This window comes from Furipterus horrens, unplaced genomic scaffold, assembly GCF_987537825.1.
Source record: "Furipterus horrens unplaced genomic scaffold, mFurHor1.1.pri manual_scaffold_9, whole genome shotgun sequence".
NCBI lineage: Eukaryota > Metazoa > Chordata > Mammalia > Chiroptera > Furipteridae > Furipterus > Furipterus horrens.
In genome coordinates this window covers 93,708,692-93,848,158 of record NW_028327179.1, presented here as the reverse complement: position 1 = coordinate 93,848,158, position 139,467 = coordinate 93,708,692, and the positions used below count along the sequence as shown (strand labels likewise).

The window sequence follows — 139,467 nt, the reverse complement described above, 5'->3', positions numbered from 1 at the left end:
GGACACTTGAGCTGGGACTCGCTTACTCGGACTCTCTCACTCGGACTTGCTCTCAGTCTCACGCTCTCCCTCTCCTTCCGCTTGTTCTTGTTCTCACTCTCTCGGCCCCTCCATGCGGCTTGGTGAATGGGCCTTCTCCATGCAGATTAAAGAAGCTGAGTTCTCCATGCAGTTTTGAGAGGGCTCTCCAGGCCGCTTTAAGAAGCTCTCGCCATGCGGTTTTGAGAAGGAGAGGAGATCCATGCGGTTTGCAGGAAGAAGGCAGTTTACAAGGAGGCTGAGAATCCAGGCGGTCCTGCATTGAGAGCTGGAGGGCACCACAGCACAGAAAGGATTGGCAGCTGCTGGTAAAGCTGAACTGTGCCTAGGAAGTAGGGAAACGGTGTTTCTGACTTTTCTAAGGCTGGCCTGGTTTGGTAGGGGGAGGCAGGACTATGTGTTTGTGGGTATTTTAAAGAACATAAGACTCAACAACAGAAATCTACAAATAATTTAAATCTTTTTAACTGTTAAATAAACAGTTCTTTTTATTTTCACTAAACTCTAGTACTGAGAGTTGTAATTCTGGCGGCAGGCAATCGGGCCCCTAACTAAATGGCCTGTGGGTTCTGTTTCAATCGGAGCAGCCCAGAGGTTCTGTTACAATATGGTTGTGAAGGGAGGCAACACGTGTCTAACGATATCTCCATCTTGGCCGGCCCAAGATTTTTACTTTCTTTTTCTTCCTGCCCATGGAAGGATTGCATTCCTGGTCTCTTTGAGGTTAGGTATTCAGTGACTTGCTGTAACCAAGGAGAAGTGACCTGAGTCATTTCCCAGTAAAAGCTTCTGAGAAGCAACGCACACTTCTCCGTATTCTCCCCCCACCCCCCAGTCATGACTGATTGATCGGGAGGAAAGCATCCTGCAATGCTAAGGAAATAGGTGGCAGACAGGTTTCCTGGAACGTTGTCTGAATCTTCAGCACACTCTGTACATGAGAAATAAAGTCTCTGAGAATTGGGTTTTTTTAAGCCCTTATAATGGACCAGGCACCGTGCAAAGTGAGCACTTCATGGGTGAACCGCATAGCACTGTGCCTGCCCCTAACAAGCTCTTAATTAGTGGTAATTCTTATGGTTGTTCCACTTTTGTCTTAGAATTGTACGTATTTGCTCAAATTGGGCCCTGTGCTCTAGACTGCAGACCTGAATGGATATCACAAGGAGCCTGAGCATCTTGCTTATTTTTTTCTTGAAAGCATCTGAAAGTTTTCAGTTTGTGGGCAGCTGAACTGTGCAGATTTCCAGCACCAGAGACAGCATGGTGCAGAGGAAAGAGCACTTGAACTAGGAGTCGAGATCAGTTTAGTTCAACACACATTTATTGAGCACCTTCTGTATGTACCAGGCGCTAGAGAAATGAAAAAGTATGCAAGAGGTTCCCTGCCCTCTAGGAGCTTAATTTCCACGTGGATGGCAAACAAGTAAACAAATAAACACAGCATGATATGTGCAATCATAAGAGAATAAACAGGAAATAGAAGAACCACAAGACCTGAGTTCTAGTTCTGCCACTAGCTGTGTGACCTTGGATATGCCTCTCTGGACCTCGTGGATAGTGAGAATGGGGTTGATCATTTCGAACACCTGAAATTCTAACATCTACAATTCTCAAAACCCTGTTAGGTAGGCAGAGCCTGCATGAGTTCTACTTTTTAGAAGTGAAGCCAGGTGTCAGCGCTTTAGCACAGCAGCCTGAACTATACACGTGCTTATTGGAAGTGCTAGCCCTGACTAAACCAGGGCAGATCTCCGGAGCCAGACGTAGCGTGCGTCCACCCCGGGCTGCATGAGGAGTGGTGGAATCTCAGATGGCTGTGGCCGGACACTTCCTGGGTGCCCCCATTTCAATCTCGTATTTATCCCAGTTTGGAGCTGGCTACAGACGAGGAGGAGGAAAGAGGCAGCGCCCTTCACCTCCACCCCTCCTGCTGTCTTGGCCATCCCGAAACAATACAGTGGTGTTGGCTTGATTCCCCAGGGATCCCAGGAGCCTTCAGCAAGCAGCCCCATTTACTGACAAAAACCTTCCCTGACCCGGGGCCCCACTCACAGCCGCCTCCTCACCGCTGGGCTGAGGGTAGGATGCAGAGGGCATTTTGGAGACTGAGGCAGCACTCCCTGGTCACCCCTGTACTCCGGGCCGCCCCCCCTCAGCCCACCCCGTGTGTGCACAAGCTCATGTCATTGAAGCAGAACAAATCCAAGAGTTCATCTTTGCTGTGCCTCCAAAAATGATGCCATGCCCATCAAGGCCAACAGGACAAGTCTTCTGAGGATGGCGACCACTGCCCTCTCCCACCCTGGCAAACAGTTAATGTGTACAATTGTATTGCCACATACAAGGATCTTTGAGTTCAGGCTATGTGCACCCAAGAGGCCAGCGACACACAATCCCTGCTCCCCAGGGGCTTATAATCAGATGACAGGAGCGGTCAGGTGACGTGAAGAGACGAGACACAAACGACAAGATGACAGACGGGCCGAGGGAGAGGCTCAGTGTTAAGTGCTGGAGGTGCTGAGGAAGGGGTGGCCTCAGAGGGCCGCTGCTTTCCGGGGGCGCATCCCAGGGGGGTCACCAGGGGGGCCCTGAAGGGAGAGGAAGACAGAAGTCATTAATAGCAACACCTACTCTGCTTACCACCCCAATGTGTCCTCCTTAAAACGTCCTCCCTGTCGCCTCCATCGTCACACAGGACGCCTGAGGGCGGCCTGAAGTGAGTGCGTGCTCCATCCTTCCCCAGGTGTCCTGCGGGCTCCAAGGGTTACACCTGGGGCAGGACGGAGCTTTGGGTTCAAACGCGCCGCGGGAGAGAGGCAGCCCGGGCTCCGCGCTCAGCCTGCTCAGTGTTGCCCCCGTGTGGCCGCGGCGAGCACAGCGCCGGGCTCCGTCCTCGTGGGAGGGTCGGGGCGCCTGGCTGGTTGATTGATAACCTTTGGAAGAATTTTCTACGTTTCTGTCTTGTGTTTCTTTCCCCCTGTAGGAACCAGGTCAGAAAACTCTTATAAACGCTGGTGACCCTGAGTCAGGCTTCCTTTACTAAACTGATTAGAATTGTCGTGTGGTCCCAAGGACAAACCCAAAGCCAGGAGAGCTGAAGTCACAGGTGGGCCTCAAAAGCTTCCGGTAGTGGCCTTGGAGAGTCGAATGAGAGGTAAGATCCAAATGGCATGGGTTCACGGTTCGTCTCACTGCTTCCTTCCCAGCCCACCTGTTGCTGGTTCCTCCTGTCTGCACCCGAAGGGCAGGACCAGAGCACAGTTCATCTGTCCCTCCTGGCTTTGGGACCCTGCCAAGGTCGAGTTTTGTACCCCATGGAGCATTACCTGCCTCGGGACATTTCTTTGAGAACTGTATCAGGTGTCACTCATAAAGCAAGGCACTAAGGCAGGAAGGCTTTGAGCCTCGCTGTCTCTGAGGGCATTGTGAGAGCCACCATCTGTGAGCAACTGAGAACAGGTGTGACTGAGAGGACCCCACCCCCCAAACAGCAAGAGCAGCCGACCACTTCCTAAGCCTGCAGCCCCTCAACACACTCTGCCCCCCCTCCATCCACCCAGGTGCTGGGATGGTGGTGGGCCTCCTGCCACCCCCACAGGCCCACCACCACCACACTAAATTTCCTTAACTCCTTTTTTTTTTAAATTAAATTAAATTTTATTTTATTTATCTTTTTTTAGAGAGGGGAAAGGAGAAAGAGAGGGAGAGAAACACCACTGTGCGGTTGCCTCTCACGCACCCCCAACTGGGGACCTGACGTGCAACCTGGTCATGTGCCCTGACTGGGAATCGAACCAGCAACATTTGGTTCACAGGCCAACTCTCAATCCACCCCTTAACTTCTTTATTGTACCCCCAGGTCCCGCTCTGGCTCCCCAATAAAGACAAAATATGAAATCACAAAATATGGATATTTTACTAAAAATCTAAAAAGTGTGCAAAAAGGCCAACAAAACCGAGTTAACAGTTTTGTCTGAAACCCAGCAATGAAGGACTGAACAGGGCGGAGCGGGACCTGGTTTCCCTCTGAGTTATTTTCTGAAAATGGGCCGGGACCCAAATTCACACAGGCAGCTCCCAGGCAGGCCGCCCACGTGACGCCCAGCCAGGGGCACTGAGAGGAGGCTGGGGAGGCCTGGTCCCCGCTGCCACCTGCTCCAGGTGTGTGTGTGTGTGTGTGTGTTGACAGGGGTGGTGCACAGGAGCCTCCGCAGGAATGGAACTCCCAGCCCCCTCCCATGCCCCCTTCTTCCCCAGGCAGACTGAGGGCCCAGAGAAGGGGCTGTAGGACCTGAACAAAGTCTTCTCAGACCCAGCATAAGCATCATCTCTTCCCTGTGGCTGATCCTCCCTTGAGGCAGAATGAACAATCCCTGGACTATGGTCCAGAACATTCCGGTACTTTCCAAGCTATTTCCTCTGCCCCCTGGGTGCTCCTTGGGGGATAAAGCTGTGATCCCCATGCCTGGTGTGGTGTCTGGCACGTGGTGGGTGTGAATAAACATTTGTCAGGTTGGGTTGAATAGTAATGAAGGAGCCAGATGGAGCACCCCTCAGGCACCTAAGAATAACTCAGAGGCCTAGAGAACTTAAATGATACTGTGAGGTCACAGAATGTGTTTTTGTCCTCGGTTCCCACAGACAGTCACCTGTCCAGATAGACCAAGTGTGCCCTGTCAGTGCCCCCACAGACGGGCACCTAGAGTGGTGCCCCCTGCCCCTCCCCCAAGCCATGGCCTTGGAACAAATGGCAGCCGACTTCTCTGGGGGCCAGTAATCTCTTTATTTCATCAGTGACCATCACAACAGCACCTGGGACACAGCAGGGACCTCCCTGAGAACCCAAGGAGGGTGGACATGGGGAACCCAGGGGAGGGGAAACCTTGCTTCCCGGCCTCCCCAGCAACCAGCAGAGAAATGACTTGGGGTGGGGGGTGAGACTGTGTGGCCAACAGTGACACAATGTGTGTCAGTCCCTGGGCTGCATGAAGAAGGAATGTTCCAGAATGGGGCCCGGGGTGGGAGGGCGGGGGAGGACAGGGCTTGTTAGGTGGCTAATCGTGGACCCTGTGTGCCTGCATGGGTGTCGGTGTGTCTTGGGGGGACAGGCACCTACCCTCCTGAGCATGTGGAATTCAACTGCTGAGCCACAGGCCCCACCTGGGCCAAGCAGCCCGGGAGCCAGAGCTCCTGGGCCTGGGAGAGGGCCCGGGGCGGACGGAGGCCGCCCTCCTCGCGCTTCGCCTCGGAGAGCAGCGGACAGGCAGGTGTGGCCCGACCCACCTCACGTGTAGGCCATCTTGCTGCACACCCAGGGCCGGGTCATCAGACACTCCGTCGACACCAGCCTGGTGGGCTCCACGAACACGCACTCCCCCAGGCCCGCGATGTGGAATCTGTGGCCAGGAGGGAAGAGACCACGTGCTCACAACCCGGCACCCAGCCCTGCCCACCCCTGGGCGGCCAGAGGCCCTGTGGTGGCTGCTGCCCCCTCTGGATCACCTGCCAGGACACTCGGCCCCAAGACCCTGCTGGCAGGGCTCCCCATTGCTCCCCACTCCATGCACTACAGCTCCCGCCACCCCGCGGATGCTGCATCTGTCTGTCCCCCGGCCCCCAGGATGTCAGCTCCTGAACACTGGCCTCCCTGTGGCATGGCATCCGGCACAGGAAAAGCTCAGAGGAGGTGAGCTGAACTAAATGCCCTCATAGTTCAGGGTGGACCCGAGTAACCCCAGCATTTAACACCCGGGGCTGTGTGGCCCAGGAAATCACGGACGTCACTCACGGACCCATGGGGGAGGCTTTTCCCTGCCTAAAATCAGCCCTTTTGAGTCTCAAGATTCCCTCTGTTCGCACTGATCTGAGCCCCCTGCCTTGACCAGAGCTGGCATCTCACAGAATTGGCATCAGAATGACCCCGGGAGGGAGTTGGGGGGGGGGGGCAGGACCACCTCAGTGCCAGGGAAACGCAGCCCCAAGGCCCTTGGTTGCCAGGTGCTCAGCATGGTGGGGACGGATCTCCAGGGCTCTCCCTGGCTCTGGGAGAAGAAGCTTCCAGAAGGGAGGAGAAGGGGGCGGAAAGTGCAAGGCTTCCTCAGAAGCACTGAGAACGGATCTGAGCTGGGGACAGGAATGGAAAGAGAAAAACGGAAGAGGTGCAGAAATGGAGAGGACACAGGGAAAGGAGAAGGAGGTGAACTGTCAACCAGGCTGCTTGCCCCGGCGGCTGCGGAGGCAGAGGGGACGCTAAGTCAGCCTCCGTGAGAAGGTGGCTGATCACCCGCCACCGTGGAGGGCTGGGGGGCTTGGGTGCCTTGGGGACAGGGGTGTCCTCATCAGGTGGGCAGCAGTGCCCCGCCCCCTTCCTCATGGCCTAGTCCTCCAGGAGTAGAGTCTGGACTGAAAGCCCAGGTTCCTGTCCCCTTATTCCCTGCATTTCTCTAACCTGACTGCCCCCCGCCCCCCCACTGCCACAGCCACACACCCACCTCCATGACCACTGCCGCAACCAGCACGCACCGCAGACCAGTCCCTGGCACCATACCCCGGCCACCCAATCACATGCCCGCACAAGTAACACCACCAACATCCCCATGAGGCGTGTTCTCTAAGGCTCATGGCGCCCAGGGCTCAGATCCCCTCCTGCATCGGCTCTGTGTTTAGGTGGCACATGGCTGCCCAGAATAGAGGCACCCCCTGCAGCCAAGGGTTGTCATATAGGCGTATTCTGGCCAACGCAGAGGGGCGGCCACGCCATGGACCCTTTCCTCTTTCTTGCCGTGGCTGAACCACACTGAGCCACGCAGACAGGCCACTGCACGGACAGGGGCATCCCAGGATGGAAAGAGCCCGGGACCTGGAAGCTTTGATGCCATGGAGCACAGCCACCAAACCAGGCTGGACTTCATGGACAAGAGGATGGGCCTGTCACACCCGCGGAGCCAAGGGCCGTAGCCCTAGCAGCACAAAACCAGGGGGCTCCCTCAGGACAGGCCCAGGCAGCTAGGCCTTGCCCGGTCTAGGCTCAGTGGCCAGAAGATGAAGTCCCAGCTCACGTGTCTGGGTCAAACGGTTCCCCGTTGACCCAGTGGAATTCATCCCCAACTCTGCGCAGGCCAATCCAGGGCTCCCTCCGCGTGAACTTGAACATGAATTCCTGCACCAAGGAAAGAGGGAAGACTCAGGGTCAGATGTGGTCTCTCGGGTCAGAAATGCTCGCACTTCCCAAGACTAACCTCAGCCTGGAAGACTGGCTCCCAAGATACACAGACGCCGAGAGGGGCATCCCTTACTGTACCCCATAAGTGAGACACTGGGGTCAATGAGTGGCCTGCACTCACACAGAATGCCCATCCATCACCTGCAGTGGTCCCTAAGGGGCCTGGCTCTGGGAGCATGCCATTGGGCCAGGAAACCTGGCACATTTGTGCCCCCCACTCAGGAGCCCAGGTGCCAGCCCCCGTCCTCCCCCCAGATTCACAGGAAGCCTGGACTTGCCCACTTGATAGGCTTCGTGGGACAAACCTCTATGTGCAGGTTGACTGTCCCTCTGTCTACCTATTTCTGTGCCTTTCTCTGAAGAAGGGGGCCGTTATACTGTGTACCAGAAACAAACAGAAGTGATTTTGAGGGCATGTGCTATTTTGCATTGCCACGCCAATGTATCCCTCAAGCTCCAAAACAGCCAATAGACTATGTTTCTTTTGCATTTCTGTGGAGAAAACTGTTCTTGATGGTACAGGGATGCCCGTGCCCTGTTCTGGGCTAGGAGAAGATGCCAGTGTGATTTTGTTTCACAGGTGCACGGGCCATTGGTAATTCTTACATGTTGCGGTACCGAGTGGAGCTCAGCACACCAGCCTGGACCAATCTAGTTGGCCTTGACAAAGGTCAGACCCTGAGGGGCCCACCTGCACACACCGGGCTGTGGAGGGGCTGGGTGTCCCACGGACACCGAGTCCAGGGGTGCGGATCTCCCGGAGGTGCCCTCCCAGCTCTCACCAGCTCCTTCTGGCTCTGAATCACAGCCAGCGCGGCCTCGTGGGTGTGGCAGTACTGCCTGCCCGTGTTCCAGTCTCTCGGCTCCTCGGAGAAGAAGTAGCATTTCCTCCCATAGAGCAGCCAGTCCTCTGGGCAGGGCGCTTCACACTTGACGCAGCCCTTGGAAGCTGCAGGGAAGGGAGAGGCGCTCAGCATCTGAGGGCGCCCCGGCCCCGAATAACCTCACACTGCCCCCCTCGGTGCCCTCCGCCTGCCCCAGCTTTGGTGCCCTTCACTGACATGGTTCACGCGATGTCTTCTCAGGTGAACGCCCCTCATGGTGCCTGGCAGGTAGAAAGAAGGTGGGTGACTAAATGCACCAGGAAAAGGCACTTGGGAGGCTTGTCGGGGGCCATGAGGGGACGTGACAGGTCACAGCTCCTGGGTTAAGTTCTCCTCTCTCTCTCTCCGAACTCTTCGAGGCATGGAACCCCACAAAGGCAGATTTGGAAGGGACGTGGAGGCCACGTGATGTGTCCTCTCTCTCCAGCCAAGGTGGGAACCATCCGCAGGCCCAAAGGCTCCCCCTCATCGGCCATGCCCCGTGAGCTACCAAGGCAGCCCATGCCACGCTGAACTGCCGGAAGTTCCTTTTCAGTTCTGAGTTCCAAGCTGCTTGCCTGTGACCTACCCAGTCCTGCTGGTCTGGCATCTGCCTCTGGAGTGGCCCAGGGCAAGCCCAGTCTGCCTTCTAGCCTCCCCTTATCCAGGCTCAGACACGGCCTCGCCCACAATTCCAAACAGGGGTCGCTCTCCAGACCCCTCTCCGTCCTGTGTGGCTCCCCAAAGTGCACCCACATTATTACTAAAACGCTGCCACCGCATCAGAATGGATGTCAGACGGGGCCCTGCCACCACGCTGCCTCCCGGTTGCTAGGGGCTTTCCGGCCTGCAGACCGCTCCGGAGAGAAGATTCTGTGAGTGTGTGCACGCGTGCCCTTTCTGGGAAGGAAGCCCAGCGCGTCCATCAGCTTCTCAAAGGGCCTCCTTGCCAGAAGGAGCTAAGCCATACCCGTCACTCGTTTTCACAGGATCTCTCCCCACGCCAGGTCTCCCCAGTGGCCAGAACACGTATAAGCCATTTTTCAAATCCCAATGAAGGACCCTATATTAATTTCTTCCACATTTATCTCATTTGCGTTGGCTCATCTTTAAGATACATATTAATCTTGATTTTTTTTTCATCTGTCATATTCAACATCTCTCCGTGGATTGTATCACCTATAAATTCTATAAGCATATTTTCAGCTTGTTTTCATACAAGTGATTGATTGAATGCAGACCAGGACAGAGCCAGGAAGAGGCCCCTGGCAGGCTAGACACTAGGGATCTCCAACCTCGCTGACGCCAATTAATTAGAGATGACCCTCGGCATAGCTTTTCAGTGAGCTACAGGTCCACTTGGGAGTATCGACCATGGTGTCGCTACGTTTCAACTGCTTTTCCACAAGGGTCTCTGAGGAGACAGTTGTCCTTTACTGAAATCACAACATGCTACCTTTGCACATTGCTCTGACCCAAACCCAGCAACAAGCCCAAAGGAAACCGATTTAATTTGTAGTAATTACTCCAGGTGAACCCAAGTTGGTGCCAGTGGTCACCAGGTTCTTTCTAAAGACTCCCAACCTCCCTGCTTGTCACTCACGCCCTGTGGGTGACGGTTTGTTGGGGACTGCTATCATCAGTGGACTTTTTGCCCATTTGGAGGTGCCCACCTCTAGTCTTAGGGGGCTTCTCGAAGATTAAAGACAGAGGCACTGGAATCACTTTGCAAACCCTTCAGATCCCACAACATACTTGGCCTTGAATCCATTAAAAGTGGCCAAGTTCCATGGGGACTGTCCTCAGTGTGCCCCCCCCCCCGTCTGCATTTCCCCTCTTCAGTCCCCCACAGCAATCCTTGTTGCTCGGACCCCACCCTCAGACAGTTCTCTGCCTTGACCTCTGACCTCCAGGTCTCCAGGAGGCCCCTATTTGTTCTCCAGGGTCTAGCACCTCTGTTTCCCAGCTCTGAGAAGCCCCCCAGGGCAGTAACACCTCTATACAGTATCTGCACAAGGGAGATGACTTACTCATCTTTTTCTTTTTCTTTTTTTAACCTTAGCACTTAGCCCAGGGCCTAACACGCAGCGGGGCTCGATAAATGTCCTTCAATGGGTGAACGTGACCTTTAAAGGCCCGTGTCCCAGACTCATCTCCTCCCGGGAGCAGGGGGAGTTCCGTGGCACCCGCAGCACAGCACCGCCGCCCCGTCCCCACGTTCGCTGCCTGGCCTAGTCCAGGGGGGCTTGTCCGGTCAGTGTGTGAAAAGATTATTTTCAGCTAAAATCTCCTCTAGAATTCATACTCGGTTTTCTATTTCCTTTGTCCCCCCCAGAGTCCGTGGTGCAGCTGGAACTTTGCCTGACTTAGTTAGAGACGCTCCTGACAAGGCGGCGGACACCGAATCGCGCCAATGCGCGGAGGTCCGTGCTCACCCAAGATGCTCATCACCACCAGGATGGCGAACAGAAGGACGGCGATGGCCCCCAGCAGGAGACGCGTGGTGGTGTCTGAGGAGAAGAGAAAGGGGTCAATGCCCAGCCACCACCCACCACCAATCGCCGCAGCCAGCCCCACGTCCCAGCAGGGAGACGCCCTGGGGGCGGACCCCGGTGAATCTTGCTGCCGCTCACTGAGGTCTGAGCGCGGTTCTGATTCCCAGACTCCCCCGCTGGGTAACCCTCCCTCGGGGGTTACGCACTTGAACTCCTTCTGTGGCCGGCCGAGCTTTCCAGTCTCGAATCTCCTGCTGCTCCTTCGCCTGGTCCCGGCCCACGCGGACTCCTTGGAACAGCCCTCCCAGCCCCGTGCCTGGGCCTTTGCTCCCAAAGCTCTGCTCCTGCGCTGCTACCTCTTGAAATCTGCCCACCAGCCGCCCTCCTGACGAAACCTTTCCTGATCCTCTGGCTCTCCCTTTTAAAAATTTTTATTTCTTTTTTTTTTGTTGTTGTTACCACTTAAACTTTTCATTTGATATTTAATGAAAGAGCTGTTTTAGACTTTACACATAGGGTCTTTTAAAGTTTTTTTTAACATAAAAATGGCCGTTTTAACCATTTCTAAGTGTACAATTCGTGGCATTAATTACATACACAATGTTGTACAACCCTCCCCACTGTCGTTTGCAAAACTTCATCACCCCAGACACTCTGTGTCGATTAAGCAGTAACTCCTCATTGTCACCTCCCCCCAGCGGCTGGTAACCTCTAGCCTACTTGCAACCTCCATGAATTTCCTTATTCTAGAGATTTCATGTAGGTGGAAACACAAGGTTTATCCTTCTGTGTCTCACTTACTTCACTTAATATAATGTTTGCAAGGTTCATCCATGTCGTAGCTCGCATCAGAATTTCATTTCTTTTTATGGCTGAAAAAATATGCTCTTGTATGAATAGATTACACTTTGGTTATCCATCCATCTATTGGTTCACGCTTGGGCGGTTTCCACTTTTCAATATTACGAATAATGCTGTAATGAACATTGGCGTATAAGTACCTGCTTGAGTCCCTGTTTTCAGTTCCCTTTTTTTTTTTTTTAAGATTTTATTTATTTATTTTTAGAGAGAGGAGAAAGGCGGGAGAAAGAGAGGAAGAGAAACATCGAGAGGCAAATTGCACGCCCCCAGCTGGGAACCTGGCCTGTGACCCAGGCTTGTGCCCTGACCGGGAATTGAACTGGCGACCTTTGGGTTTGCAGGACGATGCTCAACCCACTGAGCCACACCAGTCAGGGTTGTTTCCAGTTCTCTTGGGTAAATACCTCGGAGTGGAATTGCTGGATCAGGTGCACATTCTGTGTTTATGTCTGAGGAACCTCCACACCGTTTCCACAGCAGCGCACAATTTGCATTCCACCAGCAACACTTTGCAGGGTGTTCTAATCCCTCCACCACCTTGCAACACTTCCAGGTTCCTTTGTTTTAAATTATATCATCCTAGCCTTTTTTATTTTTAAGTCGTTGGGTTTTTTTTTTAAACAGTTATACATGAAAATAGATGGAAGCAGACCCTCCACACACTGGTGCCGGTCTGTACACTGGTTCTCCTCCAAGATGAATGAGGACCCAAACTGAGAGGAAGTACCTAGAAACTTCTACATGCATGACATCCACCTGCATGGTCATGTTTCTAGTGACTTATCTGTATTGTACTCTACACAGGATGGGGCAAGGCAGGGCCTCTGAGGTTGGTCCTCCTGGTTTATTCTCTCCCCACCCCCTTCTTCTCCCTTACCCAATAGCTCTTTGCCTTTTTGCTCTATTACCTGGAAGATTTTTTTCAATTCTACCTCCCTACCCTTCTGGTGAGTTTTTCATTTCTACCATTACTTTTAATCTCCAAGATTGTTTTTTTGTTTGGTTGGTTTTGGTTTTGGCTTTGTGGCTGCTCTTCTCTGAATATTCCCCCTTAAAGCAGCATCTGAGGGTATTACTGATAGGGGCTTACTGGGTGAATGGGGGCGGTGAACAGAAAGTTTCTTTCTCCCTGTATAGTCTCTGTAACCTCCAAATTGCTTTTTTTCTGTTCATTTGTTTTCACCTCTAGTATCCATATTAGAGACTTTCCTGGGAATTGTGGGGAGAGCCTTGGTTATTTGTTTCTGATTAAGGCAAGAGAACCAGTGTTGTTCCCTGGTGTCTCTGAGACCATGGGGCGGGGGGTGGGGGTGGGGTGGGGGACTTACTAACTGTGTGGGGAGAGCACAGCAGACTGATCCAGCTGGGCTGACCCTCAAGGCTCTCTGGGTGTTAACCTCCTTGGGCCTTTTTCTCTTGGGGGCGGGGGGTGGAGTGGTCAGAGTGTCTGGAGAATCCTCTTCCGTTTTCTCGCCTGGAGGCGCTTGGCCAGGAGAAGCAAGTCTGCTCGGCATTTGGTGTGTAAATGCCTCCTTAATGGCTTGTTCTCTAAGGTGTCGGAGTCTAGAGACCCTGTCTCCAGGGATTTAGTCTCCAGGGACTTAGCCTCAGGCTCCTGCGGGCCTGGGAAGAAGCGGTGCAGAAAGGGGCGAGAGTCTGGGGGTCTAAATCTTCCTAAAGAAAGGTTCAACCAGGCCTCCTGTTTTCAACTGCCCTGAAGGCCTGGCGCCCCCTCCTGCGTCACTCAGGTGGGCCCTCTGCTGGTGGAGGCAGGTACCTCTCATTTGCTCCCTAGCTCCCAATTCCATTGCTGCTGTCGCCTCTCCTGTTCTTGTGGCTTTTTAAAAATTCCTTTACTGATGTATTATTCGTGGGCTTCAGAGGGAAAGATAATAAATGTATGCGGCCAGCCTGCCACCTTTATCTGGAATCCTTCCTGGGAGCAAGGCTGGTGCTGGCAGGTGACCTGGAGTCCAGAGGCAGGTGGCTCCAGGCTCGGGTAGAGTGGAGACTCACCTGTCTTCGAGGGCTGGGCTCTTTCTCTGTCTGCTCTGCTGTCCCCACTGGCAGTTTGCTGTGGGGCGGATCCCCCTTCAGCTGCAGGACGACTGCCTGTAGCCAGCGGGCTGTACCTGTATCCTGTCTTTCCTTCCTTTCCATGCCTCTCCGTTCTCTGTAACCCTTTGCACGGGGAGGATGTGGGCATGGTGTCTTAACCCACCTCCCCAGGGTTCGAATCCCAACTCTGCCACTTTCTAGATGATTTAGTAAGTTGGCAAAGTTACTTAGCTTCTATTTTATTCATTTTCTTCATCTTTAAAATGAAGTAAGCCCTGGCTGGTGTGGCTCAGTGGATTGAGCGCCAGCCTGAGAACCAAGGGGTCACTGGTTTGATTCCCAGTCACAGCACATGCCTGGGATGCAGACCATGTTTCTCTCCCTCTCTTTCTCACCCCTTCCCTTCTCATAAACAAACAAACAAATAAATAAATAAAATGAAGTAAAAGTAGTACCTGCCACTTAGGATTCTATAAGAATTCAATGTATGGTACTTAGAACAGTGATATGGAAACTCTACCTCAATGTTAAGAGATATGATGATGATGATGGTGGCGGTGGTGGTGGTAATAAGCCCTCAGGCTCCTTTAGGGTAAGAGCTGTGCTCCACTCCCCTGTGGAGTCCCTAAGACCAGGGCTAAGCCACTGCCTTGCATGTCACAGAGCACCCACTGGCACTAAAGCCACGTGGGAACTCAGCTATACTGACAATGTCCTTGGTTGGCCTTAAACTTCACTGAGTTCGTAGGAAAGGGCATGAGGGCACACCTGCTCTCTGAGGACAGGGGCGTCTGGGTGTGTGTCTCCACCATCACCAGAACCTAGGAGCCTCCTCCTTCTCTCATGGGGATGACTGCGCTGGATGCTGCACTGGGGACACAGAGAGGACGTGCTCGGGAGCCCAACTCACTGTTCATTGCCTGCCCTCACACAGGACAGCCTGGGGTGGACAATCCATATCAGTGCTGTGGTTCCTTCCTACAGCTGATGTGACTTCCAACACCAGAAATGTGTCCATCTCACAGTTCTGGAGGCCGGAAGCCCACAGCCAGGGTGTCGGCAGGATCATGCTTGCCCGGAAACCCACAGGGAATCCTTCCTTGCTTCGTCCTAGCTTCTGGTGGGTTGCAGGCAATCCTTGGTGCTCCTGGCTTGTAGATGAGTCCCTCCAATCATGCCTTCATGGTCACATGGCCTGTTCATCTTCATGTGGCTGCCTTCTTATAAGGACACCAGTCACATTGGATGAGGAGACCACCCTACTCCAGTACTCCCCCATCTTAACTAATTACATCTGCAAATAAAGTCATACTCTGAGGTTTCTGGGGATTAGGACTTCAGCATATATATCTCTTTGGGGAGACACACTTCTGCCATAAATCAATGTCTAACTCAGCAATCCTTCTATGCAATGGCCTTTATCAGGGTACAGTTATTCATGTTTAGGAATGTATATGACTTAGCCTAATGTTAGAAGGATCAGCTGAATGAGAAGGAGGCCCCCAGGCCCAGGCAGATCTCCCATCACTGTCAGACCCACAGCTCCGAAGAGACACACGGCTGACATCTCTGAGGTGTCAGGGGCACAGCCTGGCGAGAGTAATCTTGACTGTTCAGGATGACCCAATGCAGGGTTTGGTAATTTTTAAGTTTTTAAGAGGTTTTGCTAAATGCATATGTGTGGTTTTGATCAGGAACTTGTGGGTTTATGCCTAATCAAGGAACTTTCAGCATTAAAAATTCAGAATCAGTGCGCACCGAAAATCTATAGCCTAAGAAATGCGGAATCACTCTGTCCCCTTCCCATGCCCCCAGGCCACCTCCCCACTCCCCCCTCCTCTGCCAATGCCAGAAACACCCCCAAGTCAATCACCACCAGTCTTTCCAGAACCCAGGTGGGAACTCTGTGTCACCTTTTCCAGCCTCTCCCCGGAGGCTTGGGTGGAAGGAAAGGCTAACAGCCACAGGGGAGAGGACTTAATCAACGAGAAGCTCTGACTGGCTCTCTATTTATAAAGCTAAGTGTTGATCTAAGGAAAAGTCTTCAACACCTGGGCTCCATTCCCAACCGTATGATTTAAGAAGCTCTTGCCCTGGCTGGTGTGGCTCAGTGGATTGAACACCGGCCTGAGAACCAAGGGGTCAGCAGTTCAATCCTCAGTCAGGACACAAGCCTGGGTTGCAGGCCAGGTCCTCGAATTAGGGGCATGCAAGAGGCAACCACACATTGATGCTTCTCTCTCTCTCTCTAAAAATAAATAAAATCGTTAAAAAAAGAAGAAGCAGCTCTCCGTTTCACTTAACCTGTCTTGCTGGACATGGCGGTCTCATCTGAGGAGCGTGAGGAGGAGAGTGACCGGCCCCCGGAGCAAATTGATTCTGTCCAATTAGCCTCCGACAGAGGGTTTCATGGGTGTCCTTGGGCAAGACACTTAGCCTGTCTGAGTCTCCGTTTCCTCCTCTGTAAACTAGATGCAACACTCACCAACTCCCTGCAAGGGGAGATGTAAGGTTAAAGGAGACAGCTGGCATGAAAGCCCCCAGCATGGGGTCTGGCGCTTAGTAGGTGCTCAGTAAACATTCGGCTTGCGGTAATAAAGGAGCATGTGCCCCCTGCATGTTCAGCTCGGTCAAGTCAGGAAGTCTCCTGCTACTCTCCAGATGCACGTAGCTGAGTGGAGGCTGCAAAACCCTTGGCCCCCACAAGTGGCAGACCCCTCATCCGTCATGAGTGTTCTCAGCATCCATGGGCTGGCCCGATAAATGGATTCCAGTTTGGGGGGTGGGGCGTGGACTCAAGGTAGGCAGAACAGCAGTCAAAGGATTTCAACTGAGCTCCCCTGACGGGGCTGTGGGAGGCCATGCATAGGGAGCTGGGGAGAGTCACCTGCACACAGCCTACCCCCCAGCACCTTTCTGTGTAGCCCTAAGAGGCAAGACGTATTACCTAGCCTGGTCAATGAGGAAACTGAGGCTCTAACAAGTTCAAAAACCTGATAACCCAAGACTTGGGTCTACCTGACTCTAGACTCTGTGTACTTCACCAGTTGCCTTGGCCCCTGTCCTGTGATTGTTCAAGGACAAGGATGTTCCCAATGCCCAGAGCTGTGCTGGGACAGTGTGGGCCTCCCACCGATGTCTGTGCAAGGAGAGGAGGACTGAGCGGATGTGGGAGTGCAGCACCAGGCTGGCCCTGGGTCCACAGGGCAGCACCCATCCTGATCCATGAGCTCCCTTCTTCTGATAGGGGATGGAGGCACCCAGGGAACACCCAGAAGACCCTCAAGCCCTGGCTGGTGTGGCTCAGTTGGTTGGTCATCGTCCCATAAACCAAAAGGTCACCAGTTCGATTCCCGGTCAGGGCACATGCCTGGGTTGCAGGCCAGGTCCCTGGTCGGGGGTGTGTGAGAGGCAACTGATGGAAGTTTCTCCATCCCTTCCTTTCTCTCTAAAAATAAATACAAAAAAAACATAAATTTAAAAAAAAGACCCTCTGGGGACTAGCAGAGTAGAGTCCCCTCCCAGGGACTCAGACCGAAGATTCTGAAACACCTGTGGAGAAAGCCCATAGGCCCCAGACACCGAGTCCCCAAGGACCTCAGGCATCAAGGGTGGGGCTGATGCCAGGTGGACCCATTGGAGGAGGCAGTGCCAGAGGGAGCAGGAGACTCAGAGGCAGGCCAGGCAGGGAGCTAGACCAGGACATCAAGAGGAGGCTGAATCACACAGGTAAGGCACTGGGCAGGGAGTGGGCTTCCCGGGGGCTGGAAGACCAGTGTCCCAAGAGAGACCCTGTGCCATTTCCTGCTTCGTTCACAGGTGGTTGGCCCACACGGTTGGGAGTAGGAAGCAGAAGTAAGCCAGAGACACTGAAAGAGACCACACCAACCTAAAGTGGCCCTAACCATCAGGGGATAGAGTTAGCTTAGGGCAGACCCCGCAGAAACCTCACCCATGAATGAAGAAACACGGGTAACAGGAGTGAGCAAGTCCAGGAAATAACACGGGCAAGAGTGCAGCGAGGTAGTCCCGGGGGAATCCAGCCATGCGCCTGGCAGCCACACCAAAGAAGGGGCTTGTCTACCTCGTTCCACTCAACTCTTCTCAGCCTGAAGCTGCTCTGAAGTGGCTCTCTGCTCCCAGGTCCCACATCTGCCTCTTTGGTCCCAAATCACCACTCAGGCATCTGACTTCCCCTCCTCCAGAGTCTGCACAGTCCCCCGCAGGCAGCCCACCAGCCTTCGGGCCCAAGACTGACCTGATGGCCCCCACCCGTCCCTTCTTGGTAAGGCACCCACCCTGCCAGGTGCTGGTTACATCCCTCCCCTGACCAATCCCCCACCTTCATCACTGACCTGGCCTTGGTCTGACCCCTCTGTGACATCATCACTTTCTTGGACAAACCCGCTGTCTCAATTCAATGCTTTAAATCTCTCAGCGGGTCCTTCAGACAAAGTCCAAACTCTCTGGCAAGGCCTGGGCGGCCGTGCGCCACCTGGGCACCCCCAGACTCATCTCCTTTCACCCCTCCCCCCATCCTGGCATTCTGGAGTTCAGTTCCCCACCAGGGACAGGCTGGCTCTGGCCACTTGGCCCCTGAACATATCATTTCTTGAGCCTGATGCACCCCTTCCTTCTCCTCTCCAAGTCTCCTAAGAGGTCACCTACTCCAGGAAGCCCTCTTTTGCTGACACTCCCTCCGTAAGGGTTTGGTGATCCAGACTCTGGGCTTCCTTGGGTAACACTGCCCACATCCTCAGCCTTTGGACTGGGGGTATCAGGAGCACCCAGAAGCCTCCAGAGGCCAGGCCCTCTGTCCTGCCAGCCCCAGCATCTCCCACACTACACATCACCAGTGGCCACGACAAGTTTCCGGAAAAAACTCACGGACTTGATATCTGTTGTCCACTTTGTTTAACGTCCCCTTGGCCAGCCAGGGGTCACTGCTCTGACTGGAAGGGACAGGGGAACCTACGACCTTGCAAAGAAGAGCCTCCTACTATTCTCCAACTCTCCCGCACCCCTAAGTGGCCCTAGCAGCACCCGGTGCCCCCACCTCCTTCTCATGAGGACACTGGCAACATCTCTGGGGTTTACAGGTTTTGTCACTTTGCCCAAAGCATTTCCGCTATCACAGGATCAAGGCACCCCCTCAGCATGCCCATCAGGTGAGTGTCTGACAGTAACTGTTCGCCTTCACTCATGAGGAAACTGAGGCTCAGAGCATAGAACCTGCTTCCAAGGTCAAAGAGTGAATTAGCTGCATTGATAGGGTCAGGGCTGTAACTATAGATGGTCCCCAGTTACATCCCTCTCCTCTCCCAAGGTGTCATCTAATTGCCCTGAAATCAATCCTCCGGATTCCAGAGTCGCACTCCCCGCCCTCCCCTCCGGGAGACCGGCCAAGGTGACTCCAACCCGTCTTCCCCGTCCCAGGTCCCAGGCCCCGAGAATGAAGGGCCGCTCCACCTCTTACCCTCCAGGGCCGCCTTCCAGCTGGTGCTGCCCTCGTAGCCGGAGCCTGATCGCCGCAGCAGCCCTTCAGGGCCGCGGGCCTCTAACTCTGCCGGGGAGCGCGGCCTGGGAGCGGCTGGGGCGGGCGCGGGGCGGGCGGCGGGGGGCGGAGGCGGCCGGACCCGCGCGGGGGGCTCCCGGGCCAGCTCCATGCCCGGTGCTCCGCCACGCCGCGCCCGTGCTCCGGCGCCTGGGTGCGGGGCCCAGCCCCACGCACACTCGGCGCTCCGCGTGCCCTGCAGGACCCCCAGGCCGGCCCCGGGTGGGCGAGGTCCCCGGCTCGCGCTGGCCTGGGCTGAGCCCGGTCCCCAGTGCCTGACACACTGCGCCCGGTGGCCGCTTCCTGTGCGCTGTGCCTGCGCTGTGCCTGCCCTGCGCGCCGCAGCCCAGGCGCACGACTGGAGCCGGGAGGAACGGGGAGGAGCTGGGGAGATGCGCTGGAGTGGGGGAGGGTGGGGCAGGGAGGGAGGAGGTGCGGAGGAGCTGGGGTACCCCCACAGTCTCCGGCCTCCACTAGATGCTGCAGAGCGAAGAGCCGAAGAGCCGGATCCTAAACCCAGGACATCTGCCTTCAAAGCAGCTCCACCTCCCAGCCTCCTGTTTGGCTCAGTAAAAATGAGCAAAAGTTTACGGGGTGGGGGGTGGGGTGAAGGGGCGCAGTGAAGCTCAGGAAAATTAGGGGCTTTCCTTGGGCTGTCCTGGGAGCTGTGGTCAGACCTCTGACAGGTGAGAGAAATAACAGAATCGGTGAGCACGGAGAGCGCGGGGGTCTCAGGGGACATGATGTGCAACCTTTCAGATTCAATTAACATTGATGCACATTTGCTAACGCCAGGAAGGCTTGTTTGTCTGTTTGTTTGTTTTTGCTTTTTGTTTTGTTTTGTTTTGCTTTGTTTTAAGAGTGAGAAGGGAAGGGAGGGAGAAAGAGGAAACACGGACCGGCTGCCTCTCGCAGGCTTCCCGATGGACCAAACCGGCAACTCAGGCACGTGCCCTGGTAGGGAGTCGAACTGGAGACCTCTCACTTTGCAGAGGCCGCCCAACCAACTGAGCCACACGGGTCAGGGTGGAACTTGTACACATTAGCTGACAACAGCCCCTGTTTAGGTGGGGAATCTGAATTAAGAGGTCAAGGGCATTTCTGAAGGGGGCACCCGCAAGGCTAGGGCTGGCTGCTTTCTGACTCCCAGGCCAGAACTCCCCTGATGACCTTCGCTGGCCTGCACTCTCTCCCCAGCTGAAACATAGTCGTGGGGCCGCCTCCAGCCCTGAACCTCTCTTCTCCCTCTCCTGGCTCAGCTATGGCTCATCCTCAATTCCTCCTGCTCTCCCCCCACCCCCACCTCCGCATTCAATCACCCATCAGCTCTCAGGAACTCTCCCTTTTGAAGCCTGGGCCTGCCCACTTCTCTCTGTTCCTACAGCCACTGGGCAGTACAGACCAATTTCATCTCTTGTCTGACCATAGCGTCAGCCTCATAACGTCCGGTCACCTCTTCTGCCCCCAAATCCAGCCCCTCTCTCTGGGCACCAGAGGGATCTTCCTGAAGGGAAGCCTCACCATTCGGAGCTCCTCTGCCTGTGGGTTAAGTCTAACATTTTTACCAGGCTACCAAGTCCTCCATGGCCTTAGTCCTGCTCTTACATCAGACACCATCTCCTCTGCCCCTCCTCTGCCTGAAACGCGCGTCCTCCTGGGCCTTTCTCACCCCTCCCTGCGGCCCCTGGAATGCCGGTTTGCCTGTCTACCTTCTGCTTGTGCTTCAGGCACTGCATTCACTCAGACCAGGTTCAGCCAACAATAAGAGAAAACCCCAGTACCAGTGGCTTAAAGCAGAAAGACGTTTACTTTTTCTCTCATAAAAGAAGTCTGGAGGAGGTCAGCCTAGGACTGGATGCAGAGCTCTGAGGCCTTCGGAAACCCAGCCTCCTCTCATGATGAGTCACATCATGGCCACTATTGCTCCAGCCATTGCATCTGGTACCAGAGTGCAGGAAGTAGGAAGGACAAAAGGGGAAAGGGCACATCTATTGTTGAATCAGTTTCCTTTAGAGGACTTTTCTAGGAACCCAGTGACTTCCACTTGTCTCTCACTGGCCACATCTATCTGCCGGGAAGTCTTGGGAACGTGGTCGTGTTTAGCTGGGCCATTGCCACTCCCCAAAAGGCAGGAGATCTGTTGGCAAGAAAGAGAGAATGGATTCCATGCTCAACCAACAGTTTCTGCATCAAAAGCTTCCAGTGACTTAAAACTGTCTCTGGCACCTCTCCTTTGGGCTCCTAGGACACCCTGTCCCTTTCAGGCTGTAGCCCTGACCACACCCTATTGTCACTGCTTGTCTCCCCAGCCAGATGGTCAGCTGCATGGGGCCGGGTGCTGCTATCTGCCCTGCTCCTAGCACAGTGCCTGGTTGGAACACAGGGCCCACAGCTTCAGATGGGCCACATTGGTGTGAGGAAGCATCAGAGACATTTGCACAGGGATGTATCATGATCGCAATGTGCTTTGGGAACAGCAACTTTGGTATCAAGTGCCCAGGTGTTTGGGAGCAGTAGGACCAGTGAGGAAGCTCTTGTAATAAATAGTGAAGCTAAGCAGCCAATGGCCAATCAACAGCCCTTAGGGCCTGATCAAACATAAGGACTAAGCCTCCCAGAGTCCTCACATGCCCTTATTGGCTTCCTTGCTCCCCACCAAAGCTTCGGGGATCCCGTCCCAAATAAACTACTGCACTCAAATCCCCACATCAGGGTCTGCTCTGGTAAAACCCAAGTGAAGACAATGAGGGTTAAGAGTCCATTTTAGGGGCTGCTGCATTTGCCAAGAGAGGTCCATGAAGATGGACTCTGGGACTGGGATAAAACCCACCCAGACCCCTGCCCTGGCTCTGAGAGGGCACAGGCTTCCTGAGCTGTCCCTCTCGGGGATGTGGGTGGCCCAAGTTGGGCCCACTGTACCACCAGGGGCAAGCAGGGTGTGTGCTGGCCATCTGGTGGGGTGCTCAGCTTTGTTTGACAGGAACCAAAACCTGTGCTATCAAATCCTTTTGGTCCTTACACTGGACATGCACAATTCCCCAGGGAACCCCCACACCACATACTGTGGAGGAGGCTTCACAGGTACCTGATCAGAAGTGGGGTGAGCTCTCCCAGCTTCAGAAGTGGAGATCTGGGAATATCTCAAACCCTCCCTGTGTCCCCCCAGGCAGTGTTTTTACTGCTTTCTGACACACCGCATGTGCCTGTCTCTAGATGGCTCCATCCCAGGTAAACCTGTGTGACCCCGGCTCTCAGGATATTGATTCAGTCTCCTTTTCTCAGTTAGGTGATAGAAATCCATTCATTCAAAGGGGGAAAAATTTTCCTTTTCTTCTTTTAAATCAGCTGAATTTTAACTTGAGCTCATCATTCCACTGTGGTGATAGAAAATTCCATATCAGATTTTTAAAAATGTTTTCATTGCAACAAAATTTATATCACATACCATTCACCATTTCAACTTTTCTAAAGTCTACAACTCAGTCTTTAGTATGGGTCACAGCATTATGCGATCGTCACCACTATCTAATTCCAGAATATATTCACCACCCTAAAAAGAAACCCGGGACCCATTTAGTAGTCCCGCCCCTGTCTCCTCTCCTCTGGCCCCTGGCAACCTTCTGGCTCTGTGGAGTTGTCTACTCTGGACAGTTAATATAAATAGAATCACAATATGTGATATTTTGTGACTGGCTTCTTTCACTTAGCATGTTTTCAAGGGTCATCCATGTTGTGGCATGTGTTACTTCTTCTTTCCTTTTCATCTCAGTCCATTAAAAAAAAGGAGTTTATTTATTTTTAGAGAGAGGGGAAGGGAAGGAGAAAGAGAAGGAGAGAAACATTGATATGAGAGAGAAACATCGATTGGCTGCCTCTCACACGCTCCCAACCAGGGACCAGCCTGCAACCCAGACGTGTGCCCTGACCAGGAATCAAACCGGTGACCCTTTGTTTTCCAGGGACGATGTCCAACCCACTGAGCCACACCAGTCAAGGCACAATCCCCCATTCTTGCTGCCAGTTTCTGTATCAGGACTCTTCCTAGGGCACCCACAGAAAGCCCTGCCCACACTGGCTTAGGCAACAAAGAAATCCATTGGCTCATGCAACTGAAAATTCAGGGTGGAGAGGGAGGACTCCAGGAACAGCCTGAACCAGACCCTTAAGCCATATCATCAAGACAGGCACTGCTCTCTTGTAGTGTCTCCCTGAGCCGCCACAAAAGGAAAGTGCCCTGGACTACACCTTCCCCGGTGCAAGGCCAACAGGAGAAAGAGAGCTCCTCTTCCCTTAATAGTTCAGTTAAGTCTTGGCCCTGACTGGCATTGTCCCCACCCTGTTCACGTGTCCATCCCTGAACTAATGACTGTGGCCAAGGTCTGGGTCATACATAAGTCCATGCCCACAGCTGGGTCAAGGTCACCGCCTCCCAAATGAAGGGACTGAGAGTGGGGAAGAGACAAAGGACACGTAGGTTACTGTTACAGGAAGAAAGGCGATAGGCTGCTGGTCAAGGAAATACAGCAAATGCTTGCCGTATACACAGCGGAATAGTAAGCAGCCGTTTAAAAAGAATAGGGTTAAGCTGTATCTGCTGATTTGGAACCATCTCCAAGATAAACCGAGTAAGAAGAAAGCAAGGTGCAGAAGAGCATGCAGAGCGGGTGCCTACCTGTGTCTACCAGAAGGTGTGGATGGAAGCCGAGCCTCTGTGGGGTCTCTTTCTCTTCAGACGTGTCTGAGTGAGAGACTTCCAGGCCCTACTCTCCTGGGTATCAGCTCTGATGGTGACAGGGCAACCATGTTTAGCATTTCCTGATGGAACCAAAATCTGCAGCCAAGAAAAGCCAGTCCTGGCCAAAAGACAGACTTTCGGATGAGCACTATGCCTCAGTAATAACCCTGCCAAAACCACGGTCTCCTGCATCAGCCCTCCCCCTGAAGGGTAACAGGAATCTGCAAGTGACGGAAAACTCAGCTCACCACCAACTAAGGAAAAAGCCCAAGTGTAATCTTTATTTTTATTTTTTGCTAAATTGATAAAAATATACAGTTTCTTATTACAAAACTAATACATAGATTGTTTTCATGGAAACAATATATAAGTTTTTTAAACAACTTTTCTTTTTAAAAATATTCTTTAAAGATTTTATTTTTTAGAGCGAGGGGATGAGAGGGAGAAAGACAAATAGAAACTTCCATGTGAGAAAGAAACATCAGCCTGTTTTCCTACTCACCACAGCTGTGGATGGAACCTACAGCCCAGGCATGTGCCCGGATTGGGACTCGAACCAGCAACCTTTGGCTTTTCAGGACAACACCCAACCAACGGAGCCATACCGGTCAAGGCAAAACAACCTTTCTTTAGAATTCTGCATACTCTATGTGCTTAGAAGCACATTTTAAGTATATTGAAATACTCATTTTTTAAAACAAAAGTGGAGTTAATACATTGAATGAAATAGGTGTCCAGTGCCGTAAGAATAAGCACTGTTTCCTGTTGGACTAAGACTGTTTTCATTTTGAATGAAATATAGCCTTTTAAAGGTCCTTCTGTCCCTTAGCTTCTCTGAAGCCCCGCCCCATCCCTCATTCTTTCCCTGTTGATAACCTGCAGCGCCTGCACCTGACGTCAGGGCAGATGCTAGGGCACCTGAGCCCGGTATATGCGCAGGACAGAGTCAATTACCATCAGCGTGAGGTCTAACCCGGACGCAGAAAATTCGCTCGCAGATGCCGTGCTTCTGCCTTAACAGATTCATCCATATTCAAAACCTTGGATTTTGGAGCCTCGACGTGTAGGATTGTATGGTTATTCCACGAGTGTCGAAACACATTGCAGAGCCGCTGCCGCTGTTGAATTGTACACGCTGTGACCACACAGAGACGCTCCGGCTTTTCTGAGCCACTCAACCACGGCTCGCGCACTACTCTGGGCGCACCGGCGCCACCTTGGCCGTGGCCTTGAGCCCGGGTCTGTGCCTCTGCGGTTCCTGACCCTGCGGTGCGTGTTCTCTCCTCCTTCCTTAAGGCTCCTGTCCTCGCCTTGGAATAGCGCTGCAGCATTCTGGGGACAAAACAGGTTCCCAGTCCCGTGGCAAAGTACCAGGTGCCGTCTGCATGCAGCCTGGGACCCTGGGCAGGAACTGCCCTCCAGAGCCGCGCCCCCCAGCCCTGCGCCTCCTTCCTCCAGCCTAGCTAGTTTTCATGCCCTCCGGGGACCTCCACTGGGCAAAGGTCTGCGTTGCCTTTCGGCCTCAGGCGGCCTGGCCCTGAACCGCTGGCAGCAGATGTTGCTTTACCTTTACACAGGGTCGCCCTCTAGTGACAACAAGAATAGACAACTACTCTCAGACGTGAGGACATCTAACATTGTAACTTTGGACGGTTCTGGTTAGGTGTGTTGGGTGGGGGAGCTCTACAGTGGGGAGTGGACCCAATTCCAGACCCTGCTGGGGAAGGGGGATTCGTGGCCCTCCGCTTCCTTGGGTCCGTCACCACCGAAGAAGGGCGTTCTGCTGAAAACATTGAGTCAGGCCTCCTGTTGACAATAGCCTGTTCTTTTAAAGGGGGAGGCCTGTGGCCCCACCAAGGATGGTTCTGGGAGCCCCCATGAGAGGTAAGACCTGTCTGGAAGGAGTTCTGGCTTAGGAAGCCCACTATTTGTTGGGAGTCGAAAAGTGTTCTGGGAGACAAGGATGCCAGACAGAGCTCCGTGTGAGAGCCGTCCCTGAGTACACCTGTTATATAGGCTCTGAAGTCAGGGGAGGGGAGGTCAGAACTCCCACATTCCTGGAACGGTCTCCCCAAGAGCTACACCCCACACACACGCACACATATTCCCACTTGCTCCAAGCACAGACCCCAGGAGCAGGTATATTCTGTAGCTTGTAACATTCAGGTGGGGTGAAACTCCACACTCCTTTTTTTTTGACACCCCTAATCTTGACTAGGGGTTTTCTTGCAACTCCCAGATTGGCTTCATAGAGAGAAAGCACCCACCCCCCTCCTTCTAAGGGGATAATGTCTTTCCATAAGCGCTATGCTCCCAAAGGCTGCTGGCCTCTTTACTTTCTTGTGGTCTGACACTGAGGGGGCGGGGAGCGGGAACAAAAGTTCCCAAGGGGCACCACTCCATCAGTCCTGCAGACAGGCTTGGCCTGCATGCTCAGGGTCCTTGCACTGAGAATGTGGGGCACTTAGCACCTCTCATCCACAGCCTAGGACTCTCGCTGCCATTGTGGGCACAGGACAAACCCCCCACCCATGTGGGATAAGAACATTAATAGAAGCAGAAGCAGATGCAGTCTGAGAACCAAGAGAGCGATCAGAGCTGCTGGGTACATCTGTGCAAGTTGCTCATTGCACAAGGGCGCCTGGCCTGGGGAGCCATTGGGATCTAGAATTCACTGGAATTCAACCCTTACCTGATCCCAGAGCCACACCACCTGGCAAGGAGTTGTGTCTGCCTGAAGGAAGCAGCACACATTTCAAAGTCACAAAGGCAGAGGTGGGGGCCAGGGGCTGCCTGCAGGGAGTTAAAAGACTCTCCTTGGAGAAAAGGCTCGTGCGCGGAGCCCCAGCCCTGCACCTGTTGGCTTCTGTGGGTCCTGACTTATTCATTTGCCAGGAATGCTGTAACAAAGTGCCACAGACTAGGTGACTTAAACAACAGAAGTGTATTGCCTCAGAGTTCTGGAGTCTGAGGTCCCAGATCAAGGTCTTGGTAGAACTGGTGGTTTGGGGACCATCTTTGGTTTCCTTGGCTTATAGACACATCACCCCAATCTTCCCTCATTCACATGGTGTTCTGCCAGTGCGTGTGTCCAAATTTCCCCTTTTTATAAGGACCGAGTCATATTGCATTAGAGCCCACCCTAAGCACCTCACCTTAGCTAATTACATCTGCAATGATCCTAGCTCCAAATAAGGTCGCATTCTGGGGTGTTGGGAGTTAGGACTTCAACACATGAGTGAGGGGTGTACACAATTCAGCCTATACAAGATCCCCAAATAAGATGGCATGCAAAACGCTCATCTTCTACCCATTGCCATGGTGACAGAAGGAGACATTGGAGGGACAGGGAAGGTCAGCCCATAAACATACACTATTAGAGAGCTTTTCTTTCTGTGGCAAGTGTCTCGGGATTGTGTCTGGTCCCCAGGTAACCAACAGAATCTCTAAGAGACAAACAAGCCAGATAATTTCTAATTTATATGTCCCCAGACCAACTAGGAGAGGGAGGTTTCAATAGTCCAAACAGACCCTGCAGGTTGGTAGAAGGCCTGGCCCACCCGGTCAGTGTGAGCTGCCCATAGACCTTGCAGGAGGTTGCCCCTTCAGTTTGAAATTATAAACTTTAAAAAAAATTTTTTTAAATTGATTCTAGAGGGGAAGGGTGGGAGAAAAAGAGGGAGAAAAACATGAATGTGAGAGAGAAACATCTATTGGTTGCCTCTTGTATGCACCCTGACCAGGGACCAAACCCACTACCTAGGCATGTGCCCTGACTGGGAATCAAACTCGTAATGTTTTGATTTGCAGGACGACTCCCAACCAACTGAGCCACACTGGCCAGGGCTAAGCTTTCTTAATTATCACGGTGAAGTTCTCCTTAAAATTAACAAGTGTGCGTGCCCCGCACAGTCCTGGAATCTGTCTACTGGTTCGACAGGGTATGGGCGGAACAGACCTAGGGACGTGCCTTTTTTTCCAACTACCAACGTTTTTTCTAGTCACCTTCGGAACCGCCTCAGCCACCCTCAGCCTCCGAGACCAGCCAACACCGTTTGTGTGACCTTAAATCTTCATCGCTGAATGACCATGAGCTCCCAAACCCATCAGAACTATTCCACCGGGGTGCAGGCTGCCATCAACCACCTGGCCAGGCGCCTGCCTCTGCGGGCCTCCCACACCTACCTCTCTCTGGGCTTCTGCTCCCACCAGGACGATGTGGCTCTGCAGGGTGTGGGCCACCTCTTCTGCGCGCTAGCCAAGGAGAAGCTCAAGGAAGCCGAGTGTCTCTTCGAGCTGCAAAACCAGCGCGGTGGCCACACTCTCTTCCAGGACGTGCTGAAGCCGTCCCAAGAGTGGGGTGACACTCAGGACGCCACGGGAGCTGCCTTGGCCTTGGAGAAGCACCTGAACCAGGCCCTTCTGGAGCTGCAGGCCCTGGGCTCTGCCCGCACAGACCCACAGCTCTGACTTCCTGGGGAACCACTTCCTGGATGAGCAGGTGAAACCCATAGAGAAGATGGGCGACACCTGACTCACCCCCGCAGGCTGGCCGGCCCGAGGCTGGGATGGCTGAGTTTTTCTTCCAAAGGCCCCCCTCAAGCATGACCAGAAGCCTTTGAGGGGCCCTCTGCATCTCCTTGCTACCTGGCTTTTGCCTGAGTCTCCTCCTGGAACCACTAAACACCCTGTTAACCACCATGGAGCCCTCTCCCATGCATTGGACCGAATGGAAACAATAAAGCCTTTTGCAGAAAAGAACAATAGCTTAAATGCTGGTTTTAGTCAATATATTGTGCTTGCAAGAATGTCAGTTCTGGCTAAAAACCAGTGTTTAATTCTCAAGCAACATGGCCAGACTGGCTCTTACGCTATCTGAGCGATGGTATTTAAATCTGTTGAATATAAAAGTCATCCATAATCCCAGTTTGGGGACCACTTAAGACTGGTGGAAACCCTCCCCTGAATGGCCTATGAAAGCTTTATGGGCAAAAACGCAGTGGAACCAATAAGCCAGCTGGTTAGAGCTTCACCCTGAAGACCAGGAGTTCTTACATTGTTGCTCCCCATGCTCCCCAGAAAACTGAAAACTGTGAAATGTATGTATCTTACTAGGAAGAATCATAGAGGGATCTCTACACAAATCAATTTGCCCTGAAAACTCCCAGCCAAGTGGGAGTTTACATCTGTACAGTAAAACAGTAAACTCAATTTTCTTCCAAAGTGTAGAAGTTCATCTTGAAATTTAGAACTGTTAACAATGGGACCAAGACCTTTCAACTTGACAATGGTTAATCTCCCAATTTGGACCTAGAATGCACAGGCTAGGTTCTTGTGGTCACAAGAGGGCATAGGATGTGGTCCCTGGTGGCCTGGGGTCTCTGGTGAGCCCCCAGGAATAGAAGTGTCTATTCCTTTATGGAGAAGAGTAGGCCTTGATGGAGTCCATGAACTTGGTCCAAGATTGTTAGAAATGTAAGACTCTTCCTCCAGAAGTTTGCCTTTGCAGAAGGTTTTTGTTTATGTCATCCAGAGCTGAGTGGCAGACAAATTCTACTTGGCCAAAGGATATACAATGTGTATAATTAGGACAGGAACTGGGCCAACACATATTCTCTCTCTCTCTCTCTCTCTCTCTCTCTCTCTCTCTCTCTCTCTCTCTCCCCCACCCCCCGACCCCTCCTTCATCCTCCCCCTTGTTTGACCTTTCTCCACCAGGGCCCAACAGAGGGACCCTTGACAAGGGTATGCATTCAACCGCACAGGGTATGAACTGCTGAGCCCAAGGGATGCCACTCACTTAGACTCTGAGGTTTGAGCATCTCTGGAGCTGAGTACCTCATCATCCCTGCTCCTGACAGCAGGAAAGTAACACACCTGATGTGTGTAGAATCAGTCTTAGTTAAAGCTAGCCATCTTTATGACATGATACTATATACAGAGAACCCTAAAGATTCCACCAAAAACTACTATCAGTAAGTATCAGGATATAACATTAATATTCAGAAATTGATTGCACTTTTATATACCAATAATGAAGTATCAAAAAGAGAAATCAAAACAATGCCATTTACAATTGTATCAAAAAAATAAAATAGAGCCCTGGCTGGTGTGGCTCAGTGGATTGAGTACCGGTCTGTGAACCAAAGGGTCATCGGTTCAATTCCCAGTCAGGGCACATGACTGGGTTGCAGGCCAGGTCCTGGTTAGGGGCATGCGAGAGGCAACCAAGTGATGTATCTCTAGCACATCGATGTTTTTTTTTCTCTCTCTCTCCCCTTCTCTCCCCCATACTCTAAAAAAACAAAACAAAAACAGAAGAGCAAGAGAAAAGCAGTTAGTTATCTATAAGGGAGCTCCCATAAGATTGTCAGCTGATTTCTCAACAGAAACTTTGCAGGCAGGAAGAGGTTGGCAAGAAATATTCAAAGTGATGAAAAGCAATGACCTACAGTCAAGATTATTCTACCCAGCAAAGCTATCATTTAGAATGCAAGGGCAGATAAAGAGCTTCCCAGACCAGAAAAAGCTAAAGGAGTTCATCATCACCAAACCAGTATTACATAGAATGTTAAAGGGTCTTTTTTAAGAAGAAAAAGAAAGATTAAAAATACAAACAACTGTAACAGAATAACAATAAGTAAAAATATATGAACAATAAAATGGCAGTGAATACATATCTATCAACAATCAAATCTAAAAAGCAAAATAAACAAACAAGAAGACTCATAGCTACAGAGAACATTTTGATGGTTGCCAGAGGGGGTTGGGATTGGGCGTTTGGGTAAAAATGATGAAGGGATTAAGAAATACAAAGTGGTTTTTACAAATAGTCATGGGGATGTATGTAAATACAGCATAAAGAATATAGTCAATAATGTTCTAGTAACTATGAAAAATAACAAAATAAACAAATCAGAAACAGACCCATAAACAGAGAATAAACTGAGGTTGCCAGAGGGAAGAGGGTTAGGGGGTCTGAGGGAAAAAGGTGGAAGGGTTAAGAAGTACAAATTGCTAGTTATGAAATAGTCATGGGGCAGCAAAGCACAGCACAGGGCCCAGAGTCTGATACTCTAATAGCTGTGCGTGGTGCCAGGCGGGCACTAGACTTAGCAGCGGATCACTCTGCAACTTACATAATTACCTGACTACTGTGCTGTACGGCTGAAACTAATATAAAGTAATACTGAATGTCAACTGTAATTGAAAAAAGAAAAACATATAATTACAGAAACAAGTAAAAAAAAAAAAGTCATCTTTCTTTCCTGTAAACTTAATACCAAAAAAAAAAAAAAGAGGTCTTTTCTGCTTCTTCCTCTTTAGATGACAGTTGGACCTTTTTGCCCTGAAAACTGAAGTGTTTCTAGCCCCAGGGGAGAGTTGAGTAGTTCATTTTTTAAAGCCTAGACTCACAAGATACTCATACACAGGAGGTTGGAGGTAGCCCATGTGATAATGAGTCAGGCAGGCTGTCTATGAACACGTGATAGTTCTGCCCACTGCAATCTACAGGAACGAATTCTAGGGGTGGAGCTCCCAGCGAGGGAGGATCTGTGTTTTGACACGCAAAGAACAAGCCAAGCCGCTGGTGACTCAGGGAGAAGTTTTTTCTGCCCTGTTAGGGCTCTTCCTCAAGTCTCCTTGGCTGAGCACGCACATACCCAGGTGGGGTGCTTTCTCCTGCTGCAGCCTTACCCCACCCTTAGCCAAAAGCCACCTTTTTGTTCCTCTCCGCAGTGGGTCCTCCGCCAAGTAAGTGAGGCAGAAACAGCATGCCTGGTCACTTCCAATCCATGGCTAAGTCTCAGAAAGCAGCAGAGATAAGGTCGGGAGTAAGGAGTGGAAAGGTAGCTAGAGGAACTTGAAAGTAAAGCCTTGTTGGCCAGGCAAACTGGGTTCACACCTCCACCTTGGCCCAGCCCATGGCTCGCACGGACTAGACTAGCCAGAGCCTGGGAATGAAACCTACAGGAAACCAAGATGCATGGGAGTCAGGGACACATGACGGCATGTTGGCTTTCCCACCTAGAAGGTTCCTCCACTTCCCTGCCTCTCACTTTCCTCCCCCGTGAAGTAGGCATTTTAGTGTCTTCCGCACAGAGTTATTAGGGAGAAGACATATGACAGCCAAATGTAATGTATGAGACTTGACTGGATCCTGGTTTGAAAAAATTGGGTAAATTTAAATATGACCTCTAGGTATCATTGAGTATGGAGGAACGGTTCATTTCTTGGTGTGAGAATACTGGACTTGGTAGACACACGTGTGCATGGGAGACATGTGCTGAGCATTTAGGGGTGAAGCTTCACTGGGTGTGCAGTACACTCGACTGCTTCACGGAGACAACCACAGAAGGATGTCTGCACGGAGGTAAAGACGAAGCAAATGTGGCCAAATGCTAACTGTTGAGTCTAGGTGGAGGGTATCCAAGTATTCTCTACTTGTTCTTTTTCTTTTTTAAATTACTTTATACTTTTATTTTTTATTGTATTTTTCCATCACCATTTAGTGCCCTTATACCCCTCCCCCTGGCAATCACCAACCACATTGTTGCCCACGTCCATGAGGCCTTTTTCCTCTTTGCTCAATCAATCCCTCCACCCCCTAACCTTCCCCACCCCCCCTTATCTGTCATCCTACTCTCTGAGTCTGCTTAAAACCTGTTAAATAAAAATTGAGGGAGAAAAATAATAAAGACAAGGTATGTCCAACACACCCACACAGGCCCTGTTCGGCGGTATTTATTGCATAAATACTCACTAAGCCACTGGGGTGGCATCAGCCAAGCACTGGGGACGGGCATGCCAGGTACCGTTCTGGGCTACGGTAATGATTTCTAGAGGGCCAGAGGCAAACATGAGACAAACAAGAGAAATATGTGAACAGGCTGGCCGAACACAGTGCTGAGTTCTCTGAAGACAATCCACAGGTGTGGGACAGGGAGCTGGGGGGCCGGTGTCCCTGAGCTTCTGAGCAGGTGGAATGTGAGCTGAGGATGGACTGACCGTGCCAGGGAGCTGGCCATGCAGAAACTCCCCTCCACCGTCATCTGTGTGTCTGGGGACCCTAGAAGAGTCCAAGATGCCAGAGTGGGTGACATCAGCCAAGAGCCGGGGGGTGGGGACATTTTTGTTTCCTCTTTGGAGCAACCAGCCAAGGTTGAGGTTATGCTCTGGGAGCTCTCCAGTCTGTTTAGACAGGCCAGATACTATCAGCCTCCCTGCGCCAGTGAACTTGGCTCCTACTGAACCGCTTCCGGGAACCAGCTGATGATCTGAGGCGCACCTTAGAGGCAGTTGCAACGGCCCTGACAATGGCAAAGACGCTTCTCATGACACAGTAAACAAATGAAAAGATGTTCAACCTCATTTATAACTAAAAAGAATACAAGTTGAAATTTTGTATTTTCACCCACCAGATTGGTGAAGACTAAGAGAGTAATCATTTCAAGTGCCAGTGAGGCTGCAGAGCACAACCATCTCTCATCCATTGTTTGTTCAGCCTCCTGTGAGTCATTTGGGTCATTGTCACATTGTCCATCAGAGCACCTTTTGGCTAAGCAGTTCCATTTTCTTTCTTCCTTTCTTTCTTTCTTTCTTTCTTTCTTTCTTTCTTTCTTTCTTTCTTTCTTTCTTTCTTTCTTTCTTTCTTTCTTTCTTTCCTTCTTTCCTTTTTTTTCTTCCTTCCTTCCTTCCTTTCAAGATTTTGATTGTTTAATTTTAGAAAGAGGAGAGGGGAGAGAGAAAGAGGGAGAGAGAACATCAATGTGCCTCTTGCACGCCCCCAACTGGGGACCTGGCCTGCAACCCGGGCATGTGCCCTGACTGGGAATCGAACAAGCGACCTTTCAGATCTCAGGCCAGCACTCAAGCCACTGAGCCACACCAACCAGGGCTCTTTATTTATTTTTAAAAGATTTTATTTAGTTAGTTAGTTATTTCCTTATTTATTTTTTAGAGAGAGGGGAAGGGAGAGAAAAGGAGAGGGAGAGAAACATTGATATGAGAGAGAAACATCCATCAGTTGCTTCTTGCATGCGCCCCAATCAGGGACCAAACCCGCAGCCCAGGCCTGTGCCCTGACCAGGAATTGAACCAGTAGTCACTTTGCGGGACAACGTCCAACCTACTGAGCCCCACACATCAGGGCTAAGCGGTCCATTTTAACTAATCTATTCCAAAAATATCATCCGAGATATGATTTTTAAAACAACAACAACAATGTGCAAGGTGACATTAGCAACATTGCATTAATTATGTCACCCAAATGGAAACAACTCGAATGTGCACCAGAAGGAGACAACCTAAGTAAATCAGGGATAGATATAAGTTTAGTCATGGGTGAAGTTTTGAAAATAAAAAACATACACATATCATAACAATATAGTTTAGGGTATGCGTAGACAAACAGCCGGAAGAATGTACACCTAAACATGAATAACAGAGATTTCTGGGGCAGGAAATCCTGGGGACTGCCACTTTCTAAAGTGTGCATTTCCGTAATGTTAAATTTTGTATCACAAGCATGTATTGCAAGTAGAAAGGGGATTTTAAAGTGAGAGAAACGGGTGGAAGGACTGCAGTAGATCCTGTTCTTTTTGGCTAGCCAGGCTCTGAAGCCCTTTGAACATTTGAATAATGCACCTGCCTTAGGGTTTTCCATCACAGAAGTTGTAAATGGCCTTCCCATGCCAGGGCCACTGTGACTCTGCCATGGAAGGCACAGTGGGGACTGCTCCAAAGCCTGGTGCTCATCCTGAGAGAGCCCCAGGGAGCCCAAGGCAGCCCGTGGTTGGACGTGCCCCCCACCCCGCACTAGCAATCAGAGTGGTGAATGTTATAACTTAAAGGAGAAGAAAAAAGAAGTAGAGGGGGCAGGGTCCCAGAAATCCACAGAATTGCACAAGGAAGCTTTAGGAAGAGCTGAAATTATCTCTTGTTTATCTGAAATTCAGATTTGACTTATTGGCCTGTACTTTATCTGCCAATCTTATCCTGGGCAACTTGATAAAAATACCATTGGCCTCCTTCCCTTAGGAGATTCAGTAGGTCTGGGTGGAGTCTAGCCAGGAATTTTGTTTTTTAATGGCACTCAGCTCAGTGGCCAGGATTGGGAAACCTGTACTCCAGCACCCCAGGTTGCCCCGGGGACCAGGCTCCTGTCCCCACGAAAATAGACGCTTTCATGCTTATTCATTCCTCAGGCTTGAACGAGTTAGGCTCGTAGGAGTCAGGCCTCCAGAGCAGCTATCCCAGGGAAGTCTGCGGGAAGGGGCGGGGGGTGCCTCTCAGGTGTGGCGCCCCTTTCCACACCACATCGTCGGAACAACTAGCTCTGTCCCTTTTCCGCAGGCCGCCCCACTCCTTTTGTCCCCACAAGTCTTGGCGATCGGCTCTCCGCCCAAGCGGTAACTCTCCAAATCGGCACAATAGCAGAAGGCCGGGGGAGGGGCGGGGGGAAGTGGGCGAGACCAAGGACAAAGGAGCGGAAAGAGTCCCGATCCACCTGGACTCCCGGCTCTCCCTGAAGTGTCTGATACCAGCTGTTTGCCCGGGGAACCACCCATCCTGGCCCTTCCGCCCTCCTCCTTAGGCGGTGCCTCGGGAAGGCGGGGCCGGGGGCCAGAAGGGGTGTGGCCAGCAGAACCCGGGGCGCCACCGAGAGGGGCGTGTTCGACAACATCACCAGCCCAGCTGCGCCCAGGCTGAACCCAGAGGCGAAACTGACGCCCTCCCTGGGCCCAGGTGAGCTCCACCGCGCGTCTCGGTTGCTCCGCGTCCCGGATGGAGAGGGCCCGGACGGCATCCGGAGGAGACCAAGCCGGGGCTGAGTTGCCCATGGAGACCTTGGAAAACCAGGTCCCGGGGCTGGAGCAGCCGCAGGCCCCGGCGGAGAACCGACGACCCGAGACTCCCGAGAGCAGCCGGCAGGAGGCGACCGGCGCGGGCCAGGACCTCTCGGGCGGGAAGAAGCTGCCCTCGCCTCACCCCGCGCGCCTGCGGGTACTGCCACCCAGCCTGGGCTACGGCGCCTTCCGCCGCCAGGCGTCCGCCGGCCCGGAGCCGCCGTCACCAGGCCCCACTGCGGCCGAGCAGCCCCGGGACGGTGAGGCGGAGCTGGTGCCCTGGGCCGCGCCGGGAGAGCCGGCGCCCGGCACCTGGGCGCCCGTGGAATTGCAGGTGGACGTGCGCGTGAAGCCCGTGGGCGCGGCCGGTGGCAGCCGCGCGCCCTCGCCCGCGCCCTCCACGCGCTTCATCACCGTGCCCGTTCCCGAGTCCCCAGCCTTCTCCCGCCACGCCTCCCCGGTGTACCCGCTCCTGCCACGGACCGCGTCCTTGGGCAGCACGTGGGGCCGGAGCTCGCTGCTAGCCGGAGCCCGGGCAGAGCAGGGCCTCGACGCCGAGGGTCGGGCCAGCCCCGCCGGCGGGGGCGCGGAGTCCCCGGGCTCCCCTACGTGCCGCTGCCGCTGCCAGGAGCAGGCGCTGGAGAAGGAGGACTCGGTGCTGCTGCACCGCGCCGAGGTGGATGGCGACAAGAAGCTGCACAGGGCGATAAAGCTCATAGGTGAGCGCGCGCCGGCGCCGGGAGCGCACGCCGCCGGGTCGGGGTCCGCCACAACCTGAGGTCCCCCGACATCCATTCGGCCCGGGGCCACTGCTCTGGAGGGACTAGGAGACCCAGACGACCATCCCAATGTCCGAACCTACCTGTCCTCTCTCTGGTTTGAAACCAATAACATTCTGGTCTACGTAATTCTAATTCAAATAGTTTGCGATCATGGAATAAACCCACTATTCCTTCCCCTTACACTGTTCCGACAACTTTCACAGTCCCTCTTAGTGTGCACCGCCTCTTGGAGAGGCTTTTGAGGAGGTAAAATTCCAGTAAAGGGCAAGTTTTTCAGGATCACGTGACGGTAGTGGTGTTGGGAGCCCGGGAGGGAAGAAGAGCCTGAAAAAGATACAAATAATTTAGCTGTCCTGGACAAGGAACCGGGAGGGAATGCCTGGTGAACTTGGGGGCATGGGAAGGCTTCCTGGAGCTCAGGCGGGTAAGATTAGTGGTAGTTGGTGGTGCGGTGGGGGGTAGTTTCATCTGTATTTTTTTCCCCCTTTAACCAGGAGAATGCATTTGTTACTTGTGTGATTGAGAATAGCTTTCTAAAGGGGCTGGGTGGGACCTTTTTTTTTTTTTTCCCCCTTGGAAGCTTGGGAGACAGATGGCTGTGTGGGGCGCCATTTCCCAGGTCCCTGTTGCAGTCCTGAGCTTGAAGGTGTGTGAGACTTTTGTAACTTACTGTATTTCTTCCCTGCTGTTTTCTGAATTGTCCAGAGAGGAATTTACTGCTGTCACAGAAGTTATATTTACTGAGGTGATTGGTGGGTTTATTTTCCTTTTCTTCTCCAGGCTTTTTAGTTCTGTTTTTGTTATTTTAAGACTGTCAATTTATGTACCTTAAAATTGTTTTTCTTTTTATTTATTGATTTTGAAGAGAGAAACATCAATTGTTTTTTTTTTTTTTTCACTTCTTTATGCATTCACTGGTTGATTCTTGTGTGTGCCCAGACTGGGGATCGAAGCTACAACCTTGGTGTATCAGGATGATGCTCTAACCAAATGAGCTACCCAGCCAAGGCTATATATCTTGTATTCCAAGCATTTTCAAATAGTTTTTTTTTTTTTTTTTTTTTGGTAACACCTTCATTGAACTATAATTTGCGTACCACACAATTCACCCACTTAAAGCACACAATTCAGTGGTCTTTAGTCTATTCACAGAATTGTGTGACCATCACCAGCCAGTTTTAGAATATTTTCATTCACTCCAAAAAGAAATGCTGTACCTTTTAAACTATCACACCCCACCCCACCCCACCTCCAGCTCCAGGTAGCCGCTTGTCCACTTTCTGTCTCTATGGGTTTGCCTGTTCTGGATATTTCGTTCAAATGGGCTCATAATACATGTCCTTTGGCACCTGGCTTCTTTCACCTAGCCTAGTGTTTCCAAGGTCATTATCCATGACGTAGCATTTGTCAGTACTTAATTCCTCCCGCCTCCAAGTTCTTTTCCCCTCTGCAACCTCACTCCAGCCATCTGGTCCCCTGGGTCCTCCAGCTGCTGACAACCCACACCTGTCTAAGTGCTCTCTGCATGATGCTTCCTTGGTGGCCTCCAGTGACCTGGAGAGATCAAAGAGGCAGCAGGTGTGATTCCAGTGTTAAAACCACTGGAGGCAGAACTTGAACCCGGGTCTGTTGACCTCCAAATCTAGCCCTCATTCCTCTCTTGTTTGCAGTTTTTTCTCCTGGTACCTTTGTCAAGTCTGTTAGCTCCTTGAGTGCAGGGCCCTGCCCTGCTGGCATATTTATACCCTGTGTCCCGGGCACATGAGGCGCAGAGTAAATGCTTGTTAGTCAATTATTTGTTCTTTCTTGAATAGAATCTTAGGTCTACTAGTTATTTAAGAAGAAAACACGTAGCGTTTCCCCCCCCCCAATAGGAGGTTCTAACCTAAATCCAGTGTTTTATCTGGGGGTCTGGGGTGAGGCAGTGGGTGCTCACGTGGGGGTGATGCTGGTGTGCATGTAAGTCAGTGGTTCTAATCTGTCTCTCCTGGTTGTCCCCTCCCTCCCCAGGGCTGCCCATGTACATGAAGTCCCTGCGCTGGGCCCTGGTAATCATGGCCGTGCTCCTGGCGGTGTCCACGGTCACCATTATAGCCCTGGCTGCTAGAACAGGTATGGTGCCTCGTCCTGGCCATGCTCTGACAAGCAATCCAATGTCAGCACCCACCAGGGGGGCTTTGTGCCCTGCACAGACTGTACAGTTTTCCAGGGGCCCTCCCCACCCTGCGTGCCACTGAAAGGCTTGCCAGTTCCATGCCTCCAGATTTGCCTCAGTCAAGGTGGTGGGCAGGTTTTGGTTTTTTAATGTACATGCATTCAACTCGTTACAGTTTACCCTATGGCTCACCTGTACTCTCTTCTTGCAGGAGCAGGGTGCCGGCCATGTCCCCAGGGCTGGCTGTGGCACGGGGAGCACTGTTACTACCTCTCTGCCGAAGCTCAGGCCTGGGAAGCCAGCCAGGCTTACTGCTCAGCCCACAATGCCACCCTCCCCCTGCTGAGCCACATCCAGGTGAGAAGCGGGGAGGGTGGGCAGTGGAGGAGTGTGCCTATCATTACAGGTTACGGGATGCTAGCCCTGGAAGGAATCACAATGATCTAGTCCAACTCCACGTTACAGAAAACGTCACCAAGGCCTGGAGAAATAAAGTGACATGCAGGGGACTAGACTTCATGTCACCAAGGTCTTCGATTTACTCTTCATTCTAAGAAGCAGAGGGGGAGCTGGATGGCCAGAGCAGGGCTGCACCATCCAGCCTGGTGGCCACACAGTTAACAGGGAGCTCGGGAACCAGTCTGTGCTGGCAGATCTGCAGGGGAGACACGTGTGATCCTGGGAGGTGGGATGGAAAATGAATTATATTTAGTGGGTGTGCTAGTCGGGTCTTGCTGTAATAATGCGGGGTGACAGATCACCACTAAAGTCAGTGACTTAAGGTCACAAGTATTTCTTTCTTGATCTGTGGGAGGACTGTTTTGTTTTAAAGATTTTATTTATTTATTTTTAGAGAGGGGAGGGGAGGAAGAAAGAGAGGGAAACATGTGTGATTCCCTCTTGCATGCCCCCAACTAGGGACCTGGCTGGCAATCCAGACCTGTGCCCTGACGGAATCGAACTGGCAACCCTTTGGTTCGTAGGCCGGTGCTCAACTAACTGAACCACGCCAGCCGGGGCTATTTATAACTCTTGACACTGCTTTTTCCACTCCGTAATTTTTTGCTAACAATGAGAACAGGTTAATGGAGTCTGTGCTGCAAGGAAAAGAAGAGCTGAATGGAGTGGGTATTGCTGGGTGGGGACAGGATCTGGCCCCTGTCACCAAGAGGCCCAGTGAGCTAGGACAGAAAGAAGGGCAGGGTCCTCTTGGCATTGCCATAAGTACCAGATGAAGTTGTGGGAGGTGGGGGGAGGTACAAAGCTTTGAGTACCACCCAGCAGAGGGGACACTTAATGAGTGTGTACTATGTGCCCTTGGCTTTACACATACTATCTCAGGCCTCATTACAAATGTCCCCATTTTACAGAGGACCATGCTGAAGCTCTAAAAGGCTGGGTATCCTGGTTTCAGTCACAGAACCAGAATTTGAATATGGGGTAGCCTGGCCCCAAAGCTCTACTCTGCAGTGACAGCCCCGCTCTGAGCCATGGTGTGTCCTCTCCAACCAGCAGCTGATGGCTCAGAGGGGTCAGTGCTGGCCAGCCAGAGTCTCAGGTCTATGCAGCCATGAGGCGAGGTGCTCGGAGCTGCTCTGCCTTTTTACTCACTCCTACAACCGCCCAGGTTCCTTCCCACCCTCTCCGAAGTGCCCCACCCAGCCCAGCCTGCGGCATGGAGCCAGAGAGGAAGCGGCCAGCCGGGAAGGGCTGTGTGCCCTGAGCCCACTCTCACCCCCACTCCCCACTTTCACGTGCCGTCTGACCTTTGGGGCCTCAGGTGGTTGAGGTTAGCCAGGTCACCTGGAAGTTGCTCTGGCTGATGCTCCCTTGGGGAGAAGATGGATGGGTGTCGGCACCTCTGGGCCCACGGCTGGCGTGGTGACCCAGGTGTTACCTGGGGCCCTTGGTGGTGACTGCCAGGGTCACAGGAGGGCACTCTTACTGAGCTGGCCGACTGTGTGCTGGGCTCTCGTGATCCATGGTGAATAAGACTGGCCCCTGGTGTCCCTACAGGAAAGGGTCTTTAAGCTGAAGGACCTGAGGGCCAAATGGCAGTGGCACTCCAGTGTTTTGTCTTTGTCAACGTAAACCATTTGGGGGAGGAGGGGAGAACTGAATATAACGTTACATTCATTTTTACCATCCCGCTTCACTAACATCAGGAGTGAGGTGCACTTGCTGGTGGGGCCCGCCTTTTCTCACTTAGCATGATTTCGTATTTACATTTTCTCACAGAACTACATTTTCTATGTACTTGTCATCTTTAACAGCCCTGCAATTTTCCATCAAGTTGATATTCCTATAATTGGCCTAGTTAGTTTGCAATTGCTGGGCATTTGGACAGCTTCCAGTTTCTCTTCATAAATGGCACTGAGTTATCTTTGAGTAAATTCACTTTCTCTCCTTCACGCTCCTGGATTTGCTACCCAAAGTGGATCACCCATTCCAACAACAGGGACAGGAACGGAAAGGCTGGGCCGGTGTGGACTGGCAGCATCACATGGAGAGTTCCAATGTGAACACCTTTGAACACTTTTGAACTGCAAGTTAAAAACAAGTTGAAACATTTTAAATACCAGGCTACTTTACATCATTGTTAAAAATGAGGTCAAGGATACATAGTTAAAGAAATTATCATTGTTAACAGCTCTCTAACGGCCTTGTTTTCGTTCTGGCTGTTCCTCATGCCTGTGTCCATGTTCGTACATACTTCGTCATTATTACAGTCATCCCCTCGCACACTGCAGCCTTCCACAAGCTGCCCCCCCCACTGCCCCCGACAGTGCCCATGGGCTTCCTACGTCTGTCTAATGGCCTTAATAACATTGCACTGACCGATACATCGAAACTGCTGCCCTTGCTGACGGACGTGTGGTTGCCCATCTGCTCCCAGTCTGCCTCCCCCACTTAGGCTGCTTGCTGTTACCTGGACACGCTGTGTAGCCTACCAGCTTTGCTCGTCTTCCCCCCTCCTCTTCCTGGAGCCCCTCTGTTCCCCTTACTCGGTGGGGATGGGTGTTCGCATCCTCTCGCCTTGAGGCCTGAGACGGGATCGCCCGGTTTCCCATTCCCGTCCTGAGCTCCGTCGCGTCCAGTGCAACTTCCCAGCCCCTTGTGTCTGGGTAAGTCTCCTCGGGTGGAGCAGAGTTGCTTCTCTGGCCTGGCAAGCTGGGACCTTGCAGAAGCCCCCTGGGGAGGGGGGGTGAGCCAGTGTCCGGCGAAGAGTGCCCAGCTGCTTTTCTCCCTCAGGACTTCCTGAGCAGATACCCAGCCATCAACTACTCCTGGCTGGGGGCCCAGAGAGGCCGCCATGGCTGGCACTGGATCGACGGCGTCCCCCTGCCACCCCAGCTGTGAGTGACTGTGGACTTGGGTGGGGGGTCCCCCTCTGATGCACTAGTGTGACTTCGCAGCAGGTGCTAAAGAGGGGCTGGAAGCCTTCCCTCCTGTGGACACCTCCTCCCCGACCGCTGTTCTGCGTCTGCCATCTCCCCAGATTCAATCCCCCTGGGCCACCCCTCAGGAGGCTGACCCCACACACATGCTTGGGCTGGTTTTGTTTAGTCCCCATCACCCCGTCCCTCATTTAGGACCCCCAGCACATTCACCCAAGCAGGACTGCCACCCTGTTCTACAGACAGAAATGTGCCACTCAGGTTTGGTGGCCCACCTAGTGCCACACAGCTGATGACATCCTCACGATGCCTACCCCAGGGCTGATTCAAACAGTCCCTGGGGTCAGGAGGTCTGCAGGCTGGAGGGCCTGCGACGCCAGGAAGCCCCACCACCCTGAGCGCCCCACTTCCTCCCACCCTTCCCCAGAGTCCCGGAGGAAGAGGAGGACCAGGTGGATCTCAAGTGCGGGGCTCTGGAGGGAGGCGAGCTCGTGGCTTCGGACTGCATCTCTCCAAGACCCTGGGTCTGTGCCAAGGGGACCAAGTGACTGGGTTTCACCCACTCCGAGCCCATTGGGGGCGTGCAGCCTGCTCCCCAGTGGGGGCCAAAGGGAGAGGTGGGGCAGCCTCTTCCCTGGACCCAGGCTTCCAGGGCTCCCTGCTCCAAGCTCATGGGGCCCCACCCGAGCAAACCCGGGAGCTGGAGCTCTTCCAGAAAGACCGCCTCCGGGCGGAAGGCTTTCTGGGGCCCTGGGGCCAAGTGCCCATTCTCGCTTCCAGCTGCTGAAGAGAATCTGTTTCGAGACCTTAACTTTTTGTGTGTGGGTTTGTTTTTTTTGTTTGTTTGTTTGTTTTAGCATTTTGAGCCTTGGTCTCTCCCTCTTTAAAGTGGCCATTTCCCATGCTCTCCCTACCTGCTTACCCACAACGCACACCCTTCAGTCCTAGAGGAGCAGAAAGACTGAGTGATCACAGGCGAGCCCACCCTGGATTCTCATCGAGCCCATGAAACACGTTTTCCATTGTTTGGTGGCGAGAGGGTTTGTCAGCAGGGACATTATTGCTGTAAATGTCAGCTCCAGGCAGCTGGGCATGCAGCCAACATTGGCTGCCGACCGGTGTCACAGCAAGTGGGAAGTGGCGGCCCCTGGAGGAGGACGAGGGAGGTGCACACTGGTGGCCAAGGCCGGGGCGATGCAGAGGACGGCCACCTGAGCAGGAGGAACCCAGGCTCCGAAGGCGGGAGCTCCTGCAAACACGGGGTCCCAGTGAGAAAGGAAACTGGAGAAACGTGGGTCGGTTCAAGGCAGCTCTTCCCACAGCCGTGGGGACGCCAGCCTGAAGGCGTCTGCGCGCTGGGGTCCTGTGAAGAGTCTTCACAGACTAGAGGGAGTGACACCACGGGGGCTGGAGGGGCTTCTTTGGTCCCCCCAGCCTGTAGAGAGCTCTCTAATGACAGGAGACCATACCTGCGTCTCAATTCAGGGCTGCGCATACAACACACTGTCAAATACGAACCAGCTTTCGGAAGTCAGGTCACACCTGTGTCACCCATTAAACCAGCTGCTTGTACAGAATGTGCGGGCGCCTGGGAGAAGGAGGGCGAGTCCACAAGCAATAAAAGGCTGGGGAACAGTCTGGTCGTTCTTGTGGCTTTCTTATTCCAACTACAGATGAACTCCAGGGACGAAAATGTTCAAATTTAACTCACTTCAAAGCCCTCAGCAAATGCCCTGTGTCTGGTGCGTCACATCGGGAGCCCTGGGGCTCCTCCCAGCGTCAGGGACAAGTACCATGTGGCCACATAGAACCAGCCGTGAAGGTGCCCAGAATGTGGTGCGAGGGCTGGGGGTCTGGAAGTCACTTAGCTTTCCTTGCTGAAGAAGGGGAGTGAGACAGAGAACTTACTAATTACTGTCCAAAGTTCGCAAAGATATCAAAGCTTGTGACTTAGAAATATGGAGACAAATACCAGAAGAAATAGCAAAAATAATCATAAGTAGTTGCCTTAACCCTTTGAGTGCCAACTGGTCCTGTGAGCAACGCTGGCAAATTTTCCCAAAAGTGCCAGCGTCGCGCTAAGTGACTTTTCTGATGGCTATAAATGTAAATAAGAATGGAATGATTTTTATTGTTTTGTTCTTTTTTGTACCTCAGGTTATATATTGATATAACTTTTTCTCATATTGATCCACATTTTGAATTATGCATGGCACTCAAAGGGTTAAAACTAACTGATGATGGCAGAAGTCAGAAAAGTGGCTAATGACTGGGAAGGCACCAGGGAACATTCTAGGGTGCTGGCAATCGTGCAGATCTTGATCTGGGTGGGGCTGGGCACACCCATGTAAAGACGCATCAAGCTGTTCTACTGAAGATGAAAAAAAGTCAAGTCTGTCTCCAAAGAACAGGAATAAAGTGACTAAAGGACTCATTAATATTTTTAATGAAAATTGGTGAGTGGGTATGTAATAGTCTAAGGAGTGAGGTAGTTAACATGGGGACTATATTAGAAACTTAGGATAAAGGCTGAAATAAATCTTACATACTTTCACCATCTGATTCATCTTCTTCAGATTCCTTAGCAGTTATTTCACCAGCCCAGCAGAGCTCCAGTTCAAAAACTTTATCTTCAACTTCATCCTGTAGGACTGATTTGTTTTTTAAAACAGATATCCTTTCGTAGGACTAACTTAAAACCATATTTTTAAAAATGCATATTCATGCACTACTCTGATAAAAAAAGAAATTAAAACTTTTTAAAAAGGTCCTGCCCTGGCTGGTGTGGCTGAATGGATTGAGTGCCAGCCTGCAAACCAAGGGGTTGCCAGTTCGATTCCCAGTCAAGGCACATGCCTGGGTTGTGGGTCAGGTCCCCAGTTAGGAGCTTGCGGGAGGCGACCGCACATTGGTGTTTCTCTCCCTCTTTGTTCCTTCCCCTCTCTCTAAAAATAAATAAAACCTTTAAATAAACAGATAAATAAGTAAATAAAAAGGTCCACAAGATTCTGACGTGCAGCATGACTTGAGAACTAGCAGTGTTGCAAATGGTTCTTACCGCTGCCGTTTCTGACAGCCTGTAGCTGTTCCTGTCAGAGGGCCATCCTCCAAGTGTTGGCCTCACCTTTTGAGCAGGACTCCCCTTTTGCAGATAGGAAAGCTGAGAGACACACAGCAGGCTGGTCTGCATGGAACTCCTTGGAGTCATTTTTCTAGTATTTTCCCAGCAGGTGCTGCCAGCTGCCATTGTTTGAAATTCAAATGTAGCAACATTACCACCACACTGGCTTGTTCCATGGAGCTCTGGACACCAGACTCCGACACGGGCTGGCCCCACAGCTCCCAGCAGCCGCCAGGGAGCAGCTCTGGACATCCAGTCTGTAGAATAGTCACCCTTGTTAGACATAGAACTCATCGTCCCACAAGTACTGAGTTTCCGATTCAGTGGGTCAGGGCCCTCAAGTGAGGTTTCTACTAGTTTTCTTGGTGATTCTGATAGAGAGGGTCCAAAAACCACATTTCGAGAAACTCTGTCCTAAAAGAGCCCATCTTGCTATCAGGAAGAAAAAAAAAAAAATCAAGTATGTATACTTTAAACGAACTTTGAGGTATAATTTGCACCAAAGGAAACATACCATTTGAGGAGCACCCGTTGACAAATGTAGGCATTTGTGTCACCACTGCCAATCCGGCTGTGGAATAGTGCCAACGCTAGATGAAGTTCCCTCCTGTCCCTTCCCTCCTCCGGACCTCCAGCTCCAAGCTCATCTGCATTCTGTCTAAGTGTTGCTTGTAGGAGGACTTCATATAAGAGAATTGCATAGTACGCAGAGTTTTATGTCTGCTTTTTCAGTTGACTAGAAGGTTTTAAAGACTTATTCATGTAGCTGCACGTATCAGTAGGTCTTTGTGGGAACGTGCCAGGATTTATCTTCTCTCCCGTTGATATTATGGTTGACTTCAGTTCTGGGCTGTTCCTATAAACATTCGAATACAAGTCTTTGTGTGGATACAGGTTTTCATTTCTTAGATACCTGGGGGTTGTAAAGATATATTTAATTTATAAAAAAAACTGCCAAACTGTTTTCCAAGGGAGCTGTGCATGTTACACTCCTGCCAGAATACGAGTCCCAGTTGCTCCACATCCTCAACATGGTGTTGCCAGTCTTCCTGCACTTAGCCGTTATAGGCCATGCGTAGTGGGCTCTCAATGTGGTTTTCATTTGCATTTCCCTGATGACTGGTGACACTGAGCTTCTTTCATGAGTTCAAGGGCCATTCGTATACAGCGGTCCCCCTCTATATCGCGGTTCACTTATCGCAGCCTCACTGTATCACAGGATTTTTAAAAATATTATTTATCACGGATTTTGCGGTACTGTATACGTATGTTGTTAAAGTTACGTAGGTTTAAGAGTGTAGAATATGTTTAAGAACATAAGTAGTGTTTATAAAAGTGTGGAAAAGGTTAATAAGGGACTGGGAATAGTTTATAAGTGTGCGGGAAGGTTTTATAAAGCCTTAAAATATATATAAATACTAAAATAAATGTAAGGTTCTTACTTCGCGGATTTTCACCTATCGCGGGGGGGTCTAGAACGTAATACCTGCGATAAGTGAGGGAATACTGTATATGTATCTTGTGATTCAGATACCAAAAGTCCAGAAACATAGTTAGAGAAACCCTGACTAAAACATCCATGCCCACGGGGCAGACTTTTTAAAAAATATTTATTTTTAGAGAGGGGGGAAGGGAGGGAGAAAGAGAGAGAGAAACACCAATGTGTTATTGCCCTTGCACACCCCCAACCGGGGACCCGGCCCGCAACCCAGGCATGTGTCCTGACTGGGAATCGAACTAGAAGCTCTTTGGTTTGCAGGCTGGCGCTCAATCCACTGAGCCACACCAGCCACGGCAATTTTTTAAACAATGATTTGAATGGAAAACCTAAGATATCTTCCAACTTTGTGTTTCAAAATACAGAATTTAAAGTGACACGAAACCCATATGATCTCTACCTGGATCTAACCATGGTTAACATTTTGTCACAGTCATTTATGTGTATGTGTAAAATTGAACCATCTGAACATGTTAAACGTCAGGACACTTCACCTATAAATACTGCAGCGTGCACCTCCTAAAAATAAGGATAGTCTTCTGTGTACTTGTGATTCCACCATTACTGAGTAAAATTAGCATTACCTTCATATTCAACCCATGTTCCAATTTCCCCAGTTGTTCCACTGAACAAAAATCAGGGTTTAAGCATTATGAATCTCTCTTCAGTCTCTTTTAACCTTTCTTTCTGTAACACTTTGTTTGAAGAGATCAGGCCAGTGGCCTTGTAGTGACAACTCTGCTGCTTTTGTCTCCTGTCAACTGGAACTTCGGCTTTATTCACTATAAACATTTTTGACAGGAATACTTCATGATCCTGAGAACTTCCTATTTCATCAGCTGATAAGGTTTTAACATTGGTTACAAGTGGTACCAAACTTTCTTTAAAAAAAAAAAAGAATCAGGGAACTGAAACATGTAATCCATATATCCCAGTTTGGGTAAATATGAGCTTCCTATGTCATTCTCTGCTTCTGAAGTAGTGTGAAAACGAGCCTGTATGGTACAGAACTACACACAGTTATTATCCCATCTTCATTAGTTTGGGCCTTTTTGTTCCCTCCTGGAACATTCCTGTTGGTCCCAGCTTGCCTCTCGCAGTTCAGGACACACGTCACAACGTTGTGCCAGAAAGTCTCAGGCTCAGAATCATAAAGATGTTGGCCAGCTCTGTGGTGTGTCTGGTTAGTCACTTGGCACTGTTCGGTTCCCTCCCGTAAAATGGGTGTGATGAAAGGACGCTGCTCCTGCCAGGACCGGTGATGTACGAGTCAAATGAGATGATGCAGACTAACGCACGTAGAAAAAGATGAGGCACTTCAGTAACTCCTCCCACATTTGTTGAACATCGGTTTTGTCCCCACGCGAGGCTCTGAGGAGGATGCGGAACACAAGGCCCATTTTCTGCCCCAGTGCCTGGTCTGGCTGCCAGCATTCAAGTGTGTCCAGGGAAAGGAGTGACTGGGGACAACAGGGTTCCCTCCCTCACCTGCCCCACCCTCCGGCCCCCAGCCCGTGGAACAGCCATGGGGTCTGGCGGTGATCCCAGTTTGGGGCTGTGGGTGAGCACCTGACTCACCCAGGTCCATCATGCCACCCTTGTGATCCCAGCCTGCTGGTCAATGTTTGCTTCGGAGGCCCAGGCCTGAGCCAATCAGGAATGTCATTACTCTGCCCACTTCGGTTGGTTCCCCACTGGGAACATGACCCAATACGGGTCACAGAAATACAAGCAAAAGGTTGCCTGATGCTTCTGGGGAAGTTGCGTTGCTTTTTTAGAGACACAAAGGAATGATTCCATCTGGACACAGGCTCAGAATGGAGCTACCATGTGGAACCCAACCATGTGAGCCAAGCGACCCTGCACGTTCCAGTCCACTGGAGTCAGATCTCCTGTGACAGGCAGCCAGCAGTGCCCAAGCCCAGGAGTGTGCTGCGGCTGGGACCTTGAGAGCCACTCTCTACAGGGCCTCAGTTCCTCGCTGGGTCCTTGACTGAGAGCCCCGTTCTGCGGCTGAGTGCCTCGCTTTCAGCCTAAACCCTACTGGGCTGGCCATTAGTTTGATCTGATCCCCAGCTGTGCCTGCAGACCCAGAAACTCTGACATCCGAGTTTCTGCTGGTACGTGGAAAACAGGCAGACACACCAATCAGGGCGGCCACAGTACCATTCTGCTGACGGACTCGGCCTCTGCCATCAACACCATGTTCTCTCAGACCTCCCCAGCCTTTCCTAACTCCCCTGAAGCTGCAATTACTTTTGCCCATTAGAACAGGCAATGCAAAGAAAAACAGACAACAACTTTGTATGGCCTCATTTATACCCTGAGAAAATCTAAATTCCAAGTCACGGTATAATAGAATCGTGATGCAAACAGCTTTGGTTTTTCAGATAGGAAAAACAGACAAGAATGCTTTTCAAAACATTTAAGTCAGTATATAGCATGTGATGGTGGACTGGGGGGTTCTGAAGGTTCCTGGCTGTGTCAGCCATCAACCTCAAGACCTGGGAGGATGGTTCTGAGGAAGGGAATACGTTGAAGCTCAGCACAGCAGCTCATTACTGTGGCAGGGGTGTGTGTCAATGGCTTACTAATGCAAACTGCTACACCAGTACATACCAGCTGAGTACCCACTTTAGGCATGTACACGTTTAAAATTTATGTAACACTCACTTGGATTTTTAATGTTGACAACACTAAACATTTCTGGCTTTTGAAACTGTAGTTTATAAAACCCATTTGGAAAGGTACCACAATGAATGAGAAATTACCACAATGAATGACTAAAGCGTTTAAATAGTAATGCACGCTTGGCTCTGGCCCAAAGGGCTAAGTTTGATAGCTGTTATTAGTTTATGGAAATAGAATCTTAAAATGAAACTTGGGGGGAAAAAAAGAACTTGGAAAAGATGAGGCAAAGTTAAACTTTAGTGTCAGGATAATTATCAGAGAGACAGAAAAAGTCTTTCTTGAAAAAAAAGAAACCATCTACTTAGAATGGAGGGTTTTTCCTCCAGCTGCTGCTGCTGCTGCTGCTGCTCCACCTCAGCAAAGCAGCTTCAGGCGGCTGCCTGACGACAGCAAACAAAGGCCGTGCTGAAGGACACCGAGCATGACATCCCAGAGCATTGGATGGTTTTGCAAATATGTGACTAAACTTACACTTTCTTTTACAGTCACCAGATACACAAAAGCACCAAAAACTGTGTAAGAGAAACAGAAATACTGAAATTTTAGAGTTATTCTGAGTGGTTGCCCTTCCTTGACAATAATTACTAAAAATGTAAATCGTTTACCCCACGTCTAAATAGAGGTATCTAAGCAACAGAATCATCCTAGGATTTTTAAATTGGGATCGTTCACTTAAAGGAGCATGCAGCTGAAGGGCTCACCACGGAGCCCAGCCCAGGATGGTGCCATTCTTCACTGGCTACCACTGACCTGCTGGCATGAGGTAGCCTATGCTGCCTGCCAATCACAACTGCAGTAACAGCTAATAATACAGATATTGCATGATTAGGCAGAGAACAAGGATTAAATTCCAATTATAGAAACATAACGCTAAGCCATATTTTCCAATCATGTTTTTGGAGTTTGGTATCGAACTCCAGGTCTATCCCTCACCGTCACGGGCCAGGTCCCAGACGGTCTTCCTGAACCTACCAACTTAACCTTTTGGATCTCACTCCACATCCCAAGGTACTGAATCCAAAGTGCTTGTAAGGACTTAAGAGAAGAGCGCAGGCCACTGGGAACAATGAAGATACAAAACAATCCCTCAACCAGTGATGCACACGAGCCTCCAATTTACACCCTATAAATTCAATATGAGGCCCACATTCCTCTGTGACATCAAATTTGCCACACTTAGAGGAACAAATCAAAACTATTTCCGGAAAGGTGATTTTAGTTAACTATACTCACAGACACTAATTTCATTACTTAATGTGTTTCTGTTACTCAGATTTTCTAGAATCACAAGTGATAATTTAAATCATAGTGGGTACCTACAGCTTTTCAGTGCAGAAATCGTTAGTCTCATTATGTTGGTCACACCATGTTTTTATTTCAGTTTGCTGAAGAAGAAGAAATACAAAACAAAAGCAAAGGAAAAACCCGGTTTCTTCTGTAGGTCCAGCACTCTGTGATAGCGGTTGTACAGACAGCCTCGAAGGAGCTGGAATACGTCAGCCAGGGACCCCGGTGAACAGCAGTTCGGCCTGAATCTTCACAAGTGTGTGTTTATCTCCTTTGGTGCCTTGCACAGTAAGGCACTAGTAATGATATAAAAGAATAAAATAAATGCCCACAGCAAGTAGTTCTAGTGTGACAATTTACTAGACAAGTTACAGTTTAATAGTAATGGTGGTGGTGACTGTTTCATTTTATTATTATTGTTTTTTACAATAAGGGTATAGCCTTTATATTCCACACACACAAAATAAAACAAGAAGTGCTTATGAAAAAGTCCCTGTCCCCACCCCCTTTTCAAAACACCCTGAACGTAGCAATTTAATACAACAAAAAAATCAAGACTTATTTGATTTCCAATTGTCAATAAAAAAGCAAAGTATGTAATGCAAGAGCTGTTCAAGTTCCAACTCTATAAACTAAAAAAACCTCCCAGTATTTAAATTTCTCCAGCACACATTCCAGTATAAATGCTCTGAACTGTAATAGCTAGTTATTAATGGAAACAGAACCTTAGAACACAAGTTATATTGCTTCCCTGACCCCCTTTCTCTTAAAATTAGAGGGTGGGAGGTGTAGGGGGATACAAAAGGCAGAGGAAGAAGAATTAAAAAGAAAAATCTCCAAAGTTGCGCTGTTTGGACTAGAAAGGAAGACAGCAATTTACAAATGTTCAAACAAACCCCAAGGCAAGTAACACAATTCATTCACTATCACTTCTACTAGAAAGAATGAAGACATCCGCGTCTTTCTCGTGTATAAAACTGTATTGAATGCTTTCAGAATTGTATTACAGGTTCACCAGACTATGGATGTAGTTTTAGGCTTCATCAAGGAAAACACATTCAGTTCAGGTCAAGTTGGATACTGTACATCTAGCCTAGCTGGATCGGTGTCTGGAACTGCTCACTGTCACCCCGAACAGCTGTAAACTAAACAATAGTATGTAACTCCATCGGAAGCTTAAGGACTGAGGACATGTGCACAGCTAATTATATCTCCCCTGCTTCGCGCTCTTCAGAGCTCCTCCTGTCTTCTGATCTGCCATTAGCGCTCTCATAGGACCGCTTCTTATCTTTTCGATCTCTGTCACGAGGTGATCTGTCTCTTGAACTCCTGTCTCTGTCACGTGATGCTAAGTCTTGGTCTCTGAATCTTTCTTTTGAGGATCTGAAAAATATTAATTTGAGGAGCAAAATGTGTTGGGAAACCCAAAATCCAAATGAAAGGTATTACGGTATTGATAGCTGAAGATATACAGAATACACCCCAAAAGACAGGAGTCATCTTTCTGAGAGAAAACAGCACCACCACATTTGATAAGGGTCTAAAGCAAGGCCACGGCGAGAACAAATAGCTAAGGGACCAAACCGCACACTAAAGCAACAGTTTATAGGATACTCTCATTGGCTCAGAGGCAGTCAAAAAGATTCGCTGATTCCTAGCAAAAGGTATTATCCATTTAAAAAATATATAATAGAATGTAGATCCCAAATTGGATGGAAATCAATGTCTTAAACAGGGGGTCTGCAAACCTTTTTTGCTGTCTGGTCAGAGTATATATTCTGGGTGTTGAGGTCACATACAGTCCCTGTGGTATATTCTTCTTCCTTTTCTTTTTTATCAGCCCTTTAACAATGTAAAAACCATCCAAAGCTCAGTTGCCTATACAAAAACAGGCTAGAGGACCAGCTTTGACCTGTGGGCAACTTAGGTAAGAGAACTACTCAATTAACGACATGGTAAACATTTATTTTTTTAAAAATGTGCTTTACTCCTCCTGAGTTAGCTCATTCAACCAAAGAAAAAATCAGAATGGAAGACAGAGGAAGATGATCACACTACAATAGATCTTGATTAACCATAACTGTTTCTTAATATCACCTCTCCGTTACCACAGCCAACTTCAATAAGGTAAATAACAAAACAAGGTCATATCAGAGATTCAGTCAGAAGAAAAACCAAAGGACATTACAGGATCAGAATTAATATGAAATCTTCTATATTTTCAATATCTAGAATGAATCAAAAACACATATTACGTTTATTTCATTCTTTACAGGTGACATGATACTTCTACATAATTATCTCACTTAACCCATGTTCAGAATTAGATCTGAGGTCTGATTAAGTAATACTTTCAACTTCTAAGGCAGGAAAAAACTACTACTATACTTAGTTTTAGAAACAGTTAAAGATTAAACCAAAAAGGCTGAAAGATAAAAGTAATGTCAACTAGGAGCATTCTACTTAATTAAGATTTTAATAAGCTTAACTTTAAAATGATGTGCAAAAAAAAAAGAAAAGAAATCACACAGTGTACATACTGGTTACACTCATCCTATCCACAGTCTTTGTAAGAACAGAATATGAAGGGAGGTGAGGACCGGGAGGTCAGTGGAAATAAACGAAAACCAGCCGTGAGATGAGCGCCCACTAGTGCTCTGGGCGGCCACGTCTATGCACAGCAGTTCCCATTCGCTAGTTCACTCCACCCGCCCACAGCCCAGTGAAGCAGGTGTTCTTACTATCTCACTCAGTAGATGGGAAAAGAAAGGTGGGGTCATTAGATGACGTGGCCAAGGCCATGAAACCAAGCAATCTGACTCTGGAGTCTGTACTATATGTCTGAACAGAGCAGGAAGCAAAAAACGCAAATGGCCCTCCTTTGCCAAGGGTAACTGTTGCCAGGGAAAGGTCACAAACAGAATCTGCTTACATCAGAGACCAGTAGTTCAGCTGGGGCAGGAGAACAGCAAATCAAAAAGGACTCTTAACTGAGACTTTTACCTTGAAAATTAAACTCAAATACGTAGCAATAATTTTATGTTCTCGTATGTATAACATAGGTTTTAATTGCAACTGTCTGATAATTTTTGGTAAAAACAAAGAATGGCGCTTTGAAAGAGAATAATGTGAATATCGAGAGTAGAAATGCTCTAGAGAAAAGCAAAACTTTTAATAGTTTTACAAAAATAATCCTCTTTAGGAACATGCTAAAAGTTTAGCTGAGGTATCATCTGTATGGTGGGAAATTTTCCTATACAACTTCATAAATGCAGGAAGCATTAAGGACCAAACGCAACCTCAGATGAGCATCCCTTCCACAGCCATCACCAGTAAGGACATTTAAGAGGTGACAAGACGCCAGAAACAGTGAAAGGTGGGCAGGCTCTCAAGCAAAACTGTCTAGACCTCCCATCAACCAGCAAAATGGTTACCACAACTTACAAGGGAGTTTTCTCACTCATGGAGAAATTTTTTAAATTGTATTTTGCTGGGCACTGCACTCTGCCCACAGTTTTAAGAATATGAGAAAGTGGCCCACAAATCACACTATCAGGAATCGTCCCTTATAAATTCCGTGCCCATTCTCTGTATTTACCTGATATTCACCCTACCTATAGTATCTTTTTTCCTACCTGGTTTTACCTGTTTAAATTATATCCACTTTATTTGAGTTTTAACCACTATCTGAAGCCATTTTTCATTCCTCTGGCATTTTCCTCATCTAAACACCTATATTTACTCTAATATACACAGGTCAGCACTTTACAATATATTAGGTTTTATATCACTATGATTTTTGTCACAGATGCTAGTCCTGTATTCTCACTCAGCTGGATAAAGTGGCTCAGCTATGTTCTCTTGTTATTGTTTACTAGACCTGCAGTACGACGTACACAATTCTTCCTGACTGAAGTCACCTTAAGAACTGCTTGGTCTGCTGAGATAAGAGGACTTCAATGTTCTCACCAAAGAGGTGATGGATGTGTTAATTAACTAATGGGGGGCAGCCTTCTGTAATGCATACGTACATCAAATCACCACAGTGTACACTTTAAATATCTTAGAATTTTATTTGCCAATTATATCCCAATAAAGCTGGCAGGAAAAGACCTACTTGGAACAAGGCAAGAACACAATAAATATGGACTGACAGCTTACTAACTAACTGAGCTTGCGAGTGGTTTCAGGGAATGGCTGGTTGGGAGTCAAAACCAAAACAAAGACAAAACCAAAACCAAAATCAGAAAGTTCGAACAGCTTTCTGTGGATTCTATCATGGGCTTTCTGTGGAATAATCTGTAGACAATTTAAGACTAGTAGGTACTAGGCACTCAAAAAATCATATATATGCTTAAGAAGAGTTGTCAAGAAAAAATAAATTTTAAGCATGGTTTATGTTCAATGGAAATGAACTGGCTTACGGGCCATCATGTGACCTGAGAAGTTTTGGAAGTTTCGTCTATACAGACTGAGTGCTAAGGCTCCACCGCATTCTAATCCTTTGTTCCAATTAGATATCCAGGTCCTTAAACTCACTTCACCCTGGCCCTCACTGCACCTTCTGAATTTTCATGCCTAGAAAGTCTAACTTCCTTAAGATTCTGAACCGGCCCTGTCAAGCCAACTGTATATAACAATGCATACCCATTGTGCTGATTAAAAAATATACTAGATGTGTCTGCTCTGAAAAAGTGCACCAGCTCAAAGAAGTATGAAAAACAATGTCTAACAAAGCTAAACAAGTCTTAATGAAAGGACTTCTCCGAGCCCATAATTCATCAACACATACAGAAAAAACTCAAAGACTACTGGTACCTAAAATTATTTGTCCATAAAGTACTTTTTTCCCCCAAGACACACTATGCAGAGAAAAGCCATAACCTCTGCAAATATTTGTTCCAATTTCTTACTCTGGCTCATAAGTATATTCTTTCTGAACTACCCATACAATCAGGGAAAACACTGTTATACACCCACACACAAACGTGTACATATTACCAGATGCAAGTTTCAAACCGATAGTATTTCAATTCTAAGCCATAAAGGTAGTTCCATGTCCTCTTACGGACACCTCAGTACCTCCTCCGGGATCGCTCTCTGCTCCTGTCTCTAGAACTGTGCCCACTCCGCTGGTGGCTGCGGCTGCGGCTGCGGCTGCTGGAGCGGGATCTGTGGCGATGGCGCTTCTCCCGAGATTTGGATCGAGTCCTCCTCTTCCGTTCCCGGGACATGGAGCGAGACCGGTGTCGACGGTGCTCTCTGGACCTGGATCTGCAAGAAACATTCCACTAGTTTTTAGCTTTGTGAACACTACGCTGTTCATTCACTAAAGCCTCTTCTTTAAACAGAAACTACCCCTCAGTAGCTTTGCTTAATGCCAATTCTATTTCAAGTCAGCTAAATCTACACTAAATTGCTGGTGTATTAAATAACTACATACTAGAATTCCAAAACAAGAATTAACACTAGCTCTCAGAGGCCAATCAATATTGTATACATTTACATTGAGAATATAAAAAGGGAAGGAAACAATCAACCTACACCACTACTACTCGCCAGAGGTTGTATTATCTAGATGCTTTATGGAGTTAATTTCCTTTACACTTCTAAGATTTTTAGTATAATTTAGACAAAGTATGTACCTGATAGACATAAATAGGAGAGGAAAGGTATGAAAAAGAATATTATTAAAACTATCTGATTAGCTCTGACTGTTGTGGTTCAGTTGGTTGGGGCATCATCCCATAAACTGAAAGGTCACAGGTTCAATTCCCAGGCAGGGCACATGCCAAGGTTGCAGACTTGGTCTGGAAGGGGTGTTGGGGTGTTAGGGGGTGGCCAGAAAAGAGGCAACTGATCGATGTGTGTGTCTCTCTCTACCTCCCTTCCACTCTCTCTAGAATCAATAAGCATGTCCTTGGGTGAGGATTAAAATAAAAAATAATAAAATGGAAACTCTGAATTAGAGAGGTTTTATATGACCATTGAAGTAAGCTTGAATGTCCACTATAGACTCAGTCACAGTGTAATCAAAACACAGTAAGATAGTCCTCTATTCATGTAGTTCATAATTTAACTGGAAGAAAAAACTAACACGCACAAATCTTTTTAGACAATTTTACTTAAAATTGCAAAAATGTATTTACAACAAGTATACGAAAATAGAGAAAAAAAAAAAAAAACATTTTGAAGGAGCTGGAAGAAAAAAACCCTTCTGTAGTCTGTCCTGGGTCACAAAACTAAATGGCTGCATCATGAGTGTGAGCGTGGGGATGGCACCTGCAGAAGAAGGAACAGCAAGAAAGGCAGGGAGGCAACTTTGTTAAAGAGCCGCTTCATCGCTAGACTGGGTCTAAAAGCACACTCAGCTGTTACAATTACCGAACTGAGGTTATTTTCTTTCTTTAAAAAAAAGGATTTTATGTATTTGTTTTTAGAGAAAGGGGAAAGGAGGGAGATAGAGAGGGAGAAAAACATCAATTGGTTGCCTCTCGAATGCCCCCAACCGGGGATCTGGCCAGCAACCCAGGCATGTGCCCTGACCAGGAATCAAACCGGCGACTTTTTGGTGCACAGGCCAGCGCTTAAGCCACTGAGCCACACCAGGCAGTGCCCGAGTTTATTTTCAAATGATTATTTTGTTAGGTGAAGTTTAAAAGCATTTAGTGTATGTCGACATTATGGTCAAAGAAAGGCAGATACAGTAACATAACATCAACCACAGCGGAGCAGAACATTTCCACAACTGATATTTCTTATAAGGAGGAGGAGGAAAAGAACATAAAATTCATTCAATGCGAGTTTTACCAAATAATATATTGTTTAATTACTAATTTTGAGCTATTATAATAGATCTATTTCTTCCAATGTGTAATTTAATATATCTTTTTAAAGTTATCCATTCATTCAAAAAAAGAAGTACCGGGTGCCTACTGCACTGTTCTGGGTACTAGGAGATGGAGCAGCAATTAAAGTCCTTAACTTCGTGGAGCGCACAGGGGTAGGCAGGAGTAATGTCACAGTTGTGAGTATGCGAAACACAGTTTGTTCTTGTCCTATTATTTATTATTATATTTTCCATACCAACAACTGTAAATCTACTTTTGCCCACCTTGTATACTCCAGAAAGATGTCTACACAGACACATGAGCATTAGGCAGTAAAAAGAAAAATGGGGGAGTACCTTTGGAAGACTTGAACAGAATTCAAGAGCTGATATGATTTATTTCACTTTTAAAAAGCTCATACTGGTTGATGTGTGAAAAACAGACTGAGTTAGAGAAGGGGAGTGGGCAAGTATAGAAATTAGATACCAGATAAGATGCTGTCATGCTACACCAAGGTAAAAAGTAGCTTGGACTAGAGTGGGAGAAATTAATTTCTGGTCTGATTATCTAAAGATGTTCTATGTACAAATAGTTTAAAAGATCTTTTTCAACAAAGGTAACCAGTTTGCATTAATCACCCAGTAAAAAGAACAGAATCATCATTTAATGTTTATACCTCTCATTCTGGATTTGAGAAACTCACAATATAATTAGCTAACCCAACTGGTCCTGTTTATTGTCTTAAGTTTCTTAGTTTTTAGAAAAACAACTGAAAGATTCTAAAAAGCATTAAAAGGCCCTGACTGGCGTGGTGCAGTTGGGCGTCGTCCTGCAAAGCAAGAAGTCAACAGATTGAGTCCCGGTGAGAGCACATGCCTGAGTGTGGCCCTGTCCCTGTCCCCAGGAGGGGCACGTGCAAGAGGAAACCGATAGATCTTTCTCTCCCTCTCTCTTCTTCTCTTTCTCCCTCCCTTTCCCCTCTCTATAAACAAATAAGTAAATAAATAAATAAAATAACTTCTTTCATAATGACAAATGCTCTCGTTCACAGAAAAAAGTTCTTGGGAAATAAGTTACTCTTTAGAGTTAAGAGTTCTCAGCAAATTTCAAAAAGGTGTGATCCAAACAAGAGGAGTAACAGTATTTGAAGAAGAATGAGAAAGGGCATGCTAGGTGGGAATAAATTCATGAGAAAGGTTCAAGGATAAGAATGAGAACGAAAAGTGAAAAATTAAGAATGATGAAGTATATCATGTTTTTCCACCTCTCTCAGAGAGAAAATAATTACCAGTAACTTATAAAAATTGTGAAGGAAGGTTTCAAAAAGACCTCAAATATCAAATCCAAAAGTCAAAGAAAAGTGTTATCGAGCTGCCTTCCTCTTTATGACTCTACGTGCCCTTTAAAGATTTCATAATCAGTTACAGAGGGATAAGAAGCTCATATGAAGTCAGGATGGAGGCATAGACTGAACATTTTAGTTTCCCCTAATAACCCACCACAAGCCCCTCATTCAAAAATGGATCCAATTATTTACCCTACTTACATTTTCAACAGGCACTACCCTTTAGAATGTGTTCCTTAGATGCAGCACACAAAATGATTTCTAAAAAATAAATCCTGTCATACCCTGAGCTTTTAAAGATTTTAAAGAAATATTCTGAAATATTTTCGGCTTTCCCTCTAACTCCAGGGCACTGAACATGATTTTACTCTGACAAAATGAAACAGTAGCACATGAGTGTCTTCTGACCAGTTCTTCTCGAATGACACTGCTCAATCCTGGACCACAGGACAGTTACAGGTACAAATCTATTAACTCACTCATTTGCAAAAGATTTTTAATCTATAACAATTATCTTCAAAAAAACACAGCTTTACTACTGCACTACTTATATTTAACTTGTATTATACCTACCTTTTGGGATTCTTGCTATGTGATCGAGACCTAAAAAAAAAATAATAAATCTATTTTTAGAAAAGTAACTATAAGTGAGAATAACCATGTGCTGCTAAAATTACATTCTTCCTAACTTTATTTTTATATTTTATAAATATAAGGCATGTGTGTATGCACATGTATTTTTCAAACTGCACCAGGAACGCTCCAGACTTCCCACTTTGACATATGAGCTCTCGTAATAAGGGCACCTGGCTCTTAGAAAAGACGCTCCTAGGAGAGTAAAACACAGCACGACACAACTCACTAATTCTCCAGAAACCACCTTCCAACCCTGGAAAAAAGACCTCGTTATTTACATCTCTGTCATGTCCTCTTTCCCTCTGGGAACAGACTATGATCTGAGATGCACACACCGTGGATCTACAACCTCATACTATAATCCCTAGAACACCCAAATCGATCTTAAAACATTTAACGTGACACGTAAACATTGTTACCACAAAACAATCTTTACATTTCCCAGCACACAATTAACAGTCAACAGAAAGTAATCGCCAACATTACAGTTACTAGGGTTACAGGCATGTTTCGTGGAGACTATAGGTGGCTGAAGCATGGCTTTGATCTGGTTCCACCCCCCCACCATCTGTGTGACGTTGGCAGTTCATACATATTCCCTCTCAGCTTCATTTTATTATTTGTAAAAGAGGGGTAATACACAGCTCACGGGGGGTGTGTGTGTGTGTGTGTGTGTGTGAGAAGCAGATGAGCCACTAGAAGCAAATTCTTACGCAGTGCCTGGGAAACCACTCAGTAAGTGACGGCAATTTTCATCATTACCCTTTTCAATAGCAACAGCTCGGATTCGATCTTGTGTAATGCTGAGCTCACTTGCTATTTCTTCATCTTCCATACTTAGGTACAATACTTCCTTAAGTTCATATAGATTTTAAAAACTTTTTAAAGACGTTACATTTTATAATCAGTTAAAAGAAATCTGCCAGGTGGCAACACACATGAAAGCGCAGCCCTGTGAAGAGCTTCTCTCCCCACCTGACACGCCGCAGCTGGGTCATTTGTTAGTGGCACCAATTCGGCTGAATTTTAACTTAACTGAGATTTTTAACTCCAGTGATATTGTTTAAATATCACAGTACTGGGCAACATTACCACCCGAGTCCACAGGAAAGAGGACAGAGGTGACGCTCTGAGGAAAAACTCAGGGTAAATGAAGGGCAGGCACGTCAGTGGGGACCGGCAGCACTTCCCTGAAGAGCGAGCCCTCCACGGGCAGCTTTGCTCTACTCTGTCACTTCAGCGCTACAGCCACGAAATGCACATGACGTCAGTTCAAACATCTTGAAACAGACTGAGTACAGAATGCTCAAAGTAAGGAGGGAGTTGGTGTAAACCATCACATATTATATTATAGAGGGTTTTAATGAACTCAGGCACATCTGCTGAAGAAAATGTATTTAAATTTCAGAGACGTGTAATATTATACAATTAAGGGAACCCTATAAATTAGAACTACTGGCATATCTTTTGTGGCATACCCGTCCATCCCAAAGCTGCTAAAGAACTTAAGAACACAAAGTACAGAAAACACTGCCAACACAGTGCCACAGAATTTGCTGCCAGTGGGTAAAAGTGACCCAGAACATTTAAACATTGTGAATATGAAGTTATGTGATTCTATCAACTAATGAATATCAATATAAAAATAACCATGTATATTTATCTATTATCAAATTAATAAAAGTTTTAATAGTTTATAGCTCCTAGAATTGAAGAAATACGGAATAAAAATACAATATAAAATAATCAACTTAAAAAAACCTTTTATCAAATATAAAATATATCATAAAAATAAAAATAGTTCTGTGACAACCTGGTACAAATCTAGCCCATTACAAAAATCAGAGGGCTAGAAAGGGCTTTTTATATGTCTTATAAAACATAAAGATGTAAGGCACTCCTTATTACCTTTTCCATACATTTTGATGGAAAGCGCCCTGACTAAAATGGCCATAAGTTAACAGCCTTGCATAAACATGGTTTTGCATGGTAAAATTTTAAAGAATAAACAAAAACCTCCCACATCCAGATTTATTAACATCTGAAATCTTGCACCTATCACATCTCTTTTTAGAATCAGGGCTATTCAACTTCAGACACTTGGACTATTAAGTTCATTACTCCATACCTCCTCAATTTCTCCCTTTCTTCTCTCTCCCTTTCTTCTCTTCGCTTCAGACGTTCCTGGTTTCTTTTCTCCTGCTTCTCAGCTACAACTCTCTTAAAAAAAAAAAAATGACAGTTTAAATAGTAATAAATAAGGAGCATTATTCATCAGGTCCATCCTTAATGAGCATTATCCTATCCTTCACCATATCTAGTTTCCAACATTAGACAAGTAACATGAAAACCTGCTTAATAACAATTCCATTTTGATAGGTACCATCATTTGGATTAAATTCTGGTTTCCCAAAGCTTTCCTTTTTAGGAACCTCTGTAAAATTTCGTAGTTCTTTGTGACTTCTTAATATTTCAAAATCAGTTCTATACAATTTTCGTCCTCTGAATGTTTTCTAGCATTGTTATATTTTTTTAAAAGAAATCAGCCATTATAAATCACCATGCTCTATGATTTCCAATATAGAAATGTCCTCTGCCATTTCCAGTTACTATCCTGATGCTGTTGCTTTTAAAAACACCAGTAAAATGCTAAACAGTCCTATTTCTAGGTCTATCTACAAAGAATCCCAAGTAGATATCATTTTTGAGTTTTAACTTGAGTCCAATAACCATGTGTGATAGTGAAACTCATTTCGTCATTTTAAAAAACGTAGCCAAGTGAGATCATCCTAGCTCCTCAGAATACCAAGAACTCTCTTGTGTTTACTTCATCAGAAATACCTTCTTTGTTTGCAGATGAGTAAGAACTGTGTTGCCTTTCTCACAGTTTACATATTTAACAGTGACTGTCCTTTTTAAAAAATAAGTTTCGTTCATGTGTTGTAGAATTGTGCACCTGAAACCTATATAAACTGTTAACCAGTGTCACTCCAATAAATTCAATAAAAAGGAATAATAACTAACTAAATAAAAGGTTTCATTCTAACTCCTTTCTGAAACAGGGGCAGGAGTGAAAAATAAAAGTAAGAGGCCTTACAGGCTTTCTAGTTAGTGAAGAACTGCAAAATATTTCAAATAAATATTGGACTCATTTTCTCAATCTTCTTTTAAAGGAAATATTACGTTATTAATTTTTTAAAAATAAATTTACAAAACTGTAGAAAAGAATTCGTTTAGAACCAGTTTGCAAAATTCCTATATCCAGGTCATATCCAACTACAGTATTCCCTGACTTATCGTGGGTATTACGTTCTAGACGCGCCCCCCCGCCCCCACAACAGGTGAAAATCCATGAAGTAGGAACCTTACACTTATTTTAGTATTTATATATATTTTAAGGCTTTATAAACCCTTCCCACAGACTAATAAACCGTTCCCAGTCCCTTATTAACCTTTTCCACACTTTTATAAACACTACTTATGTTCTTTAAACATATTCTCTTAAACCTACGTAACTTTAACAACATATGTATACAGTACCGCAAAATCCTGAGATATAGCAAAAAACCCGGGATAAGTAATCAAATATATTTTTTAAAATCCTGTGATACAGTGAGGCCACAATAAGTGAACCATGATATAGAGAGGGACTACTGTACTACCTCCAAGAATAAAAAGGACAGTATTTAAAGGTCTGTTTCTCAAACATCATCCATTAAACCAGCTAGTATCACAATTTAAAATCTACATTATTTGGTATGAATTGTAAAAAAAAAAAAACCAAAACCAAAAACCAGTCAAGAATACTATACAAAAAGATAATTAATATAGATAAAAAGAATGAGTGGCTAAATTGGATCAAGTGAGAGATATAATTTACCAATATACCTTTAATTCTTCAAGTTTCTCTCTTATTTCAATAAATCCCAGGTGCAGTTTACCCCCAAAATGATCAGCCAGTCTTCTGTCATTATCATGAAGACCTAAATAGGCAGAGCAGACTTCACAGACTCGAAGTTTTTGCTGTTGGAAACTGGAAGCTGGCATAGAATTCCGATAAACTTCCTAAACAAAAGTAAGAAAAACAATGTGCATACAAACCTCATTGAAAGTCATACAATTAAACAAAATACACTTCTCTAATGAACAGAATGTTTTCTAATGAATACACAGAAGCATGGCTATTTTGTCATTGACTATTACAGACTCCCCATGACCCACATTCTCTGTCTCAGGACCTCTCCAATGGAGGTAAATTAGAGCCTCAAATACTTTTTGCCAAGAACTACCACATATTTACCATGATACAGAACATGACTTTCCAAAAAGGTTTTTCTCAATGTTCTGCAATGTTCTGTTTCCTATGATTTTTGTTAAAAATGAGCCCTGACTGGTGTGACTCAGTGGGTTGGCCATCAACCTGCAAAACAAAGGTTGCCAGTTTGATTCCCGGTCAGAACACATGCCTGGGTTGGCTGCAGTCCAGGTCCCCAGCTGGGAGTGTGTGAGAGGCAACCCATCAATGTTTCTCTCACTGCTTTTTCCCTCCCTTCCCCTCTCTAAAAATTAATAAATAAATGAATAAATATTTTAAAGAAAAAGAGGTAGCAATCCCCAAACTATTTATCAGTCAAGGATCAAGGAAGTAGAAGCTGCCTACACTTGCAGAGAAGGAGTGAACATCTATATTGTTACAGCTTCTGTCCAGTGTCTTCTTTCCTACAGATGATTTCCCCTCTTTGGAAATGGGGACAGGACAGACAAATAAACAACTTCCTACTAAAAGCAGTGGTTCTATTAAGATAAGAAATGAAAGATGCCTCACTGAGATTTAGATGTCTTGCACTCAACCATTCTATTTATATTAAATTCATTAATGAAATACAGTAATTAATGTTAGCAGGTCTGTGTATCCATTGTACCCTTTCTTCCTTTGACAGAATTCTGATTTTTGTTTGAGGAAGCAGCATACACACAGCTAAGAACATTGGGTTTCCAAGCTTCCGTGTTGCTTTGGCTAGGGAGATACTCTGGACAGACTCTATAGGAAAGTTGTTTAAAAGGCAATCAATAAGTTCAAACAAAAATCACTAATAATCTGTGAATCAAAAAGTGATGGGAAACAATATTTACAGTTTCAAAAGTGCCAATACCAAAATACTTATCAACACAGTGGAAAAACAGGCAACATCACCAGAAATGGGACAAACCATTGACATGTGTTTTCTGACAGGATGTGACATTACTTCAGCGGTATTCCTGTCAAAAATCTAAGCAGGCAGAAACATCAGACAAACCCAAACTGAAGGATGTTTTACAAAACAAACGTGTCACGAACAGTTCGTCACTCCAGTAAACTGGCTATCATAGTAAAAAGCGGTCTCATAGTAAAAAGTGGTCCCTTGACATTCTCGCGTATTGTAAGCATGTTTAGTGCAATGCTCTAAACCTTAAATCACGTCATGGCACCCAGATGAAGTGATGCTGGAAGTGCCGCCAAGAGTCAGAGAAAAGTCACGTCTCCACAAGAAAGAGCTGAGGTGCGTGGTAAGCGTCGTACATTAAGGCCTGCAGCTATGGCTGCCCACCGTTTTGAGATCAATAAATCCAGTGTGAGAGCCAGTGTTTAAAAAGAAAACGGGACTTCCGGTCAAGATGGAGGCATAGGTAGACACGCTTCACCTCCTCCCTCAAACACAAAAAGAATTACAACTAAATCTCAAACCAAATAACACCCGGAACTATCAGAAAATTGAACTATATGGAAGTCCGACAACCAAAGATTTAAAGAAGCCACACTCACCCAGATGGGTAGGACGGGCAGGGACGTGGAGCAGGGTGGAGAGGCGAGGCGAAGTGACGCGAGGTGGCACAGAGGTGGCGGCAGTGGCAGAACGAGCTCGGGTGGCCCCACATTCACGTGCGGTGGATAAAAATCGGGAGGGACACCTTGGGAGCAAGTGATCCCAGGCCCAGGCCTGACCCCATAGCCCTGGGTTCCAGTGCCAGGAAGGAAAATCCCCATAAATTCTGGCTGTAAAAACCAGAGGGGGCTGGGGTGGCGGAAAAAAATGCTGGATTTTCGGAGACTCCACTTAAAGGGTCTGCACTGACTTAAAAAATATGCAAACCCACCCACTCTAAGATTCAACACCAGGGCAGCAGCTGGAAGGGTGCCAGTCACATAAGGGAAGTGTGTAAAGTGACTGGGCACGGGGTGAGTGCTGGGAAAACCCCGAGAAGCCAGGCAGTGGCACAATCCCCTCTCAGAGCCCTCCCCATACACAGAGCCACAAAGCAGTAAAGCGGGTTGCCCTGCCCTGGCGATTACCTAAGGCTCCACCCTACACAGTTTACAGGTGCCTTTTACAGGGAGTCAAAGCAGCTCTACCTAATACACAGAAACACACACACAGGAAGGCTACCAAATTGAGGAGACAAAGAAATTAAGGCCCAAATGAAAGAACAAAACCCCAGAAAAAGAACTAAACAAAACAGAGATAGCCAACCTATCAGATGCAGAGTTCAAAACACTGGTGATCAGGATGCTCAAAGAACTCACTGAGTATGGCAAGAAAATAAAGGAAGAAATTAAGGTTACACTAAGTGAAATAAGCAAAAATCTACAGGGAACCAACAATGAAGGGGAGGAAGCCAGGATTCAAATAAACAATTTAGAACATAAGGACCAAATAAACATTCAACCAGAACAGAAAGAAGAAACAAGAATTCAAAAAAATGAGGACAGTATAAGAAGACTCTGGGACATCTCCAAACATGCCAATATTCAAATCGTAACTGCTCAGCTTCAGCTTCATCAGAGAAGGAATGCTTGAAAGTAGAGAGGGTACTTCCCAGGGACCAGGTCCCCACAGTGACAGCCTGGACAGTCTAAATCGGTAACACTGCCCCAGAGGAATTAACCGATGAGTGCTTTTAAGGCAGAACCAAACAATGAGGAAGAAGATGTAAAAGCAGTGCCAGAAATTAAATTGACATTAGAGAATTTGGCAGAGGTGTTCTGATTATTCAGGAGTGCATTTGACTTCTTTTACACCACGGCAATGACCCTGGCAATGAAACTAAACCAAATGGCGGAAGAAGAATAGTACCATATAGAAACATTTTTAGAGAAATAAAAAGTAAAACAGCCAGAAATCATGATGTATTGCCATAAAGTTACACCGACTGTGCCTGCCTCCCCTGCGTCCCCTTCCATCTCTTCTGCCTCTGCAACCCCCGAGAAAGCAAGGCCAACCCCTCCTCCTCCTTCTCCTCAGCCTACTCAGTGTGAACATGACAAAATGAAGACCTTTACAACAATCCACTCCTCTTAATGAATAGTAAATAATCTTCATGCTTACAGTTAATAAACTCTGCTGTGTTTTCACGTGAAATCTCTGGGAAGTGTAGTGCAAATACACTACCAGTAAGGCTTCCAGTGGACAGTAGGCTATTAGTAATTAAGTTTCTGGAAACTCTGAAGTTCTAAGCTGATTTTTTACTGGGGGGGAGGAGGGCAGGGAGGGTCCCTAGTGTTCAAGGGTGAACTGTAAATCTTCACGTACATATTTATGAAGTTTTATGAAAAGTGCAATATATTCATCAGGTACTGCATGACATTTTGGCCAGTGATGGGCCGCATGTACAATGGTGGTTCCATAAGCTTATAATGGAGCTAAAATGTGCCTTTTGCCTAATGATGTTATAGCTCTTCTACCACGTTACACAAATACCCCTGCTACAGTATTCGGTACCCTAGCATGCTGTACAGATCTGTAGCCTAGGAGATGGAAGGGAACAATGTGTCACGCCAATATATGTGTATTTGGCCTAAGGATTATTTTAGGTTGGTTAATTTTAAGAGTGAGCAGACATGGGAGAAGTTTTAAAAACCAATTAGAAGTTACGCTTTGTAAAAGACATTATTTGTTAAGGAAAATCTCCACTTATACGGGTATAGGAATACTAGGAAGAAGGGAATCACCTAATTGGCCTTATATCTGGAACTCAATGCAAAAGAGGACTTATATCTGCACAACACCCTTACCTTTGTTTTACTGTGCTTTTCCTGGAAACTTCCCATAACAGAATCCCCCCACCTCAACATGTTCTTTTGTTTTTAGCTGAAGATAGCATTTAAGGTAGTAGCTTCAGCCATTTTGAGTTACTCAGTTTTCCTGGGTTTCTCCCGTGTACATAGGAGATAAGCATGTTACTAAACTTTTGTTTTTCTCTGGTTAATCTATCTTTTATTACAGGGATGTCTCAGCCAAAAACCCAGTAGAGTGGAGGAAAAATTATTTTTCCTCCTTTACAGAGCAAGAGGCTATATTATATAGTCCAGGTGTGTAGCAGGCTATACCATCTAGGTTTGTTTCAGGTGCACTCTTGGTATTCACACAACAATGAAATCACCTAACAGAAAATTTCTCAGAAAGCATCCCCATTGTTACGCAACTGTATGTGAAAGCAAAGTACCACTGCTCACTGGCTTCATTAACTGGGAGTCTTTTGTGGAAATAAACTAGCTATAAAATACTTCTCATTTGAAAATCCATAATGTTCAATGTCTGGATTGATAAATTACATTTAAAAAACCCTAAACATTAAGAGATTAAAATGATCAAGAATGGTTGACGGGTGTATCTTTTTCCATCCTATTACCTTTAATCTGTCTTTATATTTAAAGTGGATTTCTTGTAGCTAGCATATAGCTAAATCTTGCTTTAAAAAAAATTCAACCTCACAATCTCTGCCTTTTAAATGCAATGTTTACACCATTTACATTTAATGAAATTATCTGTACACTGGTTTTAAATTTATCATCCTTATATTTATTATCTATCTCTATTTGTTGTTTGTTCCTTTCTTTCTGCCTTCTTCCCCCCACCCCCAAGATTTTATTTATTTTAGAGAGGGGAATGGAGGGAGAGAGGGAGAGAAACACTGATGTGACGAACATCAACTGGTTACCTCTTACATGGCCCCAACTGGGGTCCTGGCCTGCAACCCAGGTATATGTCCTGACTGGGACTTGAACCAGCAACCTTTTGGTTCATAGGCTGACGTTCAATCCACTGAGCCACACCAGCCAGGGTTTCCTGCCTTCTTTTTGATTAAGTATTTTTTAGGATTCCATTTTATTTCCACTATGAATTATACGTCTTTTCTTCCTCTAGGAGTTTATCTAGGGTTTAGAGTATACAACTTTAACTTAGAAAGCTAAAGAGGCTTTATTAATGTTAGACAAAGAAGATTTTAGAATAAAGGATATTATCAAGGATGAGGAAGGACATCTCAAAAATATAAAGGATTCAATTAATCAAAAAGACATAATAGTTCTAAATATATATTAACCTAATATCAGCTTCAAAATACATGAAACAAAAAAATGACAAAAGTGGAAAGAATAGACAAACCCCTAATTAGAGTTGGGAGACTTCACCACTCCTCTCAGTCAACAGAACAAGTAGACGGAAATCAATAGGATATAAAAAACTTGAACAAATCAACTATTTTGACTCAACTGACATTATACACATTTGTAACAAGGCAGAATATCATTCTTTTGAAGTGCAGATAAAACAATTCACCAGAGCCCTGGCTGGGTAGCTCAGTTGATTAGAGCATGGTCCCAGTACCCCAAGGCTGTGGGTTCAATCCCTGATCAGGGCACATGCAAGAATCAACCAATGATGAATAAATAAGTAGAACAACGTATCAGTGTTTCTCTCGCCCTCCCTTCCTCTCTCTCTAAAATCAGTAAAACAAAAAACAAATTCACCAGACAGTCCATATACAGGATTGCAAAAGAAGTACTGACATATTTAAGATGATATATTTAAGAGAAAAGAAATTGCACTGATGTTCTCTAACAACAAAATTAAATTAATATCAGTAACAAAAAAAAATGTGCAAAAAACACTAAATATATAAAAACTAAACACATTCCTAGATAACCCATAGGTCAAAGAAGAAAGCACAAGGAATACTAGCAAATACACAGTATCTTGAACTGAATTAAAATGAAAACCTGTGGGATGCAGCTGTAGTTGTGCTTAGATTAAATGGTCTAAAATCAATGACCTAAGCTTCCGCTTTAAGGCTGTAGTAACCAATTAACCCCAGGTGTGATGCAGCTAGAAGCAATAAAAACTACTGCAAAAGTGGAGAATATAATATCATATTAAGGTATTCAATTTTCTAAAAATCAAAATAGAATTTGGGCCAAACAAAACAGAGCTCTGTCTGTAGGATGTAGGATTTTAACCTGCACTGTGGCGAAGATGAGAAGCGTCTCTCAAAGTGCTAGCAGGCTACACTGAGGTGGGAAGAGAAGAGGGATGCCACAGTTGCGTGGGAGCAGAATGCGGGACAGGGTATCACAGTGATCAGGTATATGCAGTGTGTGCACGCATGTGCATCTGCTGTGACTAGCTAGCTAATTTTATTTACCGGAAATAAATTTCATCATATCAATGGCTCTAAGTTCCAAAAACCACTAATTCTGATACATAATCCACTAGTATGACATGAACTAATTAAAGATTTTTAAATTGCTTTAATTTTTAATAGTAATGACTTTTCAATATTCCCAGGCAAATATATGTTCTCTAAGTACAGATGCTAAAGCTCTGCACACCGACATTAAGAATTCTGTTACCTCTGCTTCTCTTTTCTTTGCCCGTGCTTTCTCTACTTCATCCATCACTTTCTGGGATTCTTCCACATTCCCTTCAGCTCCAAGTTGTTCCACCTTAGCCAACAATTTACCAATTTCTTCATTTAATTCATGAACACGTTCTGCCTAGAAATAAAAAGAAAAGAAAATCATGAATAAAAAGCAGAGAAAATATCAAAGTTCAAAATAGCTCAGAAATGCTGAGGAAAGACAAGTTATCTAAGGTGATATTAGTATAAATAACGTGTTTTGGGTTTTTTTGTAAAAACTTTATTTATTTTTAGAGCGAGGGGAAATAAGGGAGAGAGAGCAGGAGAGAAACATCACTCGGTTGCCTCTCCCATTTTGCCAACTGGGGACCTGGCCCACAACCCAGGCACGTGCCCTGAGGACTGGGAACTGAACCGGCAACCTTTCGGTCTGCAGGCCAGCATTCAATCCACTGAGCCACACCAGCCAGAGCAAATAATGCTTTCTGAGAATATCACAAATGAATACATGAACCATTAGGATGTTTTCGGCATGCCTTTACTTTGGTGAGGTCAGAAATACATCAGATCTCTAGGTAACTATTACTTTCCAACCTCTGCTGTGGCCGTGTATTCCAAGTATAAAATACTTTTTCTTCTCTAATCTGCACCTTTCTAAACCATCTCTTGCCATTTCCCCACTTAACAACAAAATCTATAGTTTCCCAAACTTGCCATGTTGTTTTCTGCCTGTGACTTAGCACATACTGTTCCCTACTTCTGAGATGTCTCCCCTTACCTCCCTTGCCTGCCTAGTGAATATCTATTCACACATCAAGACCCAATTTGAGTCTACTCTGTGAAGCGTTCCTGATCAATCACCATCTCATCTTCTTTAAAACACAGAAGCAGAGCCATACCCTCCTTTTGTGCTACCTCTGTGTCTTTTATGACAATTTATATACAGGAGTCCCTCGCTATATCGTGGTTCACTTATCATGGCCTCACTGTACCGTGGGATTTTTTTTAAAAATATTTAATTATTTATCACGGATTTTTCACTATATCGAGGGATTTTGCAGTACTGTATATGTATGTTGTTGAAGTCACGTAGGTTTAAGAGTGTAGAAAAAATGTAAGGTTCCTACTTCGCGGGGGGGTCTGGAATGTAATACCCATGATAAGTGAGGGAAGACTGTATATATATATATATCTCACACCGCTTTAAAGGTGGCTATCTATGTTTTCCATTTTGTATTTCTAAGGCCCAAAACACAGCATAAGCTCAAATATATGTTAAAGAAATAAAATGATGAATATTCTTTCAAGCAAAGATATGGCTTTAGAGTCCAACAGATCTCGCTTATGGCCAAATCTCAGTTACCAGGTTTGCCATTTTGGCCATATTACTTCACCTGATTCTACTTCCTCACCTGGGAAGTTGAGATCAGTATCTCACAAAGCTCTGAGAAATGAGAAAATGCGCCTTGTACACACATGCGCAGCACATTACTGATTCTTAGTATATTAGCATGGCACCTCTTCCCCCTTAGTCCATGTCTTTCCACTGGGATTAATTCTTGCCTTGGGATTTGATGTGCCTCCTCCTCCTACTCAGCAGCAGCAGCACCACCATAATCCTGGGAACCTAGTTCATTTCTTTTAATGGAACTTGATATATAGTCTTTACTTTGGCCACAAGTTAAGTATTTATCCTGTGTGATCAATTACATTAGCAAAGAAAATTCTAACTCGATAGATAGCCAGTCCCAACAAATAAGTGTGCCAATAATACTTACTTTTCAAATTTCTTTCAAAGATATTTGCCCCTCAAAGAAATTCCCAACTCCATGGTCATTACCTCTTTAACAAAGTGGGGTTTTTCCTTAAATACCTGCCATGGAATGATTGCATTAATGCCCCAAACTCTTCACCCTTCCTTGTTTCCATGCCCTTTGCTTTTCTACCGAGGATCATCATACCCTGAATCTGAACTTGGACACATAACTAACAGGCTTTGGTTAACGGTAGCAACATAACACAAGGGATGGCCTGAAAAGCGCTCACAGGACTGGGCTTGATGCTTCTGCACCTCTGCTCTCTCCATGAGAACATAGTTCAGCAGCCCCCAGCTGACTGGAAGACATGGGAGTAAGCCCATGGATTAACTGCCCAGTCAAGTTCAGCCTAAATCATTGACTGCAGACTCACGAGCTTAAAAAATACTTACTGTTCTCAGTCAGTGAGTTTTCAGGTAGTTTGTTAAACAGCATTTTTGTGGTGAAGGATAACCAATATTGCTTGGGGTCTAGCCAGCACTTGTGGATCCCTGTCAACCATGAGATAGTAGATACCTTGTACTTTAGGATGCCCATCTCGATAGTCTCCATCTTTAGAGAACTTCTCAGAAAAAGCTCACTGAAAGTAACCCTTTTCTCAAATAAGGGCATTCCTTTTCCTTTGTACATACATACCTAAGCACAATAGTTAATGCTATTATTTGAACTCTATCTGGGTAACTGATTCCATTCTGCATTTTCACAGAATGTACCAGACTATGTTAAATGATACAGAATGATATAACGTAGTTATCAAACCAACAGGATGCAACATATGGACCTTTTTTGGACTCTAATTGGATCATACCAACTACATAGGAGAAATAAACACACTGTAAATATAATATAAAAAATTGTTAACTTTATGAATATTATTGTGTGGTTGTATTTTAGGGATGAAATAATATGACACCTAGGATTTGCTTATAAAAATAATGAAACAACAGAAAGGTGGTAGAGCTTTGAATTCACTGGGATTCATTGTACTCTTCTCTCTACTTTTTGTATGTAAGTTCACAACAAAACTAGTGAATAAAATACACAAAACTCAACAGTTAGAAAATGAACATTCCATTTGGAAAATGGACAAAAGTCACACAGACATTACACTGAAGAGGATATACAGATGGCAAATAAACATGTCAAAAAAAATGTCCAAAGTCATTACTCATCAGGAAAATGCAAACTGAAACCACAATGAGAGATCACAATGCACCTTTGAAAATAGAAAAATTAAAAGGGACATCACCACATGCTGGCATAAATGTGGAGAAAGGGGTCACTAACACATTGCTGGTAGGAATGTAAAATGGTTCGGAAAAAAGTTAAGCACTTGTTTTCAAAACTAAAAATGACTTTACCATATAACTTATCAATTGCACTCTTGGGTATAATTTATCCCAGAGAAATGAGAACTTATGTCCACACAAAAATCTGTACATGGATGTTTACTGCAGCTTTACTGGTATTAGATAATAAACTGAAAATTACCGAAATGTCACCTTTAATATGGGAATGATTAAACTGCAGTATATCATATCATATCAGAAACAAAAGGGAATGAGCTACTGATACAACATCTTATATGAATCTTAAATTGTGCTAAGTAAAAACAGACAATCTTAAAAGGATACATACTGCATGAGTCCATTTATGTAGTATTATTAGGCGAAGTAATAATTATAAACATGGAAAATAATTATAAAGATGTTATGTGGCTACAAAGGTTAGGTAACAGGAGGGAATCTTGTGATGATGCTACAGTTAAATGCAATTATGGCAGTAATTATCCAAGTTACACATGTAATGAAGTTGCATAGCTACAAACACATACAACCTAAGTGCATGCATTAATGGGTAAAATCTGAATAAAATGCAAGGACTGGAGCAGTTACTAACTTCTTGGCTTTGATACCATACTACAGCTGTGTAAGGTATGTTAACATAAGGAAGAGTACATAGAATTTCCTGCATATGTCATTGCAAGCTCCTGTGAGTGTAATTCTCCAAATAAAAAATTAAAAGTTGAAACTATATTTTGTATTATTGGAAAGACTAAAATTCTTACCTTTGCTGCCACTTCAGCACTAATCTCTTCTTGAGTTTCTGCCAATCTTTTCTTAGCTACTTCTGTTCTTCGATCGCAATCTGCAATGAATGACTGCAGATGATCCATAGCCTACAAAGTTTAAAAGACAATTACTGCCAGAAAAAAAATTAACGTTGTTCAGAAATACCTTTACTCAAAAATTACACTTTTTAGAAATGTTAACTATGGAAGTAAAAATATAACAGAAGGTTTAATTATGATTCAGAAATATTATTCATCACCTATCAAATTGGGAAAGAGTAAATGGAAATAATACTCGCTGAAGGAAGCATAAACCAGTGCAGCCTTTATAAAAAGGCAATACAGTAATTGGTAGCAAATGCCTTAAAAATGTCCCCCCACTTTAGCAATTTTATTTTCAGAAATTTGTTTTAAGTAATCAGGTAAATGAAAAAATTAGTATTCAAAGATGTTCTTCATAGTGTTATACTTAATAATGAAAAGTTACAAATATCTTAAATATCCAAAAACATGTAAAAATTTTTATATTTAGCCATTAAAAAACGTTTATAATAGAACACTTTAGGACACAAGAAAATATTCATGATTCACTTATAAAAAGTTACGAAATGGTACATGTAATCAGATCCCAACTTTGTAAAATAAAGCAGCAAACAAACAAAAAAGGGGAGGTGAGAGCATACATATAATGTTAAGAATAATTATTTCTGAGTATATGAATATGTGACAGTTTTTCAAATTTTCCAAAATGAAAATGTTATAGGAAAAATTGAGAATTTTATCAGTGTTGCATTGCAAAAATCCACTTCACTATTTATATAAAATACATCTGTCAGGTATATAGTAATATGTCTATTATTAGATAACAGTTCATTTAAAAGTAAATTTAAAATTTATTCCCAAGTTAAGCATTTTGGACTTTCACCTTATAATACAAAAATACAGCTAATTTAAAACATAAGCATTTTCGTTAAAAATACAGTAGTCCCTCTCTATATCGCAGTTCACTTATTGTGGCCTCACTGTATCGCGGGATTTTTAAAAATATTATATTTAATTATTTATGGTGGATTTTTTGCTATATCGCGGGATTTTGCCATACTGTATATGTATGTTGTTAAAGTTACGTAGGTTTAAGAGTGTAGAATATGTTTAAGAACATAAGTAGTGTTTATAAAAGTGTGGAAAAGGTTAATAAGGGAGTGGAAAAGGTTAATAAGGGACTGGGAATGGTTTATAAGTGTGTGGGAAGGGTTTATAAAGCCTTAAAATATATATAAATACTAAAATAAATGTAAGGTTCCTACTTCGCAGATTTTCACCTATCGCGGGGGGGTTCTAGAACATAATACCTGCGATAAGCGAGGGAATACTGTATAAATTTACTCAGCACATACTGAATTGTAAAAATGGTTAGTTAACCCAAGAATTTCTTGAAAGTGAAAAGCAGGACAGCTCACCTAAAGCCTTTTTTCTGTGAGGGTTAAAAAACAAAAACAAGAAACTACTTAACTTTTTTAATTAAAAATTTTCTCTTTAAAATTACAACAGAAATCTATCAAAGTTTCCTTATGGGAAGAGAAAAGTGGCATCTCAAAGCACTGAGAGAGAAAAGATGAACTAATCAATAAATAGTACTGGGTCAACCAAGTAGCTATCTGGAAAAAGAAAGCTGTATCTATACCTCAATTCCTTAGAGCAGAATAAATTCAAGTTGGATCAAAGATTTAAGTGCATAAAATGAAGCCATAAAAATACTAGAAAAAAACATGGGAGAGAATTCATCACCTCAGAATAGGAAAGGCCTTTTGAATTAATCCAATATAGATTTTTTAAAGATTAATAAGTTAGACAACAATACAAATATTCTGCAAGGCCCATAACCATCAAAAGAAAAATAGGAAAAAAACCTGCAAAATATTACCTGAGGGAAGGGACTAATTTTCAGTATGTAAATAGTTAGTACAAATCAACTAGAAAAATGTTGATATCTAAGATTAGCCAATAGCCAAAAAATAACTGTACATCGTAAGTTAGCTGACGAGGAAATATATATGAAATATGTTCAAACTCACTCATAAAAGAAATGCAAATTAAAACTTCACTTATATTCCACATTTCACCTACGCAAGTTGCAAAGATCTTGACAACACACTATGTGGCCATATGGTAAATAGATAATCTCATACGAGGCCTGTCCTAAGAAGTCCAGCCATTGTTAATATAACAAGAACAGTTTGCACAACATGGATGTAACCTGGCAGCCAAGGGGATTGGACTGGAATGCGCATGCGTGAACAATGATGACTTCACTGTACCAGTCAGTGGGGGCGGTAGACGCCCGTTAAGTGAACATGTGCCTGTGCACTGTGTAGCAAAATGACTGAATAAGTACAACATCAGATTTTGCACTAAGCTTGAATATTCCTCTGAGGAAACTATTCGGATGACTCAGAAGGCTGCAGCTATGGGCAACTGGTGACTGGCAGCTTTATCATGACAACGCTTCTGCTCATGCATCGCGTCTTATGAAGAGTTTTTTGGTGCAACATCAAATCACCCAGGTGACTTGGCTCCCCTACAGCCCAGAGTTGGTGCCCTGTGACTTCTGCCTTTTCCCCAAACTAAAATCGCCTTTGAAAGGGAAGAGATTTCAGACCATCAATGAGATTCAGGAAAATACAACAGGGCAGCTGATGGCGATTAGGAGAACTGTGTGAGGTCCCAAGGTACCTACTTTGAAGGGGCTTGGGGCATCACTGTCTTATGTACAGTGTTTCTTGTATCTTCTTCAATAAATGTGTCTATTTTTCATATTACATGGCTGGATATTTTCTGGACAGACACCACTGGTAGGAGTATAAATTAATAATTCTTATGGACAGCAACTTGGCAAAATCATTCTTTGACTCAGTTATTCTATTTCTAGAAACTCATTCTATACATTTAATAGAAAAAGACGGAAAATAACCTAAACATCCACACCCTTACAGCCAGATGATAGTAAATTTCTGCTGACCCGATTACTTTAAGGTGTTTCCCCCAATTCTTCCAGCTCCATAATAAATTATATTTATATAAACGGTTTCCATTTCCATTAACAGAAATTCTTGGAAATTCAGAGAAGTAGATGGGGAGGCCTATTCACTGCTTTAACTCTCAAACCAAATAAAACACCTATTACCGCACTGATAAAAAGTATCTCATTTATGCTCACCAGTATGTTTTATGTAATGCGGATTGGTATATTTTATGTAAATACAAAAAAAAGTTTCCATATTTTTTAATCCAATTCTCATTTTTGTGGGGGGAAATAAAAACAGTGTTCCCTTTAGCGGCACATATACCAAAACTGGTATGATACAGAGATTAGAATGACTCCTGGACAGGGATGACATGCAAGTTTGCAAAGCGTTCCATACTTTTTAAAAAGAAAAAAGATTAAAAGAAAGAACAACCTGATATAGTCAGATTTAGAGTTCCTCAGATACCTAAATGGTATCTCCTCTAATGTCTTCTGTTAGTTTTACATAAAAAACATTGTCCTTAATATGCTCCCTCTCTATGTGTATATTTACATAAACAAAAACATGAACATAAAAATTCAGATTATTAAAAAGCCTTATATGAACTAGAAATTAGTTGTTTATATTTGCTTGAATTGATACTTCCTTAATCATTGCAACTTTTAGGGAAGAATATGCTTAATTTTCAAAAGACTACGAGTATATGAATTGCATTACTTTTACATATTTTCTTAACATACCCAGTTTCACTTTGTATTTCCTAAAAATGTTGTTAGTCAAGAAGTCTACGATCTTACTTAATTTAGTACTGTCCTTCATATAAGCACAAATATAATTTGCTAAGAGCATTTCCTAGTAAGAGAAATTAATACATATTAAAAATGTTTTACTGTGAAAGATAATCTAATTCATCAAAGCAAAATGACATACATCAAGTTCAAAGAAAAAATCTTGTTCTTTGGATGCAATTTCATAATCCGCTCTTAAAGCCAGGTCATGGACTTTCAGACATTCTCCAAGATCCATTCTCTATGAAGGGAAAAAGAAAAGGTACATATTATTTAAACAGAAAACATATTTTTCAAAAATTCACTGATAACCACAGTACTCTTCAGAATATTTATTAAATATACAGATGCTTCCTTGTTTATGGACATTCAAATTACAAAATTTCATAAACAAGTATTAAAATTTGGCACCAGAACAAAAGGTGTCAATTCTACCCACCAACAGATGGGAACAATGACCACTTTTGTACTTAAGAACAAACAGACAAGAAAAAGCCTCTCAGAATCTGAACAAAGCTGGAGAAAAGCTCTTAGCAACCACGTGGGTAAGTGTATAACAAAGGATAGGATCATTAGTTCTGTATACTACCTCACGTTAAAAATGATAGTGTATTCACTGGATTTAAGATTGTCACAAAGACTGCCAGACCAGATAACATTTAAAAGAAACATGAAATTTATAAATAACTATGGATGAGCAAAAAATTCGACAAATTTAAAAATCTACTCATCAAGACTAAGGCTTCCAGTGTGGCATGACTGAGATAAATTAACTTTCAGGAGACAGTAGGAGCAAACTGACAAACCTTACTGAAGGCTGGTTTTAAAAGCAAACCCTCTCTCCTCCAGAAGACACATTCTGTGTGCTAACACATTTCGAATATAAACTAGACAAAATGTCTCAAAACCAAGCTATACAAAAAAGCCGGAAAACAGAAGTAATTAACTGAAGAATCAAGAGATGAAGAACTTCTCAGTATGCAATACAATTGGATTATATGGCCCCAAGGGACTCCATGGAGTCAGATTTAACTCTCTCAATGTAAGAAAATACCTTCTAATGAATGACCAGAGCTTTCCAAAGATGGACTAAGCTTCTCAGGGGTTACTGAATTACCAGATAAATGAGAAATTCAAACAGTTTAGACAACCATTTTTCTAGGATATTGAAGAAAGAATTCCACCATCAGGCAGCTTTTATTCTTCCAACTCTGAGGTTTCATGACTACCTAAAAAACATCGTCTCTGTAAAACTCTATTGCCTCAGTTCTTAATTATGTAAAGGAACAAATGGGAAAACATAAGTAAACAATGTCCTCAAAGTTATCCTCTGGGAAATTATAAGGAATATTCGCTACTATTAAAGAAGCCCTCACCACAGTAGCAGCCCTGAAGTACCACTGTGCTGCTGAGCATGTGGTGCTTTTCCAGGCCCCCCGGCTTACTCTCATTCATTAGTCTATGGGTTAACAAATCAAGATTTCCAGTAACAATAAATAGCAACCGAAACTTTCTATAGACAGGTAGAAATTCAAAGCTTCTTATTAAGCAACATTTATTGAGAAAAGGCCATAGGAAGAAACTTTAGTATTTTTTTTAAAAGATCTTATCTATCTACTTTCAGAGAGGGGAAGGGAGGGAGAAAGAGAGGGAGAGAAACATCATTGCGCTTGAGCGCCCCCAACTGGGGACCTGGCCTGCAATCCAGGAACATGCCCTGACTGGGAATCGCGAATGGCGACCCTTTGGTTCGTAGGCCGGTGCTCAATCCACTGCGCCATACTAGTTTAATATTCTTTTGAAAATGCAGGAAAATAAGACTAGAATGAACAAAGTTAATGGCAAAAGAATGTTAACGTCTTTGCTACAACGACCAATTGGCTTCTTAATTTCTATCATAAAACAGTAATCATTCCAACAACTCCCTACGCATTTGTATGTAATATTGCCATAGCTATTAGTTGCTCATGGGAGGTGATACTTACTTCATAAAAAGTTAAGATGTCACAGTTGGAAATACCTTTGATCCAGTGCAGTGATTCTCACCTGGATCCAGGGACCTTTTAAATAATACTGATAAAAGCTTTTGAAAAAAGGCTTCTCCTCCCCAAAGATTGAATTATAAAAGGCTCCCAGGGGTTTTGAATGTGTACTTACTAGAAAAACTGGCAGACTGATTTCTAATCTAACAAATATCACTCCCACTTTATCATGCTAATTCCAATTATTTCACTAACTTATCTTTTAAGATTTTTAGATAACATACTCCCAACATCTAAAAGCACTCTGCACACAGATCTCCCTTATCTTTTATTCTCTTATTAACTGTTCCCAATCTGTTCTCAACAAAAACTTAAAAGCAACATATTTTCTTGCTTCACTGTTTAATCTAAAAATCTATTGCCTCATACCCTTCGGCAGGAATTCTAGGTTTTCCCCCATGCTATCTTTAAAGTTACATCACACAACCAACCAAAGGAAGAAAAGCAACTAGGTTGGTCAAGAACAAAATGAACACCATAAAGGACAAAATTATACCACTGTGTAAGGGGTAAAGTTTTGGTGGGAGTAGCGTTAAAGGGAATATATGTCTTGGGGCGGGGTTGGGGGGGAAATTTGTAGAAGGGGGAAAGATTTATTGACTTGTTAGAATATGAGCTCCACAATGACAATAATATGTCTCTGCTTTATCTACTACGTCACTGTACCTGGTATATAGGAATAGTTAATATTTGTTGAATGAACCATTCTGGGAAAGAGGGCAGAGGTGAACACTTGACACAGGAGGCCCTGGACTTAACAAGCAAGGGTAGTCAGGATGCAACCCAGGACAAACTGGTCTGAGCTCTGGAAGGTCATCTCAGCCTCATCTTGGGTTGTCTCTTTTGCTTGGACTCCTTTCCCTAAGAGTTTCCTGCTGTTGCTCTCTTTTTTCCTAAGTGTTCTCTTCCAGGAGGCAGATGACTTGGGCTTTTCACTATTCTGGGCGCCTCCAACTTTTACGGTCTAGCCTGGCTCACCACAGATTTTGGGCCAAAGTCCTAGAAGAAAGGGCCTAGATAATATTTACTTTACCCTGTCCAGACAATGGCGATTAAGCATCTATTGTGGCATTGTGCCGCTCAGGAGTATTTAAAATAAAAAACAAACAAGCAAGCCAAAATAAAACCCAACAATTCCCTATCATTGTAAAAGTGAGTGAAGGGAAAGTGTGCCTGCGGTAATGGTCTCTGAGACCATAGTCATCTTATTAAAAATCAACCCTAACTTCATCACTGATGCGCAACAGTACTGTGACACTGAGTGCACAGGTGTTTGCTGCTGCAGCTTCTCTTTTGAAACGAGTGAGCTTCAAATTGAACAAAATAAAATGTTTAGTTACTTTCACTTAAAATGACTTTGTGATTAAAGCCACATGAAGAGTTTTGTGTTTCTTTTTTGTCTTTTTCAATTACAGTTGTCCCATTTTTCCCCCATTGCTTCCCCCCACCCAAGAGTTTTATATTTTTAAATTTAATAAGTAATTTATTTTGTAATTAATTTTTTCCTATAATTTTGTTCTTGATATTTTAACTAATAGACATTCAAGTTTTTAGACTGTAAATGGGAAAAAATACAGTGAAACCTTGGTTTTCGAACTTAATTTGTTCTGGAAGCCTGTTTCGAGAAGCAATTTGTGAAAAAACCGATTCATTTTCTTCTTTTTAGAAATATAGGTATCGGCGTGAAAGGGTTGGTGGGTTGAGAACAGAAGTTTTGTTTGACAACCGAGACATTTTCTCCGTGAACAAGCTGATCGAGAACCGAACTGTTTGAGAACCAAGACAGACGTTCAAGAACTGAGGTTTGACTGTTTTAATGGATAAATTCAGTTCTGTATTTTGTCTTCTCCATCCTCAATCCATTTCCTGAAGTCTTGATCAAACAGCTACACCTGATATTGATAACTTCCACTCTTAAGAGCATTTGATACCATTTTACTGTTTAACAAAGTTGATTCTGTTAAGTGCTTTTTAATTATTCTTTGGAAATTCCAAAAGTGAATGTTATCTCCCAAATGACCTCTAAGCTTCCTGAGAAAAATGGTTTATTTCTCTTCTTTTTCCATCCTACATAAAAAACCAGGTTTTGGACAACCCATGATTATTAAATAAATTTGAAGATTTGACTAAGAAACTGTACTTTAAGAACTTGAGGAAACAATGAATAACTATGTATAGATAAATAGACAATAAAATTTAACAATGGTGTTTTTGATCTAAAAAATTAGAAACATTTTAAGAGTCTAGCAACAGGGGTTTGACTAAATGAATTATAAAATAGCCACATGACACATTACAGAGCCATTGGAAAAATGTTCTTGATGCTAAGTGGAGAAAAAATGGCAAATACAGACATAATAAAATGTCTTTTAAAAAAATCCTCACCAGAGACAATGTTCATTGACTTTTAGAGAGAGGGGGAGGGAGGGAGAGACAGAGAGAAAGAAAAAGAGAAACATCAATGTGAGAGAGAAACATAAATCAGCTGAGCTGCCTCCTGTACTTGGCCCGACTGAGGACTGAACCCACAACCTAGGTATGTGCCCTGATGCTGCAACCCTTTGGTGTACGGGATGATGCTCCAACCAGCTGAGCCACCCAGCCAAGGCAAAATGCCATTTTTGTAAATTCAGATACAGACATTACTGCGATGTTGGTTTGCATGAACTTTTTTATATTGGTTAAATTAAATGCAACGAGCATGTATTATTCTTACAGTCAGAAAGCCAATAAAGCCACTTGGTTTTGGAGGGAAATACTGAAAATTATACATCAAAATCAACAAATAATATTTCAGTAGAGCAAATCAAAAGGCTGACTTGCATGTTTGAGTGTACTGCCTCGTGTAAATAGATGGCAGTAATACCAATGAATAGTACAGTGATAGAAACCAGACACAGTAACAGCCCCAACCACTTGTAAATATTCTTGCTTTGTTATGTTAGCACATTTGCTCAGTTCTATAAGCTAAATCCCAAAGGGAATTATAAAACAGTATGAGAATATAATTCCTATATCAAAGAGTTTATATTATCAATTAAAAAAAGATATTAAACCTAATTAACAGTTACAAAAGTACACACAAGGATTTCATTGCCATGGTGTACAACAAAAATAAACACACAAAAATTGACATATTTATTACATAAATAATGTAGGAAACAATAATATTATGAAATAGTATGCAGGCATTTAAAAAATATATATATAGACCAATGATACAAAAACTTCTCTAAAACAAATCAAAAAATTTAAATAATGTAATGCCTTTGTTAAAACACACATGCTCGACTGTAACTGCACACAAGAGTAAAACTGACAAGGTTTTGGCCTGGGAAGGAGGCTATGTTAATGGGAAATACTCATGTTAAGGCTATACTGCCTAATAAACAGACTGAGCACTGAACAACTCAGAAGACCCCCTTTTACCTCTAATTTTTTAAATATTAAATTAGGGTAACACTGGTTAATAACATTATATAAATATCAGGTGATGGCTTTATAATACATCTTTGCACTCTATGGTGCGCTCACCACCGACATCTGTTCTGCTCTCTCCCCTTGTATTTGACCCCCTTCGCCCTCTTCATCCTCCTGACCCCTCCCCCTTTGGTAACCATCCTTCTGTTGTCTTTATCTATTAGGGATTTTTGTTTGTTCATTTCTTGCTTTTTGTTTTACAACCCACATGAGTGAAACCACATGACTTTTATCCTTTTCCATCTGACTTATTTCACTTCAAAAATAAAAAATAAATGAGACTGCATCAAACCAAAAAGCTTCTGCACAGAAAAAAAAACCATCAACAAAATAAAAAGGCAACCAACCAAATGAGAGAAGATATTTGCAAATGATACCTCTGAGCGGAGCTAATATCCAAAATATATAAAGAACTCATACACTTCAACAACAATAAACAAACATTCTGATTAAAAAATGGGCAGAGAGCCTGAATAATTTTTCCAAAAAAGACATAGAGATGGGCGAACAGATACATGAAAAGATGCTCAACATAACTAGTTATAAGGGAAATGCAAACCCAAACCACACTGAGACACCACTGAACACCTGTTAGAATGGTTATTATTAATAAGACAAGAAATAAGTGTTGGGAAGAATAAGGGGAAAAAAGGAACCCTCATGCACTGCTGGTGGGAATGTAAATTGGTGCAGCCACTATGAAAAACAGCATAGAGGTGTCTCAAAAAAGTAAGAACAGACCTACCATATGTATGACACAGTAATTCCTCTTCTGGGTATCCCTCTGAAAAACTTGAAAACACTTATTTATAAATATGTATGTATCCCTATGTTCACTGCAACACTATTCACGGTGGCCAAGTCACAGAAAACCTAAGTGTCTGTCAACCGATGACTGAATAAAAAAGACGTGGTACATAAAAATATACATATTTTTGAAAAAGAGATGTGGTACATATACAATGAAATATTGTACTACTCAGCCATAAAAGATGAAATACTGCCATTTGCAACAACATGGATGGAGTATTAAGATAAGAGAAGTCACTCAGAGGAAAAAGAACTTTTACTTATTATCAGTTTAACTCAGAAACACTTAATCTCTCTGAACATCTCTTTTCTCAAGTGCTTCAGGGCTGCTGTATAGATCCATTACAGACTCGGCCTAGATTGTGGAAGACATGTGCAGCATGCTTGCCTATTTTGACTAAAATGACATACATTTTATGAGATGATAAAACCTGTTTTAGAAGCATTAACACCATGTTCCTGGATGGACTGACAAGAAGAAAGAGAGCAAGGGCAGGAGAGGCTATTAGGGCAAACCGAAATAAAGCCAGTAAGGGTCAGACAGCAGAGGAAAGAGATAGGAGATGATGGAGGTAAAACAGAACGCTGAAAGCCTTTTAAAGACAGGAAGGAGCTCTGAAATCATCAAGTCCATCACTAAGTTTGTACAAATATGTAAATCTAGGCTCAGAGAAGTCATAAGATCATAAGCTAGTAAGAGCAGAGTAAAAATTTGTATCCAGTCTTTCATATAGCTCAATACTCTTTCAATAACACAATGATTCTCAATCAACAGGTTTTAACTAAATGGAAATGAAGTGCAGAAGAAAAAGTCTAGAGTCTTACCAAGGCTTCAAGTATTTCAAACACGAGCAAACAATGATGCCACTAAGAGAACTACTTAAATCAAATAGGAAGAGTTGATCTGTGAAGTAAAATGTTTTGTTTTGGACACGATGATTTGGATTTCACATATTTCTCTTGGAGTTACAGTTCAAGTATTTTTCTAGGAGACCCTCATTAACAAATCATAAGAGCAGCTCGGACTCTGACCTCCATGGGTCAACGGATTAACAAAGGAGACAATGAAAAGTATTTCTAAAAAACAGCATCACTGCAAGATCACAGTGCACCACCAAAGAAAAATTTAATGAGGGAGAAGGTAAAGAAGAATGACTGGGAATAACAGTATAAATTTCAACAAAATGTCTTAATAATGTAAATAGGAACTTTCATCATTCTTAAGACTTTAAAACAAAACTCTTCTCGGTAATTTTATTTAACATTTTTTAAAAACCACCTTCATTAGTGCAATAGTTCTTTTCAATTAACCTGGTTTCAATTCTACCATGTACTTGTATTCCTTAGTTGTTTAAAATGACATTCTTCCCATTTGTCTTTTTATTACATTTTCTTACATTATTTTAAGAGCCTCAAGTAAAAGAGAGAGGTGACAGACATCAGAAAGTGACAAATAATAATCTAGACACAGCAGAAAGACAGCAAGGAATAGAAAATAGACAGCAATATTGGTGAAGTACCAGAAGAAATACACACCAGCTGGAGAGAAAGCGAAACCCACGGCAGCATGGAAGCGAGAAGGGAACACACAAACCCTGGCCCAGCACGGGACCCGTCCCTAAGCCGCCCCCATGCCAACGCTTTCTCTAAAACACAAATCAGCTCTATACTCTGATCTTCACTTCTCGAACATTCGCTTTCCTCCTTCCTCATATTTTTAAAATCTCTCTTCCATCCAGGTTCAACGCCTGCTTCAAAGCCTAGCTTGAGAGCGAGAGAAAGCCGACTGTAGTATGAAAACGGCTGCCAAACAACAAAAACTGCAACGTATGAGTTTTGGTTATGCGCTACTGTCTTAAAACAAAGAGTAAGATTTTTCTTTTCTAATTACAATCCTAGTGCTCAAAACAAGTCACATGTGAGGGATGAAGAGGACTGGGCACCTTGTGCATGCACAAAGTAGTTCCTGCCGTTCTACTACTTCCCCAATTTTTACCAGGCGCTTGTTCCAACCCCATCTCCATTTTTCCCTGGGTGGGTAAAGAAAAATAAAGCTGTTCTACATTTCATTAATATTTTTTAAATACAGCACGGATGAACCTGAGATTATTATGCACTGTTGGTGGAACGCAGACTTGTGCAGCCACTGTGGAAAACAGTAAGGAGTTTCGTCAAAAAATTAAAAATGCAACTGCCTTTGCACCCAGTGATTCTATTCTCGGAATATACTCCAAGAAGTCCGAAAACTCTAATTTGAAAAAATATATAAAACCCTACATTCATTGCAGTGTTATTTACAATAGCCAAGATCTGGAAGTGACCCAAGTGCCCATCAGTAGATGAGTGGACAAAAAAGCTGTGGTACACTTACACAATGGAGTACTACACAGCTGTAAAAAAGAAGGAACCTTTACCCTTTGCGACAGCACGGATGAACCTGAGATTATTATGCTAGGTGAAATAAGCCAGTCAGGGAAAGACAAGTACCATATGATTTCACTTATATGCGGAACCTAATGAACGAAATAGAAAAAAAAAAGAACGTAGCAGGAAATACTTTGTTATGCATTTCAAACCCTAGACATGAAAAGATATGTACATAAAATTAAAATGAAAGGCCTCACCACACAAAGATCATACCACCTGATTGAGGAGAGGGAGAGAGAGCACGAGAACACATAAACAAGATAAAGTAACAAGTGCCTACACTGTAGGCTCTGGCAATTACATGTAGCCAGCCAGGCGGAATTTAAATCTGTAGAGGAGAAAGGGGGAGGAGGTAAAGGGGTAGGCCAAAATGCGAAGCACACTGGACAAGGAGTAGTGAAACCACAAGGAATAAATCAGTCCAGTTGAAAGAGAGGACCAAAATGATTTCTTCATTCAAGGGAGAGGTAGACTGGACTAAGGGTTTTAGATTTTTGATCATATATACTATAGGAAGCCACCATTCTGTGTGGAAGCAACATACGGTAAGTTCATTCCCACTCAGGAATGACTGGCTTCTTAACATTTAGATCTCTTTAAATATTTCATCAAAATTTTCTCCAACCACCCTGCCAAAGTAGCTGCCTGCCCACTGTCCCAGACTACCTAAATTACCCAGCCATGCTTTTTTGTCATAACTAAAATCACATTATTTCCTTTCACACTTGGTTGTGTATCTCCCATGTTAGAATGTAATAAGCTCCTCCACTAAAGCAGAAACCCATGGGTATTTGTGTCCCCAGCACACCAATGGCACACAAGGAGGTCCTCAGGAAGTACTTAAAGTGAATGAATGAATGAAAGCATGCACGCTGATAGAAGCAATCAGCAGCACTCCCAGAGATATGGAGGGGTGAGGGTGGGGAATCACTTAAAAAATATTTATTGATTTGAGAGAAAGAGAGAGAGACACAGACAGACCTCGATTTGTTGTTCCACTTATTTATGCACGCATTGGTTGATTCTTGTATGTGCCCTGACTGGGGGTCTTACCTGCAACCTTGGCGTACTGGGACAATACTCTAACCAACTGAGCTACCTTGCCATGGCTAAATCACTTCTTGAAAAGCAAGCTTTTGTTAATTTTTACTGTGAATTCTCTTTACTTTCTCTATTCAACCCTCCTTAAACTAACATATCTCGCTCACCTTTCTCTATTTCTTCCTCTGCTTAATTCCAGTATACTTAAATGCCATTACTCCAAATATTATTAAACTAAATACCATAAAGGAGAAAACAAAAACCTAAATTTGGAAAATTTACTAATTACATTATCATTGTACATCAATATATATACCTATATTTTTGATCCTAGAGACCTAAAAAAGTCTATGCGATGATAAATATTCAAGATGTTATTCTATAGCGGTCTAAGTAAACCACCAAATGCTTTCTAAAGTTCCTTTAATGAGTAAGAATCATTAAACTAGAGAGGACTGTACAAGGTCACTTGGTCTTGCCACTTGCACATCAGGGCAGAACTCCTATTTCCAGCTACAGAGAATCTGTGATTTTGCTTGATATCTGTGGTCAATCACCTGTATAATAAAAATACTTGTTTCAAGTTTTCATTTACTACCATGTGTTTGCTCTTCTCGGTGGTCATTGTCTACACCCTCCAAATGATGGATTTATTACTCCACCCTCCCTTTTCAAAGGAAGAGCCTCAGAGAACACACTAGTTTCCTTAGACTTGTTAAAATACAGTTTACAAAACTATACATATCTCTAAAAATAACTGAAGAGCTCAGGGAATACTAATAGGATGATTTCTGATTCTTAGGTAATAAGGACTTATTACAAATCATAAAAATAAATATGACAGTGAAATATGTTAACCAAGTACCAGACTATGAAAAGCAATCTGATTCAACAATGGTTTCCAGAGCTCATTCTATTTGCTACTTTGTATTATTTCAAGTGTCATCTTAATAGGTCCAAGGTTTAAGATTTGTTTTTAAAACTAACAAAACGATAAAAAGGACAATAAATGATTATAAGTGGAATAAGGTAGCTACTTGTAAAATATTAAGTTGGTATGTGGGTACATGAAGTTCATTATACAACTCTTATATAACTGAAATTTTCTATTAAAGAAATTTAGAAAGATTCTTTTTCTAAAGGAATAATAAAATATAAGATAGTGTATTATGGAATAAAAATTTTTAAATTAATTTGTATTTGATTTATCTAGACTATACATCAGCACTACAGTTCATCATATCTACATACATGTATATTTGTATTTAACCATTAATCCAAGTAATGGTCAAATATGCTGACCAACCTCAACTAGAGACGTATAAAATTGTAGAATATATGGTCTTTAAGTCACTTAAAAATATATATATATCACTGCTCTGACTGGTGTGGCTCAGTGGGCTGGGTGTCGTCCAACAAACTGAAAGGTCACCGGGTTCCATTTCTGATCAGGGCACATGCCTAGCAGGTTGCAGGCCAGGCCCCTGGTTAAGGGCATGTGAGAGACAAGTGATTCTTGTTTCTCTTGCGTATCGATGTTTCTCTCCCTTTCTTTCTCCCTCCTTTCCCCTAACAAATACAAAAAATCATTAAAAAAAAAAAAGAATATTCAGAACGACAGAAAAAGGTTATTTCACAAAGCACTGTATCCCAAGATGAACAGTTCAGGGCATTAATGTACCGATTTGCCAACACTGCTCCGAATTATATTCAGGACTTGGTTTTTCAAGTTTAACTGCAGTTTTAATTATTCACTGGGAAACCTTTAATGTGACTCTGATAGCCTAGGCACCAAATGTGATTTTGGTTTAGACTTAGGCAGTCTCTAGAAATGCCTGTAAAAGAAATACTTATTTTTGTAACAGACTGAGAAGAATAAAATGCAAATGTGCTTAATAGAAGAACATAATATACTTTAAAAGCCGAATCTTGTAAAGCCTGGGTTAACTGGCATTTTGCAAATTGAGAAACTCTAGAAATTGGCTGTGACACAGATTAAAAAAAAAAAAAAAAAGCCAGCAATTTGGGCTAATGCTAAAAACACTTATTAAAAAATAGCCCCAAACCAACCATTTCTGAGGAGGAGACAGACTAGTATTCTCACATTTGCACGTGAAACCGCCGCTGTCAGATTTTGGTGAGCAGCCCAATAAAACCAAGATACTCTCCAGCTCCCTATCTGTTAAAAGGTAACACATTTGCCACTAATAATCAATTTTTTAAACCAAAGTTAGTTTTTGAAACATTTATTTATTTAGCATTCTACTTTTTGGTAGATCAATTATTAATTCAACACAACAGAGGGACACTGTCCCAGATGCTGGGGATACAGCACTGAACAAAACAGCGTCCCTGCCCTTATCATGAAACTTACATTCTAGTGGCTGGTTGAGAAAACTGTGCGCAGATTTACTTCTTATCATTTATTCTGCTTCTCCATACCCTCATGGCTCTTTTACATATGTACTATCAAAGACACTTCCAGTTTTAAAGTTCAGGTTTGTATGCACCCAAGTAACTGATTTTAGACCAGGCCTTAAAAGAAAGTTAGAGAAGCAATAAAGGAGTTTCAATTAGTAAAAATTGCACTTCGGATAAAACCCAGAACCTACTGGGACACCATAAAATCAGCTCAGTCAGAATTTTTGACAATAACATCCCAGCCAATCACTTCAAAAAGGCAGATAAAAATTTTACTTTATTCCTGCCCCTAAGTATTTCTCAGGATTGGTTCTTTAAAATGCCTCCAATGTTATTTCGGAAACATCTGTCACTATGCCAGTTAACTGTGTTATCTAAAAAAACACTAACAACAAAAAACATTTTAAAAACTATTTAAATTTAAATTACTGAGATTCCTATGTAGCATAACATACTGTGATTCTTTAACCATGAGCCATCCACCCAGCACAGTTTCTCTGAGCTTTAAATTTTCTCATGTACGAAATGAGGCCTACCGTATGCAAGAAGACATGATGACCTGTCAATGCTAAAACTGTACTGTGATGAAGGCTATATAATAAAATTAGTAGTGGCCATTTCTGAACGTAGGACAGGCACTTTATGAGAGCACACATTTCCATCTCTGCAGATCTTGTTACTATCTCTGCTTTAGATTGTATGCTTTTTGTAAATTATTACTATTACCTTTCTTTTCCACAGATCACTAGGACCCAGACGGAAAGATTTTTAAGCACTTTAATATACTATCTTTCCTCAGGGAAGATATATTCCAGAAATAACGTGTTGTGCGGGGGGGGTGGGGGGGGGTACATCTCTGCTTGGGTTTTTGTTTTGCCTAAATCTGAAAGGGGATGAACAGAACAGAGAGAAACCAAGTGTGCCGAGAGGAGGAAGAAAGTGGAACTGAAACAAAAAAATATTCTAGATGAATAGGGAAATAACCAAAGCCTTTGAAAAACAGTAACTTTCTAGGTTATAAGAAATATTCATGCTTCTTATAAAAATCATAATCCAAAGATATATATTTACATACACACTTATTTTGATCCTTTGCTCTTCCTTTTTTCTCCTCTGAATAATTTATTAGCTAAATAATTAGTTATAACAGAGTACCAGATTAATAAAAGGTAAAATGTTATAGGAGAATTTTCATTACACTGAATTCCAGATATATTCCATATTAAATGTCAGTGAGTACATTTTAGAAATCACACTCTCCATCTCCAAGTGCTTGATATAAAGTTCAACCACTTATAATGGAGCCAGAGAGTACATTTCTATGTATTCTGCTAAATGATATAGAATACTGGTGAGTCATATTCTGCTAGAAGTGACAGGTTTAAAAAATAAGGTCATGAAAACTAAAGGACAACCTTTAGTTTATATAATAAAGAAAAAGCATTATAAAATAAACAGTCGCAATTCAGTTCTTTTCATCCTTTATCTAATCTGTAAAAAAAAGAAAAAGGGATCTTCAAGACCAACAGGTATGAACTGTGCCAAAAAAAGCATTTGTTCTACAGAGACTGATTGCTAAAGAAGTCACAGCGCTATAATTACAAACCACTTGTACATAGGATAAGCTGTTATAAATAGCCCCTTTTAGTAGTAAGGATCATAAGAAAGCCACACTATGGATGGTTTTAAGTTCTCAAGGATACTACTCTATGACAACTCTGGAATTTCACAAAGTCCTATATAGCCTGTCATAAACTTAAAATTCTGAAGGAGGTTCACAACTTCCAAACCCCATCCTTACATACAACAATCTCTTCTCTCTTAGACTGAAAAAAGGAATGTATTTCTTGTCCGAAGTTTCTCTGGCACGTGCCTTTAGAAGGGTTCTCCTTAATAATTGTTTTTCCTATAATCCATGATAATCGTCTTAAGCCTCATCATTAAATTCTCTACCATGAGGAAAATATTATCAATTAAGATAGTATTTTTCTATCATCGATTTAAGAAGCATATTTCAGAGATGTTAAAATCTGAAAAGCTGTGCATCTTATAAATCCAACAGCAAGAATTTTACAAGGAAAGTCCAAGACCGACCACTTATCTTTTTTATTTAACATGATGAAGAACATTCCCTATAAAATAGAAAGCATGATGAAATACGACTACACCTCAGAAAGTTTAAGTCTGGTCCCAGTTTTAATTTAAGTCAACAGAACTGAATGATTTTGCGTAAGTCACCATCATTAAGGCTAATTATGGATCATAGAGCTTACAGAATTGTTTTAAGAAATACACGAGCATAACTACTTTATGTGCATCATAAAATGTAAAGCACAATTGTGATGTCACTATAAAAAAATTTCTTTCAATATTTATTTCCTTTTAGAGAGAGGGAAAGAGAGGGAGGAAAACATCAATGTGTGAGAGATACATCAATCAGTTGCCTCTCACACACCCACAACTGGGGACCTGGCCTGCAACCCAGGCATGTGCCCTGACTGGGAATCGAACCAGCGACCTTTCAGTTAGCAGGCCAACACTTGATCCACTGAGCCACACCAGCCAGGGCTGATACCACATTTTTATTAATGCCATAACTGAAGAATATAGTATGTCAAAGTCTTGTTAGGATTGGTGTTTAAATATTAAAAAAAAAAAAGAAAATTTAAATTATGCTGTTAATTTTGTTCTCAAAATTTAGTTGAAGTGATAATTTAGCCAGTAATAAAATGACTTAAACTGGATTTCTTTTCTTGTCGTATTACACTTAAAAAAAAAATTATATATAGCCCTGGCCAGTGTGGCTCCGTTGAGTGTAGCATCATCCCATAAACTGAAAGGTCACAAGTTCGATTCCTGGTCAGGGCACATGCCTAGGCTGCAGGTACCATCCACTGTAGGGGGGCAGAAGAGAGGCAACTGATTATTTCTCTCCCTCTCTCTCATCCCCTCTCTTCCCTTCTCTCTAAAAGCAGTAGGCATGCCCTAAAGCAAGGAGATATATATATATATATATGTATTTTAATATAGACTTTTTTTTTCATTTTAACATAATATAATTTCAACAGTCTTTCCTATGGGAAAAAAGAGGTGCTTTCTATTTTATATGCCTTGATACCTATCTGTTCGGGGCATTTAACTCTTCCTATCAAGAAGAGACCACACTAAGGGGACTAAATGGTAATGGAAAAAAAATACAATGAAGATTAAATCAAAGAAAGAAGACGAAGAAGAAACCACTCAGACATCTTTTGTAAGGGAATTCATTACTTCTAAAAATCAAAGTCAGAAATCTTTTCTTCATTTCAGTCATTTCTGGCAAATCAGATGCAGATCTCTTGCAGTTCAGGAATCGTTTCAAACAAATCTAAACCAAAGGGAATCAAATCCTTTGTTCCATTTAAATAGGCCCATCATCATGTGGATTATCTTTCAAATTAAAATGATAATACTCTAAGATCAACCAACATCATTAGACACAGAATCTAAATTAAGTGAGCTTTATATATGAGTCAGCAATATAAATGAATTTTAAGTGACAATACTACTTGCAAATTAAGCTGTGTGAATTAAGTATTCATTAATATTTTATCCCAATGATTTCCACCGTAAATGTGCACAAATTTTAACAAAAATCTGTTGTGTTTTGTATGAGTCCCTCTGCTTAACAGTAAAGCAAACTTTTTTATGTCATTTGTAGTATTTCCGAACTAAAAGTGCAAGTGCTATTTAATAACTGTGACTATATTCCAAATAAGAAATGCTTTTTAAAAATTGTTCTGAGGAATGGAAAAATTACAAAGTAAAGCACAGCAATTAATTTTGTGAGGAATCCCATTATTGCAGATTGAAATTGCCAACCTAAATAAATAAGGGATGCAAATCCCTCCTCAACAGCAGTGTTAAAAAAAGAAAAAGAAACATTGCATAATAATTTGACAGGGAATTAAGACTATCAAGTAGTTCATTTTTACAGCATGCCAATAATCAGATAATAGGCTTAATAAATACGTACAGTCCCAGACAGGACATCATGGGGGCAACAGTTGAGAAGGTGACTCTTGCATACTCTGTCATCACTGAATTTGATTCGTTGACGAGTTGTATCTCCTGTAATATAGGAAAATTAGTAACATTCACGGTTAGACAACTGAAAAATGTTTATTTTCTGAAAGCCCTACTATCACTAGCTTTTAATGTGTGGCTATACACACACATTTATAAATCAGCTCAAGAGGGATTAGTTTTTTATATGGTATCTTATAGAAAAACTATTTTAGACAACATGCAGTTGCAGTAGGTGGACTGCACATGTAATTCAAACAAAGTGGGAAAGCAATGCATTCATTCTGTTAAACAAAGTAATTCAGAAAAGCATAGAATTTACAGCAGGAATGGACCGTGATGATTACCGAGTCCAACTCCTTCACATTGCAGATGAGGAAACTGTGGCCTGGAGAGGTTAAGCGGCTTGCAGCAGACCCACTAGGAGAGTTCTACTGGTACACGTTCCCTACTTGACACTAAGCACTGATTTATTTATTTACATTAATTGAAAAACATAAAAAGTAATCTTGCAAACATTGCATACACACTGCGAATCCCCACTGAACCCCAGACGACATTTCTTCCACTATTTTGTTCCAGCTGAAGTGTCTCCCTTTTGCTGCTGGGAGGAGTTAGAGAGGGTAGAATAAACGTGTTTAAGAGAGTACAAACCTGGAAGAAGGACTTACACACCAGTCAAACAAAGGCACATTGCCTAAATGAAAAGTTAACTGTCATGCCTCCAAAGGTCCCACATGTCCAAGTTTTATGTAGCCTAACTAGGTACATTTAAATTCATTCTGTCTTCACATAACACAATACAACTCCTAAGCAACAGAAGCATCCAACCTGCTAATGATGCCTATCTACTAAAAAACGTACAGAGTCTAAGGAAAAAAAAAGTAACTAATAACAAAATATAGATGATAGTTACAAATTTTTTTGCTTAGAATCTCTTTGAGGGGACAAGAAAGCTTTTAACAATGTTATGTAGAGTGATAGCCCTAAAAAAATGTAGGTGTTTTATTTTAGCCTTAAATTGGTATCATCATTGATGAATGAAAACCTACTGGTGAATTACTGAAGCGAGTACTGTTGGTACCAAAGCGGACGGTTAATACTGCCGTCCTCTGCACACATGATACCTGAAGCACTCTGAAAACTTTCACCTAGGAAGTGATCCAATTACTTGAATTAATTTTGGTTTTTCACATGTGAATTACAAAAAAGGTTAAAACTTTACCCCTTTTACATGGTCTTATTTTGAAGAGCTTAACTCAAAGTCAACTAAATATTATCAATTTCAGGTGGGGTAAGATTTTGTTCAAATTGTTTTAACTTGGTTAAAAAGGCTTAGAGAACATTTAGATTTGCAACCAGGGAATATAGATTTTTAAGAACAGTAATTTATAGCTAAAATGATAGCTTCAGAGCAGTTCAACAATAGGTTTTCTCGAGGCTATTTTCTACTTTAAAGTAGGTTATTTTTGACACCACAATTTGGAATAAATCATTTAGTGTTAACGCCTGCTACTATAATAAAGGTTATTTTGATGATCTTTTTTTCCTTTAAACACAACTGCTTTTGTTCCACATTCATTAACACATCTGAAAAGTTAGCAATAACTCACGGCTCGGCGAATGCGGGGCCTTTCTGACACTCCCTTGCAGATTGAAGTAGGCAGGCATAGATACATTGAACCTTTACAAATAAAACAAGGGGCCAGATTGTTCAGTTTGTATAGAATAGACTCTGCCAGCAATTTCAATACAGCATGTAGAAGTACATGTTGATTGTAAAGATCCTTGTATATGAAAACAAAAGTGAACAAAATCAGGGTGTTTGATTTTTTTAAATATCGACTTAACAAGTGTATAACTCTATAGAGAAGAATATGACCAACCATAGGTAAAAGTCCAAGGCTGGAGCTCGGGAAAGTGATGTTCCTTGGGCCAACTGAGGTTTTAAAAAATGTTTTTTTAAACATATATTTCACTTAGACTTTGGTGAGGGCCTTAAGCTCACAGCAGAACAATACTATGATAAGCTAACACCAGAATGGCAATGCTGTATTAGGAGCTTTCTGCTTCCTGGCATTTAAGAAAAAAATAGTTTTATTTAAAGTTTGTACCCAAATTATGCTACAGGTATCTAAGCTTTTCAGTAATGCAGCAGCAGTATTGGTTCAGTGCTCCGTCAGACTGATGGCTCAAGTTTATAAGCCAGGCCTTAGAATAAAATCAAGATTTACAGAAGTTTTACCAATCAAACATTTCATTAAGTAGGGCAACCGCTTTTGATTCAAAAATCACAACATTAAATCTAATATTAAGACATATGTGCCCTGAAGACACAGCTGTCAGATAAAAAAAAATATGAACAATTTTGAAATACAAATTTAGCAAACATCCCTGGTGAGCTTTAAAAGAAATCAGTTTCTATAAACACCAAAGAGTATTTAAAACGTCTCCTTGCTGCACATAAGTGGTTGCTCTATATACATTTGATAACTGTAGTAAACACAATAAATACAGCTATCAAAAAATCAGCATATACATTAAAAAACATTTAAAACAATGAAACAATAAAACTCTTAATAATTTGAGATACAGAAATACCCTGAGAGGAACTAGCAATTGAGAATCCGTTTATTGGTATTTTTTTAAAGTTTTACTTAAGAGACCTGAACATTTTAAAGTAATTTGGTTACACTACCATGTCTACATAGTATTTAATAAATTTGGACTTATGCCATAAAAGTATAATTTAGCTAAACCAAAAAAACATTTTAAAATAAAAATACCAGTAATTTTGGCTTCTGTCAAGATATCTGGCCCAAACCATGTTTTTCGAAACTAGGTAAAACAACGTCCATTAAAGAAAAGGGGGGGACAGGTGGGGAGGGAGGACTATAATCACTAGGGAACAAATAAGAACCAAATCTCCTTATAATACAAAGAATTACTTTATACAGTCAATGTAGTTTATCTTTGGATTTTCTGGGCATATCTTCATATAAAATTAATCTAAGTTAAGAAAAACCAATTGCCCTGTTACACTAACATGGGATCAAAATCACAGAATCAAGCCTGTTAGTGGGCACACCCTCTGCGGGTTACAAAGAGGCAGAGAAGACAATCTCTCTACCCCCATGGCTGTGCTAGAGAAATAGGACATTCAAATGAACTAGGAAGGAATTGATCCAAGTGCCAAATGGATCTAAGGAATTCTAAGACTGCAACGACCACCAAGGACTGGAGAGGTTAGAAAAGGCTTCAAGTAGAAACCAGAATTTTAAGGAAAGATAGGACTTTAGACCAAAGGAATAAAGAGAAAAGAATATTCCAAACTGGAGTAGTATCTTTGACAAAGCTTACAGAGGCAGGAAGCTTTGGGCAACAGTAATTAAATTATATTTGGCTTTGGCAAATGGCTTCATGTACAGGAATAGCAAAGTTGGGGCTAGAATATTTGGGGGGCAAAACCTGATTTCTTAAGTAATGTTTTCATTTTTTTCTTCCATCCAGATTTTTAGTGTGTAAACAAGTAGAAAAGAAGAGAAAAGAAACAGAAAGAAAGAAAAAAAGTTTACAAACAGCCCTGGCCGGGTAGCTCAGTTAGTTAAGAGCGTCATCCCGATAGCAAAGGTTGCAGGTTCAATCCCTGGTCAGGGCACATAGAAGAATCAACCAAAGATTGCATAAATAAGTGGAACAACAAATCAATGTCGGTGTCTCTCTCAAATCAATTCAAAATTTTTTTAAAATAAAGAAACAAACAATAAAAACCTTTTTTAAGTAATGGGGCCGAGATTAGGCCAAATTATCTGCATTAACAACAAAGTGTCCTACCCATAAAAATATAGATGTCTCTCTGCCTTATAGCCTCCATAATAATTCACTAGATTTTGGATATAACTGCAATGTCAAGTTTTTGGAATTAGAAACTTGATTTAGAACTGTAGCAGGCAGTGTTCTTCATTTAAATTAAGTCACTTTAGAGTAACAACTCTCTTAACCTCTATCTTTTTGCTCAAGCCCTTCATGAGTTTCATACATTATAACCTATATTTGGGAACACCTGAGTCACAGGTGTACAATAAAAATTGGAATACATATTTTTCCTCTCGAGGTCTTTCAGCAACGTGACGGACCCTAAGGTGGTACTGAGGCAGTTTCACTCAGGGAATATGAGACTCTAAAAAGAAGGGTCCTGTCCAAACTGTATTCAAATACTGCTCTTCTCCAAATCCCCTAAGTCTACTGAGGGAAAAGCAAGCACACTGTAAATCCCAACACTGCCATTTTATGGTCCTGCCTTTTCTGAAACTGACTTGACTTGTAGTAGCAACACTTAAACCTTAGCCTAGATGATATCTGACATCATTTTACATGGTGCATGCTATCTTCCCCCAAATCCACCCCCAACCCTCCAGTGCCACCCACTTCCTCCCTCCCATACAAACAATTCAAGTCAACTTTCACAGATTTAGGTGCTATTTTAAAAACAAACATCAAAATTTTACTTTACCCATTCTCTCCGATGCTCCCTGTATTTTTTTAAGCTGTGAGTGGATGACCATGCTATGTGATCAACAACTGTGAAGGCTAAGCAAAAGTGAACTGAGTTTAGTATTTTAATTTCAAAAGAACCTTAAAGTTTGTAATACTTGACATACATAATGGTATGCAGAACCCTTATTTTACTGCATATTATCAGGCATTAATGGCAAGCAATTCATAAAAACAACTAATTAGTATTTCTTTTGTACAGAATTAGCTTAGAGCTTAACTTAGGGAAAACAGAGAGGAGAAAATCCAACAGCACACAAAGCAAACAGAAGTAATCCCTCGGTTCTCAATGGGGGAATGCCCTGACACAGTCTCCAATGCGACAATCAACGCTCTCCCCACATGTACACTTGCTAGGGGCCACATATCACTACTGGCTTGAGATAGGACAGGTACATTCCCTCGAAAATAAAATCCATACCCCTTCAGTGAAAGGAAAGCCAGAGCTAGAAAGAGGTATATAACTGACACTTAAAGCTTCTCATATCCCCATGCTCTTGATTCCTCAAATGTAAAGAAATGTTCCACCTTCACATTACCATTTCTTACAATATAAGCGCTGAGCCCACATAATAAGGTGGGAACTGTATAAAGAGCTATGACCAACTTCTAGTCTAGTACACGGCAGGGTACTAGTAAACCCTTATGTCTTCATGTGGAACTGAGGTAAAAGCAGGTAACTACTACTGCACAGTGACTATTATACTAAAGAACCAATGTGATCACTTTTACACCCTCCTCAAATTTTCTCACCAACTCTACTAACTTATCCTACCTACCTTTGTTGTTTCTTTAGATTTCAGTCTAAAACTCACCTATAAGAACCCTTTTGTAATTAACCTTTTGCAAAATCACCCCATGTTCCCTTGTTAATATACTTAGCTTAGTTTACTGCATATTTATATAAAGTATACAATTCATTTATAAAATAACTCACTATCATGTCTTAACTTAAAAAGATTATAAATGCTTTGAAAACATTCACATGTGGAAATTTTCAGGAATATATTTATTACATAAGAAAAGGAAAGGAAAGGAAAGTGTACTCAGCCAAAAATGGCAGTAGGAAAAACCAGTTAGGGCATTTTTCCCTTCCAAATGTAATAGCAAGTCACTTCTTCCTAACAGAACTTATAATCATACTGAGTAGTAGCAGCCACTTTTCCTTCCCCTAGAAAAAGCAAAAATAAGGGTACTATACAGTTCAGAAAGGCTATCCCTCTTAATACTTTTATGTGGTACTATAGGTTTATAATTACAAACCGGTACAAATAACACCCTCATCACAATCCCTATGACAAGCCCAACAATTTTAAAATGCAATGTCCACTGCAGAAGAAATTTCCAGAACAAGTTTATTCTTGCTAAATATGATCAGAGATTAATAGTGTTCAAATAATTTTTTTTATCTACCAGCTTACTTGCATATGAAAATCCAAATAACAAAATTATAAGGAATGAGGCTGGGAAACAGCCTTGTTAGCAGGAGAGCGAGCTTATATGGTCTTTCAGAGCTAGCAGCATGGTAATGGAAATATGAGAACAAAAATACTAAAGCAGCTACAGTCCAAGGACTCTATTCCACCACTTGCCACCTTATCTTTTCTCATTATACAAGCATAGAGTCTTGGCCACTGGAAGGGGTTAATGCCATCAAACTTCTGGGAGGATACATGCTTTAGGAAATCTATCTACATATTTCTCCTCTTAGATTTAAGAATATATTAGAAAAGTGCGAGTAAATAGTTTCCTAAAAATTAAGTTCTAAAAGTGGATTATATAGAATTTGTTTTACGGATACATGCCATAAAGTGAGTCATTAAAAAGCTGCAGCCTCCCTGGCTGGTGTGGCTCAGTGGATTGAGCTCCAGCCTGAGAACCAATGGGTTGCCGGTTTGATTCCCAGTCAGGGTACATGCCTGGGTGGTGGACTAGGTCCCCCAGTTGGGGGTGTGGGAGAGGCAGCCACACATTGATGTTTCTCTCCCTCTTTTTCACCCTCCCTTCCCCTTTCTAAAAATAAATAAATAAAATCTTTTTTTAAAAAAAAAAGTGCAGCCTGCCCTGGCTGGTGTGGCTCAGCTGGTTGGAGCATTGTCCCATAACCGAAAGGCTGCGGGTTCGATTCCCAGTCAAGGCACATACTGGTTGAGGTTTGATCCCCAGTCTGGATGCATATAGGAGGCAACCAATCAATGTTTCTCTCTCACATAGCTGTTTCTCTCTCTTCCTTCCATTCTCTCAAAGAGCAATGAAAAAAAAAAACCTCAGGTGAGGATTTAAAAATCAAAAGCTGCAGCCTGCTAAATTTATATTTTGATACTTACTTGCAGAACTGCAATTCTGATTTAGCAACACTCCTACACTGGATTCCTGGTACCTTCTATCATGCAGAACTTCTCTATATATACAAAATTAGAAGTAGTGAAAGCAATTTCTTGCTATGAAGAAATAGCTGAAAAGAACCAAAGAAAAAGCAACTGGCTGATTTATCTATTAAAAAGACAAGTTCTCATTGGTTGATGATAGCTATAAAAGCTAAGCAGAGCCTCCCCAAATCTAAAACCAATGATGAACAGAAATAAAAAGGGAAAAGCAATGAAAATATCAAGACAGGAACTTAAGGATAAAGGAAGTTGAAATGAAAAACAGAGGTCATGAAGGAGACTGGGCCTTACGACTACTGAAACAACACAGCAAAAACAATGTGTTGAATGTACCACCAAATACATTCCTCAAATTAAGTATTACAAATGAAGACCCTTATGTTCCCCTACATGGTCCCCTACACTGTGTAGGGGAAAAGACATGAAATAACATTTGTTCATTTTTATAGGTATCTGATTGTCTTTGTATTTTTTAAACACCTCTTTTTCAAAATCGGACACTGACAATCAGTATCACAGAATTCATTGCTTCATTAGTAAATCCTTCACTCCCTACTAGACTTTCAGTCCCTCTAGGATTAGAGACCTATGTCACTACTTTATTGTAGAGTCAAAGACAACAGAAACAAATATGTCTATAATCTCTAAAAAAGGAAAGGAAGAAACAACTAAAGCAAACTCAGCAAGCTGGGAATATTCAGGAAAGTTAAGATTCTCTTCCTATAGGCAATGATACAGAAGATCATGTCTGGGGAAGAATTTCCTCTAATACTAAGAGGCAAGTTAAACTTAACACAGGAACTCCTCTAAGTACAAGTACATGTTTCCTAGACACTGCGGCGGACCACCTGTTCTCCTAGTAAGCATGCCCTGCTGCTCCGTCTATAATGTAAAATCACAGCCACTTCCCCGACCCCAGGCTCTAGTCCAGGGGTTATTTTGATAAGCAGCTTTTCCCATAACCAGGCACCCTTTCAGTCTCACTATGGAAGGGTTGGTGAAATCCTCCAGAAGTGCTGACCACCACACCAAAGCACTAAAGGAGATGTGAGAAATCAAGCTAGGGGGGAATTTCTCCAGAGAAGTCCAGACGGATGTCTCTGGGCACTCCTAAACTTCCCCCTCTCACAGGTGTGTTTCTGACCAGTCATTTCTACATAGGAGCTTTAGTTTGTACAGTTCAAGCAAATTTCCTTTCACATGAATGACCAGAACAGTGTTTTTCAAGTATGAGATTTGTCCAAAGGATGATTTTAGGTGTTATCTGGTTTCACCAACATGACGTTTTAAACATCACTCAGTCACTTAGTGGTGATAATTTATTATGACTAAATCAAGGGGAAAAAAGCTTCCATGGGCACTTAGTATGTGTTTAATACATCAAATTCTAATTTTTAGCATAGGGTAAGGGACAACAGAGTCGTTACCTTTTATAACACCGTGTAGTTTTCAATGTATTTATTTTTCTGAGGACATAAACTTTAAAATTGACAAATTTTTTAGAAAGTGAGTTGACATACAGAAAAAATATTAAACAAACAGAAAAACAGGGTTAGATAGTAAAGATATTATGTGTGACTAACATTTGAGAAACATTGATCTAGGACAAGGTTTCTCAAACTTGTAATGTGTATTGGCCATGTGAAAAGCTTCTTAAAATGAAGATTGCTGGCCCCACCCCCAGAATTTCCATAGGTCTGGGGAGGGTCCAAGAATTTATGTTTTTAACAAGTGCCTGGGTGACGCTAAGGTTGCTGGTCTGATGATCGCACTTTGAGAACCCCTGATTAGAACAGTAATCAACAAAGCTTTCTCTTAAAGAGCCCGATAAAAATTTTAAACTTGCCAGTCATCATGTCTGTTGCAACCTCTCACCTCTGCTGTTGCAAGACAAAGCAGCCACAGACATTATGTACACAAATGGACATGGCTGTATTCCAATAAAACTTTCTTTACAAAAAAACAGGTGGGCCATAGTGCCAGCCCTCATCTAAAACATACCGTCAAGTATAAACTAAAAGCTGGAGAGAATACAGAGGTAGCCGAACTGCTAGGTATAGTATAGATATCCAACCTATTTTATTGAAAGGCAAAGCTTTGGAAAACTTAACTCTGAAAGAGAAAACAGGTCTGCAGAAAACTGAGGTCTCAAGAAGATAAAAACAAAACAATTTACCACACATTCAGGAGTCATGACAAAAGACTCAGCAAGGGCAGCTGGTTAATTCTTTTCATGCTGAATCACAAAAGTCAAACATCACTGCAGATGGTTCACAATTCAGGATGTATGGATCAGTATCTAGAGTGTGTTTTTTGTTTTTATTTTTTAGAAAACAAAATACAGACCCTCTTTTCTAGCCCATGTTAAATGACAAAATATGACACTCAGTTAGCTGACTGATCCACATGTTATGTTCTAATGGCTCTGACTTTTCAAAGTCATAAGTTATTCAGTTAAAACAAAAACACTACATCTACAGCCAGTTTCAGAGTTTTTACAAACTACTTTTCTCTGTAGCCTCAATAACCTTACAAAATTGATGAGTTCACCTATTTTGGCCTTGCCTTCCAATTTCTACCCTAGTGCTGGTAGTGCCTGAGACCTTAAACCAGAAAAACAGAATGACTTTTCTGCAGGTACTGAATCCACAAGACGCCTATCAGAAACTCAGCCCTCTCTCTTGCTCCCTTATTCTTTCTCCAGCAAAATGTTCCGACTTTTTTCATCTTCTCGGTCTACAGGTTCTTAGCAGACTAAGTTGGGTAGTAGATTCGTTTATGCCCTTCTACACTAACAGCCCTGGGCTTTTAGGATTCAGTCCATTTCAAGCACCTTTCTGGAATTATGTTCTTGAGGAGCATCTGCCTATCTCTGCAACCCCACTGCTTGCCTGAACCCTCAGCAACTTCAAGCTTTACTTCTTGTACGAAACACCTGGTACTGAACACTATCTGACTCACTAGACCTAACCCTGATCCATGACACCTACTTGCCCTTGAATTCCTGTCAGCCATCTTGCACGTGCAGTTCACCACCATTCATGCTTATGTAACATTTTCCCCAAAACAAATCAAAGCATTTACTTGTTGCTTATAGAGATTATGCAGTGCTAAACAAAGTGACTTTTCTTTGGTTTCAATTTTCTTTTTTTAACTGAAGTAAAAGAATGTCTCAAAAATCATAAGGCTTTCTTGAGGGGAGCTAAACAACTGTAAAGAACCCAACAACAATGCAGGGTTATATGAGGTGATATTACTGTTTTCTGGGATGTTCTGTAGGTAGAAATATTATTCAGAGTTCAAAATGCAAAATGAGTTAACAGTTTTATTTTTTAATGGATTCAATATGTGGGTGTCAACAAGGCTTTCAGTATTCTGATATGCCTGGACCTCTGATTAAGTCAAATATTTACTAAAACTGTTTAACCATTTTATGTTTAACTACTGTTCAACCCTATGTTTGCTAAAATTTCTCATACTATTAAAGAATTTACAAGCTCTGGAGTAAGAAATAACCCATTATTATTTTTTTTAAAAAAGTGCTTGTATATTAAAGGCTATGCCTCCTTCACTTAAAATGAACAATTCAAGTGGAATAAAGAATGGCTTACAACTGACCAAGAAATAAATATGGTTCATTATGTTAATGAAAAAAAATAAAAGAAAATGCTGTCAATGTTGATGACAAGGAACACAAATTACAGTAAAGATAATTTTATGAAAAAAATACTACTTTGATCTTTGATTAAATAATTTGTTTTGCAGAAAGGCATCAATGTCATACTGTCCTATAGGTTCAGCAGTTATGTATCACTGACTTATATTAGGAACAAGTAAATGATTTTCTGAACCGTATTTTCCTATGTAGCTCCTAGGATGAGTATCCTTTTAATTTTACATCTTATAAACTACAACTATTGTACTATATAACCGGTCAACAGAAGTATTAAATTCTAATTAATGTATTAACTGCAGAAGTACAGAATTATGCATAGGAAGATGACCATCAAAAAATAGCTAAAATTACCTATAAGCTTTCCTGTGCCCCAAACACCCCCTAACCATAATGGACAACTAATGATGTTATATATGAAATTCTATTAGTCTACTGGTTATTTTTGAAGGCAGATTTTCATTCCTGGGCTATTTTAACCTTTCAGAGATGGTCTCTGAACCCATTTAAAGGTTACAGAGATTAGGAGACATGAAATCCTCAAAACTACATTCTGTAACTTCCCTAGTTTCTAAACACAGAATGTAATCTAAATTCACACCTTCAATTTTGTTTAATTTCTATCCCTGCATCCTGCCAGGCCTATCTGGGATCAAAACCAGAGACTTAATCATAACCAAATTGTATTTGTTGGCAAAAGGGCCTTAGCTAAGGGACATCCCTGCAATTAATCCACCTCAGCACAAATGATAACCCAGCTCAGCACAAATGCCCAGTCCAAGCATCACACAGGCTAGTCTCAAACTGCTGCTCGGATTTTCCTGGGCTGTTTTCCTGCTGCCTGCTTGCAAATGGAATAGTTTAGGTAGAACAAATTATCCCTCTCCCTTCTTTCAATTCTAACTACTAAAATAAAAATATTTATAAAATGTAACATATCTTACATTTCAGATAAAATGATGCTGATTTATATCTACGATGGTTCCTCCCTTCTAAAAATGTTAAATATATTTTCCAAGCTTTCTGGAGTGTAACACAGGAAGTTGTTTGGTTTCCCATTTAACAAATCACAGATTGAACTTGAGGTAAAAAACGTTAAGTGACTTACCCAAGGTTACAATTAGAGGTACAGCTGGGGCTAGAAACCAGGTCTCCTGAGTCTCAGCCCAGTGCTCTTTTCCTTAGCCCATGATGCCTTATCAGAAAAATCCAAATACAGTCAGACCCCCAGTTACATGGGTATGAGTTACACTGATTCACATATACAAACTTTATATAGTGTGACCAATGTTTCAACTCACGCGGTACCCTGCTTCCATTTATGCAGTATGCCAGGCATCGGCACGATTTTCAGTGGCACACAGGCGGTTGCCACCACCAGGGCCCTAGGCAAAATTGCAAAGAAGGCAAAGTTTGTCTTTGGCCCTCCCACTTCCCTTACACATTCCTCTCCCACCTCACGGTCATCCCCCTGCCCAGCCTCCCAACGCCATCATGCTGCCCTCTGGTTGTCCAAAGCCGCCACTGTCACCACTCACCCACGACTGTCCTTTCTGGAAGTGCCCAGTGGGGAAAAAAAATTACCTCTCAAGAGGGGGCAAAAGGGTGGGAGGAGAATAGGGACAACTACAATAGTCTTAATTTAAAAAAAAAAAAAAAATTACCTCTCCATTTCCCTGCCACTAAAATTCCTATCCCTGAGAATTTCAGTGAAGTTTAGATAATCTAAATAACTGATTTAAGTAATTCAAAATAAGGTACATTTAACAGACTTAAATCTCCAAGAAGTTTAAAAAGCAACTAATTAAATCTCTGATTTTTGGGAAGGGGAGGTGCAGTTTACTCAGTGCCCTGGACCTCCTGTGCCACTTTAGATTCCCTTACAGATAGGACACTAAGGGTTGGTGCGTTATTACCACCTTGAGTCCCACTATCCTAGAAGTCAGTGGTTGCTTTATATAGTTAGTCTCCAGTATTAAAAAAAATTTTTTAATTGGGCAGAACTACCTTAAATACCTCCTCCCTACCTTTTCCATCTCTCTGACCTCTTGAATTCCCAATTCCACCTTAGTGTCAAACAAAACCAACAGCAGTCCCTATAGCTGTTCCTGTGTCCAATACAAAGCTTCCCATTATATGCTTTCAAATTACATGGTATTACTGAGGAACTATCCATGTTCCCCTACCCCTGGATAACTTGAAATTGACTATAGTCTAATCAAGAACAATCCTAATGATTTAAAGGTCCTCAATCATAAAATGAAATATATAAATTCATTCAACTATCTAGTATCCAGTAATAGGGGAAAAATGTTCTGATTAATATCTTGTGCAAATAAAAGAACTTATGTATCTAAAAAAAAACATTCTTTTCCTTGAAAGTAGTTATGTTTCTTACTTCTAGCCCAACACAGCAATGAAAATCCAGTCATTTCAGCTAAATAATATTGTGGACTCTTAAACATGAACTCATTCATAAATCCTCTTAGTCTGGAGGCAAAAAAATAAAATAAAAATAAATCCAGTAATAGACACAAAAATTATAAATCTGTATATGAAACAGAATGGATTTTAAGAAATCCATGTTTCTGCTGACTAAATACAGGAATATATATATATTTGGTTTAGCTTTACAATACTAGATTAGCTACCGAATTCAGAATATTCTCAGGTAATAGTAGTGTACCTTGATCCAACTACCCTCCCTGTAAAATTAGAAAATTCGATCCATGCAGAAGGTACCAAAAATGGTATCCATCTAGGATTTAAAAGATTATGTAAAGTAAATCTTAAATTATTTCTATAATTTTATTACAAAACTTATTCTGTCAGCTGAAATCCTAGATTAAGCCCCTTCACAATTGTTGTCTTCATAATGAAAAAGGAGCAATGTTAAGACATGCTGCAGATATAGAATGACCATTCTTATCTAAAAGTGAAAAATGGTAACAGGTAAGTTTCTCTAATGGCATTTTAAACTAATGTTACCTTTCAAGGATGTACTACACAAATAAAATTCATTTCCTTCCCAATCTTCCCCTCCTTTCTACATAACCACAAGTAGACTTGCCACCTATATCTATTTGTCTATGTGTTCTACAAGGAAAAGTTCCCAATATGGGTTTTTATTAAAACTGTGAACACTGAAAAGCCAATCTAAATATGCATTGCCAAAAATACTTGAATTCAATAAAGTTCTTTTTAATGTACTCACATATTTTGCTGCAAAGCATTCAAGAAAATGATAAGAGCGACTTAAAAATGTAAGACTGTCTTTCCTCTTTATGTCAAGCAATTTAAATAACTTGTTAAGAAAAAAGCAACTTTCCAATGGCTAAGAAACTATTTGGACAAGCAACAAATAAAAACAAGCATTTTATTTTGCTTTTAAGTAAGTATTGAATTAGACCTTTCCTCATAATAGCATGGATTTAAGCTGAATTTGAAAGAGTACATTACTAATTACCATCCACAAAAAAGCAAGAGCATTTCATCTTTTTATTTAAAAATTCTCTTTATGACAAAAAGATATCCAGCAATTAGTGGTTTTCTATACAAATTCTAACCTAAGTGCCTAAAAGAATCGTTTCCCTCAATTCTACTTCACTGGGCACCACATTTTCAAAATGGCTCTATTTGGGGCACATGCAAGACTTGTCAATATTTACTGAACAAAGCCTCTATTAAATTGTCTAACAAAATGGAGGTCTCAGAAAAAAACAGGACAAAACATTTTCTTCTTTTCACAAAATGGGGCAAACACATCCACTCAAGAAACCATGGTTTGGGTCAGATTTTTCCATAAGAATCGTTATTTCTGTGGGGATCGAGTGTGCATTTCTGGGCCTGGGTTTAGTAAAAGGTTTCCTCTGGACCCAGGTAAAAGGAATGGGGTGGGGGCAATTCTCTCTGGATGCTCTGGAGGGCGACGGCGAGGGATGATCCCAGAGCTCTGGGTTAGGGATCAGATTAGGGGGCGGAGGCTCTAGCGGTCCGCAGGTACCTAATTCGACCACAAAACAGGCCTCCGGAATACGCAGGAGAGACGTGGGCTCTCCCGTCCCAGCCAAGTCAACACTGAATGCTCAAACTCTCCTTTCAGCGTCCAGGCCCCGCCTAACCCCATTGGCAGCAGTTCCCGCCAATCCGCTCGGACACCGCCCCCCTAGCCCGCCTGCCCAGCCGTGATTGGATGGGACCGGAGCCGGGACCTCGTGTTACCAATCTGGGAGCCCCTTACTCAGCCACACACACAAGCCCAGGTGCGCCCGCAAAGCCCCCTCTCCATCCCCTCCCCCACCCCCAGGGCACTGGCAGAGACTTACCGTCCCGGGAGGTGCCCATCAACTGATCCAGCATCGCGCGCATCTGGGCCTGCGCCGACATGGCTGCGGCGTAGCGGGCGGGCGGACAGGCGGGGGTGGGGCGCAGACCAGGCCCTTTCGGGCAGGGGGGGACAAGGGGAAGGGTTGGGGGAAGGTGAGACGCTGTCTCGGTTGCCGCCGCCGCCTCAAGGCGTGCGGAAAAGGAGCCGGAGGGTTTACAGCAGAGTCCGGGCTGCGCTCCTGACGACGACGCGTACGCGGAAGGCAGCAGTTCCCGAAAACGACCCTCGTTCCCTCACTCTCTGTCCGATTCCTGGGACAGAAGCGATATTAGCCACCCGCCAGCAGCCGTCAGCCCCCCCCTTCAGGCTCTGACGCCGCTCGCCACCGCCGTCGCTGCGACGTGAGCGCGCACGCTGGTCACGCTTAGTCGTTTTCTGCGGGGGCTCCACCAACTGGCGTCCAACTGTATTTGCTCCGCCCATTCCGTCCGCCCCGCCCAGGAAGGGTTCCACCCTAACGGCTCTCTTGCGCGTGCACGCGAGTTCTCCTGCCCACTCCCCTGATGTCGCGAGACTTCGGTGTTCTAACAAACCCTAGAGCCGGATCCGCCTTGGGCGCCAATCCTCACGCTCCCGGCCACGGGTTGGTTAGAGTACTGTGGCACACTGTGCTAGCGAACCAGGCCCCAGTTAGTAAATATACCAAAGCGTTAGCCCGAGTCCAAAGGGAGTAGATACCTTGCGGGTCGGTTCTACTGAGGTTAGCAGTCGTAATAGCAATGGGCGTATTCCTGGCCGATTAACTCGTTTCCAGGGGCCTCCCAGAGTTGTGTAGACACCCTTTTTCTCACTGCTCCACGACCCTTTACAAAAGGAGCCCTGGAGACCTGACATCTAGCTGGTTCGCTTTCCTTCATCTACAAGGAGGCTTTAAGCTCCCCGAACTGGGATCAATCAAATTCAGGAAATAACACCTGGAACTGATACTCTACGGGACCAGATATAACCCATTTCGAATTAGTATCATCATTACTTGTAATAACAGCAGGAAGCTGGTAGTCTAAATTAGGAACTACAGAGATGAAGCAGTATTCTGAGAAAGGAGAGGTGATCTTGCAGAGAACTGTTTCTTGCTCGAGAGAAAACCTTTAAGGATAAGGCTTTTCTTTTTAATGTATTAGTAGCAACGGAAAAAGCCTGTATTCACAGCTTGCTCTCACCCTGGATTCAAAATCCTCGGTGGGAACTTTAGCAATTTATTTCTTAATCTCGTGTTTAATGTAAATAGAAACCTTATAGCACTATTTTGAGGACTAAATAATTAGCTAACAGAAGATGCCTAGCCCATAGCCTTGCCTGAGTGCTTTTTAAAAAATAAACTATTAATTCCTCAGGATGAGACATAGGTACTTCTAGATACTTTGAAAGGAAATAATGGTAAACTTTTATATACATCGACTTGGAACTTAAAACTTTATTAGCACGATCAACAAAAAATTAACGGGAAAAAGCAGTCATTGTCCTTGGATCCTTTTTAATGACTATTGGGCCAATAAAATTTTTAGGATCACATTGACTTTAGTAACTGACAAAATAGCTTTTCCATTCAGTTATTCAGATAACTCAAAATATAAACAACTCCAAATACTAGCAATGTCATACTTTGAAAATTATGTACAATAGAAGAAAAATGTTCAAATTAATTTGTCCCAAAGGGATGTACTGTGATATAGGTATACAGTACTATCCTTAAGACGGAAATAACACTAAAGTGGTGAAAAATTATGTTAGTGAAGAGATTTTAGTCTTAACCTTGTCTTTTACCTTCTGGTTCCTTACATCTCTCATAAACAGTCCGTTCGTTTTATTTTTTATTTATTTTTTAGAGTTTGATATTCACTTTTAATTGGAGCATTTAATCATTTATATTCATGTAATACACTACCCCCAGAGAGATAACACAAGGAACCTAGAAAACCAACTCCATTTATCTTCTTGTTATATGCTCTCGCTATCACGTGTTTTAGTTCTCTGTTTCTTAAAAACCAAGTTTCATATAATTGATACTTGTTTACCACTTTCTTTGCTCTTCATTCCTTCTGGAATCTCTGCCTTTCCATATGGGATCACTTCCCTTCTGTCCAAAGTTTAAACTTTAGGAAGGAGTCAGCAATCTACAGTCCACAGACCAAATCTAGCCTACTGCCTATTTTTGTAAATAGTTTAATTGGAATACTGCCAGGCTCATTCATTTCTTATTGTCTATGGTTTCTTTTGTGCTACAATGGCAGAATTCAGTGGTTGTGACAGATACCATACTGTATGGCCTGCAAGGCTGAAATATTTACAATCGGACTCTTTATAGAAGTTTGCCTACCCTGCTTGTTTGCTTTTGTGCTTGCCTGTTAGTGAGGAACTCTCCAATTTTATTTTTTATTTATTGATTTAAAGAAACATTGATTTTTTGTTCCACTTATTTATGCACTCATTGGTTCATTCTGGTATGTGTCCTGACCAGGGATTGAACCCGCAACCTTGGCATATCAGGACAATGCTCTAACCAACTGAGCTGCCTGACTAGGGCCTCCCACATTTTTGTTGATCTGAAAAGATCTTTATTTTGCCTTTATTAATTCGAGGCGAATATTTTTACTGGGTATAAAATTCTCAATGGAAGTTATTTTCTTCTGGCACATAAGATTCTATCTTTCCTGCTGCCTTTTACCTTCCATTGCCCCTAAGAAGTCAATACTCAGTCTGTCACTCCTCTGAAGATAGTTGGCTGCTTTCCAATTTTATACTTTTTGCCTCTGGTTTCCTGCAATTTACTGTGAAGTATCTGGGTGTAGATTTTTTAATTCTTATTATTTTATTTTATTTTCATTTTTAAAAAAGATTTTATTTATTTATTTTTAAAGAGGAGGAAGGGAAGGAGAAAGAGGGAGAGAAACATCAATGTATGGTCGCCTCTGATGCACCCCCAACTGGGGTCCTGGCCCGCAACCCAGGCATGTGCCCTGCCTGGGAATCTAACTGGCGACCCTTTGGTTCGCAGGCCAGTGCTCAATACACCAAGCCACAGCAGCCAGGGCTAATTCTTATTTTTTTTTAATATTTTATTTATTCCTTTTTACAGAGAGGGAGAGAGGGAAACATCAAGCAGTTGCCTCCTGAATGCACCCCAACTGGGGACTGAACCCATAGCCCAGGCATGTGCACTGACTGGTAATTTCTTTGCAGAGGGACGCCCAACCAAGCCACACTGATCAGGGCTGAATTAATTAATTTATTTATTTATAAATAAATAAAGTATTTATTGATTTGAGAGAGACATCAGTTGTTCATTGATTGTGCCCTGACCGGGGGCCAAATCCACAGTTTTGGCGTATTGGGGCAACACTCCAACCAACTGAGCTACTCAGCCAGGCCCGGATTTATTTTTATTTATTACACTTGGAAGAGTCTTGAGCTATGCTAAATATATGCTAAATGCTAACAGAATTTAGATAGGAGGCAGTTGAAGGTAAAGAAGAAAAAGTAAGAGACAGCAAAGTCAAAGAATGTGATAAAGCAGGTACCATATCAAAAACTAGAGCAGTAAATTAACACAGTGCCAAAACCTCAGGATTCCCTGATTCTGGGACCTTCCTAGTATAGAAAGATTATTGTTAATACAGTTCATGTTCCAGAATCAATTCCTCCTCTTTCTAAAACTGAGTTCATATAATTCTTGATAAGAGGTACAGGTTGATTACATATCGACAAAGATGGCCTGAGCAAATTTTAAACCATAGGAAGTAACTCATCTGTCTTCCAGAAGACTGGTGGCAATAGGCCTTAGAGGAGGGTTTATAATAAAAGAATGAGAGTGTAGTATAGATTTTTTTTTTGCGCATTTACTATGTACTATTCAAATGTTTTATGTAAACAATATTCTCATTTATTACAACCATCTAGTTGGCACTTCCGTTTTACAGAGAGGGAACAAGCTCCATTCAACTAATCTGCCCAAGATTTACACAGTTGGTATATAAAGTGGGATTGAAACCTAGGTCTAGATGAGTTCAAACCAATAATAAATATTTCTTTTTTCCCCCCAGATTTTATTCATTTACTTTTAGAGAGGGGGGAAGGGAGGAAGAAAAAAAGGGAGAAACATCAATGTGCAAGAGATACACGAATTAGGTGCCTCTTACTTGCCCCCAACTGGGGACCTGACCTGCAACCCAGGCATGTGCCCTGACGGGGGATTGAACTGGCGACCTCTCAGTTTGCAGGCCCGCACTCAATCCACTGAGCCACACCAGCCATGGCCATAATAAATATTTCTTACACTGTTAGGCTGTTCTGCCTCCATTTGCTTTCTATAAAATGTTATTTATATATATATCGTAACAACAAAAACATTCCAAACATCAGCCTATCCTTATGCTTTTGCTTCCTTCTTTTTAGCAAAACGTTTGGACAATAATACATTGGGCTGGCCAAAATATCCATTAGATTTTTCCATACAATGGCTCAAATAGTGCTTAGTTGTCTTTAACTTAATTTGAAACAATTTTGTTAGATTTACTGTGACAGCTGTCATATCAGCATTCACTTCTAAAAAATTTATCAAAATTGGTGAATTTCTGTGCAGCCCTTTTAATATTAAAGATAGAAGAAAATATGCAACATCTTTTGGCGTATTATTTCAAGAAAGGTAAAAACAAAAAAACCGATTTGTGCAGTTTATGGAGTAGGTACTGTAACTGATTGAACATGTCAAAAGTGGTCTGTGAAGTTTCTTGGTACTATTGACATTTTGGCCAAATAATTCCTTTCTGTGGGGCTGTCTTATGCATTGAAGGTGTTTAGCAGCACCCCTGGCATCGACTTACCAGAAGCCAAAAGCTGGAAGTAGCTGACATAATCAAAATATCCAAATCAATAAAGTTATTTGTGCAAATGGAAAATGTGCTTTTTATTTTACATAAAAAACGTAAAAGACTTTTTGGCTAACCCAATACCATGTCAATGAACAAAGCAAGGGGAAGAGAAATAAGCTAAACATTTAGTTCCACCCTGACTGGGTGGCCCAGTTGGTTGGAGCCTTGTCCTGTACACCAAAAAAAGGTTGTTGGTTCGATTCCCAGTGGGGACACATTCGTGAGGCAACTGATGAGTGTTTCTCCCTTACATCAATGTTTCTCCTCCCGCATCCCCTTCGTCTCTCTAAAATCAATCAACATATCCAGTGAGGATTTAAAAAAAAATTGTTTTCTAGTTTTTGATCTGTTCAATTGAATAGTTTGACCTCTTAGTACTATGATTTTAATGTTAACTTAGAAGAGACGGTGCAAGGGCTTACAAATAGTTCTATTCAGATTGAATTCCTTCTAATGAGCAGAACTGAGCCATGCATTGAATTATGTTACATGTAAGTCTCTGTGGAAGGTGCTTTCGAGACAATAAAAATGAAAGACATGTGATCCTTAGCCTTAAGGACAGCCCAGTCCAGGTAAAAAAGGTTACGTAAGACATGTCTATAATTATAATACCGGATACCACAAAGGGCACAGGTAAAGAACTCTTGGTAGTTTACAGAAAGAATAATTTTTATTGGAGGAACTCAGGATGTTAGAAGCAAGGGGCCATGTGGGAGACTAGTTGAATACTTGAACCCAAGATGATCAGTGCCTGAACTAGCACAGAGGCAGCGAAGGCTGAGGGGGAGAAGGCTGCTCGGGCCACTGCACAAGCAGAAATGACTGGCGGGGTGTGGAGAGAGAAGACAGGACTACAGACTGAAGCCCAAGTTTTTCACTCGGTCAGCCAAGTCCATGGCAGAGCTCTTCGCTCTGATGGAGAATTCAAGAGGGAGAGCTATTTGACAGGGAGGTGAGAAGGCAGAAGGAGAGAGAAGTGAGTGCTTTCCTTCTCCCTCTCCCTGGTCTTCCTCCCGGGGGCCTGAAGTGGAGCGCTGTCCACGATCTTACACCCGAGCCACCTCCGTCAGGCCTACAGAGGTCATACGGGGTAGGCAAAAGTAGGTTTATAGTTGTAACTATAAGTATGCCAGAGTTTATTTTTGTGTTATTTATTTACTTATTATTGTGTAATTTATTATTAACCTACTTTTGCCCAGCCCACAACAGCAGCCCCGTTGTTACCCCTTCCTGTTGACCTTGATTCAGGCCACATCTGTATGTACCTCATTAACTCTCCTCAGTAACCCTATCTGAGTGTCTCACCTGTTTCCTACAGGATATTAGTATATTTCTAACAAAGTACCTATGTATAATTGTATGTCTGCACATGTATAGGAAATATCTGGAAAGATGAATACCAAATTATTAGTAATAGTTACCACCTGAGAATGGGAATGGGAGAAGGGAGAGACGAAGGGAAAGGAAAGAGGGCTTTGCCCGGGCCAGTGTGGCTCAGCTGGGTGGGCATCGCCCAGCTTTCAGTGGCCAGTCAGGGCGCAGGCCTGGGCTGTGGGTTAGGCACGCGCAAGGGGAACTGATCGATGTACGTCTCACACCTCCTTGTTCCTCTCTCTTTCTCCCTCCCTCCTCTTCTCTCTAAAAACAAAATCTTCTAACAAAGAAAAGAGGACTTTTATACCCTTTGAATTCCTTAACAATAGGCTTGTATTACTTTAAAATAAAAATACTAATAGAGTTTTAAAAGTAAATCCAGAACACCAATCAGCCTTAGTGTAAAAAGGTCAATAAATTCACTTAGAGAGACCCCCTTAAGAAACACTTGGCCAACAAAATTACAGAGAAAATTCCTAAACTTAAAAAAAAATTTTTAATCATAAATACATAGTGATAGAAATAATTAAGTTCTTGTATGAAGGCAGCATCCAAGGAATTTCTCCATTTTCATGGCTCCCAGCCCTTCCCTCCGGGCTGCTGGGGCAACTTGAGACCCACCAAGCCAGCCGACTCCTCCACTGAGCGCTCACCCTTGCCATGAAATTCCTGGTGGAGGGCCACATGTTCACGGACGCTGCGGAGGAGGCAGAGGTAGGTGGCAGCTTGGAAATGAAGCTCATGTTGGGCTCTGCACAGCTTCTCACTGGTGACCTAGAGAAGTGGCAAAGGCAGGTACTCTATCAAACAGCCCAGCTAAAAGCCACAGAGTTAAAGATTGAAATAAAAATTCTAGAGAATGAAATAAAACTGAAGAGGAAGTAGAAACATGCGTAAGTGTATACTTAATACATATATAGAGGAGCTCTGTGATTGTTGGTAATTAGGAAAGCTGATCTCCAACTAACTGAAGAAGAGTTTTACAAAGTTTCACTGAGGTGCTTCATTGAATGACCACACATTTTTATACTGGAAGACAGTCATCTAGTTTCAACTCTCTCATTTCACAAATAAGGAAACGAAAGCCCAGAGAGGCTGGAGAACTATAATCAGGTCACTGGTCATTAATGTCACCTCAGAAATATAATGTAGAACTTTCTCCTCTTCAAACAAATAATGGGCTGCTTCTTATATGACTGTGGATTTCGGTTAATGTGGCACATGCCTTTCATGCCAATGAAAATTTAAAACTTATTTTGCCTAAAATAATAACTTTGTCCTCAATAGTAACAAAATGGAGGTTTTTATATTCATATTACTCTTACTCTCACCATTTACTTATCCATTTGAAAAATCTGGATTCAGATGACCCTAAGATGGAAGCTTCATAGCCATTCTGAAGTCCTCATTGACTTTAAAGCCTGTTTTTTTCTTCAACATAATTAATTTCTAGATGAAGGAAGTTAGTCCACTGCCCTTTACTTGACTGGCTTTGTGTTCCGAGGCTGTGAGAGAGGGGCAGGAAGGCTGAGGTGGAGATGTGTGCACAGCCTCAAATGACTTAAGGAGCCCTGTCCAGTGTGGATTAATCTGTCACCACGGCCTACAGAATCCCCTTTCTTTATTTTTTAAAAAACATTTTATTTATTTACTTTTAGAGAAAGACTAAGAGAGGGAGAAACATCAATGTGCCAGAGCCCACAAGCCAAGCATGTGCCCTAACCAGGGACCGAACCAGCAACCTTTAGGTTCATGGGCTGGCGCTCAATCCACTGAGCCACACCAGCCAGGGCCCTTTCTTTGTTTAAATATCTAATGCTAGAATCTTAAAAACTGGAATGTGGGGTTGAAGACCTGGAGATCACATATGTGAAAATGCCACTCAAATGCTGCTCAAAAAATAGAATTCATTTGCTTTAATCAATTTAACTTTCCATAATTAAAAATTTATGAGATTAACACCAATGTCAAAACATCAACAAAGGGTAACATCCACTTGGTATATAAACCTAAACGGACAGGATTTGAAGCAGAAATTCTATGTTAGTGTAATGCAAGAGAACACTGATCTCAATTTAGCCAGGCCTGAATCATGAGGAGTCTGGAGAGAAGGGTTAATAAAGAACATAACATAGTAAATGAATCAAGAGATCAAATGAAATAGAAAACTGTATTTTCCCTAAGGAGAAAGGGGAGGTTCCTCCCCAACCGAACTCCTTCAGTCTACGGAAAGGACAGAGAAAATGGGCATAGATGATTATTTAGTTAGGTCTGAGCCAGCAGGAAATAGAAACCATTCCACATATCCTCATGTGCGTTCCAGAGTGGTGTTTCTGGGATTTATAGCACAAATTTCTGATTTATTGCTAAGGAATTTTATAGCCATTACCAAGCCTTTCTTAAGGACAATAATAATGCTTCCATAGGGACAACCAGAAACCTGTCAGCTTCTTAAAAATCTTAGAATGACCTCCTATCTACCATCTACCTCATCTTCCTCCACTTCACCAACCACACCCGAAGCTTTAGCCTTTCTCAGCTGTCAGTTTTCACCTCTGGACTTTCCCTTGTGCAACTTACTTGGATCTCACCTTCCCAGTTCCCATCTCCTTGCTAACTCCCATTCGTCCTCAAGTCCCTGCTTAATGAGTTTCCTTCTGAAAGCCTACCCCTTCTTTATATTAGGGGTCCCCGTTGTCTACTGCCTGAGCACTTACTTATTCTAAGTGCTTGGTCCCATGGATGATCCTCAGGTAGACTGTAAACATCTTATAAGACAGGACCCATGTGCTTCTCACTCGTTTTTTTTTTTTTAGCCAAGCTCCTAGAAGTCCCTAACACTGTGGCCTTTTAACAAATAGCTGAATTTTAGTTCTAATATTTTGTATTCTAACTTCCATGGCTCAGAAATTCAACATTTAGGTTGATGGTTCTCCCTTTTCCCACATTGGTCAAAGGACGGTAAGCCTCCTTCCGTAGAGCCCGAGATGACTCTCCAATGTATTATTTCTGAGATAGGTTGTAACCTCACTCCAAGCTAGACCCGTAACTTCAAAGGCAGTAATTAATAGAAGACTGCTATTTGGGAACCAGGTAACCTTGATTTCAGTTGTTCTCATACACGTTGCTGAAAGGGTCGCTGTCCCTGAGCCTCAGATGCCCATTAAAAAAATGAAACTACAGTATTGCCCTTGCCTAAGGGGGATATGCGTGTGGATATCACAAAGGAATTTCTCAAGGATGGCTTCCCATATGTTCCTATTTATCAACTCCAGGAGGGAAAATACAACTGGTCATATATCTCGTTAATGTCCTAACTGACAGTACAGCCTCATTACAAGTTTCTAGTTACGCTCTACAAGGCGCCATTTTTTAAAGTGGTGTAGGAGGTCCAACGTAAGTAAAGCAGTTCCTGCTCTTCGGGAAGCTTCCTATATTCCATACATTAGTTTTTCTTTCTGCCTCAAAAACCGCTTCTGAGACTACCTTTACTAGGGCAGGGAGAGCGGAGAGATGCTGTGGCTAGTGATCCCACACTTGCCCACCATGTACACACACCTTTTTCTTTTTCCCCTGTATCTCCTCATTTCACCTTCCTCCGGCTTACTCCTCCGTTTGTGCAGAAGACAGCCAATGAAATCCTCGGGGACGGCTCCACCCCCGGGTGACTGTCCTCTCCCGCCCGTCCTTGCTCAGCCCCTGGGCTAAGGCCGTGGGCCAGAGGCTAGGCAGGGCCTGGGGACTGCTCGGCCTGAAACAGGCTGGGTGAGAGACACGCGCCCGCCCGTCCCCTCCGCTCCCTCCCATCCTGGACACGGGCTCCCGTACCCGATGTGCACGGAAAGCCTTCACGAGATACCGATAGGCCATGGTGTCGCGATAGGGTCGGCCAGTAGCTGCGTTCATGTAGCGCAACTCCCGCAGAAGGCCTCGCAGAGTGCGCGCCGGGGACCCGAGGGCCGCCATTTTCCCGTCCTCGGAGCCCGGCGCCCTACGCCCCTCTAACTCCCTCACCCCCAAGCCCAGCCGCCTGATGGTACGGTCGCACTCGCTCCTACAGCTCCCCTCGCCGATTGCAAAACAGTGGAAAGTCTCACTTCCCTTCTCTGCGGAGCCTTACTAATCAAACGCCGAGCGGAGCCCTAAGGAGTTAAGGGAAAAGTAAAGGGAAGCCGAGGGTTACTGACGGGCGAAGGAAAAGGAAGTCCTTTCCTGACTGCGTTTAAGATGCCTTGCGTTGACCGACCTCTTGAGCCTCGAATAATGAAAGGCTGACGGGAGTCGATTCGAAACAGAACACGCTGAGAAGATAGTTCCAGAGGGAATAACAAAATTCAACGTATTGACTTCCCAAAACCAGAGGAAGGAAATGGAGTGTGCCGATGGTCGTGAACTGTAACTTAACACTGGAAAACCACGTACACTTAGGATTTTGTAAAAGTAAGGCTAAGTTACTGTCGTTACGATTGTTTTTTAAAAGGAACGTAACAAAGAAAACATTGATCACCCCAGATGGGACTCGAACCCACAATCCCTGGCTTAGGAGGCCAATGCCTTATCCATTAGGCCACTGGGGCTTCTGTGAACGTCAGCCTGCAACGACGTATTCAACTTTTTCCTCTTTGGTACGTCAGTTTTACCGAGGTTTCTTTTTAACCTATCGTGGATCACCACACCTAGTACTGATATGAGGGAGGAGGCATGCTGGGAGTTGTAGTTAAGAGAACAAAAGGCTGCATTACAACGCCAAAGGCTTTACCCTCGAAACAGCACCATGGCGCCCAACGGAAAGCGGGCGCGCGCACGGCTTGGCACACGCGTTTGCCAGCGTGGTTGTCCCCGCGCCTGCGCAGAAGAGGCTTGCGACGTCGCAGAGCCGAGCGCGCTGGGCACACTGGCCGACTCTACGAGACTCGCCTTCTAGAACTCTACCCGGTCGCGTTTTTAACCGGAAGCAACTGGCCCCTTCCGGTGTTGGGGCTTTCCGGCCTTACTTTGCCAGTAGCCCACCGTTAGGTGGCGTTTGCGGCGGTCATTTTCTGTTTCCGGTTGAAGGGCTGAGGCCATTTCCGCAAAGGCAGTGTTGAGTGAAATACGCGTACCTTGCCTTCTGAATTGGCGGTTCAGTATTGAACTTGGGACAACGGGGCATTAGTGCATTAGGAATTAGTTGTAAATAATAGGAGTTATTTTCTGGTTCTGTTCCTAATTGTATAACCTGGATAAGTCACTTCTGAGATTCAGCCACTTTAACCCTTGATTACAGTCTCGCTGTGGCTCCCCATTGCCCGTAATACAAGTTCAGACCGCTGGACCCTTCCTAAATTGACCATTCAACTCCCAATGCTCTGTTTCCTCTCACCCTTTCCTCCAGCTGTCTGAGCTCTCATTGCCTTCCTTCCCACACTTGTTACTCTTCCTGCCTGAAATTAGCCGTTTGAATTAATATTCCTATTTAGATTTTGGGCTTCAAGTTTCCTTGGGAGGTCTAGGTCAGACACTTTTCTAGGCCGTTGTGGTTAAGTTAAAGTGATTCACTTCACCTCCTCTGGGTTCTTCTAGATTACCTATATGATTTTATCTAATACAGGTAGGTTACCTATGCCCCAGCTCCATCATCTTCCATATGAGCCAAGATGAGCTGCTGAGACTCAGGAATTCCCAGTCTAACAGGTCTTTCCTAGGTCCCCTGTCAAGGCCCACCAGCTCCAGCTGCGGCCAACTTGATGTGACCTTTCATATTTTGGCTGGACTCCTGACACTTCTGAAATCAACAGAAGAGGAAACTACTGTGACTTAGTGTGAATTACTCTCTTCCTGTTACTCTCATAAATATTCATTTTGTCAACCTGCAATTCACAAGTATCTGATTTTTATTTATTTTTTACAAGTATCTGATTTTTAAAGGGAGATATGCAGGAGGGGTTAGGGAGAGTGCTATCAGTTATTCGCAATAAAAATATATTAGAAATAAGATATAACACATTTAAGCCAACTTCAAATAAGTGGGAGAATTTATAGGAAGTAGTTTTTAATAACTTGATCTGTTGCGGTAAGAGGCAATAAGAAGTCATTTTGAATTCCTTTTTTACTGAGCTGCCAAGAAGCTTTTTTCTACCCTAAGCCATTCCTACATCAAGGTAAATAGATAATCATAAAATGTTGACTATGTAGCCATAGTCTCCTGCCCCGAACAGTCTTCTTCTCCTGATATATATATGGTGTGTGTGTGTGTGTGTGTGTGTGTATATTACTCCTTATATCAAAAGGAGACAGTACTTTCCTTTCCATCCATTCCTCCCCCTTTTGAATCTCAGCCGGCCTTGTGACTAGCTTTGACTAGTAGAATGTAGAAGTAGTGGCATTCTGGGACTCTTCTTTGGAATGCCAGTACTTAAAATTGGCAGATTTCACTTTCATTTAGCTACCACACTGTCAAAGCCTCAAGGCACGTGGGGGACTACTGAGACAGGCCCAGCTGAGCCCACAGCTGATAGCACTAATTACCCTCCATGTGAGTGTCCCAATCCACTGGCACCCCAGATAACTACAGTCTCAGCTAACATCATATGGAGCAGAGAATTGCCCAGCTAAGCCCAGTCAATCCAAAGAAACACTGAAGGTAATAAAATGACTATTGTTTAGGAATAATTTATGTTTTGGAATTACTATGCAGCAATCAAAAACCAAATCAGTCTGAAATGTTTCTTAAGAGACAATTTAGTCAAAATTTTAAGTTTTGCAGCTTTAAAAAAATCTTTAAATTCCTAGTGCAAGGCTACAAAGTTGAACCATACTGGAGGGACCAAGCAGGTAACAAGAATGAATCAGGCCAGGTGGGTTCCTGTCCAAAGGAGCTAGACTCTTCAGCACAATCTCATTGTTGCAAAGTAGGAGTGTGATCCCAGTGTTGCCAGGGCTTTTGATTTTTTGAGGGAAATTGTAAATTCAGAATTTTTTTTTCCTGAAATGTCCTGACTTTCCAATGTTAGCAGCCAGTTACAAATAACTGTCAAAAACACTTCTGTTGGCCTTATATAACCTAGGTTTACAAGTGCGAACTATGTCCCGGGGCATTTTACGGGTCATGTCTCATTTGACCTTCACCACAGCCCTATTAGTTAACACTCTGATTTTACCCCCTTACAAACGTGGGGTGGTGGTGAACATATGATACAGTGTACAGATGCTGTGTTGTAGAACTGGGCACCTGAAAGCTGTATAATTTTGTTAGTCAGTGTCACCCTAATGAATTTAAAAATAAAACAAATGTGGGAACAATCTCAGAACAGTTTCATGGGTTAGCTGTAAGTGGAAAGCTGCTGTTGGACTCCATGCCATCGAACTCAAAGCCTACTTTTTTTTTTCAAATTATAAGAGAAAGTTTATTTAGTAAGTCAGAGGTAGAAAAGGTGAGTCAACTGAGCTGCATGGGCTCAGGAAATGAGTTAGAGGCAAAAGAAGGGCCACTGGAGCTTAGGAGAAAGAAAAGGGGAAAGGCATGGGTATATTCCAGAGAGAGAGTGTGCTCAAAGCCTATTTTAAGAAAAAAAAAGTTTTATAGCAGAGAAGATTTTTTAAAAGATTTTTTCTTTTTAGAAAGATGGGGAGGGAGGGAGAGAAACATTGATGTGTGATAAATATATCAATTGCTTACCTCTTGCACACCCCCAACTGGGGACCTGGCCCACAACCCAAACATGTGCCCTGACTGGGAATCAAACCGGCGACCTTTCGGCTCAATCCACTGAGCCACACCAGCCAGGGTCAGGAAAGGAATTTTAATTTAAAAAGTGCTGGGTGAGTCTCAGAATTTCCTGGTAACATTGGAGATCAGGCTTGGAAGCTACACAGCCAAGAACCTCACCTAAAACCCTACTCCAGACGTGCTCCAGTGTGAAAGCATCACCAGGGACAGTCACTGCAGCTTGCAAGGCTGACACAGTGACACTGGACAAGGACTGGACGCTGACACCTAGGCTGCTGCTCCAGGACACTGCCACTAGCTGGCTGCTCTCCTTCCAGTTGTGCCAGAATGGATTCAGTCATTACCTAAGAGTCACGTTCGGGGGTGAGTACCTCTAATTAGCACAGCCAAGGTCATGTTCCCATGCCACAGTCAAGGGAGGCTGGGAAAGCAAGTATTCTGTCATTCAGTGAATTTTTACTGGTCATCTGCTATGAGTCAGGCACTTTTCAATATGCCAGGAAAACAATAGTAAAAATTTCTATACTCATGAAGCTTCCATTCTAGAAATGTGGACAAATAAATAAAACATAAAATCTGTCAAATGGTGATGAGTGCTATGAAGGAAAATAAAGCTGGGTGCAAGGAATTGGGACCTGCTGCTTTATTATGTCTTCAGAGAGTCCTTACTGATGAGGTGACATTTGTGCAGAGACCCAAATGATGTGAGGGGCATCTTCAGCATATGTGTGTTCAACCACACCTTCAGGTAGAGACCCAACCTCCATTCCCCAGCCATTGTGAGGTCACCATTATTCTGTTCTTCAAGCTCTCTGAAGGTAGAAGAGTTGTTTTGGGACAAGTTTTCTATGTCCAGTGAAACTGTGGGAACAGACCCCCCAATAGTGTCCAGTCTTAATTCTGAATGAACATGGGACTTTGGGATAAATTTTGGTGGGAAAGAACCAGAACTAATCAAAGAGGGGATACCTGAGAGAATATACATCTGTAGGCACTGATTCCCATCAATTGCGATACTATAGATGTGTGTCCTAAAGCACTGATTTCTAAACTTTTTTCATCGTGTGTATTCATAGCAGTAAACATCTTGTGCCTCTGCAATAGTCTTTGTATTTATTTTTAAATCACATACATATACTACTGAATTAATATAATAGACATTTAAAACATACACAAAACAAATGCAAATGTTTTAAAAATGAAACAAACATTTTGAAAATACTTTTATTTATTAACAGTAAAAAAAAGTCCTAATTTCTCAGTAAAGAAAGATCCTTACTGTTTATTTTATTGAAAACAATGTAATTCAGTGTTTCATTATTTTGAAAATCTCGGTTTAACACATTATTTTGGGCAACAAAAATCACATAGTGATAAACATTTCTAAACATTTTTCAAATTCCTCTCTTCATCGCATGTGTTTCTTTAAAAAAGGCAGTTAATGCCTCACTTATAGATTTAAAAAATTACTTTTAACTTAAAGGGACCCATTAAGTATGTCCATTTCTTTCAAAAAATCAGCTAGGCAGCTGTATCCATCGGGGCTCCGTCAGAAAGGGAAACCACTGGAGGCCTTTCCAGCAGGAGGGAACCGAGGGCAGGGCATTGAGGTGCTTGTGGCACTGGGAGGACTGCAGGAGTTAGGGGACGTCGCCATTAATGTCTGGAAGTTTGCCGGAGTATTAGGAGGTTGCTGCTCTGCCCCAGATCAGAAAAATGCAGGGAACCTCCATTGCTGATCAGAGCTGCCCCCAAAACTCTGACATGGGGGCTGAGAGGAGGTCACCTGATAGGAAGCTAAGGCAGAATTTTAAGTCTAGCACGGCCTGCCCATTTTGCTAGGTGCTGCCAAGGAAAAAGCAAGGCCACTTTCTCCTCCCACCTCCGCAATCTCGCATGAATACACTGCAGAAAGGAATCCCATCCAGAACCTTGAAGGCAAAGCGTTTGGGAAATGTAGTTTCCGTACCCCTGGCCCCTGTAACACAGAGGCCACACAGAAGGGCGTGGGAAAGACCGCTGGCTGCCAGAAAGCAGACGGGGCGGCACAGTTGCGTACCCCTGACGGTCTCTCGTCATCACGGAGCGAAAACACTTGCCTGCTTTGTGTAAGGAAGACAGGTCATCAAGTTTTAAGTCTGACGACTCTTGCGAATACTTTTCAGCAAAATTCGCTCAATCTGTAGGCTTTACAGGATTTTCATGGGTACTTCCCCTTAACTAGTAGTTTCTGCTATTTAAAGGTCCTACTTCTAATCGAATTAGCCTTATTGATAACATCCTGTAGCATATAAACCGCAGTGCATTGTCACACTCAGAGTAAACGTGGCTACTAACACACAAGCTGGGCTTGCTGGATGCAGGCAGAGAGCAAGGTACTCCTCTCACCGCGGCTGCTCGCAAGCCTCCTGGTTCCTTCCCTCCAGCACGAAGTCGTGGGTGGTTCACGCGGCTTTTCCAGGAAATAACAGGACAAGTAGCCTTTTTTCTTTGGTTTTCAAAAATTCCAGCCTGTGTAGCATTACACTTCTCCCTGTTGTCGGCTGAGGCTGGCTGTCAGGGGCTGAAACGCGGGCCGTGGAGGCTGCGGGACGGCCGACCTCTCCATCTCCCTGATCTGCGCTTCTGCCTCCACACCCACGCAGCTCGTGGAACACGCTACGGAGGGCAACCTCGTTTTCTCGTGAGCGCCCCTCCAAACCTGCCGTAATGATTTGTTCTTATGCCTGTGTGAGATGGCTAGCTGTTCCAGCCTCTTTTAGTTAACAAACGGATTAAGGAGTTATCATCATCATTATTTTTCAAATAGTCTCTGTCTAGGTATTAACAAGCGTCATCCAGTATCCTAACAAAGCTTCAGATGTCATTTGATTTCACTCTTCTCCCCTGGAAACCGGAACCAGAATGGGGTTCACAGTCAGTGTCGGTTCTCGGTCTCGCGCACCAGCTCCTCCCCACTCGCTAGCGGCTGTCCTGCGACAGTGACGGCGAGGGAAGGAGGAGGGAAGGTCTTACTGGATCGGTAGAGCTGTGACCCGCGTCAGCGTCCTCCCACGCGGCTGCTTTTCTCACGGGCGCTTTCCCGTGGGTTCTCTGGTGCCTCCATCCCCGCGGACGGCTCCCCTGGCGTCCCCTTGTCTAGTTACTCAGGACTCCCGCCCCAGCCCCTTCGTTTCCGGCAGCCTCCCCTCCACCGAGGTCGTTTCTTCCCTCCAGGAGCTTCCGCGGCTGGACTCCTCCTTAGACGGGCCACACTTGGCGCCCTTTCTCGGAACCACATCACGCCCGCAGGAACTCAGGACCGCGGAGAATGCGCGGTGGTGCGCATGCAGGCTTCCCTCTTCCCGTCTTCTCAAGCAGCTAGCCACCTGCAATGTGCCTTTAGACTTTGAGCAGTGAGTCAGACACCAGCCCGTGTCCCCGGAACTCCACGGGGTGTGTCAAGCTCTCCGAACGGTCCTCTCGAAGGGCCTCCCTCACTGGGCGTGGGTGAAGAGGAAGCACCCCCACCCTCTCCTGCCTGGGGAGAAGGAAAACGTCCAGCGGACTCTTACATAGCCTGGAGGCAGTGGCCGAGCTAATCCTTGCCGGGGGGTAGCTAGTCCTTCCCAGTCTCACAATCGCTTAGCCTGTGGTGCAAAGGCGATCTAGCTCCTCCTCCCTTTAGAATGTGGACGGACATGGCACCTATTGTTTTGTTCTCAGCCTTTGGGGTTTCTGGTGAAACTGACACAGAAAGAGTCCCGTTTTAGTAAAGGAAATTACCATTGTCAACCCCTCCTCCTTACGGAACTCCTGTTCTTCATCAGGACAACTGATGCTCTGGATTGACATAGGACAGTGACTTCTGAACAGGACAGTGTAAATACACAGGTAATATAGAACTAATAAATATTTATATATTAATGATCAATTCTAGTGTCATATTAATCACAATAATACTTATGTATTATCTGTTTATAGATGTAATTATTTTTATACCATATACATAGGACTTTTGTTTTTAACAATAAAGATTAAATGTACAAAGAAATCTCTCAATATATAAAATACCTTAAAGTGCTGAGTGAAATTTTCGCAAATACACAAAAATAATTTTTCAAAGTATGACTGAGCTGAGAGTGAAGTAAAGGAAGCCAGAGTAACAGGAGGTCAGAGAGGAGGTGGAACAGGTAAGAGAGTAGTAAAAATATATGCTTTGAGGATATCTTCTGATTTCCATTGGCCTTGAGTCTGGATTTTAATTTGCAGTCATAAGGAAAGAAAGCCTCAGCCTAGCATGGTGGGAAGTCAGATCATAAACTCTTGCAAAATGATGGCATGCCCAATGATCGATCTCCTTGCTAGGAATGAAAAAAAATATGTATCACTGTCCTCACCAAGAAGAGACTTTTCTGAATCAACCTCAGCTCAGAATGGGTGGCAGGCAGGGAACCTCCTAGAAGAGTTCTTAACCACCAGCAATAACCACTCCCAGGCATTTGTGGCTGCAATTCTTTCTATATCTGTGGCCCTGAACACCTTAAGCTGAACATTTAGTCTGAAGTGGTCCTGGATTGGAAATGTTCCTAGGACCCTGGAAGAAACAAACTCAAATACTCCTTAGAGGAAAACTCTTTAAATCCAGGTCTCAAAGAATGCCCATAGCTAAAGCTCCAATGTGCAAGGATATATAATAAAAACTCACCAAACACAGAGAAATAAGCCACTGTGAGAGAGTTAGTAAAAAACAATAAACCACAGGATTGAACACACAGTTTGGCCCAAGGTCTGACTTTGGTGCCTAGGACCTCGCTGTGGGAAATGCCCTGATGCTAGAGACCTTGGCCTCTCCTCTTAGTATTCATCACCAGCTAAGAAAGCTAATAACCCTAAGAAAACAACAAGCTCACAGGTGAAAATAATCAGATATTTGAGAAGTACAAGCACAATAAAAGAGACAATAAATGGAACAAAGTGTACTAGACAGACCAGAGTGGAACAGGACAGATCAAGAAGTTAAGCATAATAAAGATCCTCACAGAGATAAGAGGACAATAATAGGGACCAAGCAGTTATACAGAACCAAATGGAAATACTGGGAATGAAATATGTACTTGCTGAACAAAACACAGGAATGGCTACATAGCTGAGAAACAAATACTGATTTAAACCTGTTAAAGGAATTTCCCCAGAAGGTTCTGGAAAGAGATGGAAAATATGAACATATAACAAATAATAATAATAATAATATCAATACCTGTAAATATGAGTTCCAGATAGAGAGAAAATGGGTTAAGGGAATAGAATATTTAAAGAAATCGTAAGTAAGGAACTTTCAAAAATTAAAGATAAAAGAACTCCCAATTCAAATGTCCCATGAAGCACCAAACAGAATAAATATGTTAAGTCCAAAACTTTCATTATAGTGAAATGTAAGAAAATTAAAAACAAAACAAAATTCTAAAAGCTTCTAAACAGAAGAGTCAGAGTCTACAAAAGATTAAGAACTAGATTGACATTAGTTTTCCTAACAAAAACAGTGGTGACAAAAAAATGAAGTTTATTTTCTACCTTTTTAATTTAACTTAATTAATTTATTTTTAGAGAAATAAGGGAGGGAGAAAAAGGGAGAGAAACGTCACATCGATCGGTTGGTTGCCTCTGGCATGCCCCCAAGTGGGGGCCTGGCCTGTAACCCAGGCGTGTGCCCTGACTGGGAATCAAACCAGCAACCTTTCAGTTTGCAGGCCAGCACTCAATCCACTAAGCCACACCAGCCAGGGCTATTTTCTACTTTTGAAGAAAAATAACTTAGAATATTATATCCAGGTAATTATTTAAATGTGAGGAATCAAAAATGATACATTAAGACATATAAGGCCTTAGAAAGTTTACAGTACAAGGAGTCTCTTTGAAGACTCTCCTGAAAAAAGTACTTTTATATTTATACTAATATAAGTAAGTCATACTCAATATATTAAGTATTTAGAATGCACATGGAAAGATGGCTCAATACCATTGGTCATTAGGGAAATTCAAATGAAAGGAACAAGATTATCACTTTACATTTACCAGGACAGCTGTAATTAAAAAAAATGGGAAATAGTAAGTGCCAGTGAGGATGTACAGAAATTTAAACCCTTACACGTTGGTAGGAATGTAAAATGGTTCAGTTACTGTGGGAAACAGTGTGATGGTTCCTCAAAAAATTAAACAGAGTTACCACAGAGATCCGGCAATTCCACTCCTAGGTATACACCCAAGAGAGCTGAAATATATACTCACACAAAAACTTGCACACAAATGTTCTTAGCAGCATTATTCATAATACAGGGGTGGGCAAAAGTAGGTTTACAGTTATGAGTATGCAAAAGTTTATTCTTGTATTCTAATTAATTATTGTATTATTTGTATTACAACTATAAACCTACTTTTGCCCACCCCTGTATTCAAAAAATGGAAGTAGTCCAACTGTCTATCAGCTGATGAATGAGTAAATAAAAATGTGATACAGTTATACAATGGAATCTTATTCAGGATATAGATATCTTGGATATCAAGTTAACATTAGGGCAAAAACACATCATAAATTATAGGACAGTATATAATGGTTAAAAATGGATCAAAATATACAAGCACAATAAACATATATTCACCCAATAAAATTCATGGTTCCTTGAAAAATTAATAAGAACAAGCCTGTGGCAAGACTGATTAAGAAAAAAGGAAAAGATGTATGTAAACAAAACAGGAAAACAAATATAGATACCACAGAGATTATTAAAAAAAATGTATTATGAATAATTTCTAAGGAATTTTCTACAAGTGTTGATCACATACGGGTGTTAATGTGAAAGCACCTGATATAATTCAACTCATACTTATGATCAACATTCCCAGAAATTAGGAATAGAAAACTATCTTAACTTCCTAAAAATTATATACCAAAAATCTAGTATAAACACTGTACTTAGTGGAGAAAATTTAGATATTTTTTCATTAAAATAAGGAATCCCAGCTGTCTAACATAGTAGGGACCAGTCTAATGCTCTAAGATAAAGCATAAAAAGTGAAAGAATTGGGAGAGGAGATTAAGTTGAATTATTTGTAGATCATATGATAATCTCCATTGAAAAGTTAATGAAATAATCAGGTTAGTTACTACAATAAGAGTTTAGCAAAGTTGCTGGATACAAACTCAACTTACAAAAACCAAAAGCATTCATTGATATCAGCAAAAATCACGAGAAAATATAACATACCATTCCTAAAAGGTATATCAGAAGACATAAGAGGACTTAAATTACCATGAGGTAATTTAAGAATATAGATTATAACCTTCTTCTTAAATTACTCTACAAATTCAATTCAATCCCAATAAATATTTTGGCTTGATTTTTTAAAAATCCTCACTCAAGGAAATGTTTATTGATTTTAGAGATAGAGGAAGGGGGATGGGTGGAGAGAAACACCGATGTGAGAGACATCAATTGGTTGTTTCTCAAACACACCACAACCAGGGATCAAACCCACAACCTAGGTACGGGCCCTGACCAGGAATCAAACCTACAGACTTTTGTTATACAGGACAATGCTCCCACCAACTGAGCCACTGCCAAGGGCCAGCTTGATTTTTAATAAAATTTGAAGATTTTATTCTAAAATTTATAAAGGGGTAAAAATCCAAAATTAGCAGTCAACATAGACGAGCAAAGAGGGAGATTCTCCTTCCTAGATATAGTCCCCCCTTGTCCAAAGGGTGTATGTTTCAAGACGCCCAGTGGGTGCCTGAAACGGCTGACAATATTGCGTATGCACTGCGTTTTTCCCTGCACAAACATACACGTCCTTTCCAATAAAGAAAACACTTTTAAGCCCTTTGGCAGATCTCAGTTGCCAGCATCACTACTCTTGAGCTTTGGGGACATTATTAAGTAAGGGGGACTTGAACACCAGTACTGTGATACTTTGACAGTCAACCTGATAACTGAGACAGTTAGGTGACTAACAGGCAGGTAGTGTACACAGCATGGAGACACAGGACAAAGGGATGATTCACATCCCTGGGTGGGACAGAGCGGGACAGTGGGAGATTTCATCATGTCACTCAAAATAGCGTGCAATTGAAAATGTATGATTTCTGGATTTTTCTAATAATTTTGGACTGCAGTTGACCACAAGTAACTAAAAATGCAGAAAGTAGCACAAACAAATGAGCAAAATTGAACCAGAGGTATGTAAACAAGAAGTAGACTAACAGTAACAAGGGGGGCGGGAGGGAGGAAAAGAAAGGTGTAAGGGGAGGGGTCAAGTTAAAAAATATATATATATATGAATGACCCACAGACAGGTGCAACTGAGTGGGGACTAAATGTGGGGGAGGGGAGGGACAGGGTGCAGGGAAACAAGAGGGCTAAAAAAGTGAGACAACTGTAATGGAAAAACAAACAAAAATTTCTTAGTGGGGGAAAAATGAAAATATGAAGAATGGAAATGCCAGTTCAGTGAATATTAGGACAAAGATTTTCCTTCACGTTGTATATTTTTCTCCCTATTTGATCCCTCCAGAGTTTGGCATTCTAAACAAGTAAGTAATGACATAAGTTCCTTTGCATAGAACTAATAAGACCAGTTGTCAACAGAGGTTTTTTTTTTTTTCTGACCAAGTCTTTGACTGGAATGTCAAGCCTAAAGGAAACATACTTGGGCTCAGATTGTTACCAGAAAGCCCTGAGGAACTGGGAATGACTTTCAAAGGTAATAAAAGCCCGTGAGATAAAAGGCCTGGTACCATGGTTGGTTGTGCGGTCCACAGCAATCTTTCCAGGGAAGGAACGAAGGTTGTTTTCCTGAAAGATGGCTAGAAGGGACCTTAAGGCACAAGGAAAGACCAGAAAGACTTGGAAAAAACAGGTGTGTACAGGCAAGGATGAATGCCAGATATGTGGCACAGCTTCTGTGCCCTGAAGAACAGACTGAAGGTCACCCCAAATATTCCTTGGGTAAGTTCCAGCAAAGCAGAACTAAAGATCATAAGTGATCATTTGCTGCTCTTGTTATGTTTATGCAAACGAACAGGATAAATTAAAAATGGACTTAATGTAGTCCCTTTAAAGACAAGGAGGGTAACCTTAGGGAGAAAAATTATTACTCAAGGAAAACCACAATGATCAGTAGTAGAGTATAAAACAGGGCAACTAACCGTCTTAAAAGTTTCTTCTCCAGATTTAGAGACTTGTTTGCGGGTTATGTTACATAAATTAACACGTGTTTTTTGTTTTCAAAGGACATAAGCCTATGATCGCATTACCTGAGTGATTATCTGTACGCATAAGCCTCACTTAATCCTGTCTGCAGTGCTGCCTCCTGAGACTCAACGGTTTGGCTGAACTAAATGGCTGGGTTGGGGAAGAATGGGGTGGTCTGTGGGCTTCACTTTAAAACGGGTTTCTCTTTTCTATCCTAATGGCTTGGACAGAAAAGGCCCAGAGGTCTGAGAGGGGGAAAAACCTAAACTATTTACCTCAGCCCAAACTAAGTATAATGGGCAAAAGGGTTTTGGACAGGCGAGATGTGCCTAGCACACCTTCTTACAAAGAAGCCTTTGTTTGTTTGTTTTTCCCTAATATGGAACATTGAAAAATTAATCCCTGCCTTTTGTCATCTAGTAGTTATGGATTGAATGATGTCTTTTAACCCTTTTCGCCAAATCTGTTGCCCCCAGAATACAACAAGGACACCAGCCTGTTAAACCAAGCACGCCGTTGACCGGAGACAGCCAACTGACCTGGAGTCTGCACGATCCTTCCCCATGTGGGAAGGCCACCCTCCCCTCCACACCCCCACTCTTATTAGGGTTTTCTGGACCCAAGGGTAGGTAGGACGACGACCATGTCCAGCTTGAAGCAGCTAGAGGAGCTTGAGACCTTCGCCCATTGTCCTTTACAAGATTACAAAGGGTCCTAATATTTGAGAGGGGGGGGATAGTTAATTTTTACGAACCAGGGGTATGGACTTGGGGGGGATTGCTGGGGGAGGGGGGTGCTGGGTGGAGGGGAACAAGGGGGAGAAAATTGGAACTGTTGTAACAATATAATCAATAAAAAACATTTAAAAAAATGCAGAAAGTAGAACTACAGATAAGCAGGGGGGACTACTGCATTAAAGCATACTGTAAGTCTACAGTATTGAAAAACATGAAACTGGCACGAAAATAAATAAATAGACCAATGGGACAAAATAAAGCTCAAGAAAAGAGACCCTTGCATACATATGAGATCCTGACATAGGGTAAGTCCTGACGTACTCGGTGGTGCTGGGAAAACTGCCTCACTAACGGAAGGAAAATAGAGGTGGATCCCGATGTTACATGATGTACAAAGGTGGCCAAGAGCTGGGTCGTCAGTGAAAAAGCGAAAGGCAAAACTATAAAGCCAACAGAAGAAAATGCCGGGTATATCTTTGTGACCTTGGGCCACGGAGAGATTTCATAACAAACCCTTCGAAACATAAATGTAGCCAAAAAGTACGGTTTCCTGTTCAATAAAGGATGTCCTCGACAAAGCTACAAGGCAGGGAACAGTCTAAAATACCTGACACACCTAAACCTGGTAAGAGATTACTATCTGTAATAAGAAGATGACAGATGACAATGAGATTGAATAATGAGCAGAGATGGACAGGCAATCCACAGAAGACTATCGCCTTCCTAGCGGTAATAAGGAATTGGAGGTAACCTAGGTATACACCTCTAGGGGGTGGCTACGTAAAATGTGGAATCCTAGGCAGAGATAGGAAGCAACACACAGGATGTACACAGAGCATCGTGGATAAATTTAAGGAAAGTGAGAAAAGCAGGAGACAGCAAAATGCACAGCACAGGACCATGTGTATAAACTTAAATTTCATATACATAAAATAACTACTTATATTAGAAGGATGCACGCATAACAAGGGGCACATATCACAAGAGTGGGTGCCTATGGGACTGAGGGGAGTGGAGACTAAGGAAGGAGAAACCTGCTGTAAAATAAAAAGAGGGAATGTGTTCTTGTACTGAGTGATCGTGACCATGTCCTGGGAATTGAGGCACGTCATTCACGCACTGCTTTGCACTTGAGGTCCAATAAGGAAAAAATAAACTAGATACAGCGCACACAAAGTCCGTAGCTAGATCAGCCGCCTGGCTATGGAGGGAGAGCCTGACAGCCGGAATGCCAGAGCAGACAGGGCAGGCTCTGGGTGCCAGGAAATCACTGGACAGATCTTCACCTGAACTAGGTGTGCCTCTAGGCTACTCAGCTATATGAACCAAAAGATTCCCTTTAGGGTTCTGTTTAAAAGACTATTTCTAGAGCAGTTTCCTTTTGCTTATTAAGCCAGGGGGTTGATACCTGCAATGAAAGACTTTTCACTGGTGTTTATTCATGCCTGCACTTTTAACTAAAAAAGATTTTTTTAAAACCCCATGGTTTCTCTTAGAGATTTTGGGAAATTAGGAGAACAAAAGCATGATTTTTAGAAGAAAAAAGGCAGAAAAGAGAGAGAACAGTCGCCACCATTTATTAGCCCTATGTGCTAGGCACTATACTAGGTGCTTTCCATACTTGGTCTAATCCAGCAAACCCTGCCGTTGGGTACTGTCACTGTAGAAATGAGGAAACCAGGCTGACATGCTGTCGAAAGTGCCACAGCATCACATGAGGACTTGGGAACTCAAGTCTGTCTAATGTCAGGCTGTTCTCCTTCACACTATGCTTCCTTACTCAAAAAGATAGTGGGGAAATGGTAGAGGGACAGACACGGGGACACAGAAGAGGTAAATATACAGACATAGAAAAGCAAGCCATGCCGAGGCACATATTGATGAGGAAGAGCAATTGTTCTTGGGATAAGGACACCCATGACACACTAGAGTACACTGACCTCAGAGGGGGTTGTCACTGTCCTTTGAAAAGCTCTTGATGTCACTTGCAATGTGACTGAACCCTTCAAGCTCTCTTATGTCCAATTTTCAAGTCTTTTAAATAAAAGATTTATTTTCTCATGTATGTCTCCAAGCTTACAGGGATATGAAGCAATCACAGACTGCTTTCAAATCAATAGTGTTAGGTCATTATTATCCACACAAAAATGAACCTTTGACTATCCATTTGATATGCAGACACAGACTATAAATATATAAAGGCCATCACAGTTCTGACCTGTGACAGTAATCTAAATGCACATCAATAAAGAATGAATACTATAAATCATCATGATACCTCCACTATGGAAACCACGAGCTATAAAAGAGGACAGACCTCTATGTACTAATGTGGAATAATCTCCAAGAAAACTGGAAGAAATGCTAGGTACAGTACAGCAGATATGTATGCTAAATTTATGTTAAAAAGTCATATACATATTTATACTTAGACCTGGAGAAACCAATAACAATGGCTGCTCTGGAGAAAGAAAGTGGGGACACCATGGATAGGAAGGAGACGCTTTGCACTCACTGTTGGCTCATGTACTTGGTACTTTTTAAAAACCAAGTGCAAGAATCATCTTTTCCAAAAATTCTTAGTCTTAAACCAAGCAGTTCATTGTGTCTTCCCTCCAAGCCAGATCCAATTTTGGAATCTAGTCGGGTCTGAGTGAAAGAAACAAATTCTTTGCCCTTCTCCCAGTAATGAGACAAGAGTCTCCTTCCTATTTCTTTCTCCCTTTCTTCAACCAAATCCACCTGTTTCTTTAAACAAACAAACTTACTCATGTTATCCACATTCACTGAAAAAACATTTAAGTCAAAGGATAAAAAAAAAAAGCACCCCTAACATAACTCCGTATTTTGAAGTGTGTGCCCTAAGTATTTTCCCGTGCCTAGGTACACTTACACTTCTAACTGCCCTTTCATTTAATACATCTTGGTCATATCTTGTTTTTTAAAATTTTTAAAAATATTTTCTTTACTTAAGCAGTCCCCTCTCTAACACGGCATTACATTGTTTCAAACTTTTACTGTTATGATCACTGTTGAGATGAATATCCTTGTACCGAAACCTTTGTCCAAGGCCATTTCCCCCTTAGGATACATTTGTAAAAGCAAATTAACTCTGTCACCAATCTGCTGATTTTGCTTCATCTCCATCTCTAGTTGCTACTCCATTCACTGTTTGCACAGCCAGCCACAGACACTTTTCTGTGCCAAAGCTCAGGCCCAGGACGATTCCCGCCTATGTGGTCAGGTGTCAGACACACTTCATGTATTTTTCTATATGCTTTTGAACAACCTCATCTTTTGGACTTGACCCCCATTCAGTTCTATAGAACTGGCTGCATTTCTCTACCTGCTTACTTCTTGAAATCCATAACTCCTTGGGCTGAGTTTTTCTCTTAAAACTTCTTTTAAAATAAATATAATAAGACAGAACTAGTGTGAACGATAAAAAAAGTATCCCAGGGTCAAAGAAAGGGAAATTGTGGGTTTAAAGAAAATCTTGTTTAATAATGGCACCTTTAAATTGTTAATATACAAAAAAGCAAAAAAAAAAAAAAAAGTTAATATACATTTTACAAGATGGTGACAACATGGTTAAGTGTAGGTAAATCATTTAAGCACACAATTTTTAAGGGGCTACTACTCCCAAGAATACACTTTTACAAAACTGTCCTTAGATATTATTGGTTTTTCTAATAAAGGCATTTGCAGCCTACCCTTTGCTCCCATGCATGAGGACCATGCCTTTTCAAAATCCTTCATCTTAATAACAATGCACTGAAAATACACTTAGTGAAAGGAAAAATCAAAAGCACTCCTATCACTGCTCTTTATATTTGGGGGCATGGCCTTTTTCCTATATACACTGATAAATGACAAACAGTTCCATTTCTGACAAGTTGCTGTCTAGCTCTTCATCCCTTTCCCATTCATTCCCTACCTAGATTTTTACGGCTGAATCCTCTTTTCTTTTCTCTTAATGATACTTTTCATAGAAGAAGCACTTTACAAGCAAGGCTTTTGCAGATACTTCTCCTTATCTACATTTCAAGCCTTGACCCTGGAAGCGTCCTGGAGAACCCAGAGAAAGAGAGCGCAATCCTGCATTCCAGGACCCCAATCCTCTGGCTGCGCCAGTCCCGATGCACCCTCACATCGGCCTGGCCTGCTTCTGGCTTCACCCTGCGTACTCGAGACAGGCCCTCTTCCTCCATCCCAGCCAGATCCCACCTATCTTCGGAGACCCAGCTCGACTGCCACCCACTTGACCAAGTCTTCCCAGATCTCTCCAGCCTCATTTCTCCCTTGTTTTGAACTAAATGTCGGGTGGCAATGGACCACACCTTTGTGACAAATTTTGACCTGTTATCTTTTAACCTGTCACGTCATCGCAAACTGATTGCCAATATAGTGATGTCGGGGGCCGTGCCCTTTGCTGCTGTACCCCATGGTGCCTGGCACAGTGCGATACAGACGGCAGATGCTCAGCCACTGCTGGAAGAATGAGGTATTGAGATCCAAGTTAGCCCAATAATAAAGCAGACACGAGAATAATATGTACATTCCTCTTTATTTAATACAACAAACACGTAACACATACAAAAAGAAAAAACACTCATGTAAAAGGCCCTGTCACAAAGGACAGACAGGAAACATCTACACTAAATCAAATAAGGCTCCCGCTTTAAAACAGGGGTTTGCTAGCTACAGCTGGAATATGAGCAAGGCTGTTGCAAAAATAGAAACGAAAAAGAAAAAAATGCCCTGCACTGAAGGAGCATATCCATGGGGTAAATTTACTAAATTCACAGATCCTTATTTAGGAATGTTAAAGCCCTCTCACCTATCCAAAATTTATCAGGTTTTTTATGAAATGGGTGACTTTGGTTACAAAAATTTACCTGTCCTTTTTTCTTAGAAAATAGTGACAAGAAGTCTCCAAAAACTAGAGACCAGCAAACTACCCAAGGTTTGAAAAGCTTTACCATGACACTTCAAAGAGCGAGTACAAATGCAAGACAGCAGCGGGAAGGAGGACTTAAGGTCTCCGTCGCAGGTCACCGACCACCGGGAAGGGCAGCACGGAAATACCGACGCTCAGTGCAGGGCGCGGTAGCAGCAGTTTGTCCATATTCCTGCTCCGGTTAGAGCCGGAAATTAAACAAGCACCAGAGTCCACCTCAGAAGAGCCTTATACAAACACACACACACACGTACCCACACCCATTCACATGTCATCACCACCCCCTTTTATTTAAATTTATTATTTTTTTACTAAAATAATACAAAAAAGGGAGACAGGTATATTTACAAAAATCCATGGCTGGTACAGTACATAATTTTTAAGACACACTAATGCTACAATCTTTCAGGTCCTGAGATTATTACAAATATCAACTCAAAGCTGTGTTCAGGTCCAGTTTTAAAGGAAGAAAAAAAAAAATCCCCAAATATTAAGTCACACACTTATTTAAAATACAGTATATCCCTTCAAGTTAGTGTAAACGCACCTCCCTATAAATAAATGCAATACAGTAACCAGTGCCTTTCACCCAGAGGAGCAGCAATTACTGAGGCTCCTTCCTTCAGATTGGCTGAGAAACAGGCTGGCATCTATAACAAGTGGGGAGGTGGTACAGGAGGGGAAGATGTGTAACTGGAGGGAAGTTCCTCTACAGAGTGAACATTCACTGTATAAATAAGTCCTGTTTTTCCTTCTGTTACCAAACAAAAGCCTTTCCTTTATCAAAATTTATACCGTAAAGGCTGGAAATGTGTGCTTAGCTAGACTAAAATTCAGAATCCTTACTTCCAATCAGTTAGAGCAAATAGGTCTGCAGCCCCACAATAATTTTTACAACTGCAAATAAACTTTCTTGCTAGTAAAAAAGAGGGAAGACACCCATCACTTAGTTCCCTTGGTAAACTTTGATTAACACATTATTTGGGACACAAAATTTTCGCCAGCCAGAGATTTCTTTTCCTCTTCTTTTAAGCTTGACCATGTTTTGCAAGCAAAACACAGTGGCAAGCCTCACATCTGCCTACTGTTCTGAAGAACAGTTGGTATTTTTGATACTTCTCATCATTTAATTTTTCAATGACAGCCAACAAAGGACAGTACAAAGCTCAACTCCTTTCTCTGGAGGCTGGCCATGGAGCAGAGGAAATACTTGGGAGGCTGGGGACCCACCTCTGCTGCTGCAAGGGCCCCACCTGTTCATCCGGAGGTCTCCGAAGGTGTATGTAATTAATGCTGCAGGCAGAGCCAGCACTTGAAAAGCTGGCCAGCTCTCCGACTAACTATATAAAACAGTGATACCTTTGTCAACTGAGAATAACTTCTTTCTCTATTAATGCCACTAGCCCACACTGGGGTAACTGACCCTTGGTAATTTCACAGGGACGGGAAAGAGAACCCAGTGCGCTACCCTTGCTAGCAGCAGAGATAAGCAAAGTGAGGACAGG

At 43.3% G+C, this 139,467-nt stretch overlaps 3 protein-coding genes, 2 non-coding genes and 1 pseudogene across 9 annotated transcripts; 3 read left to right on the top strand and 3 right to left on the bottom strand.

Moving 5' to 3' along the window:
- Nucleotides 1-4,811: 4,811 nt before the first annotated feature.
- On the bottom strand, nt 4,812-19,393 carry CLEC2L (C-type lectin domain family 2 member L). The gene is made up of 5 exons (XM_090286817.1): nt 19,018-19,393; nt 10,563-10,637; nt 8,047-8,213; nt 7,101-7,201; nt 4,812-5,438 (listed from the first exon to the last, which is right to left on the bottom strand). The coding sequence occupies exons 1-5, from the start codon at nt 19,205-19,207 to the stop codon at nt 5,327-5,329; spliced, it is 645 nt and encodes a 214-aa protein (XP_090142943.1). The 5' UTR covers nt 19,208-19,393; the 3' UTR covers nt 4,812-5,326.
- Nucleotides 19,394-27,919: 8,526 nt separating this feature from the next.
- LOC150002210 (ferritin light chain-like) lies at nt 27,920-28,438 on the top strand (annotated as a pseudogene).
- A 6,909-nt stretch (nt 28,439-35,347) lies between these two features.
- On the top strand, nt 35,348-42,825 carry KLRG2 (killer cell lectin like receptor G2). The gene is made up of 5 exons (XM_090287575.1): nt 35,348-36,398; nt 38,472-38,573; nt 38,828-38,973; nt 41,869-41,972; nt 42,442-42,825. The coding sequence occupies exons 1-5, from the start codon at nt 35,618-35,620 to the stop codon at nt 42,560-42,562; spliced, it is 1,254 nt and encodes a 417-aa protein (XP_090143701.1). The 5' UTR covers nt 35,348-35,617; the 3' UTR covers nt 42,563-42,825.
- Nucleotides 42,826-50,674: 7,849 nt separating this feature from the next.
- On the bottom strand, nt 50,675-119,438 carry LUC7L2 (LUC7 like 2, pre-mRNA splicing factor). Of its 5 annotated transcripts, XM_090287570.1 has the most exons (12): nt 109,024-109,081; nt 106,000-106,083; nt 95,698-95,768; nt 94,035-94,129; nt 77,941-78,039; nt 73,982-74,092; nt 70,089-70,232; nt 63,311-63,487; nt 61,551-61,642; nt 59,360-59,389; nt 55,694-55,885; nt 50,675-51,994 (listed from the first exon to the last, which is right to left on the bottom strand). In XM_090287570.1, exons 2-12 carry the CDS (start codon nt 106,035-106,037, stop codon nt 51,817-51,819), a joined length of 1,227 nt encoding a protein of 408 aa, XP_090143696.1. In that variant the 5' UTR covers nt 106,038-106,083; nt 109,024-109,081; the 3' UTR covers nt 50,675-51,816. The 5 variants fall into 5 exon arrangements, with proteins under 5 accessions (XP_090143696.1, XP_090143700.1, XP_090143697.1 ...); XM_090287574.1 differs by lacking the exons at nt 95,698-95,768; nt 106,000-106,083; nt 109,024-109,081 and adding exons at nt 115,981-116,101; nt 119,156-119,438; XM_090287571.1 differs by lacking the exons at nt 95,698-95,768; nt 106,000-106,083 and having other exon boundaries at nt 109,024-109,444.
- LOC150002208 (U6 spliceosomal RNA) lies at nt 77,309-77,410 on the top strand. Its single transcript, XR_016513277.1, has one exon. It is a non-coding gene; the product is annotated as a U6 spliceosomal RNA (small nuclear RNA).
- A 393-nt stretch (nt 119,439-119,831) lies between the features above and the next one.
- On the bottom strand, nt 119,832-119,904 carry TRNAR-CCU (transfer RNA arginine (anticodon CCU)). The gene has a single exon. It is a non-coding gene; the product is annotated as a tRNA-Arg (tRNA).
- Nucleotides 119,905-139,467: the final 19,563 nt, after the last annotated feature.

What these genes read in the sequence shown, in the direction of transcription:
- CLEC2L (XM_090286817.1), bottom strand. Translation starts at nt 19,207, where the DNA reads ATGGAGCTGGCCCGGGAGCCCCCCGCGCGGGTCCGGCCGCCTCCGCCC. An exon ending in CTGGAAGGCGGCCCTGGAGG is followed by an intron (nt 10,638 to 19,017) that starts GTAAGAGGTGGA and finishes TCTTCTCCTCAG; the next exon opens with ACACCACCACGCGTCTCCTG. An exon ending in GAACCGTTTGACCCAGACAC is followed by an intron (nt 5,439 to 7,100) that starts GTGAGCTGGGAC and finishes TCCTGGCCACAG; the next exon opens with ATTCCACATCGCGGGCCTGG.
- KLRG2 (XM_090287575.1), top strand. Translation starts at nt 35,618, where the DNA reads ATGGAGAGGGCCCGGACGGCATCCGGAGGAGACCAAGCCGGGGCTGAG. An exon ending in AGCCCTGGCTGCTAGAACAG is followed by an intron (nt 38,574 to 38,827) that starts GTATGGTGCCTC and finishes CTCTTCTTGCAG; the next exon opens with GAGCAGGGTGCCGGCCATGT. An exon ending in GTCCCCCTGCCACCCCAGCT is followed by an intron (nt 41,973 to 42,441) that starts GTGAGTGACTGT and finishes ACCCTTCCCCAG; the next exon opens with AGTCCCGGAGGAAGAGGAGG.
- LUC7L2 (XM_090287574.1), bottom strand. Translation starts at nt 119,293, where the DNA reads ATGGCGGCCCTCGGGTCCCCGGCGCGCACTCTGCGAGGCCTTCTGCGG. An exon ending in AGGCTTTCCGTGCACATCGG is followed by an intron (nt 116,102 to 119,155) that starts GTACGGGAGCCC and finishes CCACTTCTCTAG; the next exon opens with GTCACCAGTGAGAAGCTGTG. An exon ending in CAAAGAAAAGAGAAGCAGAG is followed by an intron (nt 63,488 to 70,088) that starts GTAACAGAATTC and finishes ACTTTTGTTTAG; the next exon opens with GAAGTTTATCGGAATTCTAT.